Consider the following 144,179-nt stretch of genomic DNA (forward strand, 5'->3'; position numbering starts at 1 on the left):
GAAGTACGACAAAATCAAACCTATATAAGTAGGGTATCATTTTAATCGTATGGACCCACAGAATAAAGATAAGGTGTAATTTTTACCGAAAAATGTACTACGTAGAAACGGAAGCCCCCAAAATTTACAAAACAGTGTTTTTCACAATGATTTTTTTTTCCGTTTCACCGTAGATTTTTGGGCAAAATGACTGATGTCATTACAAATAGAATTGGTGGCGCAAAAAATAAGCCATCATATGGATTTTTAGGTGCAAAATTGAAAGAGTTAGGATTTTTTTAAGGCAAGGAGGAAAAAACGAAAATGCAAAAACGGAAAAAACCCCCGGTCCTTAAGGGAATCTTAGCAATTTGCCTATATCTCCAAATCTGAACATAATATAGAGCTAACAGATATACTTTAAAAATGTAAGCCATGATCTGACTGCCTGCTAGTATATAACTCTGTTCTTATTGACAAAAGAAATAAGTTTCCATTTTTACTTGCAGAAGTTTTAATCCATCACACCCGATATCTCTACATGTCCATTGTCATAATAAGGTATGAGGTTGTGTCTAAGGCCTCATTCAGTGATTCTACTAAACTGAACTTAAATTATCATGGGGATCTATGACAATGCCAAAGCAGTGAATTCGTGGGCACTTAATAGCAATAATGAGATACAATATAGAGGCCAAAACTGAAAAGTAAATGGTAGCATAAACTACCTCTAGAAACAGGTCAAGATGTACAAAGGTGAAATTGTCGTTTTATTTGCAATTCATCTTATAATTGTGACGTGATCTCACTTCCACGTAGTTCAGTGTCCATCACAAACCTAGAGGTTAAAGTCTTGTAAAGATAAAGAGCTGGGTTGGCCAGTGTAAAATTGGCCAACAGCATAAATAACGTTAATATTTCTCTAACGTTTGGCAATTCATCTATCAGAATAGTACTCGGGGGCACTAACCCGATCCCTGCATCTTCTCAGCACTGAGTTTAGGTGGGTATAGTTGATTACTATATGTAATAGGGTTTACTCATATGCTAGTAAAGGTGGCACTTTATGCACACGGCACCTTACTTTATGGCAACTGTTTGGTGCATTTCATTAATCTTACTTTTATGCTATGTGGCCTAGTGTGCTGCCTCCTATTTGTTTTACATACATATTTTCTAATCATATAATCCTCTCCCATATAATGTGATCATCATGATGTTCAGGTTTCATATGGTTACATATATATTATTTTATCAATTATTCATCAATAAAGATTACTACTTTTATTGATTTACTAGCTGAGTACCCGGCGTTGCCCAATTTTTCCTTCCTAATCCTTGTTGGGGAGGAAAATCAACAAAGGAGGAAGCTTTTGACTTCATATCCTGTCCTCATATATTGTTGTCATATCTCAACCCCATATCCCATCCTTATATCTCAACCTCATATCCCGACCTCTTATCCTGTCCTCAAATCTCGACCTCATATCCCATCCTCCTATCTCCTCCTCATATCCTGATTTTCTATCTCGACCTCATATCCCGTCCTCCTATCACCTCCTCATATCCCGATCTCCTATCTCAACCTCATATCCCGACCCCCTATCCTGTCCTCCTATCTTGACCTCATATCCTGTCCTCCTATCCCATCCCCCCATCCCGACCTCATATCCCGACCTCCTATCCCATCCTCCTATCCCATCCTCATATCCCATCCTCATATCTCGACCTTCTATCCCGACCTCCTATCCCATCCTCATATTCCGTCTTCACATTCCATCCTCATATCTCAACCTCATATCCCATCCTCATATCCTGTCCTCATATCCCCTCCTCATATCCCGTCCTCCTATCTCGACCTCATTTCCCATCCTCCTATCTCAACCTCATATCTGTCCTGATATCCCGCCCTCACATCCCGTCTTCATATCCCGACCTCATACTGTATACTGCCCTCATATCCCGACCTCATATCCCGTCCTTATGTCCTGTTCTCACATCCTGTCCTCAAATCCTGTTCTCAGGTGGGACAGATTTGTGATGAAGATATTGTAGGCTGAAAATAGAAGGAGACGTGGCTTTGTGGGACTGGGCGTGATTTGCAAGTCAGACCGATGCACAAAAAGGGTAGACAATAAAAGGGGTGGGGCTATAAATGTGGGCGTGTCTTTGTGAGATGGGGTGTGGCTTGCATGCCAGATTGACACATTCACCAGGAGATGCAAAGCTTGTGGAGTAAGGTACTGGAAGTCTCATATACTTGCATGGAACTTGAAACAAAACCCATCTTTTATGTAAGGGTATAGGTAAGGGTTAATTTAACTATTATATCTTTTTATTTGACATATAAGTAATATGTGTACCAGGTATTATTGAAATATCTCCAGCCATACAGAAGTTATGTGGGAAAATACATTTTCCATTGATTTGCATGGGACTTTAAACAAAATCCCTGGCCCTCACAAATGGGGGTAGTTAAGGATTAAATTAACCATCCTATATTTTAAGTGGACATATAAGTAACATGTGACCAAGTATTATCGAAATATCTCCAGCCGTTTGGAAGTTATGCAGTAACATATATTTCCCACAGAATTGTATGGGACTTTAAACAAAAACCCTGACCCTGGCAAATGGGGGTGAGTAAGTGGGGTGCAACTGCAGTGTCAAATACACTTACATGGCAAATGTTATTTAACTTTTTATCAGCACACAGGGATGTATATATATATATATATATATATATATATATATATATATATGTAGGTTTTCCATAATAGTAAATATAACATACAGGGCAGCCCATGCTAAACCCAGTCAAATTCTTCACATTCTTAAGTGATAGGTATGTATGTATAGTAACCCTAAACGTATTGCACAAATGCTGATAAGTTATGACCGATTGTAGCAAGTGGTTCCCATGGTTATTTATTAACTATGATAACACTGAACTTTACAGCATTTTCAATAAAGCTGGTGAGTCCTATGTGCAACACTTAACATCATAGGCCAACATACTGTGCTGGATTAATAGGGGTGGGCTCCATGCAGGGGACCTTCTCTATAGGGGCCGTACACCCTAATACCAGGTTCTGGGCCTAAAAATGTGAACAAAGTGTATGCCATTATTTCCAATTGGGGTATGTGCCATACTTCACACTGTGACTATGTTGCAGGAAGCAACATAAAAAAATGTGTATAATGTATGTACATCAATATTAAAGGGGTACTCCGGTGCTTAGACATCTTATCCCCTATCCAAAGGATAGGGGTTAAGATGCCTGACCGCTGGGGACCCGCCGCTGGGGACCCCCGTGATCTTGCACGCAGCACCCCGTTTGTAATCAGTCCCCGAAGCGTGTTTGCTACGGGTCTGATTACGGGCGATCACAGGGCGGGCGGCGTGTGACTTCACACCTCTGCCCCCGTGGGACATCACGCTCCCTCCATCAATGCAAGCCTATGGGAGGGGGCGTGATTGCTGTCACGCCCCCTCCCATAGGCTTGCATTGAGGGGCGGAGTGTGACATCACACGGGGGCGGAGGCGTGACGTTACATGCAGTCGGCCCTGTGGTCGCCGGTAATTAGACCCGGAGCGAACATGCTCCGGGGACTGATTATAAACGGGGTGCCGCGTGCAAGATCACGGGGGTCCCCAGCGGCGGGACTCCCGCGATCAGGATAAGATGTCTAAGCACCGGAGTACCCCTTTTATTATGCCTCTCCTTTCACATGCTTTTTCGGCAACATGTATATTTATTTATTATATACTGATTAATATTTATACAGCATTGTTTATACATTTTTCTTATATTTATTATTATGCCGAATTTGCATATGCCTTGAAATATATGAATTCTTTTATTGCACATTGTACTTTTATGATGTGTTTTTCTTTATACCTTTCGTATGCTCTTTATGGGGGTGGACTCACCTGATTAGCCCAGGTGGTACCGTTGATCCTCTGCTTCCTATAAAGACATGGCTTTATTATCTGTTTCTTTGTATGAGTAAGGCTGGTTACATCGGCTGAAACGCGTAACCCTGTCTACTGCTGTCCTGTGGCTTGAATAAAAATCAGCTTTTATTTGCACCGTTAACCTGCGCTGGACTTCTACTTTTCTCCATTATCTTGGTGTTGGTTCACACAGTACCGTGCGACAGGTCATCTGGCTAAGAGGTGAGCTGAGGAACTACCTATTTCTCAATTAACAAATCTGTATAACTTTCAGGCACATGTTCATTTTTAAACAATTGTTTTCTGATTGGAGTATGTTCGCTCCGTGGTTGATGGCGGGTGATACAGGAACGGGGTATCGTGATATCACAGACCCACCCTCCTCGAGATGTCATGCCCCTTCCATAGGTTTGCATTGAGGGGGCAGGGCATGACATCACAAGGGGGCGGGGCCGATACCCCGTCCCTTGTATTGCTTGTCATCAGCCAAGGAGCAAACATAACTCCAGGCTGCTGATGTACAGGGTGCAGCGGGAGGGATCGCGGGGGTCCCCAGCAGTGGGACCCCCGTGATCAGACTTCTTATCCCCTATCCTTTGGATAGGGGATAAGATGTCTAGGGGCGGAGCACCCCTTTAAGGACGCAGTGATTTTTCATTTTTGCTTTTTTCTTTCCTCACCATCGAATAGCTATAATGCTTTTAATTTTTCACCTTCTGACCCATATGAGGGCTTATTTTTTTGTACCAACAATTGCAATCTTGCAACTTCTGGGCTGTTCCATTTCCACGCAGTGCACTTTTTGATAAAAATAAGATGTTATCTTTATTTTGTAGGACAATATGATTACAATTTATATAGGTTTTATTTTATTTTACTACTAAAAAAAAAATTATAACTTTTGGTAAGAAAATTTGTATGCTTACAAGAGTCCTCTTTTGACCGCTATAACATTTTTAACATGTTGGGCATGTAGGGCGTACAGGTACGCCCTCTCATCCTGGTACTTATGGACGGAGGACGTACCTGTACGCCCTTCGTATTTCCAAACACCACCGCTCGCCGGGCGGTGATCAGACCGGGATGACTGCTGAGACCAGCGATTCCGGGCCAATCGGGTCACTGGTGACCCAATCGCCCGGAAAATAAGAATGATCGGAGCTGTCAGAGACAGCCCTGACCATCCTAAAGGATAGGAGCGAGGTGGCAGGGGTGCCACCTCCTCCTATCCCCTGCCATTGGTCGATCAGGACTGACCATCCAATGGCAGTTGGGGGCGGGGGGGGTTCAAATTCATTTCTCCCGCTCTGCGCACCGATTGAAGTCCAGGCAGAGCGGGGGGAGCATGGCCGGCTTACCAGGCGGCATTGGAGTGGCGGCAGTGGCGGTCACTGCAGGGACATCGGGCGGCGGCAGGAGAAGGAAGGCCGGAAAGTGCGGCGGTGGAGGAGGCTGCAGTGAAGATCGCTGGTAAATGATCTTCACTGTGGTCTTCTAAATGTTGCCAAACCACAACTTCCAACATGCCTAGAGAGCCAAAGGTTGTTTGGGCATGCTGGGAGTTGTAGTTTTGCAACGTCTGGAGGGCCACAGTTTGGAGACCACTGTGTAGTGGTCTCCAAACTGCAGCCCTCCAGATGTTGCAAAACTACAATTCCCAGCATGCCCAGACAGTCAGGGATGTTGGACGGTGTAGTTCTGCAATATCTGGCCCTTCAGATGTTGCAAAACTACAACTCCCAGCATGCCTGGACATTCTGGGCATGCTTGGAGTTGTAGTTTTGCAACATCTGAAGGGCTACAGTTTGGAGACCACTACTTAGCAGTCTCCAAACAGTTCTTCCCCAGTTGATGCATAACTACAACTCCTAGCATGCCTTTTGCCTGTCAGTGCATGCTGGGAGTTGTAGTTTTGCAACAGCTGTAGGCACACTGGTTGGGAAACACTGAGCTAGAGTCTGTTTCCTGACTCAGTGATTCCAACCCGTGTGCCTCCAGCTGTTGCAAAACTACAACTACCAGAATGCACTGACAGACCCTACATGCTGGGAGTTGTCGTTTTGCAACAGCTGGAGGCACAGGGGTTGGAATCACTGAGCTAGAGTCTGTTTCCTAACTCAGTGGTTCCCCACCAGTGTGCCTACAGCTGTTGCAAAACTACGGTGCATTCTGGGAGTTGTAGATTTGCAGCAGCGAAAGGTTTGGGGCACCCCCTCCTCCATCTCCCCCCCCCCCCCCCATGTTGATGTACAGGGTAAATTCACACAGCTCTACAAGTTTGAGCTGCGGCAAATTTTCCGCCACAGTTCAAACTCCCAGCAGAAAACTCACTGTGAATCCCCGCCTGTGTGAATGTACCCTAAAAACACTACACTACACTAACACATAATAAAAAAGTAAAACACTACATACACACCCTTACATGTCCCAGTAAATATGAAAAACATCTCATACGGCAGTGTTTCCTAAACTGAGCCTCCAGCTGCAGCAAATTTTTATTTTCACAAGGGGTAATAGGAAAAAAAGCCTCCCAAAATTTGTAGCCCCATTTCTTCTGAGTAAGGAAATACCCCATATGTGGATGTAAAGTGCTCTGCTGGCACACGACAGGGCTCAGAAGAGAAGGAGCGACATTGGGCTTTTGGGGAGAGAATTAGGCTGGAATTGAAGGCCAAGTGTGTTTACAAAGCCCCCATGGTGCCAGAACAGTGGACCCCCCACATGTAACCCCATTTTGGAAACTTCACCCCTCACAGAATGTAACAAGGGGTACAGTGGAGCATTTACACCCCACGGGTGTTTTATTTTTCATTTGCACAGCCCACTGTTCCAAAGATCTGTCAAACACCAGTGGGGTGTAAATGCTCACTGTACCCCTTGTTACATTCCGTGAGAGGAGTAGTTTCCAAAATGGGGTCAAATGTGGGGGGTCCCCACTGTTCTGGCACCATGGGGGCTTTGCAAACGCACATGGCCCCCGTCTTCCATTCCAACCAAATTCTCTCTGCAAAAGCCCAATGGCGCTCCTTCTCTTCTGAACATTGTAGTTCGCCCGCAGAGCACTTTATATCCACATATGAGGTATTTCTATACTCAGGAGAAATTCACAAATTTTGGGGGGCTTTTTCTCCTGTTACCCCTTGTGAAAATGAAAAATTTGGGGTAACACCAGCATTTTATTAAAAAAAAATACAAATTTTGCGTCCCAATTTAACGAAAGTTCATCAATTACCTGTGGGGTGTTAAGGCTCACTGCACCCCTTGAGGAGTGTAGTTTCCAAAATAGTATGCCATGTTTTTTTTTTACTGTTCTGGCATCATGGGGGCTTCCTAAATGCGACATGCCCCCAAAAACCATTTCAGCAAAATTCACTCTCCAAAAGCCCATTGTCGCTCCTTCCCTTCTGAGCCCTCTAGTGCACCCACAGAACACTTTACATCCACATATGAGGTATTTCCTTACTCGAGAGAAAATGAATTACAAGTTTTGGTGTAAAAAATTTAGATTTTGATTTTTGTCCTCGATCTAAAGGGTTAAACTTTTTGGATGTCATTTTGAATACTTTGAGAAGTGCAGTATTTCCAACATAAAGACCCTCATATACATTTCAAAACTTAACTGGTCCCTGAAAAAGTCTGATTTTGAAATGTTTGTGAAAAATTGGAAAATTGCTGCTATACTTTGAAGTCCTCTGATGTCCTCCAAAAGTAAAACCATGTCAACTTTATGATGTTAACATAAAGTTAACATTGTATATGTGAATCAATGTTTAATTTATTTGACATGTCCCTTTTCCTTACAAGCAGAGAGCTTCAAAGTTAGAAAAATGCTACATTTTCAAATTTTTCCTGAAATTTTGGAAATTTTCACCAAGAAATGATGCAAGTATCGACAAAAATCTACCACTAACATAAAGTAAAATATATCACGAAAAAACTGTCTCGGAATCAAAGTAAAAGCATCCCAGAGTTATTAATGCATAAAGTGATAGAGGTCAGATTTGAAAAAAATGCTCCCGTCCTTAGGGTCATAATGGGCTCCATCCCCAAGGGGTTAATTTTCCATAAACGGGTCTGGATCTGTGGTTTTCATCAGTACCATCAGTACCAGGGGAGCGCATCCTGCTGCGTTCCCCTGTCTGGTGTTCGGAAACAATGGACGCCAGATGCTACACTACTGATGACAACATGTTGAGATTTAGGCTGGGTCACATATGCCAGATATATGTAATCCCAGCCTTATAGGGGGAAATATATCAACACCAGTGGAGGTTTCTGTGGTGTGTCATGCGCCGTATGGGATTTTGGTCCTCGATATTTGGCGTGAGTCCAACTACTATACGCTGCAACGCGGGCTAGAATAAGGGCCAATAGGATGCATTCCCACTCTTTTCCTCTGGGTCCTGGCACGCGCCACGATCATTCTCGGACTGGATCCTGCACTGTACTAAGTTCCTATTTTGCTGTCTACCTTTCTATTACTACACCAGACCAGCTGCCTCTGGCATCGGGAGGAATACAGCCACATGATCAAACATTATTATATTAATGCAGATGTTGTGCTCTTAGCGCAACTGTGCAGGGTGAGTGTGCTTGTACTGCATCTTTTTGATTATTGGTGTCTTTACATATTTCACTAGGGGCACTTGTCTGTTTCTTTTGTACTTTTGATTCTTTTATTTGGCCTTTGCATGGAGTTATATATCTCTTTCAATTATGTGATGGGACAGTATTAAAGTCCTTCAACCAACTCTAAGAGGAGTTCACCCTGCCAAAATCCTTCTTCTATAGGTATCTACAGTTGCGCCATGCACTTGACTCTCAATCTAGAACCTGTCTATTTGCCCCTCATTGGCAGTCAATAGTCTTTTTACCCATGTCTCTACTAAGGGGGTTATCTCTGAACTCTATAGCGAATTATTTTCTTCCTATCACAGGGCTTACCCACTGACCATTAAGGAGCCATGGGAGTTGGATGTTGGTCCTATATCGGGTGAGCAGTGGGCTCAAGTGGTGGCCATGACGCCGGGGCTTGCAGTTTCAGAGGCCTATCGTGTCTCTCAAATATTTTAGTTGCACAGAGTATACCAAACACCTGTCTTTCTCCACAAAATTGGAGTTTGGCGAGATTCCTGTTGTCCGAGATGTTCCCTGCCTGATGCCCATCTGTTACATGTGATGTGGGAATGTACTCATCTTACGCAGTTTTAGAGGGAGGTAATTCAGCTGGTTGGGCGGGTATATGGTCTCACTTTTCCCGTGTCTGCTCTTGTGTCCTTGGATTTGTGGAGTAAGTCTGAGGGTAATGGGATGTATATTCGTGTATGTAGAATTTTGAATCCATTTGGGGCCCTTGCATAGATACTCCAAGGGCTAGGGGTCTTTTTTGTATGTTTGTATTTGTTTTTTTGTGTAAACACTGAATATTCAATAAAAAGAATTTGGTAAAATATATATATATATATATATATATATATATATGTATATATGAAAAGGAAATGGAGCAGCACTCTCAGAGGCAAAAAATCTGTAGGTGCAGGCAGTCTCAGGGACCCCGGTCCTGGGTCCAAAAATTTGCAGAGGAAAAGAAGCGGCTGCAGCACACCGTTTGATACTCCGTGTGCTGCAGCCGCTTCTTTTCCTCATATATATATATCAAAACCTATGCAGAGAAAAAGTTAACCAGTTGCCCATAGGAACCATTTAGATCGCTTCTTTCATTTGTCAGAGGCCTTTCCAAAAATGAAAGAAGCAACTTTTACTCTGTTTGTTTTTTTATAAATCTGCCCCATAGAACTTATAGACTGTGGTTGCCAGTTATAACAACCCCTTTAATATAGATGATTAAACTGAGAGATAAAAGACACAATACCACATAGAAGAGCACATTTATGTACAAATCTTGTTTTTATTTTTCTGTTGTCTTTTTTTTCTAACAGCAATCTGGAAAAGCACTCAAATTTTAATGCACCTCAAATATTTTAGCATCAGCAGCACACATTCATATATAATACTGTATTGGTTTATTAGTGCACATTATTTAAAGGGGTATTTTGAGTAGATTTTTTTTATCCAATGTGCTCAGCCTGGAGGAAATAATATAACACTTACCTGCCTCAGTCCCATTGCACAGTGCTTGTTATATTAGGGGTCGGCACATGAGCTGCTCGCTAAGGCAGGTTGTTGGCCCACAGTAGTGTCTTTCCTTAGCAGATGATTGAGCCCAAATACAGCAAGTGTTGTGCAACGGGACCGGCTCCAGGAGAATGATGGTGGTGGGAGCAAGGAAGGTAAGTATGTGCTTTCTTTTTTATGTTTCCACCCAGGCAGAACAGATCAGTTGAAAAAAACAACTACTTTTAATACTTCTTTAGGGTCTATTCACACGTACAGTATTCTGCGCAGATTTGATGCGCAGGATTTCAAGCTGTGTTCAGTCATTCTGTTTACATTGAGATCTGCAGCAGAAAATCCTGCGCATCAAATCTGCGCAGAATACTGGATGTGTGAATAGACCCTTAAGGTCAGAGATATTAGTGTTTCCAAGCCTCACTTCCGATTTCAATGATAAAACATACTGATAAATGGCTTGATGTTTTTTCTTCTCACAAGACAGGGAAATCAGTTCCTACTGCAGCGCAAAACACATTCATTTCACAGAGATAAAGTTCAAAAAGAAAAATGTGTTAAATAAAAAGCATACGATGGTCATTATTTATGAAAATATACTATAATAACAAGTACATCCCATATCTCCAGACTAGGCTAGTGCAGAAGAAAAAAAGAACAAGAAGCCACTGTAAACGTAAGCATATGAGGCTGAGCCTTCCACTTTTTGCTGCAGAAATGCAGCAGATTGCACTATATTTTCCCTATTGTCATTCAGTGGGAATCAGATTCCATGTTGTGTGTAACCTTTCTATTGCAATGTGAAAGGGGTTGTAGAAATCCCATTCACATGCACATTTCTGCACGGAATATAAGCTAAAATACACATAAATATAATGTTGTGTGAATATACCATTAGAATGTAGCAGTGTCTTCATTCACACTCATTTTTAAAGACCTTTGTACCCCTTCATACCCATAAACAATGCAGACATTTTCCACAAGCAGGCTACACCCACAGAGTAATAACTAGAGATGAGCGAACTTACAGTAAATTCGAATCGTCACGAACTTCTCAGCTCGGCGGTTGCTGACTTTTCCTGCATAAATTAGTTCAGCTTTCCGGTGCTCCCGTGGGCTGGAAAAGGTGAATACAGTCCTAGGAGACTCTTTCCTAGGACTGTATCCACCTTTTCCAGCCCACCGGAGCACCAGAAAGCTGAACTAATTTATGCAGGAAAAGTCAGCAACCGCCGAGCCGAGAAGTTCGTGACGAATCGAATTTACTGTAAGTTCGCTCATCTCTAGTAATAACCTGTTTACACTCACTTATCTACTGCATATGTTCCTGATATCATTTTGCTGTAAAGCTGTAGTTGTCTTTGATCATGGATGTGCTATTCTCCGCATGCAGCATTATTTAGGGAAAAGACTGAAATTATATGAAAAAACTCAAAAGTGGCTTTGGTTTGGTGTCAGTAAAAATCTAAAAACTTATAGCCGGTCGCTTACATATAGGAGACTATGCTGCTAACAAACACCACTGCCCCCCCCCCCCCCCCATTTAAAAAAAAGGTAAAAGGCAACATGCCCAAACCTTCCCCTCAAATGAGTTATTGGGGTACATCTCACTAGATAATAGAAAATAAAATTGGAAAAAATATGCACATTTGCTAGCTGCAAAAGTTGTTGATTTTCACTTGAAAAGGCAACAAAATCTGTAATTTGGCAAGGGTACTTTTGCAAAAGATTGTACATATTTAAAAAGGTTCTTTAACACAGCCTCATAAAGATAAGATGAGGAGGGAGAATAACCAATGGAAAGCTATAAGACACCTTAAAGGGGTACTCCGCTGCTCAGTGGTTGGGACTGCTCAGTGTTTGGGAAAAACTGTTCCAAACACTGTAGTCGGGAGCTCATGATGTCATAGCCCCACCCCCTCAATGCAAGTCTATGGGAGGGGGCGTGACAGTCGTCACGCCCCCTCCCATAGACTTGCATTGAGGGGGCGGGACATGACGTAATGAGAGGGCAGGGCTATGACGTCATGAGCTCCTGGCGCCGACTCCAACGTTTGGAACAGTTTGTTCCATACGTTGAGCAGCAGAGTACCCCTTTAAGTGTGGAGCTCCTGCCTCTTTAAACAAAAAAAAAACCCACCAACATAAAATATTAAATATATTATGATATATTGCATAATTAATTCAATAAATGCATAGCTTGTTGCTTTTTTACATTACAGGGGATGAATAGCCTGATGTTATCACTTTACTATAGTAAATGTGTTATAAATAATGATTATACATGAGACCTTTATGAAGTAGTCAGAGGCTAAGTAACTGTATGTGCACTAAGGACATGTCCGACTGATAGAAAAACTGTGGTCAATTCCTGGAAGCTTATATGGACTGTCTAATTCATGGATTAGATATTTAATACTGGGAAACAGCCTTCAATATTGTACAGTATCCAAACAGTTTACACACAAAACAAATACTGAATAAGGTAAAACCCTGCATGAATAGCTGGCATGGTTTTGCTCTTTAAAATGTTGCTCCACAAGGGTTAACTGAAGTCTGGCAGCCCATGTTGCGACTTTCCACCAATACTCGGAATAAAGTTCCATCTGCACACATGCACAGCTTGTAACGCTCCGTCCCATCATCGTACAACAGCTCCCCCGTGGAGGTAGGTAACCGGGAAGGACTCACCATCACACTGCCATTCAGAACTATGCTGTTTTCCTAGCGAGAAAAACATATAAGATTAAGTTTTGGGTAACTTAAAGGGGTACTAGGCTGCTCAGCGTTTGGAACAAACTGTTCCGAACGCTGGAGCCGGCAGCTTGTGACATCATAGCCCCGCCCCCTCATGACATCACGTTCTGCCTCCTTAATGCAAGTCTATGGGAGGGGGCGCGGCAGCTGCCACACCCCCTCCCATAGACTTGCATTGAGGGGGCGGGGCTATGACATCACTAGCTGCCGGCTCCAGCATTCGGAACAGTTTGTTCCAAACGCTGAGCAGCGGAGTACCCCTTTAAGAAATAGAAAATAATTTATTCTGTATCAGTAGCGTATACTGTTTACACAAAGTGAAATATCCCTGCTACTTCACATACAATTTTTTTTGTATTAATTACAATGCATTTACAATTATCTGTAATTTCTCTTGAAACAAGCAAAATAATCCAAATATGATGGAAGGGAAAAAAAAGGCACAAAATTCAAACCCAATAAAACAAATATATAGGCAGGATGATCAGAGTTTTACGAAATCTTACATCTACTTACTGCTTTCAGTACAATGTTTCCTCCGGTGCGGAAATCTATAGTCTTTCCCATTATAAAGACTCCTTCATTTCCCCGTACAGTGATTTTTCCATCAACATTTATTTTCAGGTCGCTGCTTGCGCTACTGGTAATCTAAAAAATAAAGAGATGAATAATAGTCTAAGATATGTAACACAATATACTACAACGTTTTTTTGTATATTCTTTTTTTTTTTTATGTATATACTACAACGTAGATTTTTTTCCCTTGTCCACCCATTTTAAAGGGGTACTCCGCTGCTCAGCGTTTGGAACTAACTGTTCTGAACGCTGGAGTCCGCGCTGGGAGCTCGTGATGTCATAGCCCCGCCCCATCATGACATCACGCCCCACCCTCTCAATGCAAGTCTATGGGAGGGGGCGTGACAGCTGTCACGCCCCCTCCCATAGACTTGTATTGAGGGGGCAGGGTGTGACGTTGTGAGGGGGCGGGGCTATGATGTCACTAGCTGCCGGCTCCAGCGTTTGGAACAGTTTGTTCCAAACGCTGAGCAGCGGAGTACCCCTTTAAGCTTAAAACTGCTCAGATGAGGTGCTTTATATTTTTTTACCTGAGCTGGTAGAGCAAAGTATTTATATTACTAATATAGAATATCAATGCAAATACAACTTTTTCAATTAAGGGGTCATTATTTCAAGATCACAGGATTTGACTGATGGGGCCCCCACCGCTCTAAAAAACAGAGATCTATTTCCCCAGGGTAAATGACATGTCAGAGTGCACGCTGGGCCACCCCTCCATTCATTCTGAACATACAGAGCTCAGCTACAGTTATTGAGTTTAAAGGGGTATTTCCATCTGTAAATGAGGGCTCTCTGGCCCCCTCCAGTCTGATTGAGCTGGTCAGGAAGCTGTATCTGGCTGCTGTGCTGCACTGGTTACACAACTCCCATTAAAGTCAACTAGCGTTACATAAACTGTGGCTAAAACAGTCTCTAAGCTGCTGTCAGACCACCTCAGGCTATACTGAAGTGAATTGAAGCTAATAGATGGCTTTTCAATATGGAATCTGTATCATTCATAATTATGTTGTGATTTATTTTACCGCACTGAGTTTTTCTGCAGCATGTGAACGTGGCAGAATGTCTGCAGGCAGAATATAAACTGATTTGGGATTTTGCTGAATCCGCATCTAAATCGTCATAGAATCCACAACATATCCAAACACTGAAAACATATATGTCCACACTTACTTACACTAGTCTGAGAAGGGAGAAAGATGCATTTATTTGCACCAACCTTCACAAGTATCTGGGGTACTCCAGTGGAAAACAAATGTTTTAAAATCAACCGGTGCCAAAAGTTAAACAGATCTGTAAATGACTTTTATTTGGAAATCTTAATCCTTCCAGTACTTATCAGCTGCTGTATACTACAGAGAAAGTTGTATAATTTTTAACTGTCTGACCACAGTGCTCTCTGCTGACACCTCTGTCCATGTCAGGAACTGTCCAGAGCAGGAGAGGTTTGCTATGGGGATTTGCTCCTACTCTGGACAGTTCCTGGCACGGACAGAGGTGTCAGCAAAGAGCACTGTGGTCAGACAGAAAAGAAGAATACGACTTCCTCTGGAGCATACAGCAGCTGATAAGTACTGGAATGATTAAGATTTGTAAACAGAATTACTTTACAAATCTGTATAACTTTTTGGCGCCAGTTGATTTAAAAAAAAAAAAACAGTTTCCATTGGAGTAACCCTTTAATACATTTGGCATAATTGGGACTGTATAAAATTGGAATCTTTTGCGCTGTTTTCAGACTTTCCTCATGATAAATTTAACTGAATCTTAGAAACAATGCCAATTCCTTTTCAATACTTAGCAAGGTATTTTATGCACTAAACTGGCATTAACAGTTTAATAAACTACTAGACCATAATGCATGTATGTAATGACTATAGACAGAAATGAGATTCTATAGCTGTAAGAGGCATAACAAATAAAAGTACCTAGCTGAGGTAATCTTAACATGATATAAAAAAAATATAACGAAGAAGAAGAAAAGAGAATTGTATTACCCTCTCTGTAGACGCTCTCTGCACATTCAACGTTTTAACTCCTTTAGGCAAATGGAATTCATGTTTGTCATAATCTGTGCTGAACAAGGTGTTCTGAGTTCGGGGGTCCACAAACTCCATGCCAATGTCGCTGGTAATGGAGGTCTTGCCCTTGTCCACTTTTAGTACTGTCGAGCCTTGTTGAAGAATCACCTTGAAATGCAAGACCAAGAAGGTACTGTGAGGCAAGGCCAATAAAGCATTAATGACAAGTCTGTGAGTTACTGGGAAACCTTATTTGTGTACAATGCAACATAAAATCAGTGTATAAAGGGAGGATCCTGCCCTATGCAGAAATCTCCATAAGTAATTGTCCTTTTCTGATCACTATATCTTTTTTTCCCATAAACAGGGATGTATGAGGGCTCCTTTCTTGCGCTGTGATCTGCAGTCTTTAACGCTACCATTTTTGCTTTGATGGGACTTTTTGATCGCTTTTTAGAATTTTTTTTTTGATGTTTGATATTTTTTTTACGTCTACACTAGGGATCGTTTTTTTAGGGCCGATATTGATAATCAGTGGAGGTTAGGGCCGATGACCGATAACTTATACCGATATTCCGGTATAAGTTATCGGCTATTTACCCCCCCCCCCCCCGAACACACCGCTGCAGATCATTGATTTAAAGCGGGCGCTTTAAATCAATGAACTGCAGCAGCTTTTGCGGTGCCATAGACCGCCGCCGCCACCCGCTTCTCTCCCCCTGCCTGTCTGGGGGTCCTGAGTCCTAAACCGGGCATGGGGGAGGCAATGGGGCCGGGGCGGTGCGGTGGGGGGTGCGGCGTGTCGGTGGTGGGGAGGCGGTGCGGCGGGTCGGTGGGGTGCTCGCGGTGCGGGGCATTATCGGCATATCGGCAACATAATTGCCGATAACGATAATGCCCAAAATCGTGATTATTGGCCGAACCGATAATCGGTCGATCCCTAGTCTACACCATTTACCGTACAGGATCATAAGCATTATATTGAAATAGTTTGGCCATTTACGCACACGGCGGTACCAAACCACATACGGGACAAAAATGAGCCGACCGGAGTTAGCGCTTCACTCCGGTCGGCTCAATGAAATACATTACATACTGGCCACGTACAGCAGGGATACGGATTATGTTTTTGGTTTATAGTTGTGTTTTACCTTTCATGGATACCTGCTGCTATTGCATTACCTGTCAACTCATAGCAGTATGTTGCTGTACCTGAACTCTTCAGTTCAATGTATCCTCTGTTTTACTGCTTAACCCCTTGGGGACGGAGGGTTTTTCAGTTTTTGCACTTTCGTTTTTTCCTCCTTACCTTTTAAAAATCATAACCATTTCAATTTTGCACCTAATAATCCATATGATGGCTTATTTTTTGCACCACCAATACTACTTTGCAGTGACATTAGTCATTTTACCCAAAAATCTACAGCGAAACGGAAAAAAAATCATAGTGCGACAAAACTGAAGAAAAAACGCCATTTTGTAATTTTGGGGTTTCTGTTTCTACGCAGCACATTTTTTGCTAAAAATGACACCTTATCTTTATTCTGTAGGTTCATACGATTAAAATGATACCCTACTTATATAGGTTTGATTTTGTATTACTTCTAGAAAAAAATCATAACTACATGCAGGAAAATGTATACGTTTAAAATTGTCACTTCTGAGCCCTATAACTTTTTTATTTTCCGCATACGGGGCGGTATGAGGGCTCATTCTTTGCGCTGTGATCTGAAGTTTTTAGCGGTAACATTTTTGTATTGATCTGACTTTTTGTTCGCTTTTTATAAATTTTTTCATTATGTATAAAGTGACCAAAAATACGCCGTTTTGGACTTTGGAATTTTTTTGCGCATACACCATTGACCGTGCGGTTGAATTAACTATATATTTTTATAATTCGGATATTTCCGCATGCGGCGATATCACAGCGGCGATCGGACAGCGAGGAGGAAGGTAGGGGACCCTCATGCTGTCCTACAGCTGTTCGGGATGCCGCAATTTCGCTGCGGCGATCCCAAACAGCCCCAAGCTAACCGGCATTCGTTTACTTTCACTTTAGACGCGGCGTTCAACTTTGAATGCCGCGTCTAAAGCACTATTAGCCACGGGTCCCGGCTGTTGTTAGAGGCCGGGCCCGACCCGCTATGACACGTGGAGTGGGCGAAAGGCATACAGATACGCCCTCCATCCCCAACAGGTTAAAAAATTTAATAAACACACATTTTTCTGAAACCTTTTAAAAAATGAAAGAAGCTATCTAATTGGTTGCTATGGGCAACTCAGCAACTTTTCCTCTGGACAGAGTTTCATAATTCTCCCCCATGGTCCATTTCATAAATCTGCCTGTGCTTTCATAATGTAGAAAAATGCTTTTATCTTCCTGTGTAAGTGTCAAAGAGGCGTTCCCAAGCCTTTAAGTGCTTATGGACAAGATTGCAGGGGTGAAAGATGCGTTCCAACCTAAAACCATCAGTGGCTTGGCAATGCCTCTTTGCACAGGAGGATTAGGCATTTTAAACTTCTTTTCTACCTTTTATGCCCCCTTTTAATGTCTTTGTTATCACAATAAATATATATTTTTCATATCTAAATGTTGTAGAGTGCAATTCGCCGCTCCAAGCTGCCTCACTGGGGGCCTGCGCCACATGCGCAGTGTACTTAGACATCGCGGCTACCCCGGCCAGGGGGTGGCGAGTAGGCAGTCAGCAACAGCTGGTGGCACGATATGGGTCGGGTGACCAGCGGATCTGCAGCATAAAATACGCTGCAAATTCGTTACATGTGATCCTACCCTTATACAATAAATGTTGCAGATGACCGACTGTAGGCTTGGATTATAAATGAAAAAGGTCACTAACATCCATCCGGGAATATCTGATTACATTAATTGTGGACATTTTCATATGCCGTAGATTTGAATGTTTTTTTGAACAAAGATACTGTATCAAATGTGACATGTCCCATTTTTTCTGCAACACAGAATTCAAGTCAATGATGCAGATTTTGGCATGGAATCCATACGAATAATATGCTGTGTAAAGTTACTGTAGGGCTGCCCATGCACATTATGACCGGCATTTATCATTGTAGGTGTAAGTGAAGCATTTATCATTGTAGGTGTAAGTGAAGCATTTTTCTACACCTTTTTTGTGTGCTGACAATGTGTAGGAGCACCAGATATATTAAATGGTCACAGAACATTTGATAAATTTTGTGCAGGTCACATTTTCTGAAATTTCTCTCTTCACATACACCAGAAAGCTAAGCTAAGTCTGGGCTGGTGTAGTTTAGAGACTTTTCAGTGGCTTTGTGCCTTTTTTACAAAAAGGCACAGTTCATAAAACCCTTCTATATCATGTGTATTGCCAAAATCAGTGGATTGCAACTCAAAATCAGCAAAAATGTGCAAACCAAAAGGTGCAAATAAAGGCGCAAATAAACCCTGCTTGCGCCTTTTTTGCACCTTTTGTAGACACAAAAAACAGTCTAAAGAAAATGATAAATATCGGCCTATATGTCAGCCAAAAGCCAGTATGGCCAACAGCTATTACGTCTATATCCTGCATGAACATGAACCCTCGCTTTGGCTGAGCGTGTATGTTTTCTTAATAGGAGAAAGGAAGTGAGCTGCCACCAAATAATGCTGTAAGTGGTTTATTTTCTTTCTTTCTCTGATCTTCCAATTGTATCAGATGACAAATCCCCATATATATATTAGATATTTGGTTGGTCACAGTAAAATAGGATTTGGATGACTATGATTTGGATAATTGTATTTCACCAGTAAAATAGTAACATAGTTTGTAAGGCTGAAATAAGACATATGTCCCTCCAGTTCAGCCTATAACCCTGCACAAATGATCCAGAAGAAAGTAAAATTCCCCATGAGGTAGAAGCCAAATCTGGTAGTTAGAATGAATCATTGGATCAGCAGCCATGTAACAGTGTGAATTGCACCTGACAGATCACCTTTAAATTCTGTTGGTAAGGGAAAGTAGCATAGATGCAAAAGAGGCAAACAGAAGAGCAACTGAAGCATAAAAGTCCAGTTATATACATTACACTCTAATATTCTGCACTATATAAGCAAAAAGAATGCTTCTCTAACATCCTAATAACAAAAAGGCTGAGCAGATGAAATCCAACATGCCAGATGTTGCCATCTGCCATCTGGGGAGAGTCTGGAGACCTAGATACACATAAGATGGTTGGCCGGTCCCACCTAAATTGGTGGGTTCAGCTGACATTTATCTAATGTATGTGGCCAGTTTAACAAGCAGAATTATTTTTTTCCCCCAAAAGTGCATGAAAGATGTTAAAGGGTAGCTCCCACCATCCTATTTTTTTTTCTGTCCCTGCCTATTGCCAATCTATCCCTAACCCCCTCCCTGCTTTAAATTTTTATTTTTACTATATTAAAAATGCTTTTTGTCTGCCTGGCAATGTGCTCACTACCAGGCAGACTTCCCCAGCAGGCACCACGTCACTGATGCCTGCTGGGGGGGACTTCCGCCCCTAGTTCATCTACACAGGGTGCCTCCAGCTGTTTCATCACTACAACTCCCAGCTTGCCCTGACATCTATTGGCTGTCAGGGCATGCTGGGAGTTGTAGTATTGAAACAGCTGGAGGCACCCTGTGTAGATAAACTATTAGTTATATGCGGCGCTAGCCCGTCCCCTCCGTCTCACCCCCCCCCCGCGCCCCCGCCATACCCCGTTCCCTCCATCACAACACCCCCCCCCCCCCCCCATTCCATTACACTTACTGCAGAGTCCGGCAGCGGGCGTGCAGGGACAGCGGCGGCGACGCTGAATGAAAAAGGACCGATGCCCGGCCTAGGGAGACCCCTAGTGGCCGGTTTTCAAATGTAAATTAAACTATTTTAATTAAAAAAATAAAATAATTAAAGTATGTTAGAGATATGTTGTAGTACATAAGTACTACAACATATCAAAAAATAAAGTTGGTGACAGTGCCCATTTAAAGGAAAACGATCACCTCATCACCCAGCTGGATTTGAATATTCATTGGCGCTGGTCACGTGAGCACTTGTGCCTACTGAGCCCTCACGTGACCAGCGCCGAGGAATATTCATATCCAGCCGGCAGGCCGCCTCCAGTGTGCAATTCAGAGTAGACAGAAGAGGATGTTTAGAGGGACCAGGCACCGGACTGCAGGTATGTATATAGGTCAGAGGCCCCCCATCGGTCTCCTGTTCACCTGCACTATAACCCGGCATATCAGGTTTAGTGTGGGTGAACGGGGGACCATTTTCCTTAAAAATTAGCTTTTTTGGGATAAATAACAATAATTTTTCATGACATAGCCAAATAGGTGTCTTCAATACAAATAGATGTCTCCAATCTGTTCATCTAGTTTCTTTTTTTACTGAGTGGGTGAACAGATGGAATTCTAAAGTAGTCAGTTCAGTACTGCTCACATGGTGATCCTTATAAAGAAGGTACAGTATATACGTAACTTACAGGCTGGTTGTTTCCAGTAATCACTAGGTCCTCACTGCGTCGTCCTCCCACGGTGCTCTTGTATAATGGATGTATTACTCCCATGTCAGAAACTTGTTTGAACCGGAGTAAGCCACTGTCATGGAATTCCATGCTTTCACAACCATTAGGACCAATACGGATGACAACCCATATAACCAATGTGATCTAGAAAAAACAAAAAATGGCTCATTACGTTCATGTAAAACGTTGCTTCTAGGGGGATACATAAAAGACACAACACAAAGTTACTGTGTGTCCATAATATTGATGCTTAGGTTTGTGCGTGTACAATAACCATGTGCATAAGTTCTAAGTTTGCTGTCACAATTAACCCTTTGAAGACCAAGCAAATGAAATTTAATACATTTAAATGTCCCTTCCCTCTCTTTTTAAGAGCCATAACTGTACTATTTTTCGAATAAAAGAGCCATATCAAGGCTTGTACTTTGTAAGGACACCCTTCATTTTACCGTAAAAAAATACATGCTAAACAGAAAAAAAAATTTGAGATAAAATTCAAAGCCAAATACCAATTTTTCAAATTTGACTCGTCAGGTCAGTACAGTTACAACGATACCTAATTGGTATAGTTTGCAGCATGTTTTACTATTTATAAAACAAAAAAACTAAATTATTTAAATTGCCATTTTATTGTCCACCTATGGAGCTCTTTTTGGGCTCATGTTTTTGAGCCATAATTTGTCATTGTTATAATTGTTATAATTGCTTCTTATTCTATGCTTTCTGACGTGATCAAAAAGACTAAACACAATTCTGGCATTTGAATAAATCAATACACGAAGTTCACTATGCCCCATATAAATTTTCAGCATATTACTGATCATGTATTCTTGGACTTAAAGGGGTATTCCAGGATTTTTTTTTTTATTTGACTATGCTACAGGGGCTGTGAAGTTAGTGTAGTTCATAATATAGTGTCTGTACCTGTGTGTGATGGTTTTCTCACAATTCTTCTGTGATTTTCACTCCAATATTTATTTTTACCAGCATACAAAATGACTATTGTCTCAGATTTTTCCCAGGTTGCAATGCGGCCGAGACCTGACTCACTAGTCAGCTGATGACAGGGAACCTGTCTGCTTCAATGGGTGGAGGGATCAATCTGCAACTATTGCAACAGCTGTAGGCACCCTGATTGAAAACCACTGATTTGAATGGATGCAGCTCATTTATTTTTCAATGGGTGGGGTGGCTGATGTGTGGGAGGGAGGAAGATGGAATTGTGGGATTTGTAGTCAAAAAAAGAAAAGTCAAACAGGAAATACCAGTTCACAAAAAGCTAGCCACAGTGTTATGGTAATCTCACAACATAGCCATTTATCCCCAAGACAAGCGCAGATCCTTCCTAAGCATGTCCATTACTGTCTGCCAGGTACGTACTAAAATCACCTTATGGTGAATAACCCCTTTAACATACCACATAGCTGTGGATCGACTTCCACAAAAATGAACACAAAAAGATTTGAGTCATATATACAATTTAACAACCTTATTATAAAAACAACAATGATAAAACCGGGACTATGGCGGGAAATTTATCAAAACCTGTGTAGAGGAGAAGTGGTGCAGTTGCCCATAGCAACCAGATTGCTTCTTTGATTTTTTTAAATCCCTCTGACAAATGGAAAAAGGAATCTGATTGGTTGCTATGGGAAACTGCATCCTTCTTCCTCTACACAGGTTTTGATAAATCTCCTTATATATGTCTATTAGCTGATAAAGATCTGAATGGGCAGCCAGATAAATACCAACATAAGCAAAATAATATAAACACACTGTAATGTCATCCAAATCATCTCTACAAGGGCAAAACAATACCAAGAAAGTGCAAAGTGCATTGCCATAATAATAAGCAGAGTACAGAATGTACAAAATGCATCCCTGGGGTTTACAGAGTTTAATTCACTCAATACCAACTACAATAAGCCGGGATGAACATACCAGGAAGTAAGGTTATCCCCATCTAATGTAATGACAGGCAAACAATCTGATCCCATGTATACTAGGAGTGCTTACCAATGTTAATATAGAAGGTGTTATACTGGAACACTGAACGGCCTTGAGGAAGGCAACAAAAACGGCTGTTCAGGAAATGTTGTCCAGTTGCCTACAGCAACCAATTAAATCGCTTCTTTAATTTTTAAGGGTAGGGTCACACGGAACGGATCCCCAGCGTATTTTACACTGCGGATGACGGACCCTACAGTGTGCCTCCAGCTGTGCCTGCCTGCTCGTAGCGGCAACTGCAAGTCGCTGTGTGCATGCACAGTCTACTCACAGACATCACACAGCCGCTCCCCCTGCTCCCTAAGCTAGACCGAGAGCAGCTGTGATGTGTGCGACGACTCGCAGAACAGTGTGTCTGCTCGTATCGGCGGATTGCCGTTATTAGCAGGCACAGCTGGAGGCACACTGTACGGTCTATCACTGGTGGATGAAGGCCCCTGAAAAATAAAAAAAAGCAATCCGATTAATAACGGGTCAACTTTTCCGCTGCACAGGTTTTGATAAATCTCCCCTCTAGTCACAGTTTTTATCATTGTTGTTTTGGCAATAAAGTTGTTGAATTTTTAAGGTTTTCATAGTTTGGACAATTCTGCAAACGGTGATACCAAACATGTTTATTTTTATTTTGCTTACATTAATTTAAATAGAAATGGGGGGGGGGGGGGATTTAAACTTTTAGTATGGAAGGGGTGCCTCAACTAAGTACAGATTAAAGCGTCTGAGTACTTATATAAATGCAAAATGTTTGTTTTGGCAATGTTTTCAGTATGTTATTATGGCGCATTGAGTGCAGAATGATGAAGGAAAATGTTCATGTTTTTTTCATGTTAGCACAGGGCCACAACAAAGCACAATGGGAAAAAGTGGTCTGAAAACTTTCTGGACACAATTGTATTAAACGTGTCAGCCAAACCAAACATATCTGTCACATATCTGTCAGTTGACCATCTAATGTGTTGGGGGGGATAATCCACCAATATACATATGGAAAGTCAGTCTGTCTCACAGAGAACACATAGTGTGACTGTATACAATGACTCACTGGTGTGGGCAAATGTAGTTGGAATAGTGTCACTGGTGAAGCAGAGTAATGGTGCCAAATGGGGAGAAGCAGGTTCACATCTCACCAGACCATACACACATTACTTTATTGGGATTGCTTTTACTTTAGACTATGCACCCTACAGGCTATCCTCTACTTGCCATTTTCTGCTTCTTTCTCCTCTGTTATGTTGTCTATTGGTATTACTTTTTATCTTAATAAGCCTACTTACCAGCCTTAATATCCGATGCATCATATTTTCTTCCAGAGGAATCTACTGTAATTTCCAGCTACATCACTCATATGTTATATCGATATGGACTTTGTATTCCTCATGCATCATGATCTACTGTTTGTTGTCTCCTAGTACAACAGTCTTACACTCACTATTTTTAATTACACTGTAATAATGCATTTAAATATAAAATTGCGAATGCTGCAGGAGAATTTCAATACCGCTTCCTGCCGTATCCGTGCCATACCTCATTGATTTCAATGAGATGACCGGTGTCAGCCAGTGTCTTCAGTCGGCTCGTTCAGATTGTATCCGGTTTTATGAACCAGCCTGAAAAGCGCAGCAGACCATGGCTTTTAGTCCGATTCAAAAAACAGATATGGTCGAAAAATGAGCTGAATGGAGACACTTTGTGATTCCGCAGCTTATGGAAATCAATGGGGTACAGCATAGATCCAACAGAGATATGGCCGGAGGTGGTTTTGAAATTTTCCCGCCATACCTAGCTGCCAGATTCGCAATCCAAGATGTCAATAAGTACTTATTTGGCTATGATGTCTTGTGTTGAGGTATTGATCTGTATTGATATTAGTTTGCATTACTACTTGATTCAGGATGTCACCCACTGATGTCACTGGGGCTACAATAAAAGTTGGCATTATTTCAGCACTCATCTGCATCCTACTTCCAACTCCAGAGGTTCCCAACCCAATCTTCAAGGCCCACCAACAGTCCAGGATTGGTAATTGGAATTTTATATTTATATTTATAGTTATTGTTCCATTCCAATGGAGTAACTAAAAAAACACAGAATGTTGGTGGGCCTTAAAGGGGTACTCCGCCCCTAGACATCTTGTCCCCTTTCTTTCTGATCGCAGGGGTCCCGCACCCTGTGTCATCTGCTGCACAGAGCAAACTTCGCTCCGCGCCCAATTACGGGCGATACAGGGGCCAGAGTATCGTGACGTCATGATACTCCAGCCCCTGTATCGCCCGGGGGTGAGAGATCGCAGGGGTTCCCAGCAGCGGGACCCCGCGATCAGACACCTTACTCACTATCCTTTGGATAGGGAATAAGATGTCTAGGTGCGGAGTACCCCTTTAAGGACTTTGTTTTCTAATACACTGGGTTACAACTTGGCCAGTGACAGTGGGACCCAGAGAAAGAAAGATCGGGCATGTTAGACTTCAACTGTTCAATCCTTTTGTATTTGGAAAGATATGCTACTGCCCGAGAAGTCTGACAGTGCTTTCTTTCCTTTCCACACTAAGGACACATGCAGGCTTGGGGATTTGGGAGACAGTAAATGAGCGTTCAGCTGACAGCTATCTTATATGTTATGTTATATGTCAACTTAACACGAAAGCAGTAGTTATCGGTGTGTTTGTTGTAGACATTAGGGGCTTGGGTTGTGTAATTCACATAGCAGCAGAGGACACAAACACCACCTTTCCAATGTTTGTAAACACATCTCCAATGGCCTGTACCTACAATTAGGTTGATGACGGCCAAGATAAACAGAAGGACAATGATACAGATGGCTAAGTTGCCTTTCCTGCCTCTCAGTCCTGTTTTATGTAGGCGATCTTCATCAATGGGAATGTATCCAGCTTTAAAGTTACTGTTGTGCTCTTTATTCACATTCCTGCGCTCTACTGCCTTCTCCCGCATTGATTTCTTGACTGGCCCATTGGAGCTCTAGGAAAAGGTGCAAAAAAAAAGAAAAAAACATTTAACTTATAATGTTACAGCCCAATGCACATTCACAATCACAGTCTAAGTGTAATATAAGAAATATGCTACTTGCACGCAATAAGGGCTTTGTAAGCTAAGCCATTCATACCTTATCAAAACCTGTGTAGTTAACCCCTTAAGGACTCAGCCCATTTTGGCCTTAAGGACACAATTTAATTTTTACGTTTTCATTTTTTCCTCCTCGCCTTCTAAAAATCATAACTCTTTTATATTTTCATCCCCAGACTAGTATGAGGGCTTGTTTTTTGTGCGACCAGTTGTCCTTTGTAATGACATCACTCATTATATCATAAAATGTATGGCGCAACCAAAAAACACTATTTTGTGGGGAAATTAAAACGAAAAACGCAATTTTGCTAATTTTGGAAGGTTTCGTTTTCACGCCGTACAATTTATGGTAAAAATGACATGTGTTCTTTATTCTGAGGGTCAATACGATTAAAATGATACCCATTATTATATACTTTTATATTATTGTTGCGCTTAACCTCCCTGGCGGTATGATTCTGTCTGGAAATTTGTACCAAAAGCGGTACAATTTTTTTAACTGAATTTCACATCTCCCTCCGCCCATTTCACATCTCCCCTGTCACATTCCCCCTCCCTTGTCACATTCCCCCTCTGCCTTGTCACATCCCCCGTCACATTCTCCCCCCTCCTTGTCACATTCTTCCCCCCCTTGTCACATTCCCCCCCCTTGTCACATTCTCCCCCTTCATGTTACATTCCCCTCCCCCTGTCACATCCCCCCCTTCATGTCACATTCCCCTCCCCCCTGTCACATCCCCCCCTGTCACATTCCCCCCCCTGTCACATTCCCCCCCTTGTCACATTCCCCCCTTCATGTCACATCCCCCCCCCCCTTGTCACATCCCCCCCTCCTGTCACATTCCCCCCTTTGTCACATTCATCCCCCCTTGTCACCTTCTCCTGCAGCAGAATACACTAGGTTTGCCGGCAGATTTCATACCTAGTGTATTTGCTGCAGAACAAGTCCTTTCCCCTTCAGCCAATCACAGGCTTGACACCACTGCGGCCTGTGATTGGCTGAAAAGTGAAAGGTCCTAGAAGATGAATAGTGAATAGAGGACACCCCGGACCGCACGGAGGGGAACGACATCTGCAGGGACCGGGACTAGGTGAGCAAAAGGTTTTTTTATTTTACTACTTCTTCCTTTTACATTTAGCTCAGTGTTTTTCTAACAGGGGGCCTCCAGCTGTTGTGAAACTACTACTCCCAGCATGCCCGGACAGCCTTTGGCTGTTCGGGCATGCTGAGAGTTGTAGTTTTGCAACAGCTGGAGGCCCCCTGGTAGGGAAACACTGACTTTTAGTATTTTTCTTTACCTGCTCTGGCCGGCCCCCGCAACGGGAGCCGACCAGAGCAGATAATCGCATGTTTTCCCGGGGGCCGCATCGCTATATCGCATTGCTTTTGCGATATGTCGTGCAGCCCGGCCGGGAACTCTGCAATTCTACCCCGAGCGTGACTCGGGGTTACCGATCCTGGCAGGGAAAATTAACCCCGAGTCACGCTCGGGATTACCGCTCAGGAGGTTAAAAAAAATCACAAACTTTTTAACCAAATTAGTACGTTTATAATCCCTTTATTTTGATGACCTCTAACTTTTTTATTTTTCCGTGTAAGCGGCGGTATGGGGGCTCATTTTTTGCGCCATGATCTGTACTTTTTTTGATACCACATTTGCATATAAAAAACTTTTAATACATTTTGTATAATTTTTTTTTAATAAAATGTATTAAAAAAGTAGGACTTTTTTTTTTTCCGTTCACCGTACGGGATCATTAACATTTTATTTTAATAGTTCGGACATTTACGCACGCGGCGATACCAAATATGTCTATAAAAAAAAAAATTGACACTTTTTGGGGGTAAAATAGGAAAAAATGGACGTTTTACTTTTTTATTGGGGGAGGGGATTTTTCACTTTTTTTTTACTTTTACATTTTTTTACATTTTTTTTTTACACTTGAATAGTCCCCATAGGGGACTATTCATAGCAATACCATGATTGCTAATACTGATCTGTTCTATGTATAGGACATAGAACAGATCAGTATTATCGGTCATCTCCTGCTCTGGTCTGCTCGATCTCAGACCAGAGCAGGAGACGCCGGGAGCCGGACGGAGGAAGGAGAGGGGACCTCCGTGCGGCGTTATGAATGATCGGATCCCCGCAGCAGCGCTGCGGCGATCCGATCATTCATTCAAATCGCGCACTGCCGCAGATGCCGGGATCTGTATTGATCCCGGCACCTGAAGGGTTAATGGCGGATGCCCGCGAGATCGCGGGCGTTAGCCATTGCCGGCGGGTCCCTGGCTGCGATCAGCAGCCGGGATCAGCCGCGCATGACACGGGCATCGCTCCGATGCCCGCGGTTATGCACAGGACGTAAATGTACGTCTTGGTGCGTTAAGTCCTGGTGCGTCCTGCGTCCTTAAGGGGTTAAAGGGGTATTCCAGGAAAAAACTTTTTTTTTAAATCAACTGGCTCCAGAACGTTAAACAGATTTGTAAATGACTAATTCTTCTATTCTACTTCTATAAAAAAAATCGTAATCCTTCCAATACTTATCAGCTGCTGAAGTTGAGTTTTTCTTTTCTTTCTAACAACATTGCTCTCTGCTGATACCTCTGCTTGTCTCAGGAACTATCCAAAGCATTAGTGGTTTGCTATGGGGATTTGCTCCTACTCTGGACAGTTCCTGAGACAAGCAGAGGTGTCAGCAGAGAGTACTGTTGTTAGAAAAAAAAAAAAAGAACAACTCAACTTCAGCAGCTGATAACTACTGGAAGGATTAAGATTTTTTAATAGAAGTAATTTACAAATCTTTCTGGAGCCAGTTGTTATAAAAAAATTTTTTTTTCCTGGAATACCTCTTTAACCCCTTAAGGACACATGACGTACTGGAACGTCATGTGTCCACTCCCGATCTATAACGCGGGGCCACGGCGTGGCCCCGCGTCATAGCGGTTCGGGCCCGGCCTCTAACAACGGCCGGGACCCGTGGCTAATAGCGCGCGGCATTGATCGCTGTGCCGCGCGCTATTAACCCTTTAGACGCGGCGTTCAAAGTTGAACGCCGCGTCTAAAGTGAAACCGAAAGCATGCCGGCTAGCTCAGTGGGCTGTTCGGGATAGCCGCGGTGAAATCGCGGCATCCCGAACAGCTTACAGGACAGCGGGAGGGCCCCTACCTGCCTCCTCGTTGTCCGATCGCCGAATGACTGCTCAGTGCCTGAGATCCAGGCATGAGCAGTCAAGCGGCAGAATCATCGATCACTGGTTTCTTATGAGAAACCAGTGATCAATGTAAAAGATCAGTGTGTGCAGTGTTATAGGTCCCTATGGGAGCTATAACACTGCAAAAAAAAAGTGCAAAAAAAAAGTGAATAAACATCATTTAACCCCTTCCCTATTAAAAGTTTGAATCACCCCCCTTTTCCCATAAAAGAAAAAACACAGTGTAAATAAAAATAAAAATAAACATAAATGGTATCGCCGCGTGCGAAAATGTCCGAATTATAAAAATATATCGTTAATTAAACCGCACGGTCAATGGCGTGCACGCAAAAAAATTCCAAAGTCCAAAATAGTGCATTTTTGGTCACTTTTTATATCATGAAAAAATGAATAAAAAGCGATCAATAAGTCCTATCAATGCAAAAATGGTACCGTTAAAAACTTCAGATCACGGCGCAAAAAATGAGCCCTCATACCGCCCCATACACGGAAAAATAAAAAAGTTATAGGGGTCAGAAGATGACAATTTTAAACGTATAAATTTTTCTGCATGAAGTTATGATTTTTTCCAGAAGTGCGACAAATTCAAACCTGTATAAGTAGGGTATCATTTTAATCATATGGACCTACAGAATAAATATCAGGTGTCATTTTTACCGAAAAATGTACTACGTAGAAACGGAAGCCCCCAAAAGTTACAAAATGGCGTTTTTTTTTTCAATTTTGTCTCACAATGATTTTTTTTCCCGTTTCACCGTAGATTTTTGGCCACAATGACTGACGTCATTACAAAGTAGAATTGGTGGTGCAAAAAATAAGCCATCATATGGATTTTTAGGTGCAAAATTGAAAGAGTTATGATTTTTTAAAGGCAAGGAGCAAAAAACGAAAATGCAAAAACGGGAAAAACCCCGGTCCTTAAGGGGTTAAAGTAAAATGGTCTCTGTCAGATAGAAAAACTTTTTATATCTTGTACATCTTGGCAAAACAATAACCTTTCTAATATATTTCATTTCCTTTTTATAGAAATCATGGCTTATTCATAGTACTGCAGCTCAGTCCCATTCAATGGAGCTGAACTGCAATACTAGACACAGCCTGTGGACAGGAATGGGGCAGTTTTAGCAAAAAAAAAGCAGGGATCAGGTGACCGAGACAATCCCATAGCCTTAGGGTGCGTTCACACGGAGTAAATGGAGAGTAATTCACTCTGAAAAAAATGGAGAGTAATTCACGCGAAAAAAAAAAAAATTCCGCAGGAAATTCGTGGGAAATTCACGCGCAATTTGCGCAGAATTGGGCGCTGAATTGCGCGCGGACATGGGGGAGAAAGAAGTGAAGGGTTTTTCAGCCATTTCTGCGCAAATTGCGCGTGAATTGCGTGCAAATTGCCCGCGAATTTCAAGCAAAAACGATGTTGGGCAGATTTTTTTTTTACTATTGACTTCAATTGATTTCTGCTAGCGGATTCCGCTTGAAGAATGAACATGCTCTTTCTTCAAGCGGAACGGAATTCAGCGTCGGAATTCTGCTAGCAGAATTTCCGCAGTGTGAACAGGACAGCAGAAATAACATTAAAGTCAATGGGCAGAGGAGATGGGAATTATTTTGTAGCGGAGAATTCAAGAGGAATGACTCAAGTAAATTCCTCTTGAATTACTCCGTGTGGACGCACCCTTGCACTGAGCTTACCACGCTCTTCTTTCGGCTCATTTTAGCAATTGGTCTAGGTCTGAACATTCAGACCTTCACCGATCACAGCTTTTGACATGTCTTTAGAACCTGTTAAGAGTATTTTTACCTGACAGTGCCCATTTAAGAAGTCTTCTAAGAAGTTTCCTTTACACATTTATGTGGTTCCTGGCTTGGCATAAAAATCACCTATCCTCTGTTGAGTTACTCACTACAGGGATCTAGAAGTTACACCCCCACAGAGACTGTACATTGGGAGCTCCAGAAAATGGATTTCCATTGCCAAGCACCTGCAAGCAAGCCTTAGGTCATCATGGACAATGCCAAGTGTCAGCTAGAGCATTGTACACCCTGCTGCCACTGGACTCTGGAGCAGTGGAAATGTGGTCCCTGCAATGATAAATGCTTCACTATAAGTAATAAATCCCGGCACTCGTGGATTCTGGATGCATCTTGAAAGCTGAAAAAGGCTACCAATCCGGAATGAGATAATGCTTCAATAAAAGAGAAAAGAAATTTCATCCAGAATCCACGAGTGCTGTTATTTATTACTACTATTGTATTTTGCTGCAAAAATTCCCACAGGCACACATCAACATCTTCAAGAAAGTCTTCCAAAAGATAATTCCATAATAAAGGGATATTTCCATATCACACATTTATGGCCTTGTTCCCAGGTTATGTTTTACATTTCTGATGGCTGCAGGTCCCACACCTATCTCTAGAAGGAGGGTACCCCGGCCCTGTCCAGCCTGGTTGCAGCAGGTGACTAGGAAACCCAAAACAGCAGAGACTGTGGGGGAGATTTATCATTGCTTTTAGAGCATTCTTTTCTCTATGTTTTGGCGCAGTTCAGGCACAAGCAGCATATTTAGTGACTTTTATGCGTCTTTTGATATAGAAAGTTCCACTCTTTTTGCCTACCCGTAGAACTTTTCTTTTTCACCATGCAGTGGTCACGTATTAATCATTTGCGACTTTTGTCAAAAGTCGCTATTTTGTGCGCAAAAGGTACTTTTTTAGGCGCTAAGCTACACCACCTACCAGTAGGGGTGAGAATCACTTTTACCTTCCGCAATTTAACCTTTAACCTCTTGTGGATGACAGCGTCCAACTCCCCTTCTATGACACACGTTCAGGAGCTAAGCACGGGTCATAGCTGGGTGGTCCTGTCCACTATCTGCCACCAGGACCCATCTCTAATGCCAGACATCACCGATCACGGTGATACCCGGCTTTAACCCCTTAGACACTGCAATCAAATTTGATTGTAGCATCTAAAATGTAAGTAAAAATGTCCCGGTAGCTCTGTGAAAGTAAATAAAAACACCTAACCTGTCACATTCAGGACCCGGGAAAGTGTCTACTCCCCTCCCTCACAAGCGTCTAGAAAAAGTGTATGTGGTAGAGCTTTTCCCACCACAGCAGAGCTGCGCAAAATTCATCATCCTGCAGCACCTTCTTTATAAATAAGATGCACGCTAGTCAAACCCACCACCCAAATAAACGTGGGAAAATAGCTCTACTGTAGACATTCTTTGATAAATCTGGGCCTGTATTTTTTTGTGGTTCATGTAACTCCCATCAACAATAATGGGAGTGTACCCAGTATCCCCAAGCAGGCAAAACAGGACCATGGGCGAGGGTTCCTCATTCTAGAGACTGGTGTGGGATCCACTTCTATCAAACCTTTATAGCATATCCTGTGGATACACCACAAATGTATGTGATGTGAATATCCATTTAAAGGGGAACTCCAGTGGAAAAGTTATTATTATTTTTTTTTTCTGATCAACTGGTTCCACAAAGTTAAACAGATTTGTAAATTACTTCTATTAAAAAATCTTAATCCTTCCAGTACCTATCAGCTGCTCTATGCTCCACGGGAAGTTGTATAATTATTTTCTGTCTGACCACAGTGCTCTCTCCTGACACCTCTGTCTGTCTCAGGAACTGTCCAGAGCAGGATAGGTTTGCTATGGGGATTTGCTTCTACTCTGGACAATTCCTGACATGAACAGAGGTGTCAGCAGAGAGCACTGTGGTCAGACAGAAAAAAATTATACAACTTCCTGTGGAGCATAGAGCAGCTGATAAGTATTGGAAGGATTAAGATTTTTTTATAGAAGTAATTTAAAAATCTTCAAAAGAAGAGTGTAATGTCCGGCACTGCTGCTGATATTCTCACGTTACTGGACTATGGGACGTGTAGGAGTGTTCCCCGAAGTGTTGGTGGTGCTCTGACTGGTAGTAGCAAATCACAAATCTTAAAGCAAAGAGGAATAGTAGAAAAAGTCGGCAGATTCACCATAAACTTCTTTTCCAGGGTAATTTCTTTATTGCATACTCACATATAAAAAAGCTGATACAAAAGGAGGGAGAGAAGGACCACTGTGGGGGGTATTCACTGTCTGGCGACAGAATCTGTTTCGCTCGGTGCTCGAGCTTCTTCTGGCCTGGCCTGGTCCTTCTCTCCCTCCTTTTGTATCAGCTTTTTTATATGTGAGTATGCAATAAAGAAATTACCCTGGAAAAGAAGTTTATGGTGAGTCTGCCGACTTTTTCTACTATTCCTCTTTGCTTTATAATTTAAAAATCTGTTTAACTTTCTGGCACCAGTTGATTTGAAAAAAATAGTTTTCCACGCAGTACCCCTTTAACCCCTTAACGGCGCAGGACGTATATTTACATGCTGCGCCGGCTCCCGCGATATGAAGCGGGGTCGCGCTGCGACCCCGCATCACATCGCGTCGGTCCCGTCGGTCCCCCAAAAGTTACAAAGTTACATTTTTTCTTCGATTTTGTCGCACAATGATTTTTTTTTCCGTTTCGCAGTGAATTTTTGGGTAAAATGACTAATGTCACTGCAAAGTAGAATTGGTGACGCAAAAAATAAGCCATAATATGGATTTTTAGGTGGAAAATTGAAAGGGTTATGATTTTTAAAAGGTACGGAGGAAAAAACGAAAGTGCAAAAACGGAAAAACCCTGAGTCCTTAAGGGGTTAATGGCAAGATCATATAGGTGGGATTGTCCAGTGCATTGTTTCCCAACCAGGATGCCTCCAGCTGTTTCAAAATTACAACTCCCAGGATGTCCCTAATAGAGGGTGTAGAATATTTGAAAATGAGCTGCCAAGGGGTATACAGCAGAAAAGGTTGGGAGAAGTATAGTATGTTTTCTACCTCCTCTGTGTCACATGACTGCGGTCGCATAATGTAAGGACCCATTCACACTACCAAATCTCTGCCCGAAGATATTCCGGGTGAAGACTCCATCTGTAGCGGGCGCTGGCAGAACAAACCTGTACTAAGATTACTCAGAAATGTCTCCATAGATGACAATGCATCTCCAAGAAGATTCAGCCCACAAAAATACAATAATGAATATGTTTCTTCTTTTGGTGGAGACTAGGAAGCGGAATTTCTACAGCAAGACGTCCACTGTGGAAATTCTGTGTTGTGAATGGTGCAGCAAAATCCCATTGAAAACAATGGGAGGCTGCTCCATTGTATTTTCCAGTGTGGAAAATACATCAGGGGTCATATTCAAAAACTCTGCACATCAAAAATGGTGGCGTTTCGAGTCAAAATTTTGGCACGAAAAACTTGACATCAGATATTCAAAGTGTTTTCCATGAGAATTATCCAAGGTTTACACTAGTCACACCAGTTTTGCAAAAGTGGGCGTGGCTATGTAAATTTTATGTCTTATATGATATGATGTCAAAGGGGTGAGGGTCCATTTTACATTAAAAAAATGTAATTTATTGCTAGTGTAGAAATCACAGAAATGGTTGTAGTTTTAGTATTTTTTTTCTTCTTTAGTTTTTTGGTAAAATGTGTTATTTGATCAATTATTGAAATATAAATTATTATTGGAAAATGTTACAAAAAAATTAATGTTTTTTCATGGTCACTTGCACCTGAACTCACACTTAACCCTTTAAAGGACAACTGCAGCGGCATTACACTTATCCCCTATCCACAGGATAGGGGATAAGTGTTTGATCGCGGGGGATCTGACCGCTGGGACCCCCCCCCCTCCCGATCTCCAAGGTGAGCGCTAAGGCGCGTAGCGTCAACCTAGAGGTCGACGGTGATGCCCTGTCTCCCCCCTGTCCCCATACAGTTCTATGGGGGATGCGGGGAGGCACGAACACTGCCTCCCCGCCCCTCCCATAGAGATGTATGGAGGAGGCGTGCCGGCCACAACGTCAACGTTTTGCAACTGCTGGAGGCACACTGGTTGAGAAACACTGGATTTGTTACATCCAAGAATACGATGTTCTCCAACCAATGGCTCTCCAGCTGTTGCAAAACTACAATTCCCAGCATGGCATGCTGGGTGTTGTAGTTTTGCAACAGCTGGAGGAGCACATGATGGGGGACATTGCAGTCAGTGATCTATACCCATCACACAGGAGTATTGGAGATAACCCAGCCTGGTATTAGTTGCATTGAGTAAGACAACAACCTCCAAATATAATAAAGCCATGTTGATCCCTACAATAAGCCTCTCCCATGCAGCTGCTGCTCTCCTATAAGCATCTATACATACAGCACGCCAGGCTTTTTAGTTATTTATTGCAGCTAAACCCCCGGCTCCTCTACCCCCTAGAGCCGCCTAGCCCCTGGAATCACTCCGGCATGCAGTCAGCTCAGACCGACCTGCTCGGCCGCCGCCATCTTGCCTCCGCCCTGATCCTGACAGCAGCAGCAAAGAGGCGGTGTCGGACTATACCACCAGCAGACGGGGGAAGCACAGTGCCGAGCGGACGTGTAATATACAAGGTGTATGACTATTTCTACAAAGAAAGAAAAGCTATCAACACACCGCATCATTAAATACATTTTAACGTTAAAGTGTAATTTAAAATTCAGCTTTTTTTTATTATTTTTTTTACCGGCGGGACCTCCCTCCCCTCCCAATAGGGAATGGTTTCTCCCTGTGGTCCATAGGAATGTAGTGGTGGGAGAAGCTGACATTCTGGGCTATTTTGGTTTGTGGTGGGGACGCTGTATAAATAGCCTGGTCAGGAGGCTTATAGGATGGGCACATGAAGCTGACATTGGGACTAAACCATTACCATACAATTAGAGGAAAAAGTTACTATGGGGGATATTTACAAAATGTAGTGTTAAATGGGCATAGTCATTAAAACTAATTTTCGCTATTGCACTCCTCATGGTAAATAAAAAAATCTTTCTAATGTACTCAGTTTAAAAAAAAAAAAAAAAAAGAAGTTTCCAATGTTTTATTTGTGTTTAAAAAGCTGCCACTGGGTGTCTCCCTAATCCAAAATCAGGAAATGAATGGGGGGGGGGGGGGGGGTGCAGCCTTAACCAATCATAGCTAATCACACAGTGAACTCCTCTGGGCTGTGTGTAACAGAGTGAGGGAGGAAGAGGAAGTTCTCCCCTGTATGTCCTGCTGGGTAACGTCCCTTCCCAGTCTGTGAATCTGACTGAGCCTGAGCAGAAAATACAGAGTAATATCAAGGTAGAAAATAAAAAAATAATAAAAATAAAGGCAGGGGGTGGTTTATCATGATGGGGGCAGTGAACTGGGAGGATTATAAAATTTAACAAGATCATGACAGGTACTCTTTAACCCCTTAACGACACAGGACGTTTATTTACGTTCTGCGCCGGCTCCCACATCGCGTCGGTCCCGGCGCTCATCAACGGCCGGGACCCACGGCTAATACCACACATTGCCGATCGCTGCAATGTGCGGTATTAACCCTTTAGAAGCGGCGGTCAAAGCTGACCGCCACTTCTAAAGTGAAAGTGAAACTATCCCGGCTAGTCAGTCGGGCTGTTCGGGACCGCCGCGGTGAAATCGAGGCGTCCCGAACAGCTGACCGGACACCGGGAGGGCCCTTACCTGCCTCCTCGGTGTCCGGTCGACAAATGACTGCTCAGTGCCTGAGATCCAGGCAGGAGCAGTCAAGCGCCGATAACACTGATCACAGGCGTGTTAATACACGCCAATGATCAGCATGAGAGATCAGTGTGTGCAGTGTTATAGGTCCCTATGGGACCTATAACACTGCAAAAAAAAGTAAAAAAAAAGTGTTAATAAAGGTCATTTAACCCCTTCCCTAATAAAAGTTTGAATCACCCCCCTTTTCCCATAAAAAAAATAAAACAGTGTAAAAAAAAAAAAAATAAACATATGTGGTATCGCCGCGTGCGTAACTGTCCGAACTATAAAAATATATCATTAATTAAACTCCACGGTCAATGGCGTACGCGCAAAAAAATTCCAAAGTCCAAAAAAGCTTCTTTTTGGTCACTTTTTATACCATTAAAAAATGAATAAAAAGTGATCAAAAAGTCAGATCAAAACAAAAATCATACCGATAAAAACTTCAGATCACGGTGCAAAAAATGAGCCCTCATACCGCCCTGTACGTGGAAAAATCAAAAAGTTATAGGGGTCAGAAGATGACATTTTTAAACGTATAAATTTTCCTGCATGTAGTTATGATTTTTTCCAGGAGTCCGACAAAATCAAACCTATATAAGTAGGGTATCATTTTAACCGTATGGACCTACAGAATAATGATAAGGTGTAATTATCATGCACTGCGTAAAAACGGAAGCCCCCAAAAGTTACAAAATGGCGTTTTTTCTTCGATTTTGTCGCACAATTATTTTTTTTTTTTCCGTTTTGCCGTGCATTTTTGGGTAAAATGACTAATGTCTCTGCAAAGAACATTACGCAAAAAATAAGCCATAATATGGATTTTTAGGTGGAAAATTTAAAGTGTTATGATTTTTAAAAGGTAAGGAGGAGAAAACGAAAGTGCAAAAACTGAAAACCCTGAGGCCTTAAGGGGTTAACCCCTTAAGGACTCAGCCCATTTGGGCCTTAAGGACTCAGACAATTTTATTTTTACGTTTTTGTTTTTTCCTCCTTCAAAAAATCATAACTCTTTTATATTTTCATCCACAGACTAGTGTGAGGGCTTGTTTTTGGCACGACCAGTTGTCCGTTGTAATGACATCACTCATTTTACCATAAAATGTATGGCACAACCACAAAAATACTATTTGTGTGGGGAAATTAAAAAGAAAACCGCAAATTTTGGAAGGTTTTGTAAAATGGCACAGTAAAAATGACATGTGTTCTTTATTCTTTGGGTCAATACGATTAAAATGATACACATGATAATATACTTTTCTATTTCTATTGTTGTGCTTAAAAAAAAATCCCAAACTGTTTAACCAAATTAGTACATTTAAAATCCCCCTATTTTCATATAAGCGGCAGTATGAGGGCTCATTTTTTGCACTGTGATCTGTACTTTTTATTGATACCATATTTGCTTATATAAAATTTTTTATACTTTTTTAATACATTTTTTTTGCAATAAAATGTTATAAAAAAAAGCAGCTATTTTGGACTTTTTTTTTTTACGTTCACTCCGTTTACCTTACGGTATCATTAACATTTTATTTTAATAGTTGGGATATTTACGCACGCGGCGATACCAGATATGTATAGAAAATATTTTTTTTACACTTTTTGGGGGTGAAATAGGGAAAATGGGACAATTTACATTTTTATTGGGGGAGGGGGGATTTTCTCATTTATTTACTTTTATTTTTTACTTTTTTCACTTTTATTTTTACACTTTAAAGGGGTAGTCCAGTGGTGAAAAACGTATCCCCTATCCTAAGGATAGGGGATAAGTTTGAGATTGCAGGGGGTCCGACCGCTGGGGCCCCCTGCGATCTCTCTGTACGGAGGCCAGGCTCTTCGGCCAGATAGCGGGTGTCGACCTCCGCACGAAGAGGCGGTCGACACGCCCCCTCAATACAGGAGGCTCTGTACAGGAGATCGCAGGGGGCCCCAGCGGTTGGACCCCCCGCGATCTCAAACTTATCCCCTATTCTTAGGATAGGGGATAAGTTGTTCACCACCGGGTTCACCACTGGACTACTCCTTTAATAGTCCCCATAGGGGACTATTTATAGCAATCATTCGATTGCTAATACTGTTCAGTGCTATGCATAGGACATAGCACTGATCAGTATTATCGGTGATCTTCTGCTCTGGTCTGCTCGATCACAGACCAGAGCAGAAGACCCGTGGAAGGGGCAGCGGAGGCAGGTGAGGGGACCTCCGGCTGCCATGCTGGATGATTGGATCGCCACAGCAGCGCTGCGGGCGATTAAATCAATCATTCAAAGTACCGCGATGCTGCAGATGCCGTGATCTGTATTGATCTGAGATCGCGGATGTCCACCATTACGGGGGGGTCCCTGGCTGCTATCAGCAGCCAGGAACTGCCACGCCTGACGCGAGCATTGGAGCGATGCATAGGTTATGCATAGAACGTAAATGTACGTCCTGGTGCGTTAAGTACCAGCTCTCCTGGACGTACATTTACGTCCTGTGTTGTTAAGGGGTTAAAGGGGTATTCGAGAATTTTTTTTCATTTGACTATGCTGCAGGGGCTGTAAAGTTAGTGTAGTTCATAATATAGTGTCTGTACCTGTGTGTGACGGTTTTCTCACAATTCTTATGTAATTTTCACCCCACTATTTATTTTTAACAGCCTATAAAATGACTGTTGTCTCAGATTTTCCCAGGTTGAAATGTGGCCGAGACCTGACTCACTACTCAGCTGATGACAGGGAGCCTGTCTGCTTCAAGCGATCGCTTGGTGGGAGAGAGATCAATCTGCAACGAATGCAACAGCTGTAGGCACCCTGATTGAAAACCACAGGGTGGGGTGGCTGATGTGTGGGAGGGAGGAAAATGGAATTATGGGATTTGTAGTAAAAAAAGAAACACCAAACAGGAAATAACAGTTCACCAAAAGCTAGCCACAGTGTTATGGTAATCTCTCAACATAGCCATTTAGCCCCAAGAGAAGCGCAGGTCCTTCCTAAGCATGTCCATTACTGCCTGCCAGGTACATACTAAATTCACCTTATGGTGGATAACCCCTTTAAGTTATTTTGTTTTCTAATTTTTTTAGGTGGTGGTTTGGCGCTGTTGTGTTATCAAGATGTCACATAGCATTTAAACATTTTGGTGCATAATAAACCTTTACTGTCGATCTTCCTTAGTGAAGGCTTTTTTGTCTGTGGCACATAATTTTTTCCAAGTGTGGTCTGGCTTTGCGTGGCTATGTGCCCAGCCGGACCACTTTGCGCCAGCATAATGTGCCCAAAATCAAAATCATGCTTAGTAAATAGCTAATCACTGCAAAAGTGTAAATTGAAAGTGTTCTTAACTAGTGCACTTTTAGAATTGCTTTATCCAAAAAGTCACAAGACAATCACGCAAAATAAAATACCTGCGCCAAACACCTCCACCCCCTAAGTCCCCTTCCCATTGCACCATTGGTAACAGTATTGCAGGACAAAATGCTTAGTTTTATCTAAAATGATAAACCCCAAAACATCTCCCACTAATTTAAATGGGCAATGCTAGAAAAAAAAGATGTGCCACCTATTGTATTTTGTAATGACATCACTCATTTTACCACCAAATCTACGATGAAACAAATAATAATCTTTGTGAGGCAAAATTGAACAATTGAACTACAACTCCCCTGCCCCTAACCCCCCCCCCCCCCCCCCCCCAACACACACACACACAAATTTGTAAATTTAGGAGGCTTTACTTCTTACATAGTGTATACACTGGTCCAGATTTATCAAACTATGTGATTTTCCCATAGCAACCAATCACAGATCAGCTTTCACTTTACCAGAGCTTGTTAGCTGAGCTGTGATTGGTTGCTGTGGAAAATCTGGGCCAGTATCTTAATTTTGTAAATCTATCCAGCTACAATAATAACCAGTTTATATAGGTTTAATTTTGATTTACTACTTTATTTACAATTATAACTTTTTGTACAAAGCCGGAACCAATGGGCTATAAAGCACAATCAGCACCTGAGCACACTTCATAGACTGGGAGAATGCTACTTACTACTTGAGACTACTTACCCAGCTTTTTAAAAGTATGACTTATGAACCACAAGAGTTTCAGAGTAAATCATAGTGTGTCGGATCAGGTTCTCTGCACTTGTTTTATGCTGTATGCAGTTTGAGCAACATAAAACAGGTGACAGGTTCCTGCTAAAAAATAAAAATATTATATATATATATATATATATATATATATATATATACGAAGACACTTCATAGCCAGAACTATTATCCACATACCAGATTCTATGATGATTTTAAGGGGTTTTCCCAGCCCCAAAAGTTAACCCCCTACCCCCAGAATAGGGAAATAAGATGATTGGGGAATATGATTGATGGAACCCCTGAGAACAAAGGAAAACTGTCCCCCTGAATAAACAGAGTGCATCACACATGTATGTGCGAGCACTGCATTCATGCCAGCACTGCATTCAATTGCTGCTTAGACATAATTGGTCTCTCACGTATCTAGTCATCCACAGTCTTTACAGTAACACACATATATTCAAATGCCAGACCTTTAAATAAATACAGACCTGAACCTCAGACCTAATTAATACAGACGCCAGACCAGATCCCATAAAATAATACAGACCCCAGACAGTTGGCACTGTAAAGGAGGTGGAGCCAGCAGCCCTCATGGCTGCATTAGGTATACCAGACTCTAGTGTACTTTGTATGCCAAATACTCTAACCAGCTATGGGACCTGTGTCTGTCATATACAAAGGCTGGCTAGTGCACCAAGAGCAGGAAAAAGGACACAGTGGAGCTTGTGGGGCTGCAACAGGCCTGGTGGCAACCTTATTCTCAATTCCTATAGGTCACCTAGGTGACCCAAAAATAACCCAATTTCCCATATATCCCCAAAACTTTATTATTAACTCATAAATTAGCACACAAAATTGTTTTAAAACCCAGTGTTTTTCGCTCCTGAAATATTGCTCAGATGCTATACAGCACTCCCAATATTCATAATCGGTGTACTCCTGCAGTGTGTACAACCAATGCAGGAGCTAACACTGATATTTAAAATCAAAGCTCAGCCCCCCTCAACATGTTTCGCTGCTGGACGCAGCTTTGTCAAGAGGTTAGCGGGCACTGAGGTTGGAACGCCAAAACCGGGGTTTATAAAAACTCCCCTTGATGACATCAATGAAATAGAAGCTAGCTACTGATTGGCTGGCACGCCATCAGTCCTATCCGCTTGCTGTCATATTGTTTGACAGTCCTTTTAGCCTGTAGTTGTGATCGCTGATCAGCGAATCAAATTCTCTGGTGCAATATCCACTTGTGATTGGTTAGCTATATTATGACGTATGTGCGCGATGAATCCTGCGCCGACACTTAGTGCACGGGCGCTCAGAGATTCATTACCTGCGCGTTGGATCCTGCGCGGACACTCTGTATGTTTTATTCTGAGCAATACTGAGCGAAAAACACTGGGTTTTAACCCCTTAACGACGCAGGACGTATATTAACGTCCTGCGCCGGCTCCCGCGATATGAAGCGGGATCGCGCCGCGATCCCGCATCATATCGCGTCGGTCCCAGCGCTCATCAACGGCCGGGACCCGCTGCTAATACCACACATCGCCGATCGCGGCGATGTGCGGTATTAACCCTTTAGAAGCGGCGGTCAAAGCTGACCACCGCTTCTAAAGCGAAAGTGAAAGTGACCCAGCTGCTCAGTCGGGCTGTTCGGGACCGCCGCGGTGAAATCGCGGCGTCCCGAACAGCTGACCGGACACCGGGAGGGCCCTTACCTGCCTCCTCGGTGTCCGATCGGCGAATGACTGCTCCGTGCCTGAGATCCAGGCAGGAGCAGTCAAGCGCCGATAACACTGATCACAGGCGTGTTAATACACGCCTGTGATATGTGTAAAAGATCAGTGTGTGCAGTGTTATAGGTCCCTATGGGACCTATAACACTGCAAAAAAAGTTTAAAAAAAGTGTTAATAAAGGTCATTTAACCCCTTCCCTAATAAAAGTTTGAATCACCCCCCTTTTCCCATAAAAAAATAAAACAGTGTAAAAATAAATAAAAACAAACATATGTGGTATCGCCGCGTGCGTAAATGTCCGAACTATAAAAATATATAATTAATTAAACCGCACGGTCAATGGCGTACGCGCAAAAAAATTCCAAAGTCCAAAAAAGCGTATTTTGGTCACTTTTTATACCATTAAAAAATGAATAAAAAGTGATCAAAAAGTCAGATCAATGCCCTCAAACCCTCGAAATCACCTGGTCCAGACGGCATCACCAACGAATTCTATAAGCGATATGGCCCCTCGGTGGCCCCCTTTCTGACCAGGGCCTTCAATAGCATTAGAGAAAGTGGTATGCCCCCTGGCAAGATGTTGGAAGCCCTGGTCGTCACTATTCCTAAGCAAGGTAAACTGCTAGATAGCGTTGCCAATTACAGACCCATATCTCTCTTAAATAGTGATATCAAATTGTATGCCCTAGCTCTTGCCGCTAGGCTGAATAAGGTCTTGCCGGACCTGATACATAAGGACCAGGTGGGCTTCGTTAGAGGGCGGCAGACGGTTGACGGCACAAGACGCTTTCTCGATATTATTGCTGCAGCACATTCCGGTCGGACGCCCTCTCTCCTGCTATCCTTTGATGCGGAGAAGGCGTTCGACCGGGTACATTGGGGATACCTGAGGGGGGTGTTGCGCAGATTTGGCTTCCCTCCCCCACTAGCTTCTGCTTTCATGGCTCTTTATACGCACCCTTCAGCCAGAATCTACACCATGGGTACCCTCTCTGACAGCTTCCCCCTTAGTAACGGTACTAGACAGGGGTGCCCCTTGTCCCCCCTTATCTTCACTCTGGTCATGGAACCGTTTGCGCAGTCTACTAGAGATTCTTTGGACGTCTCAGGGGTTCGTATAGGTAGTATAGATCATAGAATCGGCTTGTTTGCCGACTATGTCATCATCTGTCTTTCCAGCCCTATGAGCTCTTTGGGCCCAGTAATGAGACTTATTGAGGCCTTTGGTCTAGTTAGCTATTATAAAATCAACCCCACGAAGTCCTGTATTTTGCCACTACACATACCTACTGATCAACAACGCAGGCTGCAGTCTATATTTCCCTTTAAATGGGTAACTGATCAGATTCCCTACCTGGGTGTTGTCCTTACTGCTTCACCTGCCAAGACGATCCCCACCAACTTTGCTGTTCTGTGGTCCCAGCTGAATACAGAGATTGATGGCTACTCCCTGATCCCTATATCATGGGCCGGACGTATTGCCACGGCTAAGATGATGCTCCTCCCTAAGGTGCTATATTTTTTTAGATGCCTACCAGTGGTAATACCTGCCTCCTTCCTCTCGCAACTACAGGGACTGTTCCTGAGGTTTATTTGGGCTGGGAAGCGCCCCAGAATTAACGCTAGCATACTGTATCGGCCAGTACAAGAGGGGGGCATGGGTGTTCCCTGTCTTAGGATGTATTACCGTGCGGTGTTACTTGACCAGCTTAAAAAGTGGTGGTGGCACACTGACCCCCCCCCCCCCTATGGGTGGATGTTGAGGCCGCTGTCCTGCTTGTATCCTCTCTTAATAATTTCCTCTGGGCTCTTCGTTTCAATCCTACCTCTGCTCCTTCTTCGGCTTTCTCTACTATTGCTGCGGCTGTCAGGTTGTGGAGTAAAGAGACACAGATTAAAAGACTATGCCCTCCCAGGGTAAAAGATATCCCCCTGGCTGCTATAGGGGATTACTTGGTAGATATCGATTTTACGTCCTGGATTGCTGCGGGTATCATTGATATAGCTGTGATTAGTGATGCCCATGGTTTGCTGCCCTTCGCTACCGTGGTACAATTGTTCTCGGTGTCCTGGAGGGACTTTTATAAATACCTTAGACTTAGGCACTTCTTGAGGTCTCTCGTGTGTTGTACGACTCTTTGCCCTGTACCATTTATGAGAAGCATTTTTTGCATAATGACTCCTTTGCGAGAGGTATTTCATTTGCCTACGTAGCTCTGACTGAAAGGGGGGATGATGGTGCCTCTAATTTTAGACGCAGATGGGAGGAGGACTTGGCACAGAGCTTCTCATCCGAGCAGTGGAAATTTGTCTATGATGATCACAAAAAATACTCTAAATGTGTTAATCATTTTGAGGCTTCTAGGAAGCTCCTGTACCGCTGGTACTACACGCCAGAGCGCTTGGCTAAAATATATCCTAACGCCTCCCCTATTTGTTGGCGCTGTGGTACAGCTCAGGGTACTTTATTGCATGTCTGGTGGACTTGTACCCTGATTACGCCTCTCTGGTCCAAGGTTAGGAGACTTCTAGATACCTTAGTGGACTGCCCCTTTATATGGGGGCCGGAGAGTGCGCTTCTGTTTTTGTCCCTCGATCGGGTTCCTCCACATTACATGATTGTTCTTTATCATATATTGACGGTAGTGAAAATCCACATTGCTCGAAATTGGAAGTCGACTGTCGTGCCGAGTCTTCCTGCCATCATGGCGGAGGTTCATGGCAACCTTGTGCTGGAGGGGTTAATTGCTAAGAGATGTGGGGCCCCTATTGGTCGCATTTCTACATTGTCCCAGTGGACGGAGCGCTGTGAGACCTCTGTCCGGGGTACGGACTAACCAACTGCACAACTTGGAGGTGTTATATGCTGGACTGTATATTAGGATTCTGAGTATGGTGAAGGTGCTCTACTTTTGTACTTTAATTGCTCAGTGAGGAGGACCTTAATGTTAATTTTAATGTTATTGTTGATGCTCCTATGTTGGGAGTATATTTGTACTTGTTTTGTACTATTTGGAAAATTTATAAATAAAGTTTAAAAAAAAAAAAGTCAGATCAAAACAAAAATCATACCCATAAAAACTTCAGATCACGGCGCAAAAAATGAGTCCTCATACCGCCCTGTACGTGGAAAAATAAAAAAGTTATAGGGGTCAGAAGATGACATTTTTAAACGTATAAATTTTCCTGCATGTAGTTATGATTTTTCCAGAAGTGCGACAAAATCAAACCTATATAAGTAGGGTATAATTTTAACCGTATGAACCTACAGAATAACGATAAGGTGTAATTTTTACCAAAATATGCACTGCGTAGAAACGGAAGCCCCCAAAAGTTACAAAATGGCGTTTTTTCTTCGATTTTGTCGCACAATTATTTTTTTTTCCATTTTGCTGTGCATTTTGGGTAAAATGACTAATGTCACTGCAAAGTAGAATTGGCAATGCAAAAAATAAGCCATAATATGGATTTTTAGGTGGAAAATTGAAAGGGTTATGATTTTTAAAAGGTAAGGAGGAAAAAACGAAAGTGCAAAAACGGAAAAACCCTGAGTCCTTAAGGGGTTAAAACAATTTTGTGTGCTAATTTATGAGTTAATAATAAAGTTTTGGGGATATATGGGAAATTGTGTTATTTTTGGGTCACCTAGGTGACCTATAGGAATTGAACTTGAGTGTTAACCCGCCATATATTGGTCTATATATGGCCAATGGTGGCAACCTTAATCACATAGATTCGGGTTTGTTTTTTGTTTTTTTGAAAACTGCATCTGCAGTTTTTGAGCCAAAGTCAGAAGTGGATCTATAAGGTAGGAGAAGTACATTCCTTTATATTTCCCATTCCTTTTGAATACACTTCTGACTTTGGCTCAAAAACTGCAGTGGCAACTGTCAGGAGAAGTGACATCCGCTGTGATCTGTCCCTTACTGCAGGTACTACTGCTCGCAACATGGAGCACACTCTGCTCCATGCTGGGAGCAGTAGTACCTGCATTAATAGACAGATCGCAGCGAGTGTCACTTCTCCTGACACCCGCTGTGATCCTCCTGTATAATGTATAGATGCGGCCGCTCTTCTATTGTCCCCTGCACTGACATATATATACACATATTCATATATCTCACAGAGTTGTGATTGGCTGGAACCATCTGACCAATCACAGCTCTCTGCGGGAAATATGAATAGGTGTATATATACGGCAGTGCAGGGGACCATAGAAGAGCAGCCGCCGCATCTATACATTATACAGAACGATCGCAAAGGGGCGATCTGTCAATTAGTACAAACAGGTACTACTACTCCCATAATGGAACAGTTTGTACTACCTAAAAAATGTATAAAAAAAAGTTAAAAACACGCACACACTACACTTTTATTATTGTCGGCTACATTTTTAGGTCCCCACCCGCCCACATAAATTGATCCCTGTTTAAAAATGTATTAAAATTTCATTCTAAAAAATATAAATTTTGTTAAATACAATTTTTTCCATCACTACTGTCTCTTTTTTATTATTTTTTTTTTAATGATACCCTACGACATTTTAATAAAAAAGTTATCTCCATCACATTTTGGGATCACTAAAGTCCAAAAAAGAATAAAAAACGCCTGAAAAAACGCCAAAGTTAAAACCCACATGGCGTTTTTCTTGGTGTTTTTTCTTTTTTTTTTAAAAACAATTTACTTTTATTGAAAAAAAAAAGAAATGTATAAACATAGTGTAATGTTTAAACGGTACAAAGTAATGTGAAGAAATCAAATACAGGCACGCAGGCCGATATGCAAGGACATATATACTAGAAACATACATGTATAACCAGGTGGCCCAATCTGAGTCCATGACATCTGTCAGAATGGAAACACTGATAGTATAGCGTATTCAGTCACATTGAGGTCTTCTGGCCACAGCATAAGCTGTTCATTATATCCATGGCTGTGTGACCCAGCAATATGATTAAAATGAACCTGAAATAACCAAAATTCAGCCTTGTGGGCTTGTAGGCCAATAGATATACAGAAACCATAACTAGTACAAATAAACAATTTGAACAGACGGGGGGAGACAGACAAGACTTACCAGACACACAGACTAAAAAGCAGCCGCCCTCCAGAGTCCAAACCCCGCATCCCGAATGCTCAAACTTTCTTGGCGTTTTTCACTCCCATAGACTTCTATGGGAGAAAAACGCCAAGATTTTCCCGAAAAAACCCCAAAGTCTCGACAAGTGGTCGTGTTTTAAAAACTGCCAAGGAGCCTAAAAACACCAAAAGGATAAAAAAAAACGCCAAACTGAAAAACGCCAAGTGGATTTGGCATTTTGCAGTTTACTATTGACTTGCAGCTAACATCTGGCCGCAGCGTTTTTTCACAAAAGCAACGCCATGCGGCAGAATGGGCGTTTTTATTGGCGTTTTTGTAAAAGAAAAAAAACAAGTGGAAACCTAGCCTAATGGCATCTGCTGTTCGCCATTACCATATACCCCGACCTCTGACAGACTGCTTAGACACAGTGGGGACCCAGCCTTACTTGAATCGGCAGCACTAGGACCGCTCGGAAATGAGCTGTCTCCATAGACATTAAAACTATGCAATCAGCCAATGAAAATCTGAACCATGTGTTCACATGTTCATGTTTTCAATTACAATTATTGAATACAAAACCAGGAATTGATCATAAATGGGGAAATTGTAGAAAGGCAAGACAGGGGATTCTCCTGTTTTCAATTCCATTTCTGGCTTTGTAATCAGTAACTTAAAGTAAAATCTTACTGTGTGAACCCAGCCTAAGGCTAGTTCCACACTGGGTTTTAGCAGTCCATCAGAGTCAGCAGTCCGTTACCATTGGCATCCCAATGAAAAAAGGACTCTACCGGCTATAGTGGAATGTCTGCACTATCATCTTTGCACTGGCTGGCGGTAAGTGTGAGTGACCCTTGTGGGTCTACTTGGTCATTTGAATTATTGTGGAGATGCTTTGTACACTCCATTTGGTGGGTACTATAATGTAAATATGTATTTTGTATTCAGTGTTCATCAGGGTTTTGTGTGTTACCCCACAAACTAGCCACCACACTGCTTATTGAGTAGTGGGTTAGGTAATTGTTTTAGTTATTCAAGACATATACTATCAATTTATCATTATCTGGATATCAACCATCATGCAGCAATACTGTTTTCATATATTGTAGTGATTTTTGTTTGTCTCCTGATGAACAAACTTACACATGGGGGAAACATGTCGGGACAGGTACAAAAGATAATTGCCAGCCTAAGATAGACTGTCTGACTGAGGAATTGTATGTATATTGATACGTGTTGATCTAATCCTTAGTGAGTAATGTTTTCTTGTGTACTGAGTAGAATTCAGAAATAAGACACCTGTCACAATTTGACTCTTCTGGAGTCATGTATAGCTTTGTAATAGAGCAGTGTTTCCCAACCAGGGTGCCTCCAGCTCACAACTCCCAGCATGTCCGGATATGCTGAGAGTTGTAGTTTTGCAACAGCTGGAGGAAAACATTGTAAGGCTAAGGTTCCACTTGCTTTTCATTCCTTTAAAAAAAATAAAAAGACAAAGATGCCTAAACAGCCACAAGACATTATAAAAATGCAGTGGCCAGATGTTAGCTGCATGGCAATAGGGATTCATCAAATGCCATATCCACTTGTCGTTTTTGTCTTTGGCAGTTTTCTGTGTTCTTGGGCTCAGTGGGCAATTTTCTAAAATCGTAGCATGTTGAGACTATGGCTTTTTTTTTTTTACTGGAATTTGGGCATTTTTCTCCCATAGAAATCTATGAGAGAGAAGAAAACACCATTAAGAACGCAATATTCCATATGATGTCCCAGTACGGAACGATGTTGCCCCGTACTGTCCTTCTGCCCTGTCAGGCAGAGTCCCTGCATGTCCCCAGGGCTCCCCTGCAGCATACCCCCATTATATATATAGGTTTGCCGCATTTAATGTACTGTTGCTTTAATGTTTGTACCACATGATTGTTACCCAGAGGGCTCCAGTGACCAGGTGACCCCCCCAAGAGACCTATAGGCTCCTTGCACAGCCCCCCTATATAACCAGGGGAGGGGCTGCAATCACTCTGTTTCCATGCTCTTTCCTGCTGAGGTCCAGTGCAGTCAAGTTGTTCCAGTGTCTGTTGTTCCAGTGTCTGTTCCAGTGTCTGTTGTTCCAGTGTCTGTTGTTCCAGTGTCTGTTGTTCCAGTGTCTGTTGTTCCAGTGTCTGTTCCAGTGTCTGTTGTTCCAGTGTCTGTGTCCAGAGCATTGGAGGCCTCAAGCCTAAAGTCCTGCAGCCACAAGTCGGTCATCAGTAAGTCAAGTCATCTTAATGTCAGTCAACATCTGTAGTCACCGTGGCCTGCAGTAATGTCAAGTCCATCTGTAGTCACCGTGGCCTGCACTAAAGTCAGTCTAACTACTGCAAGTCCCAGCAAGCCTGCGAGGTCCCCTGTGTCACTGGTCACCTCCCTGGGATATCTGGCTGTACTGCAAAGACTATATCATCTGTCTTGCCTCAGTAAAGCTGCCGTTATCCTTAATCTGGGGTTGGTGTCTTCATTGCCCCTGCCTAACCCAGGATCAGCGGTATTACCTTCGGGTGCTTAAGGCTAAACCACGCCCTGGCGTCACGACAAGAAGGGGTTAATACCATCTGCCCCTTGGGCCATAACATCTACCCTGCATTGCACCCCTACTCCACATCCACACAAAGGCAAAAAAAAGGCAAAGGCAAAAAAAGGCAAGTGGAAACCTAGCCTAAGTATAGAGTCACACGTATCGCTTCTGCAGCTTATTTTATGCTGTGGATGCACCGATGCCAGTCACTACAGAGAGCAACCTTCTGCGGCTAGGTAGCTTTGGGTGTGTTGCTCATAGCAGTAGATTTCCTGCTGCAGATCAGCTGCAAGCAGACACAAGGGCTACCAGGGCGCTCGCTCTAATTACTTGAATCCGCAGCGTGAAATATGCTGCAGATGCACAATGTATGACCCAACCCTAATAGTATTGTGTTTTGTGCTTTTATGTGATTGTTATAATATATAAAGTTAAAGGAGAAATATTGTGGACAAAAACTTATCCCCTATCAGCAGCATAGGGGATAAGTTTTAGATTGCGGGAGTCCAAGCGCTGGGGCCCCCGCAATCTCCTGTATGGAGCCCCGGCTCTCTTTGCAGCGGTGCCTTGCAAAGCTGGGACTGCCACGCCACTTCCATATAACTCTATGGGAGAGCCGTTTGGCAATCTTTGGCTCTATATAGAGGAGGCGTGACAACCCCCATCTTCAGGCGGGGGTGGTGACGTGCCGCTGTGGAAGAGAGTCGGGGCTCCATACTGGAGCTCACGGTGGGCCCCATTGCTTGGACCCCCGAGATCTACAATTTATCCCCTATGCTGCAGAGAGGGGATACGTTTTTGTCCATGATACTTCTTCTTTAAAGTAGTCCAGTAGTGAAAAACTTATCCCCTATCCTAAGGATAGGGGATTAGTTTCAGATCGCGAGGGGTCCGAACACTGGGGCCCCCCGCGATCTCCTGTATGGGACCCCGGCAGCCCGCGGGAAGCGGGTGTGTTGACCACCGCACGAAGCGGCGGCTGACACACACCCTCAATACAACTCTATGGCAGAGATGAAGCGCTGCCTTCGGCAATCTCCGGTTCTACCATAGCGCAGTATTAAGGGGGCATGTCGGCCGATGCTGTGCGGTGGTCAACACGCGATATTTGGCCAGCGAGCCGAGGCCCTATACAGGAGATCGCGAGGGGCCCCAGCGGTCGGACCCCCCCGCGATCTGAAACTTATCCCCTATCCTTAGGATAGGGGATAAGTTTTTCAGCACTGGACTACCCCTTTAAGTTTTGCCAACTCTTTTTCTGTCATTTCCATGATGGGAACAGCTGGAAAGCCACATGTCAGGGAGCAGTGCTGTGTAGGTGATCAAGTAGAAGGAGGTCACTGCCCTATCTATAATACAGGATGAGATTCCAGCAGATCCCCTGTAATCTCCTGGGACATCAGCTGTGCCCTTGAAGCGATGACTGTCCCCCACTACTGCAACCACAAAGGAGGAGGAGGAGGAAGCAACCACAAAGGAGAGGGGGCAGGAATCAAGCCGTTGCTACAACTGAAAAGTCTCCCGGCTGATCCAGTGGCGTCCCTAACACCCGAGCAGGGCAACCATCGGGCCACACCGATCGCTGGACTCGCCCCGGTATATAAGAGGCGCAGCCCACACGTCAGACAGATCTATAGTGAGGAGCCGTCCGGAGAGCGCAGCCATGGCAGACACCCTGAGGAGGCTCACCAACAGCGAGACGTGCAAGCTGCTGCAGGACAAGCTGGATGACTGGTACAAGGACTACCATGTGAGTAGCCGGGCACTGCCCTAATCACAGTGTCATCAGACATATAAGAATGCAATCATTACTGCAGTCTTTGGCAACCAGGGTGCCTCCAGCTGTTGCAAAACCACAACTCCCAGCATGCCCGGACAGCCGAAGGCTGTCCGGGCATGCTGGGAGTTGTAGTTTTGCAACAGCTGGAGGCACCCTGGTTGGCAAACACTGCATTATTGCAATAAAATAATAATAATAATTGCAAACACTGTATATTATATATATATATATATATATATATATATATATATATATATATATATATATATGCATGCATTAACATACAGGCTGCAGCATCGTCCATTTTCGTGCTGGAGACATACAGTATATATATATATATATATATACACATCTATATCTCAGTATCTCTACCCGTGTACAGGTAGTAGATAAGCCGTGCTTGTGTAATGGGATTACCGCTGCGGTTATAGCACGGCACTACTATAGCGATGTGTACACAGGCCTGAGATTGGGTTGGGAGAGAAAGCGGTAACCAGGGACGCTCGTTGTCATGGAGACAGGAAGCTCATTCAAGGGAGAAACCAGTGCCAGGAACTAGAGAGGTAGTCACTGCTCTGTACTGTCACTACACAATGCAGGAGAGGAATGTGTCCTCTGTACTGACCTACAGTCTCTACTGAACTATAAGAATCTTTCAAGTCTCTTCTATACTCTTCTTTAATGCAGGCATCTGTTTCCTTACTATATATATATATTAACCCCTTAAGGACCCGGGGGTTTTCCATTTTTGCATTTTCGTTTTTTCCTCCTTACTTTTAAAAAATCATAACTCTTTCAATTTTGCACCTAAAAATCCATATGATGGCTTATTTTTTGCGCCATCAATTCTACTTCATAATGAGTAGTCATTTTAACCAAACATCTACGGCGAAGCGGAAAAAATAATCATTGTGAGACAAAATTGAAAAAACAAACAAAAAACATGTAACTTTGTAAGTTTTGGGGGCTTCCGTTTCTACACAGTACATTTTTCAGTAAAAATGACACCTGATATTTATTCTGTAGGTCCATACGGTTAAAATGATACCCTATTTATATAGGTTTGATTTTGTCGCACTTCTGGAAAAAATCATAACTACATGCAGGAAAATTTATACGTTTAAAATTGTCATATTCTGACCCCTATAACTTTTTTATTTTTCCGCGTATGGGGCAGTATGGGGTCTCATTATTTGCGCCGTGATCTGAAGTTTTTTATTGGTACCATTTTTGTATTCATAGGACTTATTGATCGATTTTTATTCATTTTTTCATGATATAAAAAGTGACCAAAAATACACTATTTTGGAATTTGGAATTTTTTTGCACGTACGCCATTGACCGTGCTGTTTAGTTAACTATATATTTTTATAATTCGGACATTTCCGCATGCGGCAATACCACATATGTTTATTTTTATTTTTACACTGTTTTTTTTAAATGGGAAAAGGGGGGTGATTCAAGCTTTTATAAGGGAATGGGTTAAATGATCTTTATTCACTTTTTTTTTTTTGCAATGTTATAGCTCCCATAGGGACCTATAACACTGCACACACTGATCTTTTACATTGATCAATGGTTTCTCATAGGAAACCAGTGGTCAATGATTCTGCCGCTGGATCTCTGGATCATGCCTGGACCTCAGGCACTGAGAAGTCATTCGACGATCGGACACCAGGAGGCAAGGTAAGGGACCCTCCTGCTGTGTCACAGCTGTTTGGGATGCTGCGATTTCGCAGCGGACTTCCCGAACAGCCCCCTGAGCTAACCGGCAATGATTTACTTTCACATTAGATGCGGCGTTCAACTTTGAACATCGCGTTTAAAGGGTTAATAGCACGCAGCACCGCGATCAGTGCCGCATGCTATTAGCCACGGGTCCTGGCCGTTGTTAGAGGCTGGGCCTGACCCGCTATGATGCGGGGCCATGCCGTGGCCCCGCGTTATAGAACGGGAGCCGACTCATGACATACCGGTACGTCATGGGTGCTGTAGGGGTTAAATTTGAGTAGCTGTATTAGTCCATTGATGCAGATGCAAATCAAAATTTAGTTTTTGCATCTATCTATCTATCTATATATATATATATATATATATATATATATATATACAAAACAAAAATGTATAGCAGCACCACTTATTCCAAAACAGCAGCAAACCCGATCATGGTTTCCTTCATATAGATAAACAATGGCGCAGCACTCCCAAGGTAGTGAATAAAAAAGGTGCAATATATTAAAGGGGTACTCCGGTGAAAGCCTTTTTTCTTTTAAATCAACTGGTGACAGAAAGTTAAACATATTTGTAAATTACTTCTATTAAAAAATCTTAATCCTTCCTGTACTTATTAGCTGCTGAATACTACAGAGGAAATTCTTTTCTTTTTGGAATGCTCTCTGATGACATCACGAGAACAGTTCTCTCTGCTGATGTTATTTTAATAATAATAATAATAATAATAATACTTTATTTATTGTTGTCCTTAGTGGGATTTGAATCCAAGTCCCTAGTACTGCAAGGCAGCAGTGCTAACCACTGAGCCACCATGCTGCATTTATCATACATCTGCTATGCATGGTTGCTAAAATGGACAGAGATGTCAGCAGAGAGCACTGTGCTCGTGATGTCATCAGTGCTCCAAAAAGAAAGGAATTTCCTCTGTAGCATTCAGCAGCTAATAAGTACTGGAAGGATTAAGATTTAATAGAAGTAATTTACAAATATGTTTAACTTTCTGCCACCAGTTGATTTAAAAGAAAAAAGATTTTCACCGGAGTACCCCTTTAAGCCCATGACAAGCTGCTTGTCATGGGCTAAATAAATTGCACCTTTTTTATTCACTACTTTGGAAGTGCTGCACCATTGTTTATCTATGTATGTATATATATATATATATATATATATATATATATATATATAAAACATATTTACTAAATATAGAATAGAAACATATTTATTACACTCACAAACACTATCCCATGAGAACCTTCTATTTTCACATTGGTGTTTTGAGGCTTTTTATCTTTCTTCCGATCCCTTTTTTTATTTATTTTTTTTACTTTAGAATTTTCCATTGGAATTTTAGATTAATTTTAGATACTGAGCATGGAATCAATATAAGTATTATTTTCTTTTATAGTATTAGAATTTATATCATGTCTGTAGTTGGGAGCCACTGAATTATAGGATTATTTCCCATATATCAGGCACAGGCAACAAAGTAGTTTTGGGCTAGAGGCTATGTTTACACATATGGAGGGGGGATTTATACTAGTGTTTGGAAGGGGTTCTTTTTGTCTATTTATGTCGCCAGGGTTTGGCGCAGTCATTTTCTGCCGCAAGAGTGTGAGACTTTTCATATGGAAGATTTGTAAAGCTGCTGACTATATGGTTGTGTTTGGTTAGGAATTTTTCAGTGGTTATGTATTTACTATGTGCAATTTTAAAAAGTCGCATTTTGCTTGTGCAACTGACCTCAAAACAATATGCGCCGTCTCATAGACTGCTATGCATTCCGTGCGGAGTCCGCAGAAAGAATGGACATGTTGATTCTTTCTGCGGACACAAAAAATTAGAATTTTCGTGCCAGAAAAATTCCGCTGTGTGCATAGCGTAGCAGAATCCTATTTAACACAATGGGACTCTGCTGCTGTGGAATCTCACTGCGGAATTCCAATGTGGAATTCCGCACGGAAATTCGGACGTGTGAACATAGCCTCAGAAAACTGCTTGTGCTGACTCCAGAAAGTTATAACAGCCGTGCAACAAAATGATAACTTTGAATATTTTCTGTCTTGCACCAAACCTGAAAACATGCTACACAAACAGGCTGACAACAACCTGCTGCAATAAATTCCCCCATATTTTATTAGGCTAAGTTCAAACAGGGTAAATATTATGAGTGTATTTTATTTACGCTTGCATTTTCAGCATTTTTTTTGCCATAATCTTTTTCTCACTATAATTTTTTTTCCGCTCCCTTCTTATTGCCAATTATAAATCCAAGTGTTAATAAAATACGAGCCGAATTTTTATGCCGTGTGACAGTATTTTCAGGTGTAAAACATCTGTTTCTTGCCTCAAAAAATCATTAGTTTCCACAACTGCGTTACATTGAATTCAATGGAAAAACAAAAAAACCTGACAGTTCACATGTAATTTAGTTTTAAGGCAATAATTTTACCAGCCTTGAAGCGCAAAAGCTTCAAAACACTTGAAAATTACAAACAAATACCTGATTTGCATAAAACCATAATTCAACAAAATCTGTAAAACAAAAATTTGCTAATAATATTTTTGAGCCCCCAAATACACTGTGAACATAGCCTTAGTGTAATGAAACCTTTGTTTCTTTATGCCGGGTGTAATCCGAGGCCCATAGGCCCCAATCTGCATCAGAACTTTTTTCATGCAGCAAATGTGCAGCGAAAACCACGTGTTACAATTAGATACGCAGTAGCGCTGCACTGCATTTTGACTGCATCTTGTGGACAGACCCTTAGGCAATAGAAAGCATGAAAAGACTAAACAAGAAATAATGCTCCTCCAGGATAAATACTTTAGGTAACGGACAGGAGTAAGAACAATTCACAAGTTATGTGGTATGTGTCTATTTAAGAGGTATTTCCATCTCAGCTTCTAATACCCTATCCACAGCTGATTGGTGGGGTGTCTAACTACTGGGACTCCTACTTATTTCTATAATGAGAACAAAATTATCGGAATGAATTGAGTACACCATATATGCATGACCATCGCTCCATTAATTCTATATGGGGCCTCAGAATATTTCAGAGTTCAATGTTCGGAAATGTTCAGCAGCCCCATAAAGAATGAATGAAGCGCTGTCCGTACCATTCATTCCGGGAACAAGGATATCCCCGTTCTCAGAGTCACATAATCGGTGGGGGTTCCACTGGTCAGACCCCCACCGATCAATTGTGGATAGGGGATAAGAAGCTATGACGCGAATATCCAAATAAAAAAAAGATATGTTGTGAAAAAGATATGTTGTACATGAAGGCTTGAAATTTTAAAGGAAACCAGTAAGCACCCTTATGGTTTATAAACGCTTCCCAATAGCTGGTAGTTGTCAAGCACTGGGTGATAGGAGCAGGGATTAAAGGGGTACTCCGGTGTAAAAGAATTTTTTTTTTAAACAGATTTGTTAATTACTTCTTTTGAAAAATCTTAATCGTTCCAGTATTTATCAGCTGCTGTTTGCTCCAGAGGAAGTTCTTTTTTTATTTTTATTTCTTTTTTTTCTGACCACAGTGCTCTCTGCTGACATCTCTGTCCATGTTAGGAATTGTCCAGAGCAGGATAGGCTTGCTATTGGGATTTGCTCATGGGACAGTTCCTGACACCTGAATACCTTTTTAAAGTTGCTTATTCTGAAATTGCCACATTACAGTAGACTTATGGGCAAAGTGTCTAATACTGTGCCCAACAGCTGCAAGGCACCGGCCATTTAACGTAAAGGAGCTGACTGGTTTCCTTTACCTCTACTGTGGATAAAAATTAGCTTTGCTCTCTTTACCAATTAAAGGTTATGTTTTAACATCCCTTCCTGAGCTTTCATTGATACATAGGAATTGCAGTTATTTGGTTGAATGAACCAGATTCCCATCCAACTTTTACTCATATCGTGATCATCCAGAAAATAAGTAAGTTTTCTGGGCTGTACCCGAGTTTAACAATTCTTCAAACTTCTGTGAAATTGTAGTGAGAATCTGATGGAAACACGCTACCATTTTCAAAGTTTGGTGGTAGTGACATACAGCATATACAGTCACGGCCATAAATGTTGGCACCCCTGAAATTTTTCTAGAAAATGAAGTATTTCTCACCGAAAAGGATTGCAGTAACACATGTTTTGCTATACACATGTTTATTCCCTTTGTGTGTATTGGAACTAAACCAAAAAAGGGAGGAAAAAAAGAAAATTGGACATAATGTCACACCAAATTCCCAAAATGGTCTGGACAAAATTATTGGCACCCTTAACTTAATATTTGGTTGCACACCCTTTGGAAAAAATAACAAATCAGTCACTCCAGCACTTTGTTGTCATCCATTTCTGGGTGCTTTTTGAGGTATGTTTGGGGTCATTGTCCTGCTGGAAGACCCAAGATCTCAGAAGCAAACCCAGCTTTCTGACACTGGGCTGTACAATGCAACCCTAAAATCCGTTGGTAATCCTCAGATTTCATGATGCCTTACACACATTCAAGGCACCCAGTGCCAGAGGCAGTAAGACAGCCCCAAACATCATTGAACCTCCACCATATTTCCCTGTAGGTACTGTGTTCTTTTCTTTGTAGGCCTCATTCTGTTTTCAGTAAACAGTAGAATGATGTGCTTTACCAAAAAGCTCTATATTGTTCTCATCTGTCCACAAGACGTTTTCCCAGAAGGATTTTGGGTTACTCAAGTTCATTTTGGCAAAATGTAGTCTTGCTTTTTTAGGTCTCTGTGTTAGCAGTGCGGTCCTCCTGGATCTCCTGCCATAGCTTTTCATTTCACTTAAATGTTGACGGATAGTTCGCTCTGACAATGATGATCCTTGAGCCTGCAGGACAGCTCTAATATCTTTGGAACTTGTTTGGGGCTGCTTATCCACCATCCGGACTATCCTGCGTTGACACCTTTCATCAATTTTTCTCTTCCGTCCACGCCCAGGGAGATTAGCTACAGTGCCATGGGTTGCAAACTTCTTGATAATGTTGCGCACTTTGGACAAAGGCAAATATAGATCTCTGGAGATGGACTTGTAACCTTGAGATTGTTGATATTTTTCCAAAATTTTGGTTCTCAAGTTCTCAGACAGTTCTCTTCTCCTCTTTCTGTTGTCCATGCTTAGTGTGGCACACACAGACACACAATGCAAAGACTAAGTGAACTTCTCTCCTTTTTATCTGCTTTGAGGTGTGATTTTTATATTGCCCACACCTGTTACTTGCCCCAGGTGAGTTTAAAGGAGCATCACATGCTTGAAACAATCTTATTTATCCACAATTTTGAAAGGTGCCAATAATTTTGTCCAGACCATTTTTGTAGTTTGGTGACATTATGTCCAATTAGCTTTTTTTACTCCCTTTTTTGGTTTGGTTCAAATACACACAAAGGGAATAAACATGTGTATAGCAAAAAATGTGTTACTGCAATCCTTTTCTGTGAGAAATACTTCTTCTTTTTTTTTATTTTTAAATACTTCAGGGGTGCCAGTGCAAGTGACGTCGTCATGCGTTTTTTCTTGCGTTTTTCCGGCGTTTTTTTCATTTGTGTGGAAATTGCACCTTGGCGTTTTTATTTTTATTTTTTTGGTACCCAAAATTTCTTGGGTGCCAAAAAAAAAAAGGATGCAGCAGTGATGGAAATTTTTTTAATTAAACGCAATGTATATATTTTATAACCCGATTTTTATTATTTTTTAATAAAGTGTGTGTTTCACTTTTTTTTTTTTAAATAAATTTTAATTTTTTTTTATGTAGTACTACTACTCCCAGCATGGAACAGACTGTTCCATGCTGGGAGTGATAGTACCTGTACTATAGACATATATCGTCCATAATATAGCAGAGAAGTGTAAATATACGTCAGGGCAGGGGACCATAGAAGAGCGGCCGCCGCATCTATATATTATACAGAAAGATCGCAGCGGGCGATCTGTCTATTAGTACAGGTAGTACTACTCCCATCATGGAACAGTGTGTTCCATGCTGGGAGTAGTAGTACTAACTAAAAAAAATGTAAAAAATAAAGCAAAAAAGTGAAACACACACACACAATACACTTTTATAATTGTCGGCTACATTTTTATTTCCCCGCACACATAAATTGATCCCTGTTTAAAAGTAATAGTTTTTTTTTTTCAATAATATACATTTCGTTAGATACAATTTTTTCCTTCACTACTGTATATTTTTGCAAAATTTTTTTTTAATGGTACCCTACGAAATTTTATTAAAAACAGCTATCTACATCACTTTTTTGGATCGCTAAAGTCCAAAAAAGATTAAAAACCGCCTGCAAAAACGCCAAAGTTAAGATCCACATAGCGTTTTCTCACTCCCATAGACTTCTATTGGAGCAAAACGCCACGATTTTGACAAAAAACGCCGGTTTGAGGGAACTACAGAGTTTTTTCGAAACGCCACAGAGCGAAAAAAAACGCAGAAAAAGTGAAAAAACGCCAAAAGGATAAAAAAAAACACCAAAGTGAAAAAATACAAAGTGGAATTCGAAATTTGCGATTTCTCATTGACTTACAGCTAACATCTGGCCGCAGCGTTTTTTGACCAAAAAAACACCATGCGGCAGAATTGGTGTTTTTCTTTGCGTTTTGCAAAAAAAAAAAAAAACAAGTGGAGACTTAGCCTCAAAAAGCATATGTGTCCCGAACGGATTAACTAAGTAAAATTAATGTAATCTGTTGCCCCCTGTTTCAGTATACATTGGCAACCCGTTTTTGGCAGTATGCCTGCGGATATATCTGACAAACCACTAACACAGTGTGGACCAAGCCTTAACTGTGTTTTTAACAAAGATGCTAAGATAAGTAAAAGCTGAAAGATATTTGGGTCAATGGAATGCCATGATATTAAAAATACATAAACTGTATATAAACAACAGGATGAGATTCTTGCCAGTAGTTATGGAAAACTGCTTGTATTTATTAGACAGGACCTTGTGTAAATGCAATTTTCTAGACAAGATCAGAGAAGACACTGGCCCAGACCTTTAGGATATGCTCATGCGTAGTGCATCCGCAGAGTATTTCACACTGCGGATGCGCAGATGACTGTCTCTAGAGGGAGCTCCCTGCTATGCCCATGTGTCTTGCGCATGCGCAGTTTACTCTCAGACATGACAGTGAATAAACTGCACATGCACGCACAATATACCACAGGTTCGCAGATCCCTGTATGTCTGCTCATAGCAGCGGATATGCAGGACACACGGACATCACTTTAGTGATGGTCATCGACACATCCACAGCGTGAAATATGATGTGGATGCGCTATGCTTGACCCTCACAACTCATCTTTTATTTTACCAGAGCTTGTTAAAATAAGGAAGCTGAACTGTGATTGGTTGTTATGGGCAAATCACTCCAAATCACTCACAGTGTTATTTTTTACCTGTTAAAAACATAGAATGTATCTGCAGATAGAAACCAGTCAGCCCATCTAGTCTGCCCCATATTCTAAACACTATCAATCCCTGGCCCTATCGTATATGAAGGATAGCCTTATGCTTATCCCATGCATGTTTAAACTCCTTCACTGTATTTGCAGTGACCACTTCTGCAGGAAGGCTATTTCATGCATCTACTACTCTCTCAATAAAGTAATACTTCCTGAATATAAATATAAAACTATGTCCTCTTGTGGTAGTTTTTCTTCTTTTAACCCCTTCCCGCAGAATGTCATGTATAAACACCGGGTTGTGCAGTGCGTTCGCGCATCCCAACGTTTATAAATGACATTCAGTTAACCTGGCGATGCGCAGCATCGCACGGGTTAGCCAGCAGAAGTCCCGCTGTTTCCAGCAGGAGACAACTTCAGCTTCACTCTCCAGGACCATCCATTGATGGTCCTGGTCAGCGATCACTGTGATTGGTCCCTGTGGACCAATCACAGTGACCTGGGGTGAAAGTTCAGACCTGCGGCATAGGGGGGGGGAACACGCGGGGACCAGCGGCCTTACCTGGAGCAGCGGTGGGACCGAGGAGCAGCTCGGGACCGACCACGTGGAGGAGCAGCGGCGGGACCGGCAGGTAAGTACATGGTCCTCAGAGGCAGCAGTGAAGATCTTCACTGCTGCTTCTAGGAGTCTGAAAACTACAACTCCCAGCATGCCCAGACCGCCTTTGGCTGTCTGGGCATGTTGAGAGTTGTAGTTTTGCAACAACTGGAGACACACTGGTTGGGAAACATTTTCTGTTTCTAACTCTTCTAACTCAGTGTTTCCTAACCTGTGTGCCTCCCAGCATGCACTAACAGACCATGCATGCTGGGAGTTGTGGTTTTGCAACAGCTGGTGCTCCCCCCCTGTGAATGTACAGGGTACATTCACATGGGTGAGGGTTTTACAGTGGGTTTCTCGCTGCAAGTTTGGGATGCAGCAAATTTTGCGCTGGGAAACTCGCTGTAATCCCCCGCCCGTGTGACTGTACCCTAAAAACACTACACTACCACAAAATAAAATAAAAAGTTAAAAACACTACATATACACATACTCCTACACAGTACCCCCCACCTCAATAAGAACAACCGGTACGCCACTGTTTTCAAAGCAGAGCCTCCAGCTGTTGCAAAACAGCAACTCCCAGTATTGCCGGACAGCCATTGACTGTCCAGGCATGCTGGGAGTTTTGCAACAGCTGGAGGCACCCTGTTTGGGAATCACTGGCATAGAATACCCCTATGTCCACCCCTATGCAAGTCCCTAATTTAGGCCTCAAATGCGCATGGCACTCTCTCACTTTGGAGCCCTGTCGTATTTCAAGTCAACAGTTTAGGGCCACATATGGGGTATCTCCGTACTCGGGAGAAATTGCGTTACAAGGTTTGGTGGGCTATTTCTCCTTTAACCCTTCATGAAAAGGAAATGTTGGGGTCTACACCAGAATGTTAGTGTAAAATTTTTTACACTAACATGCTGGTGTTGCCCCATACTTTACATTTTCCCAAGAGGTAAAAGGTAAAAAAGCCCCCCAAAATTTGTAACGCAATTTCTCCCGACTACGGAGATACCCCATATGTGGGCACAAAGTGCTCTGGGGGCGCACAACAAGGCCCAGAAGGGAGAGTGCACCATGTACATTTGAGGTGATTTGCACAGGGGTGGCTGATGTTACAGCGGTTTTGACAAAAGCAAAAAAAAACAAAAACCCCACATGTGACCCCATTTCGGAAACTACACCTCCCACGGAATGTAATGAGGAGTGCAGTGAGAATTTACACCCCACTGGTGTCTGACAGATCTTTGGAACAGTGGTCCGTGAAAATTAAAACTTTTGTTCCAAAGATCTGTCAGACACCAGTGGGGGGTAAATGCTCACTGTATACCTTGTTACATTCCTCAAGGGGTCTAGTTTCCAAAATAGTATGCCATGTGTTTTTTTTTTTTTTTTTGCTGTCCTGGCACCATAGGGGCTTCCTAAATGCGACATGCCCCCTGAGCAAAATTTGCTCTCAAAAAGCCAAATATGACTCCTTCTCTTCTGAGCATTGTAGTTCGCTCATAGTGCACTTCAGGTCAACTTATGGGGTACCTCCATACTCAGAAGAGATGGGGTTACAAATTTTGGGGGGTATTTTCTGCTATTAACCCTTGCAAAAATGTGAAATTTGGGGGGGAAACACACATTTTAGTGAAAACATTTAAAATTTAATTTTTTTTTTTACATATGCAAAAGTCGTGAAACACCTGTGGGGTATTAAGGCTCACTTTATTCCTTGTTACGTACCTCAAGGGGTCTAGTTTCCAAAATGGTATGCCATGTGTTTTTTTTTTTGCTGTTCTGGCACCATAGGGGCTTCCTAAATGCAACATGCCCCCCAAAAACCATTTCAGAAAAACGTACTCTCCAAAATCCCCTTGTCGCTCCTTCAGTTCTGAGCCCTCTACTGCGCCCACCGAACACTTTACATAGACATATGAGGTATGTGCTTACTCGAGAGAAATTGGGCTACAAATATAAGTATAAATTTTTTCCTTTTACCCCTTGTAAAAATTGAAAAATTGCTGCTTAACTTTGAAGCCCTCTGGTGTCTTCCAAAAGTAAAAACTCATCAATTTTATGATGCAAACATAAAGTAGACATATTGTATATGTGAATCTAATTTTTTTTTATTTGTAATATACATTTTCCTTACAAGCAGAAAGCTTCAAAGTTAGAAAAAAAATTTCATCAAATTTGGGGATTTTTCACCAAGAAAGAATGCAAGTTACCACAAAAATTTACCACTATTTTAAAGGGGTATTCCAGGCAAAACCTTTTTTTTTATATATCAACTGGCTCCGGAAAGCTAAACAGATTTGTAAATTACTTCTATTAAAAAATCTTAATCCTTCCAATAGTTATTAGCTTCTGAAATTTTCTGTCTAACTGCTCAATGATGATTTCACGTCCTGGGAGCTGTGCATGATGGGAGAATATCCCCATAGGAACTGCACAGCTCCCGGAACGTGAGTCATCAGAGAGCAGTTAGACAGAAAACAACAACTCAACTTCAGAAGCTAATAACTATTGGAAGGATTAAGATTTTTTAATAGAAGTAATTTACAAATCTGTTTAACTTTCCTGAGCCAGTTGATATATAAAAAAAAGTTTTGGCCTGGAATACCCCTTTAAAGTAGAATATGTCACGAAAAAACAATTTCGGAATCAGAATGATAACTTAAAGCATTCCAGAGTTGTTAATGTTATAAGTGACAGTGGTCAGATGTGCAAAAAACGCTCTGGTCCTTAAGGCCAAAATGGGCTTGGTCCTTAAGGGGTTAAATATGCTCTCCTCCTTTACCGTGTTGATTCCCTTTATGTATTTAAAAGTTTCCATCATATCCCCTCTGTCTCTTCTTTCTTCCAAGCTATAGTGGTGTATTTTAGTAAGCAAAATAAGTAGAGCTTTCAGATCTACATTTTGCAGCTAGAGTATATTACCTGTAATCCTCAAACCCACAAAATGGAAATGTTCTCGTTGACAGTGTTACTTGACAAAACAATTCTACCATGTACACAAGCTCCTCTCTCCCTGATACAGTGATTGTGGCCTTTGTATAGTTATGGAATTGCTTAGTATCCATATAACAGATGGAATCCTAGGACCTTATATTATTCATAGGGGTTTTCTGGTCTGTAAGACAATCTGATTATGGGTATATGTGGACAGCCATATTGAAGTAGTTCTGAACTCTAGTCAATGTAACATCCCAGTGCCTTCCACATCATTTAGTTACCATGCCCTGATTTATGTTTATTGAAGATAGTAATCTACTAATGGACTGATGCTAGGTCCACACTGTTGGTAGACTTATCCATCGGCATCCTAGTGAAAACAGAATGAGAACATATACAGTCATGGAGGGCAGCAGATGTCACTGGTTTCAATGTCATTTTGTATGCCTGTTTTTCAGCTGATTCAAAAACGCAGTAAAGTCATTGAAGTTGTGTGTGGCTGGCTTGAAGGGGTATTTCTAATCCTCTATAATGTATAATAAGCTGATCAGTGGGGATTTGACCACTGGAGCCCCCACCAATCCTAAGATTGGGCACAAAATTGCCCCTTGATTGAATAGAGTGCACCGCGCATACGCTGCCCTGTACACGGAATCAGTGGAGGTCCCAGCAGTTGGACCCTGACCGATCAGCTTGCTATCCCCTATCCTATAAAGAGGGAATAACAAGCTGATCTGGAACTAACCCTTTAACAATAAAGTAAACAAGAATGTAGAGCATATAGTAAATTGAGCTTGTGCTTATTTTCTTCCTATCCTACGGTTGCTGACATGAATAGACTTGCAGCCTCTTTTGATCTGACGATTGTTCACATACTGTAAACAGAGATAAAGCCAGGTCCTCCCACTTAATATTGATGATCTGTCAAGGCAATGCAAAATGGTTGCCATGTAATGTAATGCATTAGTAGGCCAAGTTAGTAAAAAAACACGTTAGGCATAGATAGGAAAATCCTTTAAAGAGTACCTGTCACCACAAAAACTTTTTATATTTTGTTAATCAATGTATTAGAAACAACTTTCTAACAACATGTGATTAACAAAAATGTATCAATATATGTTTTTAATTACTTTTATATTTTATATTTTACTTACATGTCCCTGCTTATAGAGTTCGGACTCATGCTGGCCTGGCATGAGTCCGAAATTTCAGTGCAGCCAGGACGCTGAAAAGCACAGCGCTGCTGCCTGGTTGTCAATCAGATAGGCGGGAGCGAGCGCTGTGTACGGCAGGCCGGAAGGCTGCTGTGCCTGCTACATGGAACTCTGTGCCTGCCCATGATGACAAACCGGCCTACAGCGCCTGATGTCACCCACCCCAATTCCCCCATGGTGATGACAAGCCGGCCCGCTGTGCCCGGCGACACCTATACCCCTCCCCCCCCCGTGATGACAAGCTGGTCCAATCTCACTCCTCTCTAAATGCCTTGTGCTGTACATAGGGCAACATACCAGGAGGATAATTTAAAGCAGTTGAGATGATGGTAGGTACTCTTTAACATAGTAAAGGCTGAAATGACACTATATTCCGCAGTGTTTAGCAGCCACATCTTCATAGCGCTGTAAGTCTACAATAATGTGAACATTTCATCGCTGTACAGAGCTCGAGTTATGTGTTAGAATGCGTCCACTGTACTGTATTAGATCTCAGCTAAGTTTCATTTCAGCCATACAATTATACATATATTTTTTACATTCACAGATTAATTCTTGTGACCAAAATCTGAACATCTGCTGTGAACTTCTGGAGTTAAATTCGAAAATTCAAGGACAACTTTTTACAATTCTCAATTTCACAGCAAGAGAAGGTAAGAAGCTGAAAGAATCCAATATGAATGGGAATACTTATCACAACAGCACACACTATACAATTTACACTTATGAACACTGTACTGTACTAAAATCCATATAGGACAATGGGAGAGATTTATCATTGCTTTTAGGGCATTTTTTTTGTCTATGTTTTGGCGCAGTTCAGGCGCAAGTAGCCTATTTAGCTACTTTTATGCGTCTTTTGATATAGACAGTTCCACTCTTTTTGCCTACCCGTAGAACTTTTCTTTTTCACCAGGCAGTGGTCACGTATTAATCATTTGCGACTTTTGTCGAAAGTCCCTATTTTGTGCTCAAAGGTACTTTTTTGGGCGCAAAGCTACACCACTTACCAGTAGGTGTGAGAATCACTTCTACCTTCCACAATTCAACCTTTAACCTCTTGTGGACAACAGCGTCCCACTCCCCTTCTATGACATGCGATCAGGAGCTGAGCACGGGTCATAGCTGGGTGGTCCTGGCCACTATCTGCCACCAGGACCCATCTCTAATGCCACACATCACCGATCACGGTGATACCCGGCTTTAACCCCTTAGACACTGCAAACAAATTTGATTGTAGTGTCTAAAATGCAAGTAAAAATGTCCAGGCAGCTCTGTGAAAGTAAATAAAAACACCTAACCTTCCAAATTCAGGACCTGGGAAAGTGTCTACTTCCCTCCCTCACAAGTGTCTAGAAAAAGTGTATGTGGTAGAGCTTTTCCATCACAGAAGAGCTGCGCAAATTTCATCATCTGCTGCACCTCCTTGATAAATAAGATGCACGCTAGTCAAACCACCACCCAAATAAACGTGGGAAAATAGCTTTGCCATAGACATTCTTCTATAAATCTGGGCCAATGGGTTCCATAGCAAAAAGTAAAGTGGGTCCCTCCTTCAGGTGCTACCTCCCTTGTCTTTCTGTCTTCAATCTGTAACAACCTAGAAGGAGCATGTGCTATGGAGACCCAGGGGGATGGCTGTCTGCCTGTAAGATGAGGGTTGTAGTCCCAGTCCCTGTCTGGTCACAGTGTTCACCAGACAGGGGACTTAGGTAACAGAGAACAGATAACTCACCATTTTCTTTACCTGACATTAAAGGTAGTAGCATGCTTCCAATCCAAGATGGAGGCAAAGGGAGTAGTTAATCACCCTCTGTACCCCAGAAAACTCACATACAAAAGTCACACATTTTTGCACTCACACTTACTACTGACATCAATTGAATTAAATATATCATTATTCTTAGATGTAAATGTAGGTAAAAAGTTGTTTTTTATTTTCTGTAAAAGGTGGACAATATGCAGGAGTTGAAACCCTAAAGAGTCGCTTTCTGCCATGGCTTGGTACCTGTTTCTCCAACACTTCCTGTGCAGACAGCAGCTTCTCTCTTCTTCAGGTATAGTATCACAGTTGCAAAGTTAGGACCCATGTACACTGCACTAGTAGTAGAATCCCATTGCTCTTAATGGGATTCTACTGCTCTGTGAACACTACAGAAGTTCATTCTTGTTTATTCATTTGTCAGAATTCTGTCCAGAAAAGCCCATTGTCAATGGGGTTGATTTACGCTCCATATTCCTTGCAAAATTAAAGGGGTACTCCGCTGCTCAGCGTTTGGAACAAACTATTCTGAATACTGGAGCCGATGCTGAGAGCTTGTGACATCATAGCCCCGCCCTCTCAATGCAAGTCTATGGGAGGCGCAGATTCTTTGACAGAATTCAGATAGGAAATTCCTGGTAGTGTGCCTTCTTTCCCAGCTTTGTGTCCAAGACAGTTTCATAATGTTAGTCTGTAGGACTGTTTCGGGTCAGGTGTACAGAGAGTGGATAGAAGCAGCGCTCAGCCACATTCGTCTCCTGCTAAACACCCAGAACCTGACCAATTAAAACTTTTGACATGTCCCTAGGACATGTCAAAAGTTTTTTTTAACACTCAGGAAATGTTTAAAATGTACTGCTTGAGGATACCCACTTTTCTGTAAACAGCTTAGACTAGGTCCACACTGATTTAGTGCTTCCATCAGAGGTATCCGTCGGCATCCGGCCAAAAATGGTTTGCTGGCATAAACTACAATGAAAAGCATTCATTTCAATAGCCTGAACAGAATTACCTAGTGACTCTCTCCGGGACCTATGTGCACAGTCTGCTGTGTTGTCCAGTCTGCTTAAAATAGAACATCCCAAACTGAGTAAGTAGGGGACCCTGGTCAGGCGACCCTGTTCAGGCCATTAAAATGAATGGCATCCATTGCCCTCTGCTACAGTATATGTCGGTAACCCGTTATTGGTTGGATGTTGACAAATACCTCTAATGGAAGCCATAAAGCAGTGTGCACCTAACCTTTGGGATCTGTAACACTGTATCTTGCTGCAGTCTTGACAATCATGTCACCACTGGGTACTGGGAAGATAAATCTTAGCATTCCCAAATCAGTGAGAGAGTGCCCGAAGCTTTTCCCTGTAACTGGATCTAATATTTTAAATCATATACCCCAGCCTCTGACTTCTCATAACTTTGATCCTTATATAAACATGACTGTAATAGAAAGGGAGTCACAGCTTAAGCCAATGTATCACAAAAAATATTTTAAATAATTAAGATTATATTAATAACTTAAGGAGCTAAAGTATAGTTTTTAACCCTGTATAAACAAAACAAAAAAGGTGGAACCATGCCTATTTAATTGGAGCAAATGTACTGATTTTGGACTGAACATTCAAACCAAATCCTTTAGCTGCTCTAATAGAAATGTAAAAATGTGCTTGGGAAAGTAAAGTAAATGACATTATATTCCAGGAATCTTTGGAAAGGGACAAACGAATGAGGGAACTGTCAACCTCTCATGAGAAAGAGCTGCACAAGCTGGAGGCTCAACTAGCATCTACACGTATGGAAATGAACTCTGTGAAACAAGAGTAAGTTAACATTTAGAATGTATTTTTAAATTTTTTTTACATACATGTATATAGTGCATTTTGAAAGATTTCACTCCCTTTCACTTTATATTGCAGCCTTGCGCTAAAATGAAATTGTTACGCCTAGCGCTCCGGGTCCCCGCTCCTCCCCGGAGCGCTCACGGCGTCTTTCTCCCTGCAGCTCCCCGGTCAGTCCCGCTGACCGGGAGCGCTGCACTGTCATGGCCGTTGGGGATGCGATTCGCACAGCGGGACGCGCCCGCTTGCGAGTCGCATCCCAGGTCACTTACCCGTTCCCGTCCCCTGCTGTCATGTGCTGGCGCGCGCGGCTCCGCTCTCTAGGGCGCGCGCGCGCCAGCTCCCTGAGACTTAAAGGGCCAGTGCACCAATGATTGGTGCCTGGCCCAATTAGCTTGATTGGCTTCCATCTGCTCCCTGCCTTTATCTGACCTCCTCCCATGCACTTCCTTGCCGGATCTTGTTGCCCTTGTGCCTAGTGAAAGCGTTCCCTTGTTTGTTCCTAGCCGTGTTCCTGACCTCCTGCCGTTGCCCCTGACTACGATCCTTGCTGCCTGCCCCGACCTTCTGCTACGTCCGACCTTGCTTCTGTCTACTCCCTTGTACCGCGCCTATCTTCAGCAGTCAGAGAGGTTGAGCCGTTGCTAGTGGATACGACCTGGTCACTACCGCCGCAGCAAGACCATCCCGCTTTGCGGCGGGCTCTGGTGAAAACCTGTAGTGACTTAGAACCGGTCCACTAGCACGGTCCTCGCCAATCCCTCTCTGGCACAGAGGATCCACCTCCTACCAGCCGGGATCGTGACAGTAGATCCGGCGACGGAGTGAAGGGGAAGTGAGGTATAAATAGGGAAGTGCACAGGTGGAAACTAATTAAGCTAATTGGGAAGATTGGGCCAGGCACCATCATTGGTGCACTGGCCCTTTAAATCGCAGAGACCCGGCGCGCGCGCGCCCTAGGGAGCGGGGCCGCGCGCGCCGGGACAGGACCGACGGAGAGCGAGTCAGGTACGGGGACCGGGGTGCGCATCGCGAGCGGGCGCCACCCGCATCGCGAATCGCATCCCGGCTGGAGGCGGGACCGCAGCGAACTCGGTCAGTGGATCTGACCGGGGCGCTGCAACAACGAGGATGAGGCGAGCGCTCCGGGGAGGAACGGGGACCCGGAGCGCTCGGCGTAACAGTACCCCCCCCCTTGGGTCTCCCCCTCTTCTTGGGGCCAAAGAACCTGAGGAAAAAAAACTCAATTTTTCCGTGATGAGGTATAAATAGGGAAGTGCACAGGTGGAAACTAATTAAGCTAATTGGGAAGATTGGGCCAGGCACCATCATTGGTGCACTGGCCCTTTAAATCGCAGAGACCCGGCGCGCGCGCGCCCTAGGGAGCGGGGCCGCGCGCGCCGGGACAGGACCGACGGAGAGCGAGTCAGGTACGGGGACCGGGGTGCGCATCGCGAGCGGGCGCCACCCGCATCGCGAATCGCATCCCGGCTGGAGGCGGGACCGCAGTGCACCCGGTCAGTGGATCTGACCGGGGCGCTGCAACAACGAGGATGAGGCGAGCGCTCCGGGGAGGAACGGGGACCCGGAGCGCTCGGCGTAACAGTACCCCCCCCCCCTTGACCGGGAGCGCTCGTCCTGGTGTCACACTGCCCCGTGCCAGGCCTCGCCCTCTGCCCTCCCTCCCCATTCCCACTCCTGCTGTACTGCCTGCCATTGAGGAAACCATCCATTCCTTCCCGGTGTCCTCATCCCAGGGGAGGCAGTCACCGGACAAAAAAAAGGGGAGACCTAAGGGGGGGGGTACTGTTACGCCTAGCGCTCCGGGTCCCCGCTCCTCCCCGGAGCGCTCACGGCGTCTTTCTCCCTGCAGCTCCCCGGTCAGTCCCGCTGACCGGGAGCGCTGCACTGTCATGGCCGTTGGGGATGCGATTCGCACAGCGGGAAGCGCCCGCGTGCGAGTCGCATCCCAGGTCACTTACCCGTTCCCGTCCCCTGCTGTCATGTGCTGGCGCGCGCGGCTCCGCTCTCTAGGGCGCGCGCGCGCCAGCTCCCTGAGACTTAAAGGGCCAGTGCACCAATGATTGGTGCCTGGCCCAATTAGCTTGATTGGCTTCCATCTGCTCCCTGCCTTTATCTGACCTCCTCCCATGCACTTCCTTGCCGGATCTTGTTGCCCTTGTGCCTAGTGAAAGCGTTCCCTTGTTTGTTCCTAGCCGTGTTCCTGACCTCCTGCCGTTGCCCCTGACTACGATCCTTGCTGCCTGCCCCGACCTTCTGCTACGTCCGACCTTGCTTCTGTCTACTCCCTTGTACCGCGCCTATCTTCAGCAGTCAGAGAGGTTGAGCCGTTGCTAGTGGATACGACCTGGTCACTACCGCCGCAGCAAGACCATCCCGCTTTGCGGCGGGCTCTGGTGAAAACCTGTAGTGACTTAGAACCGGTCCACTAGCACGGTCCTCGCCAATCCCTCTCTGGCACAGAGGATCCACCTCCTACCAGCCGGGATCGTGACAGAAATATTCAAGTTTTCCCCATCATTCTGCACTTAATACCCTCCAAAAATAAGTGAAAACAGAATGTTAGCTTAAAAAACGAAAATATTGCATGGACAAGTATTCAGACTCTTTACTCAGTATCTACCCAGTTAAAACACTTTTGATAGCGTTACAGCCTCCAGTCTTCTTGGGGATGAGGCCACAGTTTGCACACCTTGATTTGGGGATTTTCTCTTGGTTGGGCTTTCAGGTTTTCTATAAAGAGGTTGTGCAGGGAAAAGTAACTTACCCCCTTTCCCTATACCAAATACAAGGTGAGATCTATCAATCAAGGCTGATGGGGAGGTGAGAGGTTACCAAGTACTGCCCCAGTGACTCAGGGTTTAAAGTATCCCTGTCATTATAGGAAACTTTTGACATGTTGCAGGGACATGTCAAAAGTTATGATCAGTCATTGTCTGAATGTTCAGGCCACTACCGATCTCTTGATATAGCTGGGTAAAGTGTATAGTAGCACTCCCTGGCTGCCTGTGATCTCCATCCAGTTGCGGAAGATGGCTTCTAAGTCTATATGGCCATCTCCTGCAAATGGATAGAGATTGCGGACAGCCAGGGAGCGAAGCATACTACCGCACGCTTCACCAAGCTATATCAAGAGATCAGTAGAGGGTCTGAACACTCTGACTGATCAAAAGGTTTGGCTTTTCAAAAGTTTTGTATAATGACAGGGACAATTTAAAGAGGTTATCATAAGAACGCAGATCAAATGTCCCTTATGTAAGGAAAGTGGCAGCATGCACGTTTAGCCACCACGCTATTCAGGCTGCTATAAAGATGTAATGAGTAATTAAACAGCGTAAGGGTATTCCGATCTGGAATTCCACCCGGACATTCCATATGGCGGCAGCACGGATCCTGCACTGTCACCATTAACGCCAAAGCAGTTTGCGTGTAATTGAATATGTTCACTCTTTTGGCGGATGAGTTTCAATGGCGAAATTGTTTGTCACTGAAATTCCACAGTTTCAATGGGTCCTCGGAAGGCCCATTCACACTACTGTTAAGGTTCACGCAGCAGAATTCATGAGCGCAATTCCACGAGTGGAAATTCCATAGTGTGAACATACCCTAATTAGCTAAAAACAAACAAACAAAATGTCATTCAAGGATAAACTTTCAGCAATGTCCTAATACTGTTAAATCTAGTCTTACATCTCACAAATTACCAGTGGTTACATATTGTGAACTATGACATTCAATGAGAACAAACATTTCTTCTTTACCTATAGCCTTCTTGAAGCTCAAATGGAACTTGACGAAACAAAAACCAAATCGGCGACGACTCTCCTAGCCACAGAGGATGAGATACTGCAGCTAAGAGCAGAGTAAGGGAAAATGATCACACTTTAATATTTTGATGTTTTAGTTTGTTTAGAGTATGTTCACTGAGGCCAGATATGCTGTGGATTTTCTGCACTTAATTAAACAAATAAAATGTACAGTATTGAAAATTGGATGTTGTGGATTTGCTGTGGGTTTGATGTACAATAACCATTGTAGTGAATCCACAGTGTATCAGCCCTATTAGAACATACCCTTAAAGGGCTACTCCGACCCTAGACATCTAAGGGAGTAATCCAAAGGGATCCCCTATCCAAAGGGAGTAAAGTACCCCTTTAAGAGTATGTTCTAATAGGGCTGATACACTGTGGATTTACCACAACGGCAATTGTGCATCAAAGAATAGGGAATAAGATGTATGGTCGCATGTTCAGGCATCCATGGTCGTAACGCCACGCCCCCACCATTCATTCTATGGGAGGGGCGTGGTGATAACCACAGCTGTCACGCCACCTCCCATAGACCTGAATGGAGGGGACGTGGCGTGACATCACGACAACGGCTGCCCGAACCCAGGGTTCTGAACATAAATGTTCAGAGCACCGGCATGCCAGCCAGGAGATCGCGGGGGTCCCAGAGGCTGGAACCCCTGCGATCAGACATCTTATGTCCTATCCTTTTGGATTGGGGATAAGATGTCCAGGGATGGAGAACCCCTTTAATGTCCCTTTGAAAGGGGTCCAACAAATATAAACGTATATGTCACCTGTTCACACCTGGGCGGGTGTCTTGCGTTTTATAAGTGAGGGCTCCCAACTCACTGGAAATCCAAATAACAAAAATGAAAAAACGCCACCCACAACTTTGTTTTATAAATTGCTTTTAGTGAAAAATTTTTAAAGATTCACAATATGTCAGGCAAAGTCTTTGCAAAAAGTAGATATTACAAAATTTCAATTCACCCAAAGTGCACCTTCTTCGGGATACTTGAGAAAGGAGGCGTGGTCTCCGAAACGTCGTAGGGTGTCGACGCAAGATCCAGTCTGTTCCCCTTCGTGAGAGGAAGGTCCATGTACTGAAGAAAGCCCAGCTATGGGGTGAAGATTTCCTACAGCTTGGAGAGTGTCGAGCGCTTCCGAAGAAGGTGCACTTTGGGTGAATTGAAATTTTGTAATATCTACTTTTTGCAAAGACTTTGCCTGACATACTGTGAATCTTTTAAAACATTTCACTAAAAGCAATTTATAAAACAAAGTTGTGGGTGGCATTTTTTTTCATTTTTGTCCTTTGAAAAGGGTTGCCACAATGTATATCACACACACAACTATGTACCAGCAGTGCATATTCCGCACACAAAACTATATACCAACACTGTATAGATTGCACACATAATTATATACCAGCAGTGCATGTAATACACACATAACTATATACCAGCAGAGTGTATACTGAACACATAAGTCATTGCCAAACACCTGCTTAACTACCGCTACTGTAGTTTATTCCCCCTGGGAACAGAGGTTTATGTTAAAATGTTCTTCTACCATCATGGTAGAGTAGAATGGCCCTTATACACAATAGATCATGGGCTGATCCCTCCTAAATTTGCATAGACATATTTGCTGCTTTACGTGAATTTTCCTTCAGAGATTATAAAGGATATCTTTGTGATTTTTTTTGGGATGTTTCCAGTTTAAGGGCTGCTCATGAAAAAACAGAACTAAGGAAACTAGTATCTGAGGAGGATTATCAGCGCCAGATACGATTACTGAAGGATGAGATTTCTATTTTATCAGCTGAAAAGAGCATACTCCATGGAAGGTAAGTATGATATCATAGGATATTAAAGAAAAACTGTCAGCCTGTTCATTCACATTAAACCCAATACACTGGATTATAGTGCGGGTGAACAGGAGTACAACGAGGGGACACTTACTTAAATACGTCCAGTAGATCCTGAGTAATGTCCCCCAGAAGATCCACTGCTGAATTCAGTGAATCGTGCAGGGGGTGGGGCTTCACAGGGGGTGGGGCTTCACAGGGGGTGGGGCTTTGTTACTCCACTTCACAAGGATGTGGAGTAACAGACAATGGATATGTAAATGAAGCCCCGCCCCCTGTGTGCGATTCACTGAATTCAGCAGAGGATCTTCTGGGAGACATATCTCAGGATCTACTGGACGTAGAGGGGGTCACAAGTAAGTGACCCCTCGTTGGCCTCCTGTTCACCCACACCAATGTGGGTGAACAGGCTGACAGTTTTCTGTTAAAGGGGTACTCTGCAGGAAATTTTTTTTATTTTTTTTTTAAATTAACTGGTGCCAGAAAGTTAAACAGATTTGTAAATTACACAGCAGCAGCAGAAGAAGAAGGAAGTCGTCGGAGCACTCACCTCGGACACCAGGTATAGCGTGCAAAGAGTCTTTTATTTCATCTTTCCAAAGCTGAATACAAAAGCAGGAAGGAGATGTACAGGTGTGGGTGGACTGCAACCGGTGGGCGACGGTCCGTTATCGCGCCTTAGCTCTTCGTCAGGCCCCTGATGAAGCGCTAAGGCGTGATAACGGACCGTCACCCACCGGTTGCAGTCCACCCACACCTGTACATCTCCTCCTCCCTGCTTTTGTATTCAGCTTTTGAAAGATGAACTAAAAGACTTTCTTTGCACGCTATACCTGGTGTCCAAGGTGAGTGCTCCGACGACTTCCTTCTGCTGCTGTGTTTGAACTCTGTTTGACATCGTGTAGCACCACAGACACCTGTTGCATACAGCATAGGCTGAGTGTCACCTGCCTGCCAGCAGGAGACCTATTGTGCGATATAGAGAATCACTGACAGTGCCAGGACACCCTCCTTTACATGAAGATTTGTAAATTACTTCTATTTAAAAATCTTAATCCTTCCAGTACTTATCAGCTGCTGTATGTTCCACAGGAAGTTCTTTTCTTTTTTAATCTCTTTTCTGTCTGACCACAGTGCTCTCTGCTGACACCTCTGTCCATTTTAGGAACTTTCCAGAGTAGGAGAAAATCCCCATTGCAAACATATGCTGCTCTGGACAGTTCCTGACATGGACAGAGGTGTCAGCAGAGAGCACTGTGGTCAGACAGAAAAGAGACTCAAAAAGAAAATAACTTTCTGTAAAGCATAATTACTGGAAGGATTAAGATTTTTAAATAGAAGTCATTTACAAATCTTTTTAACTTTCTGGCATCAGTTGATTTAACCCCTTAAGGACGCAGGGTTTTTCCGTTTTTGCATTTTCGCTTTTTCCTCATTACCTTCTAAAAATCATAACACTTTCAATTTTGCACCTACAGACCCATATGAGGGCTTATTTTTTTGCGCCACCAATTGTACTTTATAATGACATCAATCATTTCACCAAAGACATTAATAGTTTGGACATATTACTGAAGGGGTAAAATCACATTTATTAACTTTTTTTAAAACTTTTTTTTACACTTTTTTAAAGTCCCCATGGGGGATTATTACATGCAATCCTTTGATTGCATACACTGTTCAATGCTATGCCATGGCATAGTATTGATCAGTGTTATCAGTTCTCTGCTGCTCCAGCCTGGATCTCAGGCATGGAGCAGCAAAGTGACAATTGGACAGCGGGAATCAAGGTAAGAAGCCTCTCAGCTGTTCGGGACGCCACAATTTCAACGTGGCGGTCCCGAACAGCCCACTGAGCTAACCAGCAACAGTTTTCTCCTGTTTTAGACGCCGCAATCAACTTTAATCGCAGCAACCTGATCGGCGATGTCCGGTATTAGCCGTGGGTCCTGGTTGCTGATAGCAACCTGGAACTGCTGGGTATGAAGCGCGCTCAGCCCCTGAGTGTGCTTCACATATCGGGAGCCGGCACTGGATGTTAATATATGTCCTGGGTCGTTAAGGGGTTAAAACATTTTTTTCCAGCGGAGTACCCCTTTAAGCTTTGTTTGCTGGGGCAGCAATTGAATGTACTGTATCTGAAAGGCAGACATTTTTCTGAGTTGGGAATATTCCTCAAGCTGTCTTCCCTGGCTCCTAGAAGGGGTTTATTTAGATTTAGTTGAGTTGATGTCTTGCTTGAAAAAAGATGCAAGCAATAGCCAAAGGCAGCATCTTGTAGGTCCTGGTTCAATTGGGTCAAATGGTAGAAAGAAATATTAAGCTTTTTTTCTGATGACCCATTACAAATAATTCACAGTTGACTGTTGCTGTATAAAAATGATACTGTGACTGCTGCTACTCAAATGTGAGGAGGTGAGGGGGGGGAGACAGAGATAGTGTCCTTTGTAAAGGGTTATAAGACAGAAATGTTGTGACTTTTTTCTTTGCATCCTATTAGACAATTCTGTCACCCCATTGGCACCCCAAAGACATGATCGTGAGGTGCCAATGGGCTACCATTGCAAACTGACTTGTGCTGCTGAAAGGAAAAACAGATTTACATTCTAAAAATATACATGGCTGACACTTGTAGGCTGCACAATATAGAATATTTATAAGTACATTTATAAAAAAATATTTTTTTTAGGCTTTATACAGATAAAAAAAATAGCATTACGGTATGCTCACATACCACAATATACAAATAAAAAGATGATATGCCCCAAAAGTAATATATAAAAATATGAATAAAATATGAATAAAAATTATGCATTTTAAGATAACATAGAATATATTGCTATCTGTCCAGATATATTTCTATAAACAGCTTTTTCCTTTAGACGGCATGTAAAAAAAAAGTCCAGCAGTTCTTACCTCCTGATAGACATCTGTTTTGTGCATCAGTTTCTCTAATAGCAGTGATCAGTATTACATTCATCAGATGGATGATCCTATATGGGAAATGAAATTCAAGTGATAAAAAATGTAATCATATAATTATTATATATCTTCATGTTGCAGACTTTCCAGAAGCCGCTCGCCTAGTCCAATCCGCCATTCCAGCAGGTCAGCCAGTCCATTTACCAGAAGCGAGTCCCCTACTGCTGCCCAACTGACCAATTCCTCTCGCCATAGCCGGTTAATATCTCGTTTTAATGACATCTATGCCAACGATCGCCTAGATGCACAGAATCTACTGAGACGTTACATTGAAGACCTAGAGATGGTGCAAAGGATCATTTTTATTGCTACTGTGGTAGGTGAAAATTCAGTTGTAGCCCAAAATGGATTTTTAGTATTCTTATTGCCATGATTTAAAAAACAGAAAAAGAAATTACACAACATTATGTTTACTTCTCTTTTATGCAGGAATCTTTCCATGCTGCCAAGATGGCGTTCAGACAATTTAAGCTCCGAGTTCGAAAATCGTTGTCTCCATCTCACATGGGGCCAGAATCCCTGGAGGATGCCGTGATTGACTACATTGTCCGCAATCTGGATCTTTATGATGTCCAGTCCAGTGTTAACGTATGGCTTATTTTATTTTAAGTAACAATACAAAGGATATATTTTGGCTTATTGTTTTGCCTTATTAAATGTGTCTACTGCTGCATATGAGTAGGACTCCTTAATTTCCTCTTCTAACAAATAACAGGCCATACTTTGTAGCAAAGTAGTTGCAACTCTTTAGTAATCCGAATTGCCAAGGGAGACAAAAATATGGCTAAGCAACTTAAAAGTACATAGAAAACAGAAAAGGAATAATAAATAAATAACACTGGGTGTCTTCACACATATTGATTTTGGAATATACTCCATATTCATTGCTGCGTCTTTACTGGCATTCTTTCATGAGCTTCTTCACCAAGAAATGCTACAACCAGATACTAATATATCCTTCTAATGTATCTTTATGATTTTTTTTTATGTTTTTAGTTTTTTTTTTCCAGTGTAAGACTAAGTTTCCACTTGTTTTTTTTCCTGGCAGTTTTTGGAAAACTGTCGCTGTAGTCTTTGAGCCAAAGTCAGATGTGGATCCATAAGGGAGAAGAATTGTAAGTCCTTCCTTTATATGTCCTATTCCTTATGAATACACTTCTGACTTTGGCTCAAAAACTGCAGTGGCAGATATCCAAAAACTGCCAGAAAAAATAACAAGTGGAAACTTAGCCTAAAGAGGTTATCCAAAATAAAACTGGGCGGTATGAGCAAAAACGTGTATCACGGTATTTTTGTAAGTGATGGCTGTTCCACGTATTTAACGGTATCCCCGCCCCCCATGTGTCCTGGGTGCCGTTTCTCTCCCAACACCCCCCCCCAATGAATTATCAGCTGCGCTGTCCCCACATCTGTCCGCAAATCATGTCACCTGCAAGCGCTCCTCTGCTCGTCCTCCTATGAGTTGCGGGCCGCTGGCGCTAGAAATCTGTACTGTACTACAAATAACGTTTCCTTGGGCTGCAAAAATAAACAAAATAAACTTTAACTAACCTGCCTATGTCCCCCGTTGCTCTGGTACCATCTTCACTGTCATGCGCTGTGGTCCTCTTGCTGTTTTCTTGGGACGGGAATGTCAGAGCCACCAGCCTATCATCGGCTGGGGCGGGACATCGCTGCGGCCGGTGATAGGCTGAGTGCACTGTCATGTATGAAGCCGGCCTGCTCCTTACATGACAGTGCGCTCAGCCTATCAGCGGCCGAGGCGGGACATCGCTGCAGACGGTGATAGGCTGACGGCTCTGTGATGTTCCCATCCCCAGGACCACAGCGGAGGGACCGTGAGGCCGGTAATGGGGAACGTCGGAAGGTGAGTTAAAGTTTATTTTGTTTATATTTGCAGCCCGGGCAACGTTATATGTAGTACATTACAGATTTCTAGCGCCGGTGGCCCGCAACTCATAGGAGGATGAGCAGAGGAGCCCTTGTGGGTGACATGATGTGGGATTAGATGTGGAGACAGCGCAGCTAATAATTCATTGGGGGGGGCGGAAGAAAAGCAGAACAGCGGGTGACTTATGATTAGTTCCCTGATGTGGGGACAGCGCGCTGCGGCGGATAATTCACTCATTTGAGGGGGATAATTCACTCATTACAAAAATAAAAATTCAAAGTTTTGGGGAAGTACTCTAACTTATGAATTTTTTTTTATTATGTACTTGCTGGTATAATGTATAACACTTTATAACTGAAGTGAATATTTAGACATTAATAATTTACCATCCCACATTTTTATTTTAGGAGGTGATCAGTGCCATGAACGTCAACCCTAAAATCTCATTCCCAGCTGAAGTGGATTTCATTCTGATCAGTGGCTTTATCCGGGAGGTGTGCCGTGTTGCATTTGCCATGCAAACTGTAGAGGCCCCATTAGACATTGCATTTGCCATCGATGGAGAACTGTTTAGTGAAACCAAGTAAGGAAGAACCTAAACCAATGTTTCCCAACCAGTGTGCCTCCAGATGTTGCAAAACAACAACTATCAGCATGCACAGACAGCCAAAGGCTGTCTAGGCAAACTGGGAGTTGCAGTTTTGCAACAGCTGGAGGCCTACTTGTTGGGAAACAGTGGCCTAAACAATGTAATGCTACTATTCTAAAAACTCATGCCATTTCATGAGAAAATATATATAGTTTTTTAGAAGGGGCTTCCAAATGTGCCCTAAATGGCCATATGTATAAGGGCTGTCTTCACAAGAAAGCTACTCTAAATGGTCTTTGTCCTTTCAAACGTCCCTATATGTAAAAAAAAACAAAAAAAAAAAAAACTGTGGTTCTCACTTCTCTGCATTTTGCTGGCCACTGAATTTTAGAGGAATTGTGTTTCTAAGGCTAAGTCTCCACTTGGTTTTTTGCACTACGTTTTTAGGGATTAAAAAAACACCTGAAAAATCGCCAATACAAGTGACATCATCATGCGTTTTTTCTTGCGTTTTTTCTGGCATTTTTTTCATTTGTGTGTAAATTGCACCTTGGCGTTTTTTTTTTTTTTTTGGTACCCAAAATTTCTTGGGTACCAAAAAAAAGAATCAGGAGTGATGGAAAATGTTTTATTAAACGCAATGTATATATTTTATAACCCAATTTTTATTATTTTTTAATAAAGTGTGTGTTTCACTTTTTTTTTTTTTTATACATTTTTTACATTTTTTAATTTAGTACTACTACTCCCAGCATGGAACAGACTGTCCCATGCTGGGAGTGATAGTACCTGTACTATAGACATATATCGTCCATAATATAGCAGAGAAGCGAGCGGGTCTATACATCGCTCGCCTCTCTGCACTATACTCCGGCCACTGATGTCAACAGAAATTCATATTTCCCACCCAGAGCTGTGATTGGCCGGATGGTTTCAGCCAATCACAGCTCTGAGGAAAAGATGAATGAATGAGTGGCCGGCCCGGACTATAGTGCAGAGCAGGGATGTGAGCGATGTCAGTAGTGACATCCACTGTGATGTGTCCTTAAGCAGGCACTACTACTCCCAACATGGAGCACACTCTGCTCCATGCTGGGAGCTGTAGTACCTGTATTAATAGACAGATCGCAGCAAGTGTAACTTCTGACACCTGCTGCGATCTGCCTGCCTCATGCTGGGAGCTGTAGTACCTGCATTAATAGAGTGTGCTCCATGTTGGGAGTAGTATTACCTGCAGTTATGGAAAGATCACTGCAGGTATCACTTCTGACAGCCGCTGTGATCATCCTGTATAATGTATAGAAGCGGCCGCTCTCCTATGGTCCCCTGCACGGCCGTATATATACACATATTCATATTTCTCACAGAGAGCTGTGATTGGCTGGAACCATATGGCCAATCACAGCTCTGTGGGAAATATGGATAAGTGTAAATATACGTCAGTGCAGGGGACCATAGAAGAGCGGCCGGCCGCATCTATACATTATACAGAAAGATCGCAGCGGGCGATCTGTCTATTAGTACAGGTAGTACTACTCCCATCATGGAACAGTGTGTTCCATGCTGGGAGTAGTAGTACTAACTAAAAAAATGTAAAAAATAAAGCAAAAAAGTGAAAAACACACACACAATACATTTTTATAATTGTCGGCTACATTTTTATTTCCCCGCACACATAAATTGATCCCTGTTTAAAAAGTAATAGTTTTTTTTTTTTTCAATAATATACATTTCGTTAGATACAATTTTTTCCTTCACTACTGTATATTTTTGATAAAAAATTTTTAATGGTACCCTACGAAATTTTATTAAAAACAGCTATCTACATCACTTTTTTGGATCGCTAAAGTCCAAAAAAGATTAAAAACCACCTGCAAAAACTCCAAAGTTAAAATCCACATAGCGTTTTTCTTGGCGTTTTCTCACTCCCATAGACTTCTATTGGAGCAAAATGCCACGATTTTGACAAAAAACGCCGGTTTGAGGGAACTACAGCGTTTTTTTCAAATTGCCAAAGAGCGGGAAAAAACGCAGAAAAAGTTAAAAAACGCCAAAAGGATTAAAAAAAAAAAACGCCAAAGTGAAAAAACGCAAAGTGGAATTCGAAATTTGCGATTTCTCATTGACATATAAGCTAACATCTGGCCGCAGCGTTTTCTGACCAAAAATACGCCATGCGGCAGAATTGGCGTTTTTCTTTGCGTTTTGCAAAAAAAAAATAAACAAGTGGAGACTTAGCCTAACAGCAGAGACAGCATGATGAAACACAGAAAATGGCGGGGCGGGGTAGAGCTTGACAAGTGCTAGGAGAGGTAGAGAACCTAGATTATTTACATAGGCGTCAGAATAAATTTTCCCAGGCTCAGGGGTTGGCATAAAAGGCAACTCTACTACCTCAAAACGTATGCCCTCTCTGCAGGATAAGGGATAAGTGTCTGATTGTGGGGAGTCCGACTGCTGAGACTCCCCGTGATCTCTAGAACAGGGCCCTGTCTCTACCTGTGTATGGAGCGGCATGTCTGCATGCACTCAATACGTTCACTATGGGAGAGCCCAATGTATACAGACACTGTACTCTGGGATCTCTGGCGCTTTCATAGACAATAGAGAGATATGATGTAGGTAGATAGATAGAAAGACAGATATGAGATGAGGTTGATAGACAGATATGAGGATAGATAGATAGTTATGAGATAGATGATATGAGATAGATGAAAGAGATCGATCAAGCAACTATAGGCCAGTAAGTCTGACCTCAATAGTGGGGAAATTAATGGAAACCCTACTAAAGGATAGGATTGTGGAACATCTAAAATCCCATGGATTGCAAGATGAAAAACAACATGGGTTTACTTCAGGGAGATCATGTCAAACAAATCTTGATTTTTTTGACTGGGTGACTAAAATAATAGTGGCGGAGGGGCAGTAGACATCGCATATCTAGATTTTAGTAAGGCTTTTGAAACTGTCCCACATAGAAGACTTATCAATAAACTACAGTCATTGAGCTTGGACTCCCATATTGTTGAGTGGATTAGGCAGTGGCTGAGTGACAGACAACAGAGGGTTGTAGTCAATGGAGAATATTCAGAGCAAGGTCTTGTTACCAGTGGGGTACCTCAGGGATATGTACTGGGACCAATCTTGTTTAATATCTTCATTAGTGATATTGCAAAAGGTCTCGATGGTAAGGTATGTCTTTTTGCTGATGACACAAAGATATGTAACAGGATTGATGTTCCTGGAGGGATATGCCAAATGGAGAAGGATTTAGGCAAGCTAGAAGAATGGTCAGAACTCTGGCAACTGAAATTTAATGTGATAAGTGTAAGATAATGCACCTGCGGTGTAAAAAGCCTTGGGCAGAATATAGAATATTTGACACAGTCCTGAGCTCAGTATCTGAGGAAAGGGATTTAGGAGTAATTATTTCAGAAAACTTAAAGGTAGGAAGACAATGTAATAGAGCAGCAGGAAACGCTAGCAGAATGCTTGGATGTATAGGGAGAGGTATAAGCAGTAGAAAGAGAGAAGTGCTCATGCTGCTGTACAGAACACTGGTGAGACCTCACTTGGAGTATTGTGTGCAGTACTGGAGGCCATATCTCCAGAAGGATATAGATACTCTAGAGAGAGTTCAGAGAAGAGATACTAAACTAGTACATGGATTGCAGGATAAAACTTACCAGGAAAGGTTAAAGGACCTTAACATGTATAGCTTGGAAGAAAGACGAGACAGAGGGGATATGATAGAGACTTTTAAATATATAAAGGGAATCAACACGGTAAAGGAGGAGAGGAGATTTAAAAGAAGAAAAACTACCACAAGAGAACATAGTTTTAAATTAGAGGGCAAAGGTTTATGCAGTAATATCAGGAAGTATTACTTTACTGAGAGAGTAGTGGATGCATGGAATAGCCTTCCTGCAGAAGTGGTCGCTGCAAATACAGTGAAGGAGTTTAAACATGCATAGGATAAGCATAAGGCTATCCTTCATATAAGATAGGGCCAGGGACTATTCATAGGATTCAGATTATTGGGCAGACTAGATGGGCCAAATGGCTCTTATCTGCCGACACATTCTATGTTTCTATGTTTTCCAGTGTGCCTCCAGTTGTTGCAAAACTAGAAAGGCCAGCTTGCCCGAACAGCCACAGGCTGGTCTACAAGTAGTTGTGCAACAGTTGGAGACACACTGGTTGGAAAACACTGATCGATCTCTCTCATTTATCTCATATCTATCTCCAGTACTATGTCATGGCATAGCAGAGAGGAGTAGGTGCTGTCCCAGACAAGTAAAGAAAAGGAATTATAGAAGTATTGCTGGCAAACAGCCCAACCCTGGTCTCGCATTCTGAAATGAAGAGAATGAGAAATAACTGTGTACAATGAAGGGTAGTATTATTCGCTCAGTAATAGCAGTGAGCACTATAATCACTTTGTCACCTTTTTGAAGGGTTAATCTTAAAAAAAATTATGCAGGCTTATAAAAATGTTTTGAAAGTATAGGTACATTTTATAAACAGTCACATTGCAGTCCTTATAGTTCAGAGACTTACAGAACAGAGTAACATGAAGCATGTTGAAAGATGAAACCTGAAGCTTTTGCAAAATCTATAACAGTGCTTTCCACCTACCAGGTCCCATTTATGTTACTTGTGTCTTGTTTTGTGGCAGAGGGATCTTTGGGCCCGTTCAGATTTTTATGCCAGTTTTTGACTCCTGTTTTTGCAACTTTGCCCTAGAGCTAAGTGCATAATAGTTACATGTTTCTTTTTTTTGCATTTAGATATCGTCGTACATATGACTCTGAGCTCACTGCTCCCTTGGTATTTTACCACGTGTGGCCGGCTCTGATGGAAAATGATGTGGTTGTTGTGAAGGGAGAAGCTGTGACAAAGAGAGGTGCATTGGTAAGTCTATACTGTTCTTTAACATCATTTATCACTTCTTCACACACAACTCAACTTTTAGAATAAGATGTAAAAGTTTATTGTATATAATGCTCCCTGCAAGTTATACAAGTTTAGACAGTACTGGATTTTCTTTATACTAAGGCAAATCTGAATTGAATTAGGGCATTTAAGCCTATGTGCTCACATGCATAGCTACGTTATCAATGTGATATTACAGTTTCTTATATTTTTTTCAGTGGAGCCCCCGCAAGAGCAGAAGTAGAAGCAGCAGCCCTCTGCGTTCTCGATCAGTCAGCCCAGGCCGGACTTTGGTAAGTGCCTATGCTGTTCTATCGGCATCTGGACCGTTCCAGCCAACAAACATGCTGAATGCCAGGAACAATAACAACCATGGGATTGGTTTTTGACAGCAGTTTCCCTCCAGTGTTTTTCTACCACACCAGAGGGAGACTGAGACAGATTATTGGGTTTATGGAAAACCTTAAAAGGTAAAACAATTTTTCCTCACATCAGCTGGCTCCAGAAAGTTAGACAGATATCTAAATAACTTCTATTAAAAAAATCTTAATTCTTCCAGTACTTATCAGCTGCTGTATACTACAGAGGAAGTTGAGTTGTTCTTTTCTGTCTGACCACAGTGCTCTCTGCTGACACCTGTGTCCCGGCGCAGGAGAGGTTTGCTATGGGGATTTGTTCCTGCTCTGGACAGTTCCTGACATGGACAGATGTGTCAGCAGAGAGCACTGTGGTCAGACAGAAAAGAACAACTCAACTACCTCTGTAGTATACAGCAGCTGATAAGTACTGGAAGGATTAATATTTTTTTTTATAAAAGTCATTTACATTTCTGTTTAACTTTCTGGAGCCAGCTGATGTGAGGAATTATTTTTCCCACCGGAGTACCCCTTTAAAGATGTACTCTATCTGCCTGTGTTTGAGATAAAAGTAATAAACCACTCAATTAAGATGGCATAGCAATTGGCATGGCTTGTCCCCAGGTGGGATCTCCTTGGGCCTCATACACATGACTGTATTTGAAATCCCAACTACAACAGTGCATTTCAACAGGGAAATGCATATTGCTTCTTTCCATGGCCCCTCAGGGCAGTATAAGGCAGATTTTTTATGCATAGTCTGAAAACACAAACAGGACTAGTGCAAAATCAACAAAATTCAAGTTTTCCCCCATTATTCTGCACTAAGTACCCCATAACAACAATGAATAAACAGACTTTTAGAAATGTTTGCAAGGTTATAAAAAAGGAAAAATGAATATTTTGCATGGAAATAAGTATTCAGACCCTTTACTCAGTCCTTAGTTGAAGCACCGTTGACAGTGATTACAGCCTCCAGCCTTCTTGGAGATGATGCCACCAAGTTTGAACACCTGGAATTGGGGATTTTTTTCCAGCCATTCTTCTCTGCAGATCATCTCATGCTCTGTCAGGTTAGATGGGACTGTCGGTGGAAGCCATTTTCAGGTCTCTCCAGAGATGTTTCACTGAGTTCAAGTTGGGACTGGCTGGGACACTCAGGGACATTCACAGTTGTCCCTAATCCACTCCTGTGCTGTTTTGGCTGTGTGCTTAGGGTCATTGAGGGGATCCATCAAAACCTGTGCTGAGGAAAAGTTGACCAGTTGTCCATAGAAACCAATCAGATCGCTTCTTTTATTGTATAGAGGCCTTTTCAAAAATGAAAGAAGCTATTTGATTAGTTAATATTGGCAACCGGTTGCCTTTTCCTCTGCACGAGTTTTGATGAATCTCCCTCATTGTCTTGCTGGAAGGTGAATCTTCAGCCTAGTCTGAGGTCCACAGCACAGGATCAGGTTTGTTTTCATTTCACTCTAGATCAGATTCCCAAGAGTCCTGGTTGTTCCAAACTTCTTCCATCTCAGAATTATGGTTCTTGGAAACCATCAGTGCAGCAGAAAGCACTTTTAACCCTTCTCTAGATGTGTACCTCCACACAACCCTTGCTCTGAGCTCTACAGGCAGTTCCTTTCGTCTCCTTGCTTGATTTTTGCTCTGATATATTTTGTCAGCTGTAATACTTTACATAGACAGGGCTGAGTCTTTCCAAATCCTGTCCACTCACCTGAATTTACCACAGGTGACTCCAATCAAGGTGTAGGAACATCTCAGAGATGATGAAGAGAAATGGGAGGAGCCAAAGCTAAATTTCAAGTGTCATAACTATGGGTCTGAATACTTATGCCCATGCAAATTTTTTTAAAATCTTTATAAAATGTTACATATTTGCAACATTTTGTTTTCACTTTGTCATTATAGGCTATTGAGTGCAGAATGATGGGGGATCTTTTTATTTCCTTTGAGCACAAGGCTGCAAAAAAAAAAATTTGAAAAAATGTTAACGGGTCTGAAAACTTTCAGAATGCTTTGTATTTAAGGACAAATCACACATGGCCATAGTCATAGCACACTGACAGGTTACTAAAGACAAGCTCCTTAACAACTACAGACCTTAAAGAGGCACTCTGGTGGTATGCTTTTTTTAGATAGACATGCCCAGACTGCAGGACCTAAAAACATGTAAATACCTCCCTAAGCTCCCCCGCTGCATCGGTATCGCTGCTCCCGGTCCTGGTACGCTCTTTCTGGCACTGGAGGTTGATCTGTCACAGTACTTCTTGGCCAAATATTGGAGGCGGGACACCGCTACCTCTAGTGATTATCCGAGTTGCACTGTGAAGCATTCACTCCCAGCCCTGGTCTCAGCAGAGGGGGTCTCAGCTGGGGGTCAGTGCATTACAGTGCCACTCACTGTGACGCAATGTCCCACTGGCTTAGCCAATCATTGGAGTAGTACGGTAGCGCCTTTGTAGCAACTAGTCGGTTTCAAATTACTCCGTTTTCTTGGTGCCAAAACAAGGTTAAAGAAAAAGGGCAGGTAGGTTGGGCAGTACTTAAACCACACTTTTAGCTTCTTAGTAATGTCATATTATTGAAACTTTGAAAAATTTATATTGGAGAAATGTGTAGAACCTTTTTAATTATTATTTTTTTCAAAACCTTTTCAGACATCTAGAAGCCGTAGCCCCTCCCCACGAAGAAGTGGAACCCCACGTAAGTTGAACGATAGTCAGCGCCTTGACCTCTCTATGTTAAGTGCTTAAAGACACAAAATCAGCAATATGAAGGAGGCAAAGTAATTGCAGGAACGAGGATATAGATGCATCCCCAATAAATCATTCCCAAATCAAAGTTTGATTTATTTGTAGTAGAGTCAGGTTGTATTTTCTTGTTGGTACAGGACACCTGTTTTGCTAGAATCTATGAAGTCTGAGCAGCAGAGCACTGTCAATCACTGTGTTGATCTGTGTGACATATTCCCTAATGGATAATTCCCATACATTTTTTCCTGTAGGATTCTAAGGGGCTTTGTCTGTGGCCATCAAGAATCGTTCAATGTCAGTGGTGCTTCATGTGTCCACCAAAGTACCTCAGACCTTCATTGTCAAAATGTGAATGCCTTTTTAAATAACTGATGTTTTATACATTGTGTGTTTTTTATTATTGTGCTGTGAACAATACTAATGTACTGCTGATTGTTTTCTGTACGGCGCTAAAATAATAATGTGAGTTTTATGATCGATAAGGTGTGTGAAGTATCAGGTGGGGAAGGTGTGTCTCATCGGGGGGTAACGTAGAGATCTAAGCAGTATCTAAACAGTAGTGGAAGCTAATGTATTGCATATTAAGGGGCTGAAATGAGTCGATCAAAGTTATTTTTATTACATAATTAAAAAATAAAGAACTATTTTACCTAAAGATGTCCTGTATTTGTGATGACGTGGTGTTTCTTCAAATATGATATATGTAAAAGGCACAAGAGCAGATAAACAATGCAGAATAGTGCCGACCCTCATTACTATTATTTCTTATGTGGCCACCTCTGAAACCTGTGTTGACTTATTTACTGTTTTCAAAATTAAGTCTATATAGTAACTCACATAAGTGAATGCACCCCTCACAATTTGTGTAAATATTGTATATCTTTTCTCAAAATAACACAAGCCATTAATGTCTAAACCTTGGTAACAAAAGTGAGTACACCCCTAGGTGGAAATGTTAAAAGTGGGCCCAAAGTGTCAATATTGGGCCTGGAGTTCACCAGAGCTTCACAGGTTGTCAAGGAGCTGGCGGATGTTGGACACCTTGGGCTATTTCATTTGAGGATGCCCCACAGATGTTCCATAGGGTTAAGGTCACGAGACATGCTTGGCCAGCCCATGACATTTATGCTCAGCTTTTTTAGCAAGGCAGTGGTCAAAATGGAGGTTTGTTTGGGGATCATGCTCTGCTTTAGTATGTGACAGTACATGTTGGTATTCATCGTTCCCTCAATGAACTGTAGCTCCCTAGTGCCAGCAGCAGGCTCAGATCATGACACTCCCACCTCTATACAAGACACACTTGTATTTGTTCTCCTCCACTGGTTGCCCCCACACACTTGATATCATTGAACAAGTTTATTTTGGTCTTATCGCACCACAGGTGTGGTACCAGTAATGAATGTCTTCAGCAGACTGTTTGCAGGGTTTCTTGTGCTTTAAAGGGGTTATCCAGGAAAAAACTTTTTTATATATATATATATATATCAACTGGCTCCAGAAAGTTAAACAGGTTTGTAAATTACTTCTATTAAAAAATCTTAATCCTTTCAGTACTTATGAGCTTCTGAAGTTAAGGTTGTTCTTTTCTGTCTAAGTTCTCTTTGATGACACGTGTCTCGGGAACCACCCAGTTTAGAAGCAAATCCCCATAGCAAACCTCTTCTAAACTGGGCGATTCCCGAGACACGTGTCATCAGAGAGCACTTAAACAGAAAAGAACAACCTTAACTTCAGAAGCTCATAAGTACTGAAAGGATTAAGATTTTTTAATAGAAGTAATTTACAAATCTGTTTAACTTTCTGGAACCAGTTGATATATATATAAAAAAAAAGTTTTTTCCTGGATAACCCCTTTAAAGGGAACCAATCGTCAGATTTTACCCTATATAACGCTTGGCAAAGTGTTATATAGGGTAAAATCTTTATTTTCGCCATTCCCGGGGGATGCTCCTGCCCCCAGGGATGGTGAAGATATGAAGTTATAAACTAGTCACTGCTGCCGCCGCAAGTAGTCACCTGGGCGGGGAGCTCTTCTCACCTACTCCCGTTCTTCGGCCGGCAGCGATGCCCCCTCCGCTTGATTGATGGGCCGCGTCATCGTTCCGCTTACTGAACAGACGGAGCAGAGTGATGACGCGGCCCGTCAATCAAGCGGAGGGGGCGTCGCTGCCGGCCAAAGAACGGGAGTAGGTGAGAAGAGCTCCCCGCCCAGGTGACTACTTGCAGCGGTGGCGGTGACTAGTTTATAACTTCATATCTTCACCATCCCTGGGGGCAGGAGCATCCCCCGGGAATGGTGAAAATAAAGATTTTACCCTATATAATGCTTTACCAAGCGTTATATAGGGTAAAATCTGATCATTGGTTCCCTTTAACTTTAGAAGAGGCTTCTTACTGGGATGACAGGCTTACAGACTAATTTTAAGCAGGTCTGAGCACTGATAGGCTGACCCATATATGTCTATTTATCGAAGACAACCTTTTGGATATGGCGCTGTGTACGTTCACTTAAATTTTTTGGTCAACCATGGCAAGGCCTGTTCTCAGTGGAACCTGTCCTGTAAAACAGCTGTATGGTTTATCACTCCAACCTCCTGCCTGGTCATTTCTAATGCCATTTTGGACATCTTTTTCACTAGACCTCAGCAGCGCCTTCTCCAAAGGGTATTTTCTGCTTCCTGCTTCTATGTCTTTCACCAGGACGGGCTACGCCTCTCCTGCACCCTGGGCTCAGCAGCTGTCTCCAGGTTCTAACCCCTCTGTGGGTTGATATGCAAGTATTTTACTCGCCTCAGGTGAGTACCCACTACCTACGGGCACTGCAGGCCCATTCACTCCATGTTTTTTTCTAGCTAATCGTTTTTTACGGTATCACACTAGGCGCCCCTTGACGGTCTCTCTTTTTTTCTCCTCTTACAGTAGTTCTTATAACCTAGGACATCTTTACGTAGAGCAACAATTCTTTTAAAAAAAATTTTGTTTTTTAGATCCTCAGTGTTTTTGCAATAAGGTGCCATAATAAACTTCCTGTGATTAGTATTAGAGAGCGTGAGAGCGATAACATCAAATGTAAGACAGCTACCTCCTATTCACCCCAGAGACCTTATAACACTAGCGAGTCATATGGCTCTGGGGAGGAAAAATGGCTAACTGGGTCCAAGTTGGACATTTCCACTTAGGGGTGTACTCACTTTTGTTTCCAAGGTTTAGACATTAATGGATGTGTGTTGAGTTATTTTGAGGGGGCACAACATTAAACCTTGTTATACAGGCTGTGCACTCACTACTTTACATTGTAGTAGATGTGTCATTTCTTCAGTGTTACATGAAAAGATATAATAAAATATTTACAAATAGGGATGTGTTCAGTTATGTAAAATACTGTTCATAATATATTTTTATCATGTGCTACAACCAATGAAACACAATGTTTTCTGCATAGTCCTCATTTAATCCACTCTAGTGCTACTGCTGCACCTGCTAATCAGGCACCCAGGTAGCATTCCATAGTTTGAAGACCACCTAAATTGGAAAATGAATGAAAAATGCCCATTAAGGTTGCTGAGGGTGCAGGCTTAGTATAGCAGATAATCATTTTAAATAACAAAGTAAGTAATTCTAACCTCGCCAACCTTCTGCTGCTCCTGTTTTGTCACTTTCCTGGTTCCCCACCGTTATCTGTTCATTCATCCTCAGTGAATTTGTGTTGAAAGGACATGTGACTGCTGGAGTCAATTACTGACCACAGTGGCAAACTTGATGTCAATCTGTCATTGCCACAGGCCAGTTATATGTTAATGCACCATGTCATCGCTAAAGTCTGGTAAACAGAAATTGCCAGGGTACCAGGTAAGCATTGGCACAGGAGTGGCAGGGTTTGGTATTTCTCCTTTTGTTATTTTATACCAGTGTTGTAAAAATAAGAAAATTAAGTTATACTACCCTACCCCAATCCCCAGCAGCTTTCGCACCAATGCTCCTGGTCCTCTTGGTTATTTCCTAGTTCTTGATGACAAATTGTCCCCACAGTAACTGTCCTATTCAGCAAATAACTCAATGAGGAGGGACATCGCTGTGGGGACTGATTGGCTGAGTGGGGCAGTTCCTGACAGAATGTCATCAGGAACCAGGGTAAAACAGAGAGGAAGTGTCAATGCTGCAGCTGTGTGGAATCGGGTAGGTGAGTATACTGTCTTTCTCCCATTGATTTTTTTTCCTGTAAAACAGCATGGTTTTTGGTTCAGAAAAAGTGTTTAAAGGGGTACTCCGGCGCTTACACATCTTATCCCCTATCCTTTGGATAGGGGATAAGATGCCTGATCGTGGGGGGTCCCGCCGCTGGGGACTCCCCTGATCTTGCACGCAGCACCCCAGTCAAAATCAGTCCCCGGAGCATGTCTATGCGCCGGAGTACCCCTTTAATACCATACAATGTTTTAGCCTGTGTGAAGAAGCCCTTAGAGTTTTCTGTCTATTGTGGAGCTACAATTTATGGTAGTTCTTTCCAGACAAGTGATGAGATATTATGCCTTTGAAAACAAGACAAAAATGGTGTATAGAGAAGTCAATTTAATCATGAAGCTTTGACTAACACTGACTATATTGTCAGCAATTGTAAAATTTTTAATTTGTAAAAGGATCGCATCTTATATAACATTTTTGTTAGTTTTTTCAGCCTTATTTTTAGGGTGTTTTGTTGCAGTTTTTTTTTTTAAATCCTTTTTAGCCATTTTTTCCCATCTGTGTACAACATGTAATATGGCCCAAAACACTGTGTGGGAACATAGCCTAATGTGGACTTACAGCTGCATCTATCAGCCTAATGCTCCCCTGCCTGACATCTCAGATTATGAATATTTGGATAAATCACACACAAATTATTTGATGTGAAGTTATTCTGTGTATCCTGTAGAGACGAGCAAAGTTACAGTGATTCGATTCGTCACAAACCTCTCGGCTCGGCAGTTGCTGACTTTAGCCTGCATAAATTAGTTCAGCTTTCAGGTGATCCGGTGGGCTGGAGACTAGGACTGTATCCACCTTTTCCAGCCCACCGGAGCACCTGAAAGCTGAACTAATTTATGCAGGATAAAGTCAGTAACTGCCGAGCCGAGAAGTTCCTGACGAATCAAATTACTGTTATATATTCCTAGAAGTCTCTAAACCGTGAGTACGCTTCGTAAGGAGCATGGTCTTCTCTTGCAGGTAATGGCAGCTCTGTATGCTGAGCAGGGCTTTGTCTTTTATCTTGCAGGTGTGCCAGTGGAATGATAGTGAGTGAGCAGCTCTATACCCACATATAAATATACAGAACGACATGTGGGCATTTAGTAACTATTGCTGTTCTATGTTCTTTTTTTTTTTATTTCAGGATGGATCACCACTGACAGCAGGCTTCACGGGACCCATATGGTCTATGTTTTATAAACTTTTCATGAGCATATAGGACATTGGTATTCTTACTGTGCTATATATGATATATCCCCTATATTTTGCTATCACCCCTGAGGACATCGCCAAACGGGTGACAGAAACGCGTCGGGTGAGGGGTATTAGCCATCCTTTGGTATGATCAAGGAGGCTAAAGTGATAAAGGTTGTGCTGATATCAAACAAATGAGCACCCTTGGTTTAAAAATATTGTTAAATGAGAAATATTTTTAACAGCTCTATTATTTACGGGACATATACTACTATATGAGCACGTTTACACTAAATACTTTGGAGATTTTACTCAGTACATTAAAAGTTATGTTTTAGGCACCTCAAACACTAGTTATTATTTTGGTCTAAGTGGTGGTACTTTATACGAATCAAATTCCTGTAACTTCGCTCATCTCTAGAATCCTGCACATGCACTTTTTAGAGCCTTAAAATAAACGTCTGCTTTTGAATACAATTAGTTTTTTTCTTTTCTTTTAAATCCATTCGTCTAAAATTCTAGGCTGTTTAACTTCATAATATATCTTTATAGGGGTCTGTGCTACGTTTATCTGATACACAGCTCTAAACTGCCAGCTTTCTTTCACATAGCAATTGAGTTAAAGGGGTTGTCGGAGTTCTGCTGCCCAGCATCTTAGTGTTTGGAGTTGTGCCATCACACGTCCGCTCGTCTTTAGTGGACGCAGTGGTGTCCCATCTCAGCCACTGATAGACTGATTCGGCGTGTGACCAGAGGTGCCAGGCAGTGGGGACCGGAACTTTTTAACACTGGCTGTAGCACAGGAGTGAGGACACTTATCCCCTGACCAGATAAAGAAAAACTTTATGCCCAGACAACCCCTTTAAAGCGTAAGTGTCATTTTAACAATTCTTGACATGTCAAAAGTTGAGATTGCATTGGGTACTCTTGAGACCCCGCTGTGAGCACAAGTTATAGGCTGGGAAAATGTGCAGATTTTTACAGAGAAAAGGTTGGATTTATGGGGAGAAAGGTGTTCGCTACCGTGCAATTCTCCAGGGTGCAACTAGTGATCGCAGCAGCTCTTGAGTGAGACCCGATGCGATCTCAACTTTTGACATATCTGGACAACATGGCAAAAGTTCTTTTAAATGACACTAACACTTTTCTAAATGCTAATTTCTAAAAGTCTGGTTGATGCAGCTACCAATATGCAGCTAGAAATAGGGGGTGCTCACTGGAAATAGATTTTTACAGATCTGTTGTGTGGTTGACCTCTAAATGATCAAATTATTTGAAATGTGTTTCATAAATTCAAAATTTATAATAGAAATTTGTTTCTGTATTTGAAAAAGCTATTTCAAAAAGTTTTAAAAACCTCTGTGGCTTATGTATGAGTTGTAGCAATTAAATATTGATAAAATAGGAGAGACACTTTTAAGTCAAGAAAGTAAATTTGGAGTTTTGTCTTAAAAATTGGTGCATTTATCAATATAAAGCTTAGAAAAGGCAGGTGGCCCAGGGTTAGGCTATGGACAAAGTATGTTAATTGGGCTATATTTGCCTGGCAGAGACCATAAAAGTGTCTTCTTGGAATATGTTGCTATATATGCTTCTATGCGCAATATATACCACCATATGCCTACAATCATGGCCGTAAATATTGGCACCCCTGACATTTTTCCAGAAAATGAAGTATTTCTCATAGAAAATAATTCCAGTAACACATGTTTTTCTATACACATGTTAACTCCCTTTGTGTGTATTGGAACTAAACCAAAAAAGGGAGGAAAAAAAAGAAAATTGGACATAATGTCACACCAAACTCCAAAAATGGGCTGGACAAAATGATTGGCACCCTTTCAAAATTGTGGAAAAATAAGATTGTTTCAAGCATGTGATGCACCTTTAAACTCACCTGGGGCAAGTAACAGGTGTGATCAATATAAAAATCCCACCTGACAGCAGATAAAAAGGAGAGAAGTTCACTTAGTCTTTGCATTGTGTGTCTGTGTGCGCCACACTAAGCATGGACAACAGAAAGAGGAGAAGAGAACTGTCTGAGGACTTGAGAACCAAAATTATGGAAAAATATCAACAATCTCAAGGTTACAAGTCCATCTCCAGAGATCTAGATTTGCCTTTGTCCACAGTGCGCAACATTATCAAGAAGTTCGCAACCCATGGCACTGTAGCTAATCTCGCTGGGCGTGGACAGAAGAGAAAAATTGATGAAAGGTGTCAACGCAGGATTGTCCAGATGGTGGATAAGCAGCCCCAAACAAGTTCCAAAGATATTCAAGCTGTCCTGCAGGCTCAGGGAGCATCAGTGTCAGCGCAAACTATCTGACATTTAAATGAAATGAAACGCTATGGCAGGAGACCCAGGAGGACCCCACTGTTGACACAGACATAAAAAAGCAAAAATACATTTTGCCAAAATGAACTTGAGTAAGCCAAAATCCTTATGGGAAAACGTCTTGTGGACAGATGAGCCCAAGATAGAGATTTTTGGTAAAGCACATCAATCTACTGAAAACGGAATGAGGCCTACAAAGAAAAGAACACTGTTCCTACAGTGAAATATGGTGGAGGTTCAATGATGTTTTGGGGTTGTTTTGCTGCCTCTGGCACTGGGTGCCTTGAATGTGTGCAAGGCATCATGAAATGTGAGGATTATCAACAAATTTTGGGTCGCACTGTACAGCCCAGTGTCAGAAAGCTGGGTTTGCCTCCGAGATCTTGGGTCTTCCAGCAGAACAATGACCCCAAACATATGTCAAAAAGCACCCAGAAATGGATGGCAGCAAAGTGCTGGAGAGTTCTGAAGTGGCCAGCAATGAGTCCAGATCTAAATCCCATTGAACACCCTTGGAGAGATCTTAAAATTGCTGTTGGGAAAAGGCGCCCTTCCAATAAGAGAGACCTGGAGCAGTTTGCAACGGAAGAGTGGTCCAACATTCCGGCTGAGAGGTGTAAGAAGCTTATTGATGGTTATACGAAGTGACTGATTTCAGTAATTTTTTCCAAAGGGTGTGCAACCAAATATTAAGTTAAGGGTGCAAATAATTTTGTCCAGACCATTTTTGGAGTTTGGTGTGACATTATGTCCACTTTTTTGGTTTAGTTCCAATACACACAAAGGGAATAAACGTGTATAGCAAAACATGTGTTACTGCAATCCTTTTTAGTTAGAAATGCTTCATTTTCTTGAAAAAATTTCAGGGGTGTCCACATTTACGGCCATGACTGTATATAGTGGATATATCTTAGGCTTCCATCCGAATTATACATGGTAAGCCTTTCCTGGCATATATGTCAAACAGATGTCATTTATCAGTACCTTATTAAAGTATATTTAGCTACAGTATTTTATGGGATTAGATTTGTGGACCTAACTTGTTACATTAGATATATGTCTTTGTGTCTAGGTTTTGCCCACACTACCTCATACTAGTATGTATTTTCTCTTAGTACATTAGGGTTTTGCAGTGGAGCTTCCCTTATCATACATTCATGGTGTATCCTTTAGAACAAAGTACTAAAAGGGTTGTACTTATGGGGCTTATATTAGTAAATAGGCTCCGTAGAGTAACACAAACTAGTTCATCTTTACATTAAATGGTCTCCAACTTGTCATTTCACTCTCTGCCATGACATGACATGCTTCAGTTTAAAAGTAAGAGTACTTATTTAGAAATTTTATTAATATACATAAAAATGAACAATAATAAATGATGAAAAGATAGGAAACTTTCCTAACCATGAATGACGAGAGTATATCTCTAAAGTATTAGAAAAATTGGCATCTGTCACCTTTGTCTACTTTGCCATTAAACAAAGATTGGACCTTTGAACAAATAGGATTTCATTTGATGGTGTGCTCCATAGGAAATTACTTAGGAAATTACTTACCCCAAGACATCTTATCCCCTATCCAAAGGATAGGGGATAAGATGTCTGATCTCGGGAGTCCCGCCGGTGGGGACCCCCGCAATCTAGCATGCAGCACTCACCTGAAAGTACTGCCGGAAGCGCTGGAGGTTCTCAGTCTTTTGCCTCCCGACCACGGGGACGGATTATCGTGACATCACGACTCCGCCCCCATGTGACGTCACGCCCCCTGTGACGTCAAAGTTGATTGTGGCATCTCAAATGTTAAAAAGTGTAAAACGAGTAAAAAAAAAGTTGATACATGTGAATAAGCCCTTCCCCTAATAAACATTGTAATCACCCCCCATTTCCCATTTTTTAAATAAAATAATTTAATAAAAAAAATAAACAATCATATATGGTAACACCACATGCGTAAATGACCAAACTATTAAAATATAAGGTTAGTTAAACCGCACGGTCGATGGCGTACACGTAAAAGAATACCAAAGTCTAAAATTGTGGATTTTTGGTCACTTCATATACCATAAAAAAAAAAAATACCGTAAAAAATGGTACCAATAAAAACTAAAGATCACGATGCAAACAATGAGCCCTCATATATCCTTGTATGCGAGGAAAAAAATGATAGGGGTCAGAAGATGACAATTTTAAACATACTAATTTTGGTACATGTTGTTATAATAAAGTAGTAAAATAAAATAAAACCTACATAAATTAGGTATCCTTGTAATTGTATGGATGTACAGAATAATGATAAGGTGTAATTTTTACCGAAAAGTGCACTGCGTAGAAACGGAAGCACCCAAAATTTACAAAATGGCATTTTTTTTATTTCACCCCACAAATAAGTTTTTGTTATAAAATGAGTGATGTCATTACAAAGTACAATTGTTGTCACAAAAAACAAGCCCTTATATGGGTCTGTAGGTGCAAAATTGAAAGTGTTCTGATTTTTAGAAGGGAAGGAGGAAAAAACGAAAGTGCAAAAACCAAAATTGGCCGAGTTCTTAAGAACAAAATAGGTTGAGTCATTTTGGCCTTAAGGACCAGACCAATTTTATTTTAGCATTTTCGTTTTTTCCTCCTCACCTTTTAAAATCTTAAATCTTATTGCTATTTATAAATTTTTTTTGTAAATGTGATGTCACCAAAGAGCAGCAATTTTGGACTTTTTTTTTTACGTTTACGCCGTTCACCTTATGGGATCATTAACATAATATTTTGATAGATTGGACGTTTACACACGCAGTGATACCAAATATTTATTTTTTATGCTTTTTTGAGTAAACTGGGGGAAATGGATGATTTAAATTTTTATTGATGGAGTGCATTTTTCACTTTTTTTCTTTTTTTTTTAACTCATTATGTCCTCATAGGGGACAATCTATAGCAATCATTAGATTTCTAATACTGTTCAGTGCTATCCATTAAGCATAGCACTGATCAGTATTATCGACGATCTTCTGCTCTGGTCTGCTGGAAGGCAGATTTGTGTTGATCATGGCATCTGAGGGGTTAATTGCAGAGATCAGCACGCGCTGATAGCAGCCGGGACCTGCTCTGCATGATGCAAGCACTGTTCCGGTTTTTGGGTCATGTGCAGGATGTAACTGTACGTCCTGGTGCGCGAAGTATCAGCGCATCAGGACGCACATTTATGTCCATTGTCCTTAAGGGGTTATGGGGTTAATACATTTGCAAAAGATTCTAAAAATCCATATTGACTTTATTATTATGGAGTATTGAGTGCAAAAATTATTTTCTTTATTTTAGCGCAATGCTACAACATAACAACATTTAAAAAAATTGAAAGGGTCTGAAAGGTTTATGAATTCATTGTATATATTGATAAGAGGATCTGAATCATTTACTGATGTACAACTTAGCAATATATCGATCAAATCGATCAAATAAATAAAATTCTTTCACCTGAAAATTGACATAAGCCTTTGCTCTTGAGCATACTTCATTATTGCTATAATATTTTGTCATCACTCTATAGGCAATTGTGATAATTTGTCTTTCATTGTTACTTTGCTATTACTTTTTCATTTTATTACCTAAGATTTTGGTGCTTTTCAAAAATATAGAGTATTAAATGCTGTAAAGTTCTGCATTTGGACTATTACATCAATAAATTTTTGCATAAATTACTCAGTGGTTTTCTTTTACAAAACATTTATCCAAAGCAACATTTCACGCAGAAGCAGTAATTGCATATGGTGTCATATTGGTGCCCACAGGAGTCCATGGCAGGGGTTCTACAAGGTTTACGCCCCTGCAGAGGTCAACCACACATAACAGGTATAGGATAGTGATAAAAATCGAGAAAAATATGGTAGCATAGGTGTGTGTGGTTATAAGCCCAGGAGTTGTCAGACTTTATTTGGGAATCCGGGTGGGTAATGCAGAGATTTAACTTGATCCACAGGGGCGAAAAAGGCTTCAGCATCAAAATGTCCAAGCTGCCTATAGTTAAAAACAGCACATTCTAGATCCAATTAGAACATATGATGTTCACATCCATTTGAAAGAGAAAAAACACATATCAAGCCTAGTTATATCTTACTCATGGTTAGGGTAGTGATGCTCAACCATAATGGGAGTCTTCTTGGAGGAGAGCTGAAAGATTGCACTTATGTGTAAATAAAGGAACCACCATCTTTATGATGGTTCCTTTTAAAGGGGTACTCCGGCCCTAAGACATCTTATCCCCTATCCAAAGGATAGGGGATAAGATGTCAGACCGCAGGGGTCCCACCACTGGGGACCCCCGCAATCTTGCATTCGGCACCCACCTCTTTGAGCTGCGTGCCACGCTGCCAGCCAGCTCACAAACTGCCGGGTGCCGACCACGGGGCCGGAGTATCGTGATGTCATGATTCTCCTACCCCGTGGTCAGCACCTGGCAGTTTGTGAGCTGACAGCACGGCAAGCAGCTCAAAGAGGTGGGTGCTGAATGCAAGATTGCGGGGGTCCCCAGCGGCGGGACCCCCGCGGTCAGACATCTTATCCCCTATCCTTTGCATAGTGGATAAGATGTCTTAGGGCTGAAGTACCCCTTTGAAAGCACTCCTCACAACATTGCCAATGTGGTCTCCAGACCAATCTCTGGCTATCAATACATCCAAGACAAAAGAGGGACTCATTACTGAAAAGGATAGACCTCCATTCCAACCTCCATTGCCATCTTGCTCTGCACCATAACCTTATGGTTTCTCTTTTATTGTGTTGCAATTTCAGTGTTGAGGTGGAAATGTCACACCAGTGCTACCCCTGTGAATTTTGATGTGGGATGGCATAATGTATGGTAGCTGGACCCCATCTAGTCTTCATTGAAAGACTGGGTGTGGTTCTGCAGCTCAGTTTCATTGAAGTGAATGGAGCCAAGTTGTAAAACCACACCCAACCTGTAGACAGATGAGGAGCTGTTTTTGAAAGAAATAAACTGTGTTTTTCTATTCCTGGGTAACCCCTTTAACATAAAAAAAAAACACATTAAAACAAAAGTTTCACATATCATAAAATGGACTTCTTGGATTCTTGACACTTGTCATCATGCTCCCACAAGATGGCACTATTGCTTCAAGTGCCATTATTTTAAAACGTTCAAGTTTGCACTTTTATACCAAACTGTACATTTAAGGAAAACAACATTCTAAGTTCAGGGCCATCTTTAATTAATTATAATTTTTAATTATTAAAACATTACCTTTGCAATATACTTCATAAAAAAATTATTTTCTTTTTTATAGAAATCATGGCTTATAAAAAATAAAAAAACACCAATAGATACTGCTATAGAGAAAAATAGAGGTTCTTAGCTTACCATATGGCCAAATAGTGTGTACCCTCCCACCACAATAAGGTGACCTATGAGAAATATAGGTGCTAGACACATAAAAATTGTATGTACATCAGGATTAGGTACTAATTAACATATACAAAATTTTGTGGGTTATGACAGGTGCTGTTTAAACACAAACACAGAAGAGCCTAGTTCTTTAATGTCATTGTTCTATAGTTATTCCCTAGTTAAAGATTATGCCAAGTGCAGTGGTTTACGGATAACATGTTATAGCTCTTACCTTGCTTTGAACTGACCATATATATAGATTTTACATGGGTGCACTGCAGGGAGCCCTTATTTTTAAATGTAAATAAAATAAACGTATGTAAATGTTCTTTACTGCTAAGTTGTGCACCCCATTTAAAATAAATGTTAAACTAGAACAAAGTGCTGTATAGCAACAATAATCTGTTTACAGGTGTTGCTGTTTTTCTTTTTCTGGCCTACAGTGAGCCTCAATAGGGGTGTAGAACACTTTGCCTTGCTGTAACTTGCATAGGGAGTGTGCTGTGTTAGTGAAATAATACTGTTATTCAGTATGACATGCAGATTAGAGGAGTCGCTGTTAAAATCACTGTCGCAGAGCGGCACAATGACAGAGCCTGGAGGTGGCATCAGTATGAGGAGACCATATTGTGGCTAAATGACCCAGCCTGGAGGCGGCAACAGCCTGATGAGACCATAGGGCCTCACAATTGAAAATATTAACCCCTTCCCGCAAATGGATGTGTATGAACGTCCATTTTTCCTGTCACTTAATGCAAATGGACGTTCATACACGCCCATTACATTTTCTATCACAGTGTCCCATGGCATGGTGATAGAAATGTCATCGCAGCTGTTCTGAACAGCTGACCAATGTTACTATGCGGCTGGGGACCAATCAGAATAGTCCCCTGCTGTTGATTATTGGCCAGTCATTAAGTGACTGACCAATGACATGGGACTTGCGAGGTTCGTGGTGTTTACTGAATCTGAGAAGCTAATTTCTCTGCCTGATCTTCTCAGATTCGGTAGTGGTTTTAAAAAGAGAATTAACCCCCGATTAATCCCTGATCACTGTTCCCGCATTGCTGGCATCGCTGTGCCCTGTGCAGCTGTCAGTTGCTGCCAGTGAGATTGCTGTGTGCGATCTCATCTAAGTCCCCTGTAGTGTTCCCAGGTATTCCCACCAAGTTTTCCCAGGTGACCCCACAAGTGTTCACAAGTGTCACCCAAAACCTACATTATTTCCCCCCAAGGGTCTCTGTCTGCAGCCCGATCTGTGTCAGGAGCACTGTGCCGGTCTCCTGCATCCTGGCGTTCCTGTCAGTGAGATTGAGATCGCTGTCTGTGATCTCACATAAGCACATAAGTGTTCCCCACCAATTGTTCCCCCCAAACATTTATCACATACCCCCAAGTGAAATATACAGCCCCCTAAGTGATCTGCTGCCTCTGTGCTCAGATCTCTGATAGTGAGCTTCCTCCTCACTGGCGATCTCCTTGTCAGTGAGGATTTTATCTGTGCCCTCATAAAAGGCCCTCAAAGTGTGCCCCCTAAGTTTATCCACAGCCCCCTGAGTGATCTGCTGCATCCTACCTCTCACAGATCCTCAGATCCATCTATTCTGATCCTGTTCTGTCAGTGAGCTGTCTGCTGCCTCAGCAAAAAATCCTTTAATGTGTAATAAAATAAAATCTAGTTCCTGCCACTTGATTTGTTGCATCAGTACACTTTTGTGTAATCCGTCATTTAATCAGTGTTGTCAGTCACTTGATCCGTGCAGTATTTGTTGTAACCCTGTGAATCCAGGTAGAAAAAACAGACATGGCCACACATCCACAATTTTGTATTTTGATCTAATTGCTTCTGAGCATAATTTCAAAAACAAATAGGTTGTTAGTATACATTTTGAGCAAAAGGTACAAGCCCACTCGCCACGTCAAGGCCACCTATTAAGAGTGGGTCCCTAGCGTCCCTAGCGTCCCTAGCATAAAATGGCATAGCACCGGGCGGCATCCACCACCGCCGCAACACCAGTGCCCACAGGGGGAATGTCCCACTGGCAGAGTGGCCCCAATGCCACTCAAACCAGTCTCTGGGCCACACCCCCCCCCCCACAGACACGGCGCCACGGCAACAACGGACACCGCACAGCACCACACCAGTGTGAACAAGGTGCAAAAGCTCACCTACCATGTGCTCCCAGTCAGACTAGGAGGCTGCTAGAAAATGAAAGGGCCTTGTGTAGCTACCTGCTACTTATATAGGGTTGGGCTGAGGGGGTGGGGCGGAGTGCAGGCAAAGGGGAAAAAACAAAAAAGGCGGGGATAGAATACACAATGTGAATCGTGGTAGAAAAAACAGACATGGTGCACATCCACAATTTTGTATTTTGATCTAATTGCTTCTCAGCATAATTTCAAAAAATAACAGGTTGTTAGTATACATTTTGATCAAAAGGTACAAGCCCACTCGCTACGTCAAGGCCACCTATTAAGAGTGGATCCCTAACGTCCCTAGCATAAAATGGCGTAGCACTTGGTGGCATCCACCACCACCATGACACCAGTGCCCACAGGGGGAACGACCCACTGGCAGAGCGGCCCCAATGCTACTCAAACTAGTCTCTGAGCTGTAATCCCCCCCTCCCCCCCCCCGCAGACCCATCCCCCCAAAAACAAATAAATAAAGAACACACAAAAAAATAAAATTATTAGTTGTTAGTCATCAGATCAGGTTCAATCATCTGATCCATGCACTCAGTTATCTGGTCCGTGTCATCTGCCATTTGATCCGTGTTGTCAGTCATTTGATCCGTGCAGTATTTGTTGTAACTCCCCCCCCCCCCCCCCAAAATAAATAAATAAATAAAAAAACACCCCAAAAAATAAAATTGTTAGTTGTTAGTCATCAGATCAGGTTCAGTCATCTGATTCGTGCCATCAGTTTTCTGATCCGTCTTTTCAGTTTTCAGATTTCTGTCGTAGTTTAAAACATGGCACAACGGTATTACAGTGCAGAGGAGGCCTTCGCTATGATATTCGCTGATACAGACAACGCTAGTGATGGCGAGGATGAATTAATACTTTCATCTGCATCCTCATACCCACCCTCTTCCTTGTCCTCTGAGAGTGATGAGCCCCCTGCACAGCGCAGAAGAGTAGCTGCAGAGCCTGAGTCTATGGACACGGACGGCATGTGGGTACCTGCTACCAATTACACCCCCCAGGTTCCCAACTTTACTGCCTCCTCAGGTGTACAAGTTAACACAGAGGGATTCCAGGAGATAGATTTTTTTATGTATTTTTTACTGAGGAATTTGTAAATAACATGGTCCACCAAACTAATTTGTATGCCTCCCACCCCACATCTGACAAGGGCAACATTGGACCCCCACAGAACCATTGTATAATACCCCCCTTTACCAATCCGTTATGAGTAGGACCCGCTTAGAGATAATTAGCATATGTCTCCTTTACAATGACAACACCCTCTGCCACCCCGCCAAAACCCCAATTATGATCGTTTATACAAAATTAAGCCCATAATAGATCACCTAAAGTCTAAATCTTCTGAACTAATCAATCCTTAAAGGGGTATTCCGGGCAAAGGATAGGGGATAAGATGTCTGATCTCCCTGCACCGCCGGGCTTCCGAGAAGGGGCCGGGAAGTCATGCCACGCCCCCTCCATTCATTTCTATGGGAGGGGGCGTAACAGCCGCCACGCCCCCTCCCATAGAGATGAATGTAGGGGGTGGGACGTGATGTCATGTCCCCGTCTCGTAAGCCCGGCGGTTTCTGAAACTGCAGACGCAGCTACGCATAGAATGCGGGCTGCTGCAGGGAGCCACTGGGTCAGACATCTTATCCCCTATCCTTTTGATAGGGGATAAGATGTTTTTGCCCGGAATACCCCTTTAATAATACACAGGATTAGTAAATCTGCATTTACCCTTGTGCAGAATGTAGGACTCCTCTCATTATACTAGTAATCAATTGTTCCTTACCTTTTGTCTTGACGTCCTAGCTACAATGTTTTGTGTAACAATTTATATTTCTATTGCAGGATAAGGAACTTGATGAATGAGACTCCGACCTCGTACTCCCTACTCATCATGCACAATGGAGTGATCTATGCTGTCCGCGATCCATATGGCAATCGTCCTATGGATCGTGACAAGTGAGGAAAGAGGTACGGTGTATTAAAGGACATCTGTAGTGCAATATAACTTATCCCCTATCCGACGGATAGGGGATAAGTTATAGATCACGGGGGTCCGAGTGCTTGGGCCCCCCGGCGATCTCCTGAATGGGGCCGTGGCAGTATGCTGGTAAGGGGGTGTTCTATCCCCGCATGACGTGGCGGCTGACACGCCCCCTCCATGTATCCCATAGAGTGTCTGCTGCTGCTTTCTGTGGGGACGACACTCCACTTCCTGCAGACTGCCGCGGCCCCGTACAAGAGATCGCGTGGGGCTCCAGCACTCGGACCCCCCCTTGATCTATAACTTATCCTCTATCCTTCAGATAGGGGATAAGTTATACTGCACTACAGATGTCCTTTAAGTCACTAAACTGCATTATTTCTACTCTTATAATGTCATAGTTAGGAGATTTTTTAAAACCTGTCCAGAGGAAGCGTTGCTGAGTTGCCAATAGCAACCAATCAGATCACTTCTTTCATTTTTTTTAAAGGCCTCTGAAAAATGAAAGAAGCAATCTGGGCAACTCAGCATCTTTTGCACTGGTCAGGTTTTGATAAATATCCCCCATAGACTCTACTTAACACCCACCACTAATGTCTGTGTAAAAACTGGAGATGCGGTGTCATCCTAGTCATGCACAGGGAAAAGACTGTGCAAAATAAGGAGGGCGAAGTGGTCATGTATATGTACATCCCATGACTACATCACCCTTTTAAGCATTAGTATAGCACAATGTGGCCTGTTACAGACTCTAGTAACTCTAGGTTGAAGACCACTGCTCTAGTAGAACCACGCTTGTCTGTACATATCATTGCTCCAGTGCATAGAACCTTTTGGGTTTGGATCAAGTAGACTGTCTAAAGTGGAGCAGGATTATAAAGCAACACATGACATTTTAGGCAAATGCAGGTTTTTGATTTAGAAACAAGTTGACTTTTTTTGTGAGATCCATTGGTTTTGAGCTCTATTTATGATTTAGGTCCAAGGTTTTCTCTTTTCACACAGTCTATTCACAAGTCTCTGTCAACTGGGGAAGATTAGATTATAAATCCCCAAAACAAACCACTTCTATCAATAGCAAAATGTATTTTTTAGCCATTGTTTGTGCAACACTGTGACCATGAAAATCATTCTGCCCTGACCTCTTCCCATTGTCTACACACATGATAATGGCATCAAGGTATGCAATAAGCCATTCAATACTGTTCATGTGTTTCACACTTTTATTTATTACTAGTAGTACTACTTTTTATTTTTTTCTGTAATTTAAAGATCACTATTTACTAGTTATATTAAAATTTACAGAAGCAGCTAACAAAGTATTTTCAATTTTTTTTCCTCTTCCTCTTATACATGGAAGAACCGATCAGAGACAGATGGATGGGTAGTGTCCTCTGAATCCTGTAGCGCAGAGTAATTATTAAAGTACATGTCTTGTAACCAGCTGATGCAGCACTGACACTGGTTATTTAATCCACCCAGAGTTTTTGCAAGATATATTCTGTGATCTTATGCAAGATTGTGTAGAATGTACCACAGTTGTGACCTACTAGAATCTGGACATATGGATATGTCTGCGGCAGCCCCCGCGTTAACTTTAAAAACGCAGGGGCTGCCAGGAGTTAGCGCACGCAGCGACGTCACTGAGGACATCCCTTGCATGTGCCCATAGCAACAGAGGAGCGGAGCGGAGCTGAGAGGAGGTCGCGCGTTGGCTGGAATGGTAAGTCATCAGAACCAGCTGGCAGCACGTCCATTTCGGTGCTCCGATCACCGGTCCTTCGGTCCCGGGACCTACTGTTCTGGTCTATAGGCCATAGCAGTAGATCGTGACCCCGGACCAGAGGAGCGGTGGTCGGAACACTGGGGCAGTACACAGGCATACAGCCTCCAGCCATATAATGTATATGTCTGAAGGCTGTATGTCTGTGGGGGAACTGTACTGCACCTAATGTGGGGGAACTGTACTGCACCTAATGTGGAGAACTGTAATGCACCTAATGTGGGGGAGCTATACTGCACCTAATGTGGGGGAACTGTACTGCACCTAATGTGGAGAACTGTACTGCACCTAATGTGGGGAGCTATACTGCACCTAATGTGGGAACTATACTGCACCTAATGTGAGGGAACTATACTGCACCTAATGTGGGGGAACTATACTGCACCTAATGTGGGGGAACTATACTACCAACCTAATGTGGGGAACTATACTGCACCTAATGTGGGGAACTATACTGCACCTAATGTGGGGGAACTATACTGCACCTAATGTGGGGGAACTATACTACACCTAATGTGGGGAACATACTGCACCTAATGTGGGGGAACTATACTGCACCTAATGTGGGGGAACTGTACTGCACCTAATGTGGGGCAACTATACTGCACCTAATGTGGGAGAACTAAACTGCCAACCTAATGTGTGGGAACTGTACTGCACACCTAATGTGGGGGAACTATACTGCCAACCTAATGTGGGGGTACTATACTGCCAACCTAATGTGTGGGAACTATACTGCCAACCTAATATGTGGGAACTATACTGCCAACCTAATGTGTGGAAACTGTACTGCCAACCTAATGTGGGGGAACTATACTGCCAACCTAATGTGTGGGAACTAAACTGCCAACCTAATGTGTGGGAACTGTACTGCACACCTAATGTGTGGGAAATATACTGCCAGCCTAATGTGTGGGAACTATACTTCCAACCTAATAGGAGGGAACTGTACTGCACACCTAATATGGGGGAACTGTACTGCCAACCTAATGTGTGGGAACTATACTGCCAACCTAATGTGTGGAAACTATACTGCCAACCTAATGTGGGGAAACTGTACTGCCAAACTAATGTGGGAGAACTGTACTTCCAACCTAATGTGGGGGGACTATACAAAAATATAAAATTGTACTATTCTGATCCCTGTAACTCTTTTATTTTTCTGTATATAGGGATGTATGAGGGTCATTTTTTGCACTGTGATTTGTAGTTTTTATCGGTACCATTTTTGTTTTAAAGGGACTTTTCAATTGCTTTTTAGATATTTTTTATGGTTTTTGAAGTGACCAAAAATTAGCAAATCTGGTTAGTGCACTATTACGACTTTTGGGGTCCCACTTTTGATTTTGCCTAGGGCCATGCTAAGCCTAAAACCAGCCCTGCATGTAAGTGACAGCTGAAAGAGGAAAACTGCTCTATATAGGTAATGAATGGTGAGAGGGAAAGGATGGGCTATGGGTTTCATGCCCGGAGTACCCCTTTAAAGCGCAACTGTCATGAACTCTGGGTGCTATTACCTACACACAGCCTTTCTACTGTGTGCAGATGGTGTGTACAGCATTGTTTTTACCTTATTTCTGACGGCTTTCATCAACCAATAAAATGCTTTTGATCATAGCCACACACAGCCGGATAGGCATGGTGTGAGGTACGCTATGCCCCCCCCCCCTGTGTCAGCGCTGGGATCGCTGTGTGATTGACACACAGGTACTAGCGCATGCACCCCCTCAGCTCATCTAATGTGCGCGCCTCCTCGTGTTATCCAGGCAAGCGCTTGCTCCCCCAGTGAGCGATTGCTCCCGCCACGGTCTGCCTCCTCCAGTGCACCTGCGCAGTGCTAGAGGCAGAGAGCACGCATCCTCTCTGCCCCAGTACCGGAAACTGTCCTGCAGGCGCACTGAGAAGGCAGACCGCGGTGGGAGCGAGCGCACACTGCGGGGAGTGAGTGCTTGCCTGGATAACACGAGGAGGCGTGCACATTAGATGAGCTGAGGGGTGCATGCGCTGGGACCTGTGTGTCAATCACACAGCGGTCCCAGCGCTGACTCAGGGGGTGAGCGTGGTGGTGACAAGGCATAGCGTACCTTGCACCATGCCTATCCGACTGTGTATGGCTGTGATCAAAAGCATTTTCTGGGGTGATGAAAGCCGGCAGAAATAAGGTAAAAACAATGCTGTACACACCATCTGCACACAGTACAAAGGCTGTGTGTAGGTTATAGCACCCAGAGTTTATGACAATTGTGCTTTAATGTTCGTTACTGCTTTAGAACCTGTCCCTCCCGTAGAAAGAGACAGTGGGATTTATCCGGGACAGTTATCCGGTTTGAGAAAGTGCACGCTGCGCACGAAACAATTGTCCCGGTGTCTCTCCCTCCTCCCCCGCCTGTGTACAAGATCCTATGCCTGTTTGAATAAAGAAGTTCCTGGATGGTGAGTGCCGCCTTCTGTTTTCTTTCCACTGCACTTCATTCTTGTTACTCGGCTGGGCACCACCGCTACAGGCACACATCAGGATACCGTTCAGTTGCTTATACGTCCACACAGACACTCACAGCTTAGTCCCGCAGTGCCGGAGGTCTTATTCTTTTTGCCTTACCAGACAGTGGGATTTACTCTCTGGTTTCCTTGTCCCAAAGCAGGGAAATGGAGGCTTATTATAGATCTGATATTTCAATCAGTTCATATTGAAAGAAGACTACATGGCATACAGGGCCGGTTCAAGGATTTTTTTCTACACAAGCGAGGTGGCTTGGAAGCAACCGGGCAAGGCAGATTATTGTGCATTCCCCCGCTGGCCTGTGAATGTAAGAGAATGGTGATGCATATAGAGTATATATTGCTGCTCACCAGGGGTGAATGAGGATTTTCACATAAAATAATAATTTCACACCAGGACGACATATTACTATTGCAGTGACTAATATCCTCACACTATCCAGTGTCCTACAAAGTCAAGACAGCACTACAAGTGTATACATACAAGATTGCAGGGGTATACATACAAAATATATCCTAGGCAGGAGGAGATCAGAGCGACACCACTCCGCTCTGATCTCCTCCTGCCTAGGATATATTTTGTATGTATACCCCTGCAATCTTGTATGTATACCCTTGTAGTGCTGTCTTGACTTTGTAGGACACTGAATAGTGTGATTTTTTTACTGTGTTATGTAACATTGCTTGCACCTTAGTACTGTTTTGTATTATTGCACATATAGGTATCCTAATACTTGATTTATGCATTTGCACTTTATTGGGGACTGTGATGTTTTATAGTTATATACCGTAAAAAGGCTTTATTGGAGGGGCTCAGAGTGACACCTTTTTTTTGCCACTTTTTTCTCCCCTTGGGGACTGTTTCCTCTCTTGTTTTTATGTAATAAGTTAATAAAGAAATATATTATCTATATGAATTGGTGAAATGACTCCTTTTTCTTTTGTGTATATATAGTGCATAGCATTGATCAGTATATGCAATCAAAAGACTGCATGTTTTAGCCCCTTTTTTAAGTAAAATAATAAAAATAATCATATGTGGTACCGCCACATGTGTAAATGTCCGAACTATTAAAATATAATGGTAGCTAAATCACAAGGTCGATGGTGTACTTGTAAAAATTTACCCAAATTTAGCATTTTTGGTCACTTCATATACCACAATCAAAAAGTTCCATCAAAACAAAAATGGTACCGATAAAAACTACAGATCATGGCACCAAAAAATTGGCCCTCATATAGCCCCATATGCGGAAAAATAAAAAAGTTATAGGGGTCAGATGACACTAATTTTAGTGCATGTAAAAGTATAAAGTAGTAAAATAAAATAAAACTTACATAAATTTGGTATCCTTATAAAGATAAGGTGTCAGTTTTACGGAAAAGTGCATTGCATAGAAACGGAAGCCCCAAAAGTTACAAAATAGCATTTTTTTTATTTCACCCAACAAATACGTTTTTTTTTGCCGCAGATTTTGTTATAAAATAAGTGATGTAATTACAAAGTACAATTATTGATGCAAAAAACAAGCCCTTTTATGGGTCTGTAGGTGCAAAATTGAAAGCATTATGATTTATAGAAGGGGAGGAGGAAAAAAAGTGCAAAAACGAAAATTGGCCTGGTCCTTAAAGGGGTACTCCGCCACTAGACATCTTATCCCCTATCCAAAGGATAGGGTATAAGATGTCTGATGGCGGAGGTCCCGCCTCTGGAGCTGCACTCGATGCTCTAAACGAACGCCGGGTGCAGCAGGGAGATTGCGAGGGTTCCCAGTGGTGGGACCCCCACGATCAGACATCTTATCCCCTATCCATCACAAAATAGTCTATTATTTGCAAGTATGTGTGAGCGTGTGTGGCGGGGTGGGGATTGGGGGGGGGGGGGTAGAGGGGAGGAGAATATTACATGAATTTCAAAATGTTTTACAAATAAAGATCTAAAGTGTTCAGTACATATGTATTCACCTCCTTTACTGTGAACCCCCTAAAAGATCTGGTGTGAATAAGTTCCTTTACAAGTTACATGTGCAAGTAACAATTATTAAATAGGGTCCACCTGTCTGCAATTTTATCTTAGTAAAAATATACCTTTCTGTTCTGTGAAGGTCTCAGAGTTTGTTAGAGAGCATTACTGAACAAACAGCAGCACCAAGGAGCTCTTCATACAGGTAGGAATAAAGTTATGGAGAAGTACAAAGCAGGATTAGGCTATAGAAAAAAATTAATCCCAAGCTAGTTTTGGAGGACTATAAAATCCATCATGGGAGAATTAAAAGAATATGGCACAACCGGAAACTTATGAAGACAAGACCATCTACCCAAAAGCCGATCAAGGAGAAAAGCAACCAAGAGGCTCATGGTAACTGTAAAGGAGCTGCAAAGATCAACAGGTGGGAGAATCTGTCCACAGTACAACTATAAGTCGTGTATTCCCCATATCTGGCCTTTATGGTAGAGTGGTAAGAAGAAAGCCGCTGTTGAAAGTGAGGCACAAGAAATCCTGTTTGGAGTTTGCCACAAGCCATGTGGGAGACACAACAAACGTGGAGGAATGGGTTCTGGTCAGATGAGCCCAAAATGAACTTTTTGACCCAAAAAGCTATGTGTGGCAGAAACCCAACACTGCCCATCCCCCTGAGCACACCATCACCCACAGTGAAACATGGTGGTAGCATCATGCTGTGCAGATATTTCTCTGCAGCTGGAACAGAGAAACAAGTCAGAGTTGATGGAAAGATGGATGGAGCCAAATTCAGGGCAATATTTGAAGAAAATCTGATGCATTCAGAAATAAAATTGAGACTGGGGTGGAGGTTCATCTTTCAGCAGGACAGTGACCCTAAACATACAGCCAGAGCTACAATAGAATGGTTTAGATGGAAACAGTATATGTCCTAAAATGGCCTAGTCAAAACCCAGACCTAAATCCACTGGTAAATCTATGGCATGATTTGAAAATCGCTGTTCATAGACAGCAATGCATTTCCGTGCAGACTCTGCAGAAAGAATAGAGAGATATTTTTTTTCTGCGCACACCGGAATATGAATTGCATACCAGAAACATCTGGCAGGAAAAAATTTGCCATATGAACAGTGCAGTAGAATCCCATTGATATCAATGTGACTCTGCTGCTGCGGAATCTCTGTGCGAAATTCGAATGCAGAATTCCACATGGAAATTCCATAGTGTGAACAAACTCTAAGGCTATGTTCACATGGGAAAATGTCTGAACAGAAAATTTCCGTGTGGACATTATCTCGACAGCGGAGGCAATGCATTTCCATGCGGACTCTGCAGAAAGAATAGACATGTCTAATTTTTCTGCGATCTCCGGAATCGTGATTTCCACAGCAGAATCATCTTAAACCTGTTAACCTTTTAGAATGAAACATGAGATTTCTTGCACCTCCTATTTTCTTGATAGAAGACACATGCAAACTATTTCTATCCACCTTACGTAAACTCAACTTGGAAGACGGTCAATGCCATAGTTAATCTGGTGTAGAGGACTGTGAAATCAGGAACAAAACATCCCTGTTTTCTACATTTCCGCTCAATGAACATTGTGCGCACTGATGTTTTGGCAGAAATATAATTTATCTGTAGATGTTTGGCCTACTTGTTTGAATGGAGTTGGATTAAGTAATGTTATATTTTAATAGTTCAGACATTTCCACACACAGCAACATGTAATGGGGGAGATTTATCAATTAGCCGGAAACCCAAATTATCTGGTTTTTCACATAACAACCATTCACAGCTCAACTTTCATATCTTAACTAGCTCTTCTAAAGTGAAAGTTGAGCTGTGATTGGTTGATGTGGGAAAAAACAGATAATTAGGGTTTTCGGCTGATTGATAAATCTGGGCCAGTATGTTTTTTTTATTTTTATTTGTAAAAGGTCTCGATGGTACACAAAGATATGTAACAGGGTTGAAGTTCCTGGAGGGATACGCCAAATGGAAAATGATTTAGGAAAACTAGAAGAATGGTCAGAACTCTGGCAACTGAAATTTAATGTGGACAAGTGCATTATATGTGAGGATCACATCACAGGGGGCATTATATGTGAGGGGCACAGCACAGGGGGCAATATATATTAGGGGAGCATGACAGGGGCATTATATGTTGGGGCACAGGACAGGGGGCATTATATGTGAGGGGGCATGATGGGGGCATTATGTGTAAGGGGCACAGCACAGGAGGCAAATGTGAGGGGCACAGGACAGAGGGCATTATTATCTGGGGGAAACAGGTCAGACATTATTATTATGTGAGGGTGCAGGACGGGTCATAATTATTATATGTGGGGGACAAGATTGGGCATTATTACTATTTATGAGGGGCACAGAATGTTTTGCATTATAGAGGTATGGTTTATATTATGAAGGAATTTCTGGGGTACTACGATATATATGGGCCACAATACATTACAGTATTGTATTCAGAAGGTGCAGTGTGTAGTAGTATTATATTCATAGAGCGCAGTATGTGCTAGTAATATATTCAGAGAGTGCAGTGTGTGGTAGCGTTATATTTAAAGAGCGCAGTATGTGCTAGTAATATTCAGAGAGCACAGTATGTGGTAGTATTATATTCAGATAGCGCAGTATGTGCTAGTAATATATTCAGAGAATGCAGTGTGTGGTAGCATTATATTCAGAGAGCACAGTGTGTGGTAGTATTATATTCAGAGGTACAGTGTGGCGGGTTTATATTCAGAGAGCACAGTGTGTGGTAGTATTATATTCAGAGAGCGCAGTATATGCTAGTAATATATTCAGAGAGTGCAGTGTGTGGTGGTATTATATTCAAAGAGCGCAGTATGTGCTAGTGATATATTCAGAGAGCACAGTGTGTGGTAGTATTATATTCAGAGAGCACAGTGTGTGGTAGTATTATATTCAGAGAGCACAGTGTGTGGTAGTATTATATTCAGAGGTACATTGTGTGGCCGGTTTATATTCAGAGAGCACAGTGTGTGGTAGTATTATATTCAGGGGATACAGTGTTTAGCTTTATTATAATAATTATTGTTTTCATATAGAGAATCAGAATTCACTGACAAATTAAGGAGCCATCTGGGCGTCATTTTCTTTAGAAAATGTACCATCTGAATTAGATAAGGAAAGATTATAGAGAAGATGTCACCTGTAGTCACTGATATCATTGTGTATTGTCCTCACTAAAGAGAAGACGTCACCTGTAGTCACTGATATCATTGTGTATTCTTCTCACTATGTTCCATCAGAGCTGGAGTCACTTGTAAGTTCTACAGTTATGACGAGTGAAACTACAACTCCTAGCATAACCTTACAACTGCTTAGGTGATTCTGGGAGCTGTAGTTTTAAATGGTAAAAATTTCTTCAGCACATTCCCATTCTGTGACAGTTGATATATTTAATTATTATACTGTAAATTATTTTCTGCAACGTGCTACACCGCGGGCATCACAACAGGCTAAAAAATTACTTTGGGGGAAGAAGGGGTATGGGGTGACACCTTTTTTTGCCACATCGGGTGACATCAACCCTCGAGCAGGGATGGGCTGTGTAGACATGTGGCATCAGGATGGTCACAGAGTGACGGAGCCCAAGCTCAGCCTGGTGAAGCAGTGCAAAGGAAGAGGAAGCTGGAAACACAGGGCTGTTTTATGATATCTTACTTTCTCTGAGAGAGTGGGAGCCCATGGGGACCCGGAGCAGACTATGAAAAGGTTGGTCATTAATATTATGGGGCATTTTGAGGGGCACCATTAGTATGACAGGGGGATATGGGGTTCAATAAGGGAGAAAAGGGGGACCATAGGTACCGGTTGGTGTGAGGGAGCGGAGCAAGGGGAGCAGTAAGTAAGTATTTATATATACACTTTTCGAGGTGTATTATTTTTCATAAAGTTTATATTGGACAGTTTGAGAAAAAATATTTTATATAAGGGGATATCATTTTATATGGGGCATTGTGGGGGGACACTAAATGTGTTGCATTAATATATATATGGGAATACAGGATATACAACTTTTTGAGTCAGGGGTTGAAAGATAGGGAGCCCAGACAGTAATAGTTCTGTATTATACTCCCAGGGCTGTGATTACTCTTTTATTGGTGTGAAAAAAGACCAGAGTTCATAAAATTCATCCTATATCCCTAATGAGTTCCTACCGAGTTGATCCAGAGGAAGGCAAAAAACCCTCATACTAGAGGTAAAAATTCCTTCCCAACTCCAAATACGGCATCAGAATAAATCCCTGGATCAACGTTCTGTTCTCTTTTAGTGAGTTCACCATGACCACCTCCTCTGGAAGAGAGTTCCACAGTCTTAATGCTCTTACAGTAAATAACCCATGTCTGTGCTGATGTACAAACCTTCTTTCCTCTAGATGTAGAGGATGTCCCCTTGTTGATAAGTAATGCAATTGTACACAGTGGCCCTCATTTACTAAGAATGGAGTGTAGGTTTCTTTGTGGGTTTTAATTCCCTACACTTTTTTCCCCCCAGTATTTACTAAGGTTTCTCTACACTTAGCACTTTTCCCTACACTTTGCTTTTTTTTTTTTTTACACATGCTCTGATCTGTCTGGTTTTTCTCAGCTCAAATCCACCACATTTTCTGTGGAAACCTTAGTAAATATTTAGGGTGTTTGTGAAAATGTCGGGAACACGCCACTTTTCTGTGACCAGGCCCCATTTCCCTGACAGACACGCCCCTTTTTAGGGTTTTCTCAGTAAAATGGAGAGTTGGTCGGGTATTTCATTTCTGGTGCAGACAGAATTCTGGCGCAGACAGAATTTCTGGCGCAAAGCGCCACAATCTGGTGCACAACCCGACAAAAAAAGAAGGAATCCTGTGAGTAAATGAGGGCCAGTGACTTCATCAGCAGAATAGTGAGCACAGCTCCGGAGTATACCAGATGTTACACCTTATCCTGACTGAGTCACACATCCTATATTTAATATAAGATGTAGATTAGGAGTAACATATATATATATATATATATATATATATATATATAAATGTACAGCCTATAGATATATATATATATCCGTTTGATTTATTTGGGATGCATTACTAATATTATGCACAAATATTTTGAAGGCTGGCGGTACATCATCTGCCTGCGGAGTAAAACTTCAGGGCCTTTCCAGTGAAGGAGGAGACAAGAAGACCACCTATCCTGTATATCAGGAAGTAAGAAGGAGACCTGGGGATCAACGCACAGTGAGTTGTATTTCCATCCTTTTTTTTTTTATATGCCACCTGTTTGCTCCCCATGTACCCTAATGCCACTTGCCCTACGGCAACTGGCATTAATATGGCATCAGACTCCAATAGGGCTTAAGAATGAATCCCTGGGTCAACGTTCAATTCACATAGATCTTGTATCCATAACCTGTTATATTTGTCTAGAAAAACATCCAAAAACAAAATGTTATAGGAACAATATGTTGATGTTGACCCACCCTGTCAAAAAGAGCTTAAAGGGTACCTGTCAGATCACCCAAAATAAATAAAACTGTTCTGTGTTGCTCAGTAACTCACCCTGATCATGTACGTATGCTTTTTATGTGTCTACAACCTACATTTCTCTCAGAATTAGCTTTATTTCTGAAATACCTTAATTTTGTCCACCAGAAGCAGGGGGGCGGGTCCCTCACTGTGATAACAACTCCCACTCCTCCCCCTCCCTCACTCTCCTCACTCACTGTGTGCCTACAGCAGTGTTTCCCAACCAGGGTGTCTCCAGATGTTGCAATACTACAACTCCCAGTATGTCAAAGGCTGTCCAGGCATGCTGAGAGTTGTAGTTTTGCAACATCTGGAGGCACTGCAGACCTGTCAATCATGAAGTGTGTCCATGACATAGGGGATGATGCAGGGACACAGTCAGGCTGGAATGTATCCTAGAAGGCAGGAGACAGGTTTTTGACCGGCTTTGTCACTATGAAATACTGAAAAATCTTTAATGAAAGCAATTGCAAAACCTAATGATTTTGCATGCTTTACAACATACCAAAAGTGTCCATTTAAAACCTAGAAATAAGTATATATATATATATATATATATATATATATTTCCAAAAACTGGGCAGCACTTAATAAATTGTTAGGCTGATGCAAGCTGCATAAAGACTTAAAGGGGTACTCCAGTGGAAAGCTCTTTTTTTTTTTTTTTTTTAAATCAACTGGTCCCAGAAAGTTAAACAGATTTGTAATTAAGTCTATTAAAAAATCTTTACCCTTCTAGTACTTTTTTGCAGCTGTATACTACAGAGGAAATACTTTACTTTTTGAATTTCTGATTTGCGTTGTCTACATCTTCTCCACATTGCTCTCTGCTGATATCTGGTGCCCGTATAAGGAACTGTGCACAACAGCATAGGTTTGTATGGGGATATTCTTTTACTTTGGACAGTTCCTCATATGGTCATCAAGTGTTAGCAGAGAGCAATGTGGACAACACAAATCAAAAACAACAAATCAAAATTTCTGATTTGTACACAGCTGCTAAAAAGTACTAGAAGGGTAAAGATTTTTTTTATAGAAGTAATTTACAAATCTGTTTAACTTTCTGGGACCAGTTGATTTAAAAAGACCTGAAAAAAATGTTTTCCACCGGAGTACCCCATTAACCCCTTCCCGACCTATGACATACCTGTACGTCATGGGTGGCAAGGTGTTCCCGACCCATGACATACAGGTACGTCATGGATATTACTGCCGCTACTCGCGGCATCCCACAGCGCCCGGAAAGATGGTGGCTATCACTGATAGCCAGCCATCTTACCGTGCGACCACGGGGGGTTTCGTCCCCCACCCCCCCCCCAGCGATCGCTGCTATCAGCTGGTCAAATCTGACTAGCTGATAGCAGCGTTTCGGTATCAGAATACTTAGCAGCACGGTGTGTGAGTTCCGATCACGGGGATCGGGACACACACCGCTCTGCTAAGTGTCCCTGTCCCGTCCCCCGGCGTCACTTACCCGTCGGAGCGGTGTCCCGAGCGGTCCCAGCGTCCTCCGTGCGGTCCCGGCGTCCTCCATGCGGTCCTGGCTGCGCTGCGTCCCGGAGGTGAGTTTCCGGCAGCAGTGCGGCATCTTCATTGGCAGCAGTGAGATCGCCGTAAAGCGATCTCACTGCTGCCTCTGAGAGTTTCAAAACTGCAACTCCCAGCATGCCCAGACAGCCTTTGGCTTTCTGGGCATGCTGAGAGTTGTAGTTTTGCAACATCTGGAGGTCCACAGTTTGGAGACCACTGTATAATGGTCTCCAATCTGCGCTCTTCCAGATGTTGCAAAACTACAAATCTCAGCATGCTCAGTCTGTCCAGGCATGCTGGGAGTTGTAGTTCTCTAACATCTGGAAGAGCACAGATTGGAGACCATTATACAGTGGTCTCCAAACTGTGGACCTCCAGATGTTGCAAAACTACAACTCCCAGCATGCCCAGACTGCCCAGGCATGCTGGAAGTTGTAGTTCAGCAACATCTGATCCTTCAGATATTGCCGAACTACAACTTCCAGCATGCCTTGGCAGTCTGGGCATGCTGGGAGTTGTAGTTTTGCAACATCTGGAGGCACACTAGTTGGGAAACATTGTCCGTTTCCTACCTCAGTGCCTCCAGCTGTTGCAATTGTTGCAAAACTATAACTCCCAGCATGCACTGACAGACCATGCATGCTGGGAGTTGTAGTTTTGCAACAGCTGGAGGCACACTGGTTTGGAAACACTAAGTTTGGTTGCAAAACACTTGAAAGTTTATTACTTAACTTAGTGTTTCCAAACCAGTGTTCCTCCAGCTGTTGCAAAACTACAACTCCCAGCATGCACGGACAGCCAAAGGGCATGCTCGGAGTTTGCAACAGCTGGATGTTTGCCCCCTCCCCCCAATGTGAATGTACAGGGTACACTCACATGGGCGGAGGTTTACAGTGAGTGCTGCAAGTTTGAGATGGCGCAAATTTTGCGCTGCAGCTCAAACTTCCAGCGGCAAACTTGCTGTGAACCTCTGCCCATGTGACTGTACCCTAAAAACACTACACTACACTGACACTAACCTAAAATAAAAAGTAAAAAACACTACATATACACATACCCCTACACAGCCCCCCTCCCCCCAAAAAATGAAAAACGTCTGGTACGCTACTGTTTCCAAAACGGAGCCTCCAGCTGTTGCAAAATAATAACTCCCAGTATTGCCGGACAGCCATTGACTGTCCAGGCATGCTGGGAGTTTTGCAACAGCTGGAGGCACCCTGTTTGGGAATCACTGGCGTAGAATACCCCTATGTCCACCCCTATGCAAATCCCTAATTCAGGCCTCAAATGCGCATGGCGCTCTCTCACTTTGGAGCCCTGTCGTATTTCAGGGCAACAGTTTTGGGACACATATGGGGTATCGCCGTACTCGGGAGAAATTGCCTTACAAATTTTGGGGGGCTTTTTCTTCTTTAACCCCTTATGAAAAGGTGAAGTTGGGGTCTACACCAGCATGTTAGTGTAAAAAAATAAATTTTTTACACTGACATGCTGGTGTTGCCCTATACTTTTCATTTTCACAAGAGGTAAAAGGGAAAAAAGACCCTCTAAATTTGTAACGCAATTTCTCCTGAGTACGGAGATACCCCATATGTGGGTGCAAAGTGCTCTGAGGGCGCACAACAAGGCCCAGAAGGGAGAGTGCACCATGTACATTTGAGGCGATTTGCACAGGGGTGGCTGATTGTTACAGCAGTTCTGACAAACGCAAAATAATAAATATCCATATGTGACCCCATTTTGGAAACTACACCCCTCACGGAATGTAATAAGGGGTGCAGTGAGCATTTACACCCCACTGGTGTATGACAGATTTTTGGAACAGTGGTCTGTGAAAATGAAAAATAAAATTTTTGATTTGCACAGTCCACCGTTTCAAATATCTGTCAAACGCCAGTGGGGTGTAAATGCTCACTGCACCCCTTATTACATTCCATGAGGGGTATAGTTTCCAAAATGGGGTCACATGTGGGGGGGTCCACTGTTCTGGCACCATAGGGGCTTCCTAAATGGGACATGCCCCCCAAAAACCCTTTCAGAAAAACTCACTCTCCAAAATCCCATTGTCGTTCCTTCCCTTCTGAGCCCTCTACTGCGCCCACCAAACATTTTACATACGCATATGAGGTATTTCCTTACTCGAGAGAAATTGGGTTACAAATTTTAGGGTGATTTCTCTCCTTTTACCCCTTGTAAAAATTAAAAAATTGGGTCTACAAGAAAATGCGAGTGTAAAAAATGAAGATTTAGAATTTTCTCCTTCACTTTGCTGCTATTCCTGTGAAACACCTAAAGGGTTAAAACACTTACTGAATGTCATTTTGAATACTTTGGGGGGTGCAGTTTTTATAATGGGGTCATTTATGGGGTATTTCTAATATGAAGATCCTTAAAATCCACTTCCAACCTGAACTGGGCCCTGAAAAATTAAGATTTTGAAAATCTTGAGAAAAATTGGAAAATTGCTGCGGAACTTTGAAGCCCTCTGATGTCTTTCAAAAGTGAAAACTTGTCAACTTTATGATGCAAACACAAAGTAGACATATTGTATATGTGAATCAATATGTAATTTATTTGGAATATCCATTTTCCTTTCAAGCAGAGACTTTCAAAGTTAGAAAAATGCTAAATTTTCAAAATTTTCATGAAATTTTTAGATTTTTTACCAAGAAAGGATACAAATATCAGTGAAATTTTACCAATAAAATAAAGTAGAATATGTCACGAAAAAACAATCTCAGAATCAGAATGATAAGTAAAAGCATTCCAAAGTTATTAATGTTTAAAGTGACAGTGGTCAGATTTTCAAAAAATGCCCAGGTCATGAAGGTGAAAATGGGCTGGGTCATGAAGGGGTTAAGTCCAAAGTCTCAGCCAGCTCCATACAAAAGGAATAGCATGAAAAAAGTGTTGCTTTTATTCACCAAACGCAAGAACGATGTGTCAGCTGTCTCTCACAGCCATTGAAGGCGGCTGAAATTTTACCCTGATGTTTGGTGAATTAAACGCAACACATTTTTCACACTATTTTGGAGTTCTGCTGCTTTCCTTTTGTGTGTATGTATGTATATATATATATACATATATATATATATATATAATGCCAGACTATATATAGTATAGAAATGACCTTTTCTGCTTTAGTTATAGAAATGAGTCAGAAAAGAGCAAGCTGCAGGACTATAGATTCCTTCTTCAGTATTAGTGCAAAAAAGTCATCAGGAACACTAGAAAGCACTTCATGTATGGAATCTGACACTAGCCTCCCATCTAGTTCTGGTACATTTGTAGAGCCAATAGTTCAGAATGAGTTGCCACTGTCTGATACCCCTCCCAAAACCGGCAGTATCCAAATGAATGACATTGGCACACATCTTGGAACAACAATTAATGATTACACCAAATGCTTGCTTTTGGAAAATCCATGGCAACCTCCTCCTGGATTTGAACTACCTTTCTCTGTTCAGAACATGACTTCCAAGAATGGAAAAACGCGAACAATAAAGCGTTACTTGTCGAAACAACATATTGATAGTTTTCCTTGGTTAGTGTATTCGGCTGCCAAGAAGGGTTTATTTTGCAAGTACTGTGCATTGTTTGTGCAACATCGCAAGGGTGGTAATAATAAAGGCATGGCCCTTGGAAAATTGGTAACTGAGCCCCTGACTAATTTTAAAAAGCTTAAGGGCAAAGATGGAGATTTAGAAGTCCATGAAAGACTTGTTTATCACCGGGAGAGTGTAACCCAAGGAAAAGCATTTTTACAAACCTATCATTCACCAGACAATGAAATTGTTAATCAAATAAACTCGCATCGTCTTCAGAAGGTGAAGGAGAACCGAGAGAGACTTCGCCCTATCATTGAGTCAATTATATTTTTGGGCAGACAAAATATACCTCTGCGTGGCCATCGAGATGATGGTGCTTTACTAGATGACTCCACTCCAGATGTGAATGAAGGCAACTTTCGGGAATTGCTCAGATACCGAGTTGCATCTGGAGACAAAATGTTAAAGAAGCACCTTATTACTGCATCTTCTCGTGCTACTTACATTTCCAAATCTACTCAAAATGATTTAATAATGTGTTGTGGTGAAGAAATTTGCAATATCATTGTAGGTAGAATTAGAGAAGCTTGCTATTTTAGTGTGATCTTTGATGAAGCAACAGATCTTTCACATACAGAGCAACTTTCAAGCAATTTTAGATATGTCTACAATGAAACTATTTGTGAAGATTTTGTAAAAATTTGTAGATGCTTATGAATTAGCAACCCAGAAGGAATCGGTTATTGAACCAAGGCTTACAGGGCAGGTTTTGGGCCAGATAGTGATTAAACTAATTAAAGAGCTCTCCCTGAATATCACTCACTGTGTTGGCATTGGAACAGACAGTTGCAGTGTTATGTCTTCAGAGGTCACTGGTGCTGTGTCAGAAATTCTTCGTGAAGCACCCAATGCTTGCAGATGTCCTTGCTATAACCATTCTCTAAACAATTCAATTTCAAAGTCCTCACAAGTTTCAGCAGTTCGCAGTGCAGTAGGAGTTGTCAAATCAACTATTTCATTCTTCAACCAATCAGCAAAGCGCAATTTTGTTTTAAAGCAGGAGTTAGGCTCTCAACTGAGCAGTCTTTGTGAAACTAGATGGGTAGAACGTCATGATTCTCTCATAAGATTTCGAGATGGTCTTGTAAAAGTAGTGAGTGCACTAACAGCGATATCTCAGTGGAAATGTTTAAGCACTAGCTCAACAGCATCTATTCTTATCCATTCTCTGTGCAGTACAGAGTTTATCTTTTCCTTGGTTTCGCTCATTAACATTTTAAAAGTAACCCTACCTTTGAGTCGATTCCTTCAATCACCAACATTTGATTTATCCAGTGCATCTGACTGTTTTACTGATACCATGACAACCCTGGAGAATATGCGATGTACTGCTGATAGCACTTTTTCTACCTTGCATATAGAGGCTATGGAATTGGCCACAGAACTTGGAGTGGAACTAAAACTGCCACGCCTTGGAGAAAGACAAGTGCACAGATCAAATTACAATGCAACATCAACTGAAGAATACTTCAAGAAATCTTTATATATTCCCTTGCTGGACAACATTATTATTGATTTAAAAGCTCGTTTGCCAGTGTATTCAATGCAGTGTTTCCAGATTCAAATCCAGATGCCAAAAGTACTTTTGGAGAAAAAAATGGAAACCATGGGTCCTGTTGCTGTGCAATCACTATCAAAACGTTTCCAGACAATTTTAGCTCATGGTAATGAGAAGATAATGGAGACGTTACTGCAAGGAGAACTAAGTATCTGGGTCACAAAATGGAAACGAGAGTTATTACAAAATAAGGAAATTCCACAAACAGTCCATGAAGTGTTAGATTTGTGTGGCCAGGACCTTTTCCCAACCATCAGAAGTTTACTTCTGATCTTGGCAACTCTCCCTGTAAGTGTGGCCTCTGCAGAGAGATCATTCTCAACCCTCCGTCGTGTTAAAACATGGCTTAGGTCACGAATGGCAGAGGACCGGTTAAATGGCTTATGTTTACTTTACATTCACAGAGATATTCCTGTGAATATTGACAAGGTCATTCAGCTGTTTGCGAAGCAAGGAAAACGAAGACTTGAACTAATTCTGTGATTTTTCAATCTTTTAATCTTTTGTAACTTAATAGTGGAGTGTGTCTGTTGCTGTCTGAGAAGAGTTTGGTTAGCGATACCGTTTAGGTTTTGATAAATGTGTTTTTATCCTCTTTAAACATAGTTACATTGAATAAAAAGAGACATGCATCAAGTTCAGCCTCTCTCATGTGTTGATTGCTGTTACTATCCAGAAGAAGAAAATATCCAGTTTTTTAGCTCTTTCCAATATTGCAACAAACTAGAAAAAAATTCCCTACAATTTAAGGATTATGGCCCTAATTTACTATTGTAAACCCAACCCGTTTTGTCGGGTTGTGCGCCAAAATTGTGCTGGCCCCAGTATTTGTACCAGAATGTGCACCAAAATGTCAAAAAAACAAACCAACAAAGAAATCCTAAAAAGGTGCATGGCCGCCTATATCCCTTAAAGGGGTACTGCAGGGAAGTTAAGGAAAATAAATATGCCCCAAAGCCACCACAATACCTGCTCTGTGTCCCCTGTAGTTATTCATGTGATTTTGGCAGCTCCTTTGGCCCCTGATGTCTCCTAAATACTTTTTCCTTGTTTGCTGTACAGAGACTACAACTCCCAGAATTCAGTGCAGGTCTGTGTAATGGCTGCCAGACAACTGCTTTCACTGACTGTACGGACACACCTTTTAAACAGATCTTAAATCTAAATTCTCCCACTCTGAAATAAAACACTGACACTCATGAACCTTTTAAGTGGGCTGGGTGGTGGTCACAGCTCATTTATTTAAATATATGTAACTCTGTTAAATAAATATAACACTGCATAGCAGTAACCATGAAATACACAACTCTTATTGCCGAAGTACTGCTTCAGCCGAAGCAGTATGCCCCACTGTCTCCACAGCGTGCATGTGCTGCCTTCGGCACCTCAAAACTCCCCAAAATAATCTTCCTTTACGCCAGCTGTGACTTCCAAAATCAAACAAAGTATATTTAAATTAATTATAATTTTTTTTTTTTTTTTTTTATAATATATATAAGATTTTTTTTTTTTTTTTTATATATAAGGGGGTAACAAAAAACCGAACGTCCCACAACAGGACGCCCAGTTGAATAAACAAAACAAACAGGAAAGCAAAAAACCAGGGAGGGAGGGCGGGACCTTGGATGCTGGAACACAAGAGGGAGAGCTGCTTGCAGGACACCCAGTAAATACCCCTGGGCGTACACCCCTTGGAAACCCCTCCCCAAGGTGCTGGAGTGGGAGGGTTGCTGTTTACTTCCTGCTTCTTTACCCTTTCGTCCCCACAGTCAGGGCTACCTATACCTATTCGGCTAGGTAACCTACAATCTGTGTGCAGGCTTACACTGCAGATCACACACACACACACACAGACACACACTGGGGGAGATTTATCAAACTGTGTGAGAGAAAAAGTGGAGGGATTTTCCCACAGCAACCAGCTAACAAGCTGAGGTAAAGTGAAAGCCGAGCTGTGATTGGCTGCATATGGGGAAATCTCTCCACTTTCTCTCTCACACAGTTTGATAAATTTGTCTAATTATATTTAGACAAATTCATAGGTTGGTGAGAGGGAAAGAATGGGCTATGGATTTAGTTCCCTGGAGGACCCCTTAAATGTTATGTTTTTGCAAGTATTTATCCAGTTGCTCTTTAAACGTCTGTTCAGACTCTCTCAAAAAAACACATCTGCAGGCAGAGGATTCAAATTCTTTATTGTTTTTTGTGTAAAAAAACATTTTCCTTTGCCTTAGAAAAATCCCCTTTCTTCAAGTCTAAATGTGTGACCATGTGTCCTATATAAAGCCCTGTTTATGTACACATTCTATTATATTGTACATAAACTGCTTAAAATGTCTTATGATCTTTGTAATATTTCTATATCTGTTTGTATTCGAAGGCCATGTTCACGCTACAGAATTTCTGTACAGAGAATCTCTGTGCGGACAGCCGTCTCCTAGAAGGCTATGCATTTTGTGCGGTGTCTGCAGAAAGATTGAACGGGTTCATTGTTTCTCCAGATACAGTAATGGGAATTTCCGTGCTGAAAAAAATCATCTGGCATGGAAATTCTGTTGTGTGCACAGTTCAGCAGAATCCTGTTGAATTCAACGGGACTATGCTGCAGCAGAATTTCCATGCCAAATTCCTGTATGATACAGTTCCGTTAGCAACAAATCTTATTTTCTCTTCACCAACACAAAATACTCTGATAGTGCCCCTCCCGAGACTAGACTCTGGATCCGCCCCTGGTCCTCACTTGGGGTATTGTGCGCAGTACTGGAGGCCGTATCTCCAGAAGGATATAGATACTCTAGAGAGACTACAGAGAAGAGCTACTAAACTAGTACATGGATTGCAGGATAAAACTTACCAGGAAAGGTTAAAAGACCTTAACATGTATAGCTTGGAAGAAAGAAGAGACAGAGGGGATATGATAGAGACTTGTATATACATAAAGGGAATCAACACGGTAAAGGAGGAGAGCATATTTAAAAGAAGAAAAACTATCACAAGAGGACATAGTTTTAAATTAGAGGGGTAAAGGTTTCTGCAGTAATATCAGGAAGTATTACTTTACTGAGAGAGTAGTGGATGCAGGGAATAGCCTTCCTGCAGAGATGGTCGCTGCAAATACAGTGAAGGAGTTTAAACATGCATGGGATAAGCATAAGGCTATCCTTCATATAAGATAGGGCCCGGGACTATTGATAGGATTCAGATTATTGGGCAGACTAGATGGGCCAAATGGTTCTTATCTCCAGACACATTCTATGTTTCTAAATGGGAAATGGGGTTCAACTAAATGTTTTATTTGGGTAGGGGCTTTCATATATTTTTAAAAACTTTTTTTTATTCTTATTTATTTAACACTTTGTAAGTCCCCATAGGTGATTATTATATGGAATGTTTTGATTGCATGTATTGTTCAGTACTATGAAATAACATAGTACTTATCAGCACTATCAGCGATCTGCTTGTACAGTCTGTCTATGACAATCCTGAGGCACGCAGGAAGGTAAGCGACCTTTGCTGCCATTTTAACCCATTGGAACCCCTGCAGGGGTCTAAGGAGCTCCACAAACTGTCCTTTACCCTAAAGATAGACATTGATCATGACTAGAGATGAGCGAACTTACAGTAATTCGATTCGTCACAAACTTTTCGGCTCAGCGTTTGCTGACTTTAGCCTGCATAAATTAGTTTAGCTTTCAGGTGCTCCAGTGGGCTGGAAAAGGTGGATACAGTCCTAGGAGAGAGTCTCCAGCCCACCAGAGCACCTGAAAGCTGAACTAATGTATGCAGGCTAAAGTCAGCAACTGCCGAGCCGAGATCTCCTCTGCCCATTGACTTTAAAGGGGTACTCCGCCCCAGGACATCTTATCCCCTATCCAAAGGATAGGGCATTAAATGTCAGATTGCGTGGGTCCCGCCATTGGGGACCCCCGGGATCTGGGCTGCAGCACCCCGCTTTCATTACTGCACAGAGCAAGCTCGCTCTGTGCGTAATGACGGGCGATACAGGGGCCGGAGCATCATGACTTCACAGCTCCGCCCCCTCGTGACGTCACAGCCCGCCCCCTCAATATAAGTCTATGGGAGGGGGCGTGGCCCCACCCATAGACTTGCATTAAGGGGGCAGGCTGTGACGTCACAAGGGGCGGAGCCGTGACGTCACGATGCTCCGGCCCCTGTATCGCCCGTCATTACGCACAGAGCGAGCTTGCTCTGTGGAGTGATGAAAGCGGGGTGCTGCAGCCGAGATCACGTTGGTTCCCAGCGGTGGGACCCCCGCGATCTGACATCTTATCCCCTATCCTTTGAATAGGGGATAAGATGTCCTGGGGCGGAGTGCCCCTTTAATGTTTTTTCCGCTGTCCTGTTCACACTGCGGAAATTCTGCTAGCGGAAGTCCAACGCTGAATTCCTTTCCGCTTGAAGAAAGATCATGTTCATTCTTCAAGTGGAATCCGCAAGCAGAATCCAATAGAAGTCAATGGTAAAAAAATTATTCTGCCCGACATCATTTTCAAGCGGAATTCAAGCCAAATACAAGTGGAATTCAGAAAAGTAGATTAAATAGCCTCCTCCGCTTGAATTCCGCTTGATGGATAAAATGACAGAAGGCAACAATTTCCTGACCAAAATTATTCCTCGTGAATTCCTCTTGAATTCCTCAGTGTGAATGCACCCTGAAGACGAAGCCCATTTTGACCTTAACCTATTGGGGACCAAGGGCGTACAGGTACGCCCTTGTGGTCCTGGTACTTAAAGACCAAGGATGTACCAAGGTTTGCATCCCCCCATGTGATTGTACAGGGTACATTCACAGGGGCGGTGGTTTACAGTAAGTTTCCTGCTTCAAGTTTGAACTGCGGCAGAAAAATTTTCTGCCGCAGCTCAAACTCCAGTGGGAAACTCTCTGTGGACCCCCGCCCGTGTGACTGTATTGTCACGATGCCGGCTGGCAGGTAGTGGATCCTCTGTGCCAGAGAGGGATTGGCGTGGACCGTGCTAGTGGATCGGTTCTAAGTCACTACTGGTTTTCACCAGAGCCCGCCGCAAAGCGGGATGGTCTTGCTGCGGCGGTAGTGACCAGGTCGTATCCACTAGCAACGGCTCAACCTCTCTGGCTGCTGAAGATAGGCGCGGTACAAGGGAGTAGACAGAAGCAAGGTCGGACGTAGCAGAAGGTCGGGGCAGGCAGCAAGGATCGTAGTCAGGGGCAACGGCAGGAGGTCTGGAACACAGGCTAGGAACACACAAGGAAACGCTTTCACTGGCACGATGGCAACAAGATCCGGCGAGGGAGTGAAGGGGAAGTGAGGTGATATAGGGAAGTGCACAGGTGATAACACTAATTGGAACCACTGCGCCAATCAGCGGCGCAGTGGCCCTTTAAATCGCAAAGACCCGGCGCGCGCGCGCCCTAGGGAGCGGGGCCGCGCGCGCCGGGACAGGACTGACGGAGAGCGAGTCAGGTACGGGAGCCGGGGTGCGCATCGCGAGCGGGCGCTACCCGCATCGCGAATCGCATCCCGGCTGGAGGCGGTATCGCAGCGCCCCGGGTCAGTGGAACTGACCGGAGCGCTGCAGTGAGGAGAGTGTAGCGAGCGCTCCGGGGAGGAGCGGGGACCCGGAGCGCTCGGCGTAACAGTACCCCCCCCCCTTGGGTCTCCCCCTCTTCTTGGAGCCTGAGAACCTGAGGACCAGACTTTTGTCCAGGATATTGTCCTCAGGTTCCCAGGACCTCTCTTCTGGACCACAACCCTCCCAATCCACTAAAAAGAAGGTTTTCCCTCTGACCTTTTTTGATGCTAAAATCTCTTTGACGGAGAAGATGTCCGAGGAGCCGGAGACAGGAGTGGGAGGAACAGATTTGGGAGAGAAACGGTTAATGATAAGTGGTTTAAGAAGAGAAACGTGAAAGGCATTAGGAATACGAAGAGAAGGAGGAAGAAGAAGTTTGTAAGAGACAGGATTAATCTGGCGCAAAATTTTGAAAGGACCAAGATAGCGTGGTCCCAACTTATAGCTAGGGACACGGAAGCGAACATATTTAGCGGAGAGCCATACCTTGTCTCCAGGGGAAAAAATGGGAGGAGCTCTTCTTTTCTTATCCGCGAATTTCTTCATGCGTGAAGAAGCCTGTAAGAGAGAATTTTGGGTCTCTCTCCATATGATGGAAAGATCACGAGAAATTTCATCCACAGCGGGCAGACCAGAGGGCAAGGGGGTAGGGAGGGGAGGAAGAGGGTGACGGCCGTACACCACGAAAAATGGGGATTTGGAGGAAGATTCAGAGACTCTGAAATTATACGAGAATTCGGCCCAAGGTAGAAGATCTGCCCAGTCATCCTGGCGGGAGGAAACAAAATGTCGTAAATAATCACCCAAGACCTGGTTAATTCTTTCTACTTGTCCATTGGATTGAGGATGATATGCAGAAGAAAAATTTAATTTAATCTTGAGTTGTTTACAGAGAGCCCTCCAGAATTTAGACACGAATTGGACGCCTCTATCCGAGACGATCTGCGTAGGCAACCCGTGAAGACGAAAAATGTGTACAAAAAATTGTTTAGCCAACTGAGGCGCTGAAGGAAGACCAGGAAGAGGGGTGAAATGTGCCATTTTGGAGAATCGATCAACGACCACCCAAATAACAGTGTTGCCATGGGATGGGGGTAAGTCAGTAATAAAATCCATACCAATCAGAGACCAAGGCTGTTCGGGGACAGGCAGAGGATGAAGAAAACCAGCGGGCTTCTGGCGAGGAGTCTTATCCCGGGCACAGATAGTGCAGGCTCGCACAAAGTCCACCACATCAGTCTCTAGAGTCGGCCACCAATAGAAGCGAGAGATGAGTTGCACAGATTTCTTGATGCCCGCATGACCTGCGAGATGGGAGGAGTGACCCCATTTGAGGATTCCGAGGCGTTGGCGTGGAGAAACAAAGGTCTTTCCTGGAGGAGTTTGCCTGATGGAGGCTGGAGAAGTGGAAATCAGGCAGTCAGGAGGAATGATGTGTTGAGGAGAGAGTTCAACTTCAGAAGCATCTGAGGAACGAGAGAGAGCATCGGCCCTAATGTTCTTATCGGCAGGCCGAAAGTGAATTTCAAAATTAAATCGGGCAAAGAACAGAGACCACCTGGCCTGACGAGGATTCAGCCGTTGGGCAGACTGGAGGTAGGAGAGGTTTTTGTGATCGGTGTAAATAATAACTGGAAATCTTGATCCCTCCAGCAGATGCCTCCATTCCTCAAGTGCTAATTTAATGGCTAGAAGCTCTCGATCCCCGATGGAGTAGTTCCTCTCCGCCGGAGAGAAGGTCCTAGAAAAAAAACCACAAGTAACAGCATGCCCGGAAGAGTTTTTTTGTAGAAGGACAGCTCCAGCTCCCACTGAGGAGGCATCAACCTCCAATAGGAAGGGTTTAGATGGGTCAGGTCTGGAGAGCACGGGAGCCGAAGAAAAGGCAGACTTGAGCCGTTTAAAGGCGTCTTCCGCTTGAGGAGGCCAAGACTTGGGATCGGCATTTTTTTTGGTTAAAGCCACAATAGGAGCCACAACGGTAGAAAAATGTGGAATAAATTGCCTGTAATAATTGGCGAACCCCAAAAAACGTTGGATGGCACGGAGTCCGGAGGGGCGTGGCCAATCTAAGACGGCAGAGAGTTTGTCTGGATCCATTTGTAGTCCCTGGCCAGAGACCAAGTATCCTAGGAAAGGAAGAGATTGGCATTCAAACAGACATTTCTCTATTTTGGCATAGAGTTGATTGTCACGAAGTCTCTGAAGAACCATACGGACATGCTGGCGGTGTTCTTCTAGATTGGCAGAAAAAATCAGGATATCGTCCAGATATACAACAACACAGGAGTATAGGAGATCACGAAAAATTTCATTAACAAAGTCTTGGAAGACGGCAGGGGCGTTGCACAGGCCAAAGGGCATGACCAGATACTCAAAGTGTCCATCTCTGGTGTTAAATGCCGTTTTCCATTCATCCCCCTCTCTGATGCGGATAAGATTATAAGCACCTCTTAAGTCCAGTTTGGTAAAAATGTGGGCACCTTGGAGGCGATCAAAGAGTTCAGAGATGAGGGGTAGGGGGTAGCGGTTCTTAACCGTGATTTTATTAAGACCGCGGTAGTCAATGCAAGGACGTAGAGAGCCATCTTTTTTGGACACAAAGAAAAATCCGGCTCCGGCAGGAGAGGAGGATTTACGGATAAAGCCCTTTTTTAAATTTTCCTGGACGTATTCAGACATGGCAAGAGTCTCTGGGACGGACAGAGGATAGATTCTGCCCCGGGGTGGAGTAGTGCCCGGGAGGAGGTCAATAGGACAATCATAAGGCCTGTGAGGAGGTAGAGTTTCAGCTTGTTTTTTGCAAAAAACGTCCGCAAAGTCCATATAGGCCTTAGGGAGACCGGTTACAGGAGGAACCACAGAGTCACGGCAAGGGTTACTGGGAACCGGTTTTAGGCAGTCCTTGGAACAAGAGGGCCCCCAACTCCTGATCTCCCCAGTGGACCAATCCAGGGTTGGGGAATGAAGTTGAAGCCAGGGAAGTCCAAGGAGAATTTCAGAAGTGCAATTGGGGAGGACCAAAAGTTCAATCCTCTCGTGATGAGATCCGATGCACATTAGAAGGGGCTCCGTGCGGAAACGTATGGTACAGTCCAATCTTTCATTGTTTACACAATTGATGTAGAGGGGTCTGGCGAGACTGGTCACCGGGATGTTGAACCTGTTGACGAGAGAGGCCAAAATAAAATTTCCTGCAGATCCGGAGTCCAAGAAGGCCACAGCAGAGAAGGAGAAGGCAGAGGCAGACATCCGCACAGGCACAGTAAGACGTGGAGAAGCAGAGTAGACATCAAGGACTGTCTCACCTTTGTGCGGAGTCAGCGTACGTCTTTCCAGGCGGGGAGGACGGATAGGACAATCCTTCAGGAAGTGTTCGGTACTAGCACAGTACAGGCAGAGATTCTCCATGCGGCGTCGTGTCCTCTCTTGAGGTGTCAGGCGAGACCGGTCGACCTGCATAGCCTCCACGGCGGGAGGCACAGGAACAGATTGCAGGGGACCAGAGGAGAGAGGAGCCGGGGAGAAGAAACGCCTCGTGCGAACAGAGTCCATATCCTGGCGGAGCTCCTGACGCCTTTCGGAAAAACGCATGTCAATGCGAGTGGCTAGGTGAATGAGTTCATGTAGATTAGCAGGGATTTCTCGTGCGGCCAGAACATCTTTAATGTTGCTGGATAGGCCTTTTTTAAAGGTCGCGCAGAGTGCCTCATTATTCCAGGATAATTCTGAAGCAAGAGTACGGAATTGTACGGCATACTCGCCAACGGAAGAATTACCCTGGACCAGGTTCAACAGGGCAGTCTCAGCAGAAGAGGCTCGGGCAGGTTCCTCAAAGACACTTCGAATTTCCGAGAAGAAGGAGTGTACAGAGGCAGTGACGGGGTCATTGCGGTCCCAGAGCGGTGTGGCCCAAGACAGGGCTTTTCCAGACAGAAGGCTGACTACGAAAGCCACCTTAGACCTTTCAGTGGGGAACTGGTCCGACATCATCTCCAAGTGCAATGAACATTGGGAAAGAAAGCCACGGCAAAACTTAGAGTCCCCATCAAATTTATCCGGCAAGGATAGTCGTAGTCCAGAAGCGGCCACTCGCTGCGGAGGAGGTGCAGGAGCTGGCGGAGGAGATGATTGCTGGAGCTGTGGTAGTAACTGTTGTAGCATAACAGTCAGTTGAGACAGCTGTTGGCCTTGTTGCGCTATCTGTTGTGACTGCTGGGCGACCACCGTGGTGAGGTCAGCGACAACTGGCAGAGGAACTTCAGCGGGATCCATGGCCGGATCTACTGTCACGATGCCGGCTGGCAGGTAGTGGATCCTCTGTGCCAGAGAGGGATTGGCGTGGACCGTGCTAGTGGATCGGTTCTAAGTCACTACTGGTTTTCACCAGAGCCCGCCGCAAAGCGGGATGGTCTTGCTGCGGCGGTAGTGACCAGGTCGTATCCACTAGCAACGGCTCAACCTCTCTGGCTGCTGAAGATAGGCGCGGTACAAGGGAGTAGACAGAAGCAAGGTCGGACGTAGCAGAAGGTCGGGGCAGGCAGCAAGGATCGTAGTCAGGGGCAACGGCAGGAGGTCTGGAACACAGGCTAGGAACACACAAGGAAACGCTTTCACTGGCACGATGGCAACAAGATCCGGCGAGGGAGTGAAGGGGAAGTGAGGTGATATAGGGAAGTGCACAGGTGATAACACTAATTGGAACCACTGCGCCAATCAGCGGCGCAGTGGCCCTTTAAATCGCAAAGACCCGGCGCGCGCGCGCCCTAGGGAGCGGGGCCGCGCGCGCCGGGACAGGACTGACGGAGAGCGAGTCAGGTACGGGAGCCGGGGTGCGCATCGCGAGCGGGCGCTACCCGCATCGCGAATCGCATCCCGGCTGGAGGCGGTATCGCAGCGCCCCGGGTCAGTGGAACTGACCGGAGCGCTGCAGTGAGGAGAGTGTAGCGAGCGCTCCGGGGAGGAGCGGGGACCCGGAGCGCTCGGCGTAACATGTATCCTATAAACACTACACTACTACAAAATAAAGGCCCTGATTTACTATTGTAAACCTGACATGTTTCGTCGGGTTGTGCGCCAGATTATGGTGCATTGCGCCAGAAATTCTGTCTGTGACAGAATTTGCGCCAGAGTTGAAAAAAACCTGATCAGCTCTCCATTTTACTGAGAAGACCCGAAAAAGAGGCATAGGCATCGTGAAAAGGGGGCATGTCCCTGACATTTCCACAAAATCCCAACATATTTACTTAGGTTTCCAAAGAAAATGTAGTGGATTTAAGCTGAGGAAAACCAGACAGATCAGAGCATGTGTAAAAAAATAAATAAATAAAAAAAAATGTAGGGAAAAGTGCTAAATGTAGGGAAACCTTAGTAAATACTGTGGAAAAAAATTGTAGGGAATTAAAAACCACAAAGAAAACTACGCTCCACTCAGGGCCTACATGTACACACCCTTACACAGTTACCCCCCCCCCCCCCCTAATAAAAAATAAAAAAACAACAGATCATATGGCACTGTTTCCAAAACGGAGCCTCCAGCTGTTGCAAAACAACAACTCCCAGCATTGTCCCAGACAGCCATTGACTGTCCAGGCATGCTGGCAGTTTTGCAACAGCTGGAGGCACCCTGTTTGGGAAACACTGCCGTTGGGTATTTTTGGTGGCGGAGGCAAGTGTAATGTTAGAAGGGGCACTACTGGAATTCTTTCAAGATACCAGTATTTTCACTAATTGGTGTGCACACAAGGCACACAACTATCAGCTAACCAGAAAAAAAGCGAGATCCTCTAAAATACAGGAACTAACCTTTACAATCAAACAATTAGAAGATGACCATAAAAGGTTCAGGGACCCCGCCATAATGAAAGAACTTAAATCACTAAGATTCCAACTTTACCAACTTCTCCATTATAAATTAGATTTTTACCTTAAAAAAACAAATACTCAGTATTATGGACAAGGCAATAAAGCGGGTAAACTGCTGGCTAATCGATTTAAATGTAGGACCATAAAAAACAAAATCCCTTTTATATATAACAACAATGGTGAAAAAATTATGAACCCGAAATTGATAGCCGATGTCCTTGCGGATTATTACAAAAATGTATATAATCTAAATGTAGACGCTAATACTCCTCAACCCCAAGCACCCTTGATTGATTCTTATCTTAGCAAATTGAATCTTCCCTCCTTGGATCCAGAGACCCTAGCATCCCTAGCGTTATATACTTGTCCCTCAACATCGGTATTCACATCTGGGTTTGTGTCACAAAAATTTTCCATTTCCAATGGGACGCGTCAGGGGTGCCCTCTCTGCCCTCTTATATTTGCCCTAGCAATGGAACCCTTAGCACAGAGGATCAGATCCAATAAATTAATTGCTGGGATAGAAATAGGTGGGATCGAACATCGTATTGGGTTATTTGCAGACGATGTGATTATGGTTTGCAGAGATCTCTTACAGTCTCTCCCAAGTATCGTCAGGGATTTACAATCTGTCGGTAATATATCTTATTACAAAATCAATGCGTCCAAATCTAAAATACTTAATTTAGGTCTACCCACGAAAATAGTTAATATTCTTATATCAAAACTTCCGTTCCCATGGGTTAAAAACTCTATCCCATACACTGACTTATCCTACCTTGCACTTATTCAATGCTAACTATACTACACTTCTTGCAGAATTGAAAAAAACTGCGTCACAACTTCCGAGGGGGTTTCTTGGCTGGGGAAAGTCGCAGACATCAAAATGATGGTCCTTACGAAAATCTTCAAAGCCTAAACCACTGTGGAATTTGGATATGTCAAAACTTTGGGTTACTGTTGAGATACAAGAGCTTCATAGCACTCGTATTAAACATATTCTCATGGCTGCGTATATATTCAAATCTACACTATCCTCTCCATATCCCACCATTGATGCAATCTATTCTGTGTGGAATAGACATATCCTGCCCAATAAACTATTCCAATCAGATTACTATACGACCACCAATAGAGGTTCTGGCTGCGCATATACCAGACCTTTCAATTTCACATTGGCCTGGGAAAGGTGTTCGACACTTTGCCGATATATGGGACGGGGCTGAGTGCATTTCTTTTGGAGAAATCCGCTCCAGATTCTCTATAAGTAACAAAGAATTTTATAAATTCCTTCAAATGCCCTGACCATCACCCCACCACACCCACCAGTCGCCTCTGAACTAAACACCTGGCTTACTCACCCTACCCCAACAAGGAAAGGTATTTCTTGGTGTTTTTCCTTCCTTATATCACATAATATTCTGGAACAAGACCCATATAAAGCGAGGAGGGAAAGTGATTTGAACGCCTCCTTCACAGAAAACCAATGGAGTATAGCTCACCATGTACTGTGTTGCCAAAGCTTTCTAAATGTATTGCTCATTTGGAAACATCCAAGAAACTACTATATCCTTGGCACCTTGTACCATCACGTTTAGCGAAATTTACCTCCTCCTCTGGTGACGCTGGAGGTGTTCAGATCCAGGCACTTTTATTCATATTTGGTGGAGTTGTCCACATCTTCTCTCCTTTTGGGAAAGGCTGGGCAAGTTTATTTCACAGTTGTGTGGGTTCCCAGTTATACTTGATGCTGCTTTAGCTCTCTTAAATATAGATATAACTACGTATTCTCATTTTCATAAAACTATAATTTTACACACTCTGATAGTTGCCCGTCATAACATTGTTAGACGGTGGGGCACGAAACATGTGCCTTCCATTCTAGACATTAAATTGGGAATTGTTAATTGTTGGCATGAATATAAAGTAGCCTCTGCAAAAGATAAAGAATATGAGTTCCTTTCCAGTTGGGATGTATGGCTACAAATTTCACATAATACAGCGATCTGTGAGCACACAACAGAGCTCAGGAGTGAGAGCGCACTTGTACACTTGAGGCCTAAATTGGTGATTTGCACAGGGGTGGCTGATAGTTCTTACATAAAGGAAAAAAAAAACACCTACATGTGACCCTCATTTTGGAAACTACACCCCTCAAGGAATGTAATAAGGGGTGCAGTGAGCATTTACACACCACAGGTGTTTGACAAATTGTCATTAGAGTTGGACATGAAAAAGAAAAATTAGATTTTTTTCAATAAAATGCTGGTGTTATTCAAAATTTTTCTTTTTCACAAGGGGTAATAGGAGAAAAAGGCTCCCAAAATTTGTAATATAATTTCTTCTGAGTAAAAAAATACCCCATATGTGGATGCAGGTGCACTACAATGCTCAGAAATGAAAGAGCAACATTTTTTGGAGAGAGAATTTGGCTGGAATTGAAGGCCATTTGCATTTCCAAAGCGCCAATGCTGCCAGAACAGTGAACAAGAAAGAGACAATGCGGGGGCACTCACGTTTCAGGTTGACCTGAAGAAGTGCCGGGAGCGGCACGAAATAGCTATCGTCCTCTGATGCCCCGCTATACATTGATTTTATTTGCACTAAGAAAATAAAGAAGCCTACCTGATCACCTTAAACGTGAGTGCCCCCGCATTGTCTCTTTCTTGTTCTATGTATGGACTTTTGTTCCCTCTGGCGGGTTGTGCACCAAGGTGCGACGGAGAGAGGGCTCCGAACTATAGCCTCACTGCTGAGACCGGCATATCTGATTGCTAATCAGACGCGTACATCCACACCATACCAGTGCCAGCCATCTGCTGTTCTATTATTTGAAGCTGCCAGAACAGTGGTTCCCCTCAACACACATGTGACCTGATATCGGAAAGGACACCCCTCACGGAATGTAATAAGGGGTGCAGTGAGCATTTACACCCACAGATTTTTTGAACAGTGGTCCGTGAAAATGAAAAATTAAATTTGCACAGCCCACTGTTCCAAAGATCTGTCACACGCCAGTATGGTGTAAATGCTTACTGCACCCCTTATTACATTCCGCGTGGGGTCTAGTTTACGAAATGGGGTCACATGTGGGTGTTCTGGCACCGTGGAGGCTTTCTAAATGTGACATGCATTTTAGGGAAGATCAAATTTTTCATTTTCACGTCCCACTTTAACTCCCTAAGGACCACAGGTTTTTCCGTTTTTGCACTTACGTTTTTCCCTCCACCTTCTAAAAATCATAACGCTTTCAATTTTGCACCTACAGACTCATATGAGGGCAAATTTTTTGTGCCACCAATTATACTTTGTAATGACATCAATAATTTCACCACAAAATTTACAGCGCACACAGAAAAAGAACATATTTGTGAGGCAAAATTGGAAAAAAAACGCCATTTTACTACTTTACAAAAATTATAACTACAAGCACCAAAATTTGTATGTTTACTAACAGGCTTTTTCTCCTTTTGCCCCTTGTAAAAATGAAAAAAAAATAAAAATAAAAAAAGGGCCTACAAGAACATGTTAGTGTAAAAAATTGAGATTTTGAATTTTCTCTTCCACTTTGCTACTATTCCTGTGAAACACCTAAAGGGTTAACAAACTTTCTGAATGTCATTTTGAATACTTTGAGGGGTGCAGTTTTCCTAATGGGGTCCAAAAATACCCTTTAATTTACTTCAAAACTGAACTGGTTCAAAAAGTAAAAACATGTAAACTTTATGATGCCAACATAAAGTAGACATATTGTATTTGTAAATCAATATATCATTTATTTGACATATCTTTTTTTTCTTACAAGCAGAGAGTTTCAAAATTAGAAAAATGCAAAATATTCAAATTTTTCATGAAATTTTGGAATTTTTCGTGAAGAAATTATGCAAGTACCAACGAAAATTTACCACTAACATAATGTAGAATGTGTCAGGAAAAAACAATCTTGGAATCAAATTCATAAGTAAAAGTATTAGTCCCAAACGGAGTGCACAGTCCCAAACGGAGTCACTAGGCGACTTGGTTCAGCCATAGAAATCAATGTGCTCTGCTGTTCTGTTAAATGGGGTTCTCTGCTGCCCTGTCTTCCGGAGCTCCTCTCGCAGCGTCTGGAGGTTTATTACTCCGAACGCTGTGTGCGGGCTTCCGTGTTCGAGGCCGCCACCTCGTGACGTCACGCCCGCCCCCTCGTGATGTCACGCCCGCCTACTCAGCGAAAGTCTATGGGAAGGGGGCGCGACCGACTTCTGAGCATTGTAGTTTGCCGCAGAGTGCATTCACATGGGGGGGGGGGCATTGACAGTCGAAGGGCATATTGAGAGTTGTAGTTTTGCAACAGCTGGAGGCACACTGCTACAACTCCCAGCATGCCCTTTGGTAGTCTGTGCATTGCTGGGAGTTGTAATTATGCAACAGCTGGATGCACACTTTTTCATAGAAAAAATGTGCCTCCAGCTGTTGCATAACTACAACCCCCAGCATGCACAGACTACTAAAGGGCATGCTGGGAGTTGTAGTTGGAACTCCAGCTGTTGCAAAACTACAGCTCCCAGCATGCCCTTTGGCTGTGCATGCTGAGAGTTATTGCTAAGCTACAGCAGGAGGTGAACAGGCCTCACCTCCTGCTGTATCCTGCCGCCGGGACCGCCGCCGCTGCCACCTAGACCACAGCCTCCACTCTTAAGGGGACCCCCACCGGACCAGGGAGAGGTAAGAGACCCCCGCCGGCCCCGATCTCTGCCCAGCAGGACAGTGATTAGTCAGTCATTACGACCAATCAATCACGTGATCGTGAAGTGGAAACCGTGCCACCTCACTCCTGCTGGGTAAGGGTGAATGGGACTGTACCAGGGCGTCAGGGCGTACCTGTACACCCTGGGTCCCTAAGTGGTTAACGAAAATTATTCAAACTCATGTAAGGTGTAAGGCTCACTATACCGCCCCTTGTTAAGTTCCATGAGGGGTTTAGTTTCCAAAATGGGGGCACATGTGGGTGTTTTTTTTTCCGTTTATATCAGAACCGCTGTAACGATCAGCCACCCCTGTGCAAATCCCCTCAAATGTACATGGTGCTCTCACTCCTGAGCATTTTACCTCCACATATGGGGTATTTCCGTCCTTTTTTTCCTTTTACCACTTGTGAAAATGAAAAGTATGGGGCAACACCAGCATGTTAGTGTAAAAAAAAAATAGCAAAAAAAAAAATTACATGCAGGAGTAGACCCCAACTTTACCTTTTCAAAATGGGTAAAAGGAGAAAAAGCCCCCCCCCAAATTTGTTAGACAATTTCTCCCGAGTATGGAAATACCCCATATGTGGCCCTAAACTGTTTCCTCAAAATACGACAGGGCTCCGAAGTGAGAGAGCAACATATGTATTTGAGGCCTAAATTAGGGATTTGCATGGGACGGACCTGGATGCAAGAATTACACTTGCCTCCGATACTAAAATTACCCTACAGCAGTGTTTCCCAAACAGGATGCCTCCAGCTGTTGCAAAACTCCCAGCATGCCTGGACAGTCAATGGCTGTCCGGCAATACTGGGAGTTGTTGTTTTGCAACAGCTGGAGGTTCCGTTTTGGAAACAGTGCCATACCAGACATTTTTCATTATTATTGGGAGTGGGGGGAGGTAACTGTGTAGGGGTATGTGTATATGTAGTGTTTTACTTTTTATTTTGTGTAAGTGTAGTGTAGTGTTTTTAGGGTACATTCACATGGGCGGGGGTTCACAGCGAGTTTTCCGCTGGGAGTTTGAGCTGTGGCGGGACATTTGCTGCATCTCAAACTTGCAACAAGAAACTTGCTGTAAACCCCCAGCAAACCTCCAGCTGTTGCAAAACTACAACTCCCAGCATGCCCTTTGGCTGTCTGTGCATGCTGGGGGTTGTAGCTATGCAACAGCTGGATGCACACTGGTTGCAAAACACTAAGAGTTTGTTACTTAACTCAGTGTTTCCTAACCCGTGTGCCTCCAGCAGTTGCAAAACTACAACTCAACACATAGAAAAATAAAGGCACAAACAGTATAATAAACCATAGGCCAGTATTAAATATACACCGAAAAAAGAGGCCAAAATGATGGTCATAAAAATATATATCTTTATTACAAAATTAATTAAAACAATCAAACAGATAAAAAAATGACAATATTACTTAAAGGGGCAGTTACACACACAGAAAAATAGAGGTGAGTATATCATATAAAGTGCCTGATAGAAATGATCACCCTACATGATAATAGGTAGAACAGTGGAGCTGGATCACTAATATATGCTAAATCCGGAGAAGTCAAAGGCGCAAAAAAGACTAACATGGTGATAATGATAGTCATACACTGCAGGGAAAAAGGCTGGAAAAGGAAAGGGTCACACATAACATATTACAGACCGGCCAGACCATATACTCCCATACCATACCTCGCCTCACCCCGAACGCGTTTTCGCTAAGGCTTTATCAAGGCCCCTTGATAAAGCCTTGCCAAAAACGCATTCGGGGTGAGGTGAGGTATTGTATTGGAGTATGATATACTCACCTCTATTTTTCTGTGTGTGTGTAACTGCCCCTTTAAGTAATATTGTCATTTTATCTGTTTGATTGTTTTAATTAATTTTGTAATAAAGATATATATTTTTATGACCATAATTTTGGCCCCTTTTTTTCGGTGTATATATAAAACTACAACTCCCAACATGCATGGTCTGTCAGTGCATGCTGGGATTTATAGTTGTGCAACAGCTGGAGGCACACAGGTTGGGAAACACTGAGTTAGGAAATATACAATGTTTCCCAACCAGTGTGCATCCAATTGTTGCAAAACTACAACTCCCAGTGTGCCCAGACAGCGGAAAGGCATGTTTGGAGATGTAGTTATGCAACAACTGGAGGAGAACAGTTTGGAGACCATTGTGTAGTGGTGTCCAAACTGTAGCCCTCCAGATGTTTTAAAACTTAAACTCCAAGCATTCCCAGACTGCCCAGGCATGCTGGGAGTTGTAGTTTGGCAACATCTGAAGGGCCAGATGTTGCTGAACTACAACTCCCAGCATGCCTGGACAGTCTCGGCATGCTTTGAATTGTAGTTTTGCAACATCTGGAGCGCTACAGTTTGGACACCACTGTATAGTGGTCTCCAAACTGTGCCCTTCCAGATGTTTCAAAACTACAACTCCCAGCATGCCGAGACTGTCCAGGCATGCTGAGAGTTGTAGTTTTGCAACATCTGGAAGGACACAATCTGGGCATGCTCCAAACTGTGGCCCTCCAGATGTTGCAAAACTACAACTCCCAGCATGCCCAGACAGACAAAGGCTGTCTGGGCATGCTGGGATTTGTAGTTTTGAAACTCCTAGAAGCAGCAGTGAAGATCACTTTACAGCGATCTGCTCTGCTGCCTCTGACGCCACCGCTGCCTCCACTTGCCTGCCGATCCTCTAAGCTGCCTGCTCCACTCACCAGTCCCCACGTCTTCCAGGCATCTACCGCCGGTCCCCCCACCTCAACGGCCCCCGCAGCCATCTTCCCCCGCTCTGTCTGGACTTCTGGGGTGGGCAGAGCGGGGATCTCAACTGTCACCCCCCCCCCCCCACCCCGCCCCTGCCTTGCAATTTGCCGGTCAGTCCTGACTGGCCACCCCTGCCACCTCACTCCTATCCTTCAGAATGATAAGGGCTGTCTCTGTCTCAGGACCCCCCAAGGGGATTTTCACGGGGTGCCTGCTGAATGTACAGGTACGCCCTTGGTCCTTAAGGGGTTAAATACTTGAAGAAAAAAATGGAAAGTGGTCAAAAAGTCCCATCAGCACAAAAAATGCCCCTCATACATCCCTATATACAGAAAAATAAAAGAGTTATAGTAGTCAGAGGAGGATGATTTTAAGCATATTTATTGTCTTACAAAAAGTTATAATTTTTTACAAGTAGTAAAATAAAGCAACCTATAAATTGGGTATTAGAGATGAGCGAACTTACAGTAAATTCTATTCGTCACGAACTTCTCGGCTCGGCAGTTGATGACTTATCCTGCATAAATTAATTCAGCTTTCAGGTGCTCCGGTGGGCTGGAAAAGGTGGATACAGTCCTAGGAAAGAGTCTCCTAGGACTGTATCCACCTTTTCCAGCC

At 42.7% G+C, this 144,179-nt stretch overlaps 2 protein-coding genes across 5 annotated transcripts; one reads left to right on the forward strand and one right to left on the reverse strand.

Moving 5' to 3' along the window:
- Nucleotides 1–11,283: 11,283 nt before the first annotated feature.
- Nucleotides 11,284–52,610, reverse strand: SGCB (sarcoglycan beta). 2 transcript variants are annotated; one of them, XM_056557961.1, is made up of 6 exons: nucleotides 52,515–52,610; nucleotides 25,725–25,931; nucleotides 20,907–21,092; nucleotides 15,398–15,589; nucleotides 13,341–13,472; nucleotides 11,284–12,791 (listed from the first exon to the last, which is right to left on the reverse strand). In XM_056557961.1, the coding sequence occupies exons 2-6, from the start codon at nucleotides 25,902–25,904 to the stop codon at nucleotides 12,591–12,593; spliced, it is 891 nt and encodes a 296-aa protein (XP_056413936.1). In that variant the 5' UTR covers nucleotides 25,905–25,931; nucleotides 52,515–52,610; the 3' UTR covers nucleotides 11,284–12,590. The 2 variants fall into 2 exon arrangements, with proteins under 2 accessions (XP_056413936.1, XP_056413931.1); XM_056557956.1 differs by lacking the exon at nucleotides 52,515–52,610 and adding an exon at nucleotides 35,616–35,699.
- On the forward strand, nucleotides 51,648–106,016 carry SPATA18 (spermatogenesis associated 18). 3 transcript variants are annotated; one of them, XM_056557948.1, is made up of 13 exons: nucleotides 51,648–52,067; nucleotides 66,547–66,652; nucleotides 67,950–68,056; nucleotides 69,460–69,578; nucleotides 73,385–73,480; nucleotides 75,129–75,257; nucleotides 78,342–78,576; nucleotides 78,690–78,848; nucleotides 80,559–80,734; nucleotides 85,531–85,654; nucleotides 85,894–85,968; nucleotides 88,701–88,746; nucleotides 105,997–106,016. In XM_056557948.1, the coding sequence occupies exons 1-13, from the start codon at nucleotides 51,981–51,983 to the stop codon at nucleotides 105,999–106,001; spliced, it is 1,464 nt and encodes a 487-aa protein (XP_056413923.1). In that variant the 5' UTR covers nucleotides 51,648–51,980; the 3' UTR covers nucleotides 106,002–106,016. The 3 variants fall into 3 exon arrangements, with proteins under 3 accessions (XP_056413923.1, XP_056413916.1, XP_056413911.1); XM_056557941.1 differs by lacking the exon at nucleotides 105,997–106,016 and adding an exon at nucleotides 89,048–89,442 and having other exon boundaries at nucleotides 51,649–52,067; XM_056557936.1 differs by lacking the exon at nucleotides 105,997–106,016 and having other exon boundaries at nucleotides 51,651–52,067; nucleotides 88,701–88,904.
- Nucleotides 106,017–144,179: the final 38,163 nt, after the last annotated feature.

This window comes from Hyla sarda, chromosome 1 (genome assembly GCF_029499605.1).
Source record: "Hyla sarda isolate aHylSar1 chromosome 1, aHylSar1.hap1, whole genome shotgun sequence".
NCBI classification, from domain to species: Eukaryota; Metazoa; Chordata; class Amphibia; order Anura; family Hylidae; genus Hyla; species Hyla sarda.

Excerpts from the sequence above, each read along its gene's own strand:
- SGCB (XM_056557956.1), bottom strand. Across the intron at positions 15,590-20,906 it reads TTACTGGAAACAACCAGCCT|GTGATTCTTCAACAAGGCTC; the intron begins GTAAGTTACGTA and ends TTGCATTTCAAG. Across the intron at positions 12,792-13,340 it reads GAAACATTGTACTGAAAGCA|GAAAACAGCATAGTTCTGAA; the intron begins GTAAGTAGATGT and ends TTTTCTCGCTAG.
- SPATA18 (XM_056557936.1), top strand. The coding sequence starts at position 51,981 with ATGGCAGACACCCTGAGGAGGCTCACCAACAGCGAGACGTGCAAGCTG. Across the intron at positions 68,057-69,459 it reads GCAGCTTCTCTCTTCTTCAG|GAATCTTTGGAAAGGGACAA; the intron begins GTATAGTATCAC and ends ATTATATTCCAG. Across the intron at positions 85,969-88,700 it reads TCAGCCCAGGCCGGACTTTG|ACATCTAGAAGCCGTAGCCC; the intron begins GTAAGTGCCTAT and ends AAACCTTTTCAG.